At 43.0% G+C, this 108,680-nt stretch overlaps 6 protein-coding genes, 2 long non-coding RNA genes and 4 other non-coding genes across 16 annotated transcripts; 6 read left to right on the top strand and 6 right to left on the bottom strand.

Annotated features, from left to right (window-relative positions):
- Positions 1-4,658: 4,658 nt before the first annotated feature.
- Positions 4,659-18,267, bottom strand: LOC118389743 (pterin-4-alpha-carbinolamine dehydratase 2-like). 2 transcript variants are annotated; one of them, XM_035779574.2, is made up of 4 exons: positions 17,973-18,267; positions 16,398-16,529; positions 5,929-6,009; positions 4,659-4,825 (listed from the first exon to the last, which is right to left on the bottom strand). In XM_035779574.2, exons 1-4 carry the CDS (start codon positions 18,069-18,071, stop codon positions 4,730-4,732), a joined length of 408 nt encoding a protein of 135 aa, XP_035635467.1. In that variant the 5' UTR covers positions 18,072-18,267; the 3' UTR covers positions 4,659-4,729. The 2 variants fall into 2 exon arrangements, with proteins under 2 accessions (XP_035635467.1, XP_035635468.1); XM_035779575.2 differs by lacking the exon at positions 5,929-6,009 and having other exon boundaries at positions 17,973-18,258.
- Positions 18,268-19,192: 925 nt separating this feature from the next.
- Positions 19,193-24,340, bottom strand: txndc15 (thioredoxin domain containing 15). Its single transcript, XM_052529284.1, has 5 exons — positions 24,161-24,340; positions 23,166-23,614; positions 22,441-22,604; positions 21,282-21,412; positions 19,193-19,850 (listed from the first exon to the last, which is right to left on the bottom strand). The coding sequence occupies exons 1-5, from the start codon at positions 24,255-24,257 to the stop codon at positions 19,654-19,656; spliced, it is 1,038 nt and encodes a 345-aa protein (XP_052385244.1). The 5' UTR covers positions 24,258-24,340; the 3' UTR covers positions 19,193-19,653.
- Positions 24,341-30,789: 6,449 nt separating this feature from the next.
- Positions 30,790-32,550, bottom strand: LOC118389741 (UPF0461 protein C5orf24 homolog). 2 transcript variants are annotated; one of them, XM_035779572.2, is made up of 2 exons: positions 32,296-32,550; positions 30,790-31,646 (listed from the first exon to the last, which is right to left on the bottom strand). In XM_035779572.2, the coding sequence occupies exon 2, from the start codon at positions 31,638-31,640 to the stop codon at positions 31,029-31,031; it is 612 nt and encodes a 203-aa protein (XP_035635465.1). In that variant the 5' UTR covers positions 31,641-31,646; positions 32,296-32,550; the 3' UTR covers positions 30,790-31,028. The 2 variants fall into 2 exon arrangements, with proteins under 2 accessions (XP_035635465.1, XP_035635464.1); XM_035779571.2 differs by having other exon boundaries at positions 30,790-31,643; positions 32,296-32,548.
- A 559-nt stretch (positions 32,551-33,109) lies between these two features.
- ddx46 (DEAD (Asp-Glu-Ala-Asp) box polypeptide 46) lies at positions 33,110-59,139 on the bottom strand. Its single transcript, XM_052529283.1, has 23 exons — positions 58,996-59,139; positions 58,213-58,404; positions 57,956-58,075; positions 57,772-57,859; positions 57,497-57,665; positions 57,121-57,353; positions 56,434-56,544; positions 55,901-56,066; positions 54,724-54,844; positions 52,351-52,526; positions 51,999-52,120; positions 47,036-47,114; positions 45,903-45,985; positions 45,609-45,773; positions 44,115-44,277; positions 42,516-42,709; positions 40,586-40,723; positions 40,145-40,294; positions 36,855-37,076; positions 36,556-36,774; positions 34,432-34,576; positions 34,207-34,280; positions 33,110-33,917 (listed from the first exon to the last, which is right to left on the bottom strand). Exons 1-23 carry the CDS (start codon positions 59,010-59,012, stop codon positions 33,870-33,872), a joined length of 3,195 nt encoding a protein of 1,064 aa, XP_052385243.1. The 5' UTR covers positions 59,013-59,139; the 3' UTR covers positions 33,110-33,869.
- A 443-nt stretch (positions 59,140-59,582) lies between these two features.
- camlg (calcium modulating ligand) lies at positions 59,583-63,866 on the bottom strand. Its single transcript, XM_035779570.2, has 4 exons — positions 63,591-63,866; positions 61,341-61,807; positions 61,118-61,183; positions 59,583-60,987 (listed from the first exon to the last, which is right to left on the bottom strand). Exons 1-4 carry the CDS (start codon positions 63,727-63,729, stop codon positions 60,787-60,789), a joined length of 873 nt encoding a protein of 290 aa, XP_035635463.1. The 5' UTR covers positions 63,730-63,866; the 3' UTR covers positions 59,583-60,786.
- A 2,848-nt stretch (positions 63,867-66,714) lies between these two features.
- On the top strand, positions 66,715-70,014 carry LOC118389740 (uncharacterized). 2 transcript variants are annotated; one of them, XR_004826805.2, is made up of 7 exons: positions 66,715-67,010; positions 67,551-67,632; positions 67,920-68,265; positions 68,500-68,556; positions 68,912-68,929; positions 69,162-69,218; positions 69,749-70,014. It is a non-coding gene; the product is annotated as an uncharacterized LOC118389740 (long non-coding RNA). The 2 variants fall into 2 exon arrangements; XR_004826804.2 differs by having other exon boundaries at positions 67,920-68,270.
- Positions 68,029-68,101, top strand: LOC118390817 (small nucleolar RNA SNORD65). The gene has a single exon (XR_004827017.1). It is a non-coding gene; the product is annotated as a small nucleolar RNA SNORD65 (small nucleolar RNA).
- LOC118390816 (small nucleolar RNA SNORD65) lies at positions 68,341-68,416 on the top strand. The gene has a single exon (XR_004827016.1). It is a non-coding gene; the product is annotated as a small nucleolar RNA SNORD65 (small nucleolar RNA).
- On the top strand, positions 68,749-68,826 carry LOC118390819 (small nucleolar RNA SNORD65). Its single transcript, XR_004827019.1, has one exon. It is a non-coding gene; the product is annotated as a small nucleolar RNA SNORD65 (small nucleolar RNA).
- LOC118390818 (small nucleolar RNA SNORD65) lies at positions 69,005-69,077 on the top strand. The gene has a single exon (XR_004827018.1). It is a non-coding gene; the product is annotated as a small nucleolar RNA SNORD65 (small nucleolar RNA).
- Positions 70,015-79,145: 9,131 nt separating the features above from the next.
- On the bottom strand, positions 79,146-80,003 carry LOC127906243 (uncharacterized). Its single transcript, XR_008060660.1, has 2 exons — positions 79,955-80,003; positions 79,146-79,726 (listed from the first exon to the last, which is right to left on the bottom strand). It is a non-coding gene; the product is annotated as an uncharacterized LOC127906243 (long non-coding RNA).
- Positions 80,004-84,640: 4,637 nt separating this feature from the next.
- Positions 84,641-105,878, top strand: LOC118373876 (uncharacterized). 2 transcript variants are annotated; one of them, XM_035760145.2, is made up of 4 exons: positions 84,744-84,927; positions 99,722-99,803; positions 99,963-100,067; positions 100,975-105,878. In XM_035760145.2, the coding sequence occupies exons 3-4, from the start codon at positions 99,974-99,976 to the stop codon at positions 104,694-104,696; spliced, it is 3,816 nt and encodes a 1,271-aa protein (XP_035616038.2). In that variant the 5' UTR covers positions 84,744-84,927; positions 99,722-99,803; positions 99,963-99,973; the 3' UTR covers positions 104,697-105,878. The 2 variants fall into 2 exon arrangements, 1 of the variants encoding a protein (XP_035616038.2); XR_004823501.2 differs by lacking the exons at positions 99,722-99,803; positions 99,963-100,067; positions 100,975-105,878 and adding an exon at positions 87,234-87,805 and having other exon boundaries at positions 84,641-84,927.
- Positions 105,879-108,680: the final 2,802 nt, after the last annotated feature.

The following is a 108,680-nucleotide window of genomic DNA, read 5'->3' as shown; positions in this document are numbered from 1 at the left end:
CGTCAACCAGAAATATAAATAAATTGATATTTGAAAATAAAAGAAACCTTAACTTGACAACAAATGAGATATTGGCAAAACAAACTAACAGTTATAACTAAGTAAATATAAATAAAAAAAATCTAAAAAAAACAATTCTAAAAGCGCATTTACAAAATAAATCCATAAGCAATGTCATTCATTTGGAATGGATAACATTGCATAGTTGATCATCAACAATGAATATATTTGGCAGCTTTTTGTACAATTAATTAAAGAAAACAAATCGTAGTACATACTATATTGAACGGTCCTGGGCACTCTGGAGCAGGTTTTCATCAAGGATCTCTCTATACTTTGCACCGTTCATCTTTCCCTCTATCCTGACTAGTTTCCAAAAAATGAATGGATGAATATATTTAAAAAAAATATCAGCCTCAGCGACACAATTATTTGAATAATTCAATGGATGTTTTGTGAATTGTACATGGTTTCAAATAGCACTTGCACAGCCTGGAGGTGTGTTGGGTCATTGTCCTGTTGGAAAAACAAAAGCTCTAAGTCCCACTAAGCGCAAACCAGATGGGATGGCGTATCGCTGCAGAGTGCTGTGGTATCCATGCTGGTTAAGTGTTCCTTGAATTCTAAATAAATCCCGACAGTGTCACCAGCAAAGCACCCCCACGCCATCACACCTCCTCCTCCATGCTTCACGGTGGGAACTACACATGCAGAGATCATCCGTTCACCTACTCTGCTTCTCACAAAGACACGGCGGTTGGAACCAAAAATCTCAAATTTGGACTCATCAGACCAAAGGACAGATTTCCACCGGTTTCTTTGCAGCAATTCGACCATGAAGGACTGATTCACACAGTCTCCTCTGAACAGTGGATGTTGTGATGTGTCTTCTACTTGAACTCTGTGAAGCGTTTATTTGGGCTGTAATTTCTGAGGCTGGTAACTCTAATGAACTTATCCTCTGCAGCCGAAATAACTCTGGGTCTTCGTTTCCTGTGGCGGTCCTCATGAGAGCCAGTTTCATCATAGTGCTTGATGGGTTTTGCGACTGCACTTGAAGAAACCTTAAAAGTTCTTGAAATTTTCTGGATTGACTGACCTTCATGTCTTAAAGTAATGATGGACTGTAGTTTCTCTTTGCTTATTTAAGCTGTTTTTGCAGTAATATGGACTTGGTATTTTACCAAATAGGGCTATCTTCTATATACCACCCCTACCTTGTCACAACACAACTGATTGGCTCATAACGCATTAAGAAGGAAAGAAATTCCACAAATGAACTTTTAACAAGGCACACTTGTTAAGTTAGAGCCGTGGTTCTGAGGTGGGAACATCAATCAGCGGAAATTTCAAGTGCGCCACGTATAGTTTTTGATAAAACTCAAACTTTCATTAAAATGCACATACAATGTACTGTTTTTTAAAATTAAAAAAGTCGACGATAAACTTTCACAAAACACTTCAAAATACTTTTGGAATGCAACTTTAGGTATTAGTACACGTTAATAAGCGATAAAATTGATCACGAGGCGATGTCAATTCTATAGGTGTCCGTCTGGAAATAATGTCCGGATAAATCTCAACCAATATATCCGGTCGAATACCTGAAGAAATGGCTTGTCTCTTCTTCGTTTGACCAAGAAACAAATTGTAGGCAAATGACAAGACTGTTGACATCGTGTGGAAGCTGTAGGTATTGCAACCTCGACCTCATTTAATCTGGTTCACCTTTAACAATTCTTGGAAGTGGCGCATGGATATTTTTTTCCATTTTCAGTGATCAGATTTTCCTGCACTTTTCAATGAAACGCACGTTCTGTTAATAGTCACAGCCGTGATTTAACCAGTTTTAGAAACGTCTGAGTGTTTTATACCCACACATACTAATCATATGCATATACTATATTCCTGGCATGAATAGCAGGGCGCTGAAATGTTGCGCGATTTTTAACAAAAAGCTGCGAAAATTCGCAACTTCCCTAAGAGGTTTTAATTAATTGAAATGCATTCCAGGTGACTACCTCATGAAACTGGTTGAGAGAATACCAAGAGCGTGCAAAGCTGTCATCAAGGCAAAGGGTGGCTACTTTGAAGAATCATAAATATAAAATATATTTTGATTTTGTAAACACTTTCTTTGGCTACGACATGATTCCACATGTGTTATTTCATAGTTTTTGATGTCTTCACTATTATTCTAAAATAACCGAAAGCCAAATATATAACTGCAGTTGCTTACCAAGAGTACATTCAATGTTCCTGAGTGGCCTAGTTACAGTTGTGAACTAAATTGGCTTTGAAAATCTTTGTCAAGACTTGAAAACGGCTGTCTAGCAATGATAAACAACCAACTTGGGCAGATTTGGAAGAGTACAAAAAGAGAATAATTTGCAAGTATTGTACAATCAAAGTGTGCAAAGCTCTTTGCAGAGCTACCCAGAAAGACTCAGAGCTGTAATTGTTGCCAAAGGTGATTCTAAGTATTGACTCAGGAGTGTAAATTAACTATGTAATTCATTTTCAATAAATTTGACTTTGTCATTATGGGGTATTGAATTCAGGCTGTGACAACAAAATGGGGAATAAGTCAATGGGGTATGAATGCTTTCTGAAGGCTCTGTAGCTACAATGGGGTATGAATGCTTTCTGAAGGCTCTGTAGCTACAAGGGGTATGAATGCTTTCTGAAGGCTCTGTAGCTACAAAGGGATATGAATGCTTTCTGAAGGCTCTGTAGCTACAAAGGGATATGAATGCTTTCTGAAGGCTCTGTAGCTACAAGGGATATGAATGCTTTCTGAAGGCTCTGTAGCTACAATGGGGTATGAATGCTTTCTGAAGGCTCTGTAGCTACAATGGGGTATGAATGCTTTCTGAAGGCTCTGTAGCTACAATGGGGTATGAATGCTTTCTGAAGGCTCTGTAGCTACAATGGGGTATGAATGCTTTCTGAAGGCTCTGTAGCTACAATGGGGTATGAATGCTTTCTGAAGGCTCTGTAGCTACAAGGGGTATGAATGCTTTCTGAAGGCTCTGTAGCTACAAAGGGATATGAATGCTTTCTGAAGGCTCTGTAGCTACAAAGGGATATGAATGCTTTCTGAAGGCTCTGTAGCTACAAGGGGTATGAATGCTTTCTGAAGGCTCTGTAGCTACAAGGGGTATGAATGCTTTCTGAAGGCTCTGTAGCTACAAAGGGATATGAATGCTTTCTGAAGGCTCTGTAGCTACAAGGGGTATGAATGCTTTCTGAAGGCTCTGTAGCTACAAAGGGATATGAATGCTTTCTGAAGGCTCTGTAGCTACAAAGGGGTATGAATGCTTTCTGAAGGCTCTGTAGCTACAAGGGATATGAATGCTTTCTGAAGGCTCTGTAGCTACAAAGGGATATGAATGCTTTCTGAAGGCTCTGTAGCTACAAAGGGGTATGAATGCTTTCTGAAGGCTCTGTAGCTACAAGGGGTATGAATGCTTTCTGAAGGCTCTGTAGCTACAAAGGGATATGAATGCTTTCTGAAGGCTCTGTAGCTACAAGGGGTATGAATGCTTTCTGAAGGCTCTGTAGCTACAAGGGATATGAATGCTTTCTGAAGGCTCTGTAGCTACAATGGGTATGAATGCTTTCTGAAGGCTCTGTAGCTACAAGGGATATGAATGCTTTCTGAAGGCTCTATAGCTACAAAGGGATATGAATGCTTTCTGAAGGCTCTATAGCTACAAAGGGATATGAATGCTTTCTGAAGGCTCTATAGCTACAAAGGGATATGAATGCTTTCTGAAGGCTCTATAGCTACAAAGGGATATGAATGCTTTCTGAAGGCTCTATACCATGAGCATCATGGATTAAATGTATTGAAAATGAAGGCACATATGTAAACTAAACCCTTTAAAACATTATACTTACAAATATTTGTTTTTAATTGATACAGTTTTCTGGTACTAAATTAATCTGTTAAAAGTGCACCTTGGAGATTTAGTGCTTGTGATTATACAGAAATCATATTAAAAATGTATCGGAATCATACTGGACACACAAAAAAAAAGCATAATATATTACTTATGTTGATAATGTACACCTTTAAACTTATCTAGAGCCAGTAAAGTACAACCGATGAGATTTAAATGGGTTAAAGTGAATATCCTGCAATTCTACACATTTTTCCATGAGGCAGAGAGAACACTTTGCAGTTTTAAATCGTAAATTGCAGTGCATTTATGTAAAAAATAAATAAATAAAAATAATAATAATAATACTTTGAGTGGAATAGTCGAGTCAAAAAATGTATAATTGGTGGAGTACTGTGGATGCCAATATCCCTGTCAGCTTCCCAGGCCCATGATGCATTGGGTTCAGTACATTAACAATATTACATTGTATTACACACACACACCAATTTATTACAGGGATTTGCTTGGCCAAAAGTAATTTAATCTGGTAGTAACATTCATTTAAAAAAAACAAAAAAATGTCAAGCAATACAAATATTTTTGGTGCTGACAGCAGACACCCTGCACTACCTCCAGGGACCTGCAGTGGTCCGCAGACCCCACTTTGAGAACCCCTGGCCTCGGGCAGTGCTCTATTTCATGATTCATTCCAACTGTAAAATAGAATTACATCATTATTGTGCATTTCATAAAAATGATTAGGCCTACACATTATAGTGAATACATTTTTATTTGAAATAGAAAGTTGTATAACAATCGTGTGACATATACAGGAGGAACATCTACATGGACAAGGTAACTTTATCAATAAACTTGGCCATCTTGATATCCCGTTTGGACAATCCTCCACAGTCATGCGTAGTTAGTGTTATCTGGACCTGAAAACGAGAGAGAGTGGGAAAAAAACAAAGTACGAAGAATGTTTTTTTATTTTATTTGACCTTTTATTTAACTAGTCAAGTCAGTTAAGAACAAATTCTTATTTTCAATGACGGCCTGGGAACAGTGGGTTAACTGCCTGTTCAGGGGCAGTACCTTGTCAGCTCGGGGGGTTTGAACTTGCAACCTTCCGGTTACTAGTTCAACGCTCTAACCACTAGGCTACCTACCGTCCCTACGCTCTAACCACTAGGCTACCTACCGTCCCTACGCTCTAACCACTAGGCTACCCTGCCGCCTCTACACTCTAACCACTAGGCTACCCTGTTTTCATATGACATATGAAAACAAAACAACTAAATGTTCCTCTAAACAAGATCATAGTTACAACACATCCATATCACAGGTACTGCATTACAGTGCTAGAGGCGTCACTACAGACCCTGGTTCGATCCCGGGCTGTGACCGGGAGTCCTGGTCTGGGTTTGGCCGGTGTCAGGCCGTCGTTGTAAATAAGAATTTGTTCTAGAGCCGACTTGCCTAGTTAAATAAAAGGTTAAAATTATAACCTACACATCCATATCAGACTACGCATCCAAGTCATATCACGTGTTTCTCCTTTTCTTTCTTTCAGAGCACAGTGGAAAGTATTGTGAAGGCCCAAAAACCTGTAGACACTAATAAAGAGGAGGATTAATGTCGAATTCTTCTCAGCGCAGTTGGTCTGCCACACAGTGACTCAGTGGCTAAAGCTTAATGCCGAGAGATTTTCAGGGGCACCGTTTTTTTGTCATATATCAACTGTGACTTATTTCTACACGAGGGGGGGGAAATACACTTATTAGCAGAGATTTTCCTCAAGAAAATGTCCAAATTACTGTTGAAAGCTACTGCTTTCGCCCCCTTGCTCATCAGTTTGACTTGTGTACGATGGCCCCTGAAACATAAGAAAGCCCTCCCTGTAGTCTAACAATTGTTTCACGTGGCAAATTCAACTCTCGCGAATACCAGTTTGTGAAGGATATCAAACCATAGCTAATATAAAATACGTATTCAGCAGTTCAACTCTTCAAAATAAGGCAACAGCAGAGTCTCACTATACCTTGTTATAAACGTTGAACCACTCTGGATGGTGGTTCATCTTCTCTGCTTGCAAAGCCACTCGGGACATGAAGCCAAAGGCCTAGGTGAGGGAACCGGGAGAAAACAAGAGTCAGTAAGCTGCTGGCCTCATGCTTTCTGAAATTCAGGAAGAACCCCCACCCCTCCTCCCCCCCACACACACACACTCTCTCTCTCTACATCTTTCTCCATATTTCTGGTGGCATGTGTGCACTCCAATCAGAGTCATGCATGAAGGGAGTGATTATGGTTTTTCTAATCTGCAAAGAAGGGTACAATCCCTCGCTCCGCACCGTGTCCCCACTGTGAATAAATCAGGCAGAGCCATTTCAGAGCAATTTCCCACTGCAATCTCAATTAAGCCCCTAAATACTTCCTCCTCAGTTAATTACATAAACTGAAACGCCATTGTTTACAGGCCATCTCGGCAGCCAGATCTGTAGCTCCACCCACCTACTGACATGACAGGTGTATCTCAAATGACACCCTATTTCTTAGGGACCCTGTTCAAAAGTAGTGTACTGTATAGGGAATATGGCCCTGGTCTAAAGTAGTGCACTATATAGGGAATATGGGACCATAGGGCTCTGGTCTAAAGTAGTGTACTATATAGGGAATAGGGGGCCATAGGGCTCTGGTCTAAAGTAGTGCACTATATAGGGAATAGGGGGCCATAGGGCTCTGGTCTAAAGTAGTGCACTATATAGGGAATAGGGTTCCATAGGGCTCTGGTCTAAAGTAGTGTACTATATAGGGAATAGGGGGCCATAGGGCTCTGGTCTAAAGTAGTGCACTATATAGGGAATAGGGTGCCATAGGGCTCTGGTCTAAAGTAGTGTACTATATAGGGAATAGGGGGCCATAGGGCTCTGGTCTAAAGTAGTGCACTATATAGGGAATAGGGTGCCATTTGGGAGGCATCCGACTAAGCAGAATCAGAGAGAGAGGAAGTCACGTTTAGTCTTTAGTGTGTTGTAACCAATTTGGAGACCTCCTTTTTCTCCCCGGCCATGATGTAACACGATCGGCGAACTTGATCAAATTGGTTATCAAGGAAACCATCTCCTGATCAATTTAAGTAATTGGCATATTCCTGCAACTTGACCCCTTGGCACCAATTTAGGTTTGCAGTCAGTCTGCTTTTTGTCAACTCTCATTGGCAATAATGGAGATTATTAAATAGGCTGCCAGGTCAGGTGTTGTCTAAACATTTCCCCCCCTGTGCTAACCAGAACTAATCTGCACCCTGTGACTGACTGACTAGTCAGTCACAAAACCCGACCCTAGGCAACAGTGGCAAGGCAACAGTGGCAAGGCAACAGTGACTAGGAAACAGTGCCTAGGCAACAGTGCCTAGGCAACAGTGCCTAGGCAACAGTGACTAGGCAACAGTGCCTAGGCAACAGTGACTAGGCAACAGTGACTAGGCAACAGTGACTAGGGTCGGGTTTCAATGACTGACTCTTTTGGCATAGAGAAACTACGTCACTACCTACTTCACCACCTTATCCGCTTGAATTAAATACTAAATAGTAGCTATCAAGACGGAGTTTATATTATTTACAGGGTGCATTTCACAGATGGCTCGTGTTTGCATCAACTACCTTCACTGCAAAGTTTAGTTTCGAATCGCAATGTTTTTGGCATGTCTGCCTCATGATTTGTTGGGAGACTCTCTAGAATTGTTTTCTCCCTCATCGACGTAGACAGTGACGTACTGTAATTTCTCTATGCCAAACGAGTCCATCATTGAAACCAGATCTTATTCACTGTGTTGCCTAGGGTCGGGTTTTCCCAGACTAGTGACTGACAAGTATACAGTAGGTAACAGTCAACCGTGATCATGTTCATTATATCTTAACTAAGTCTAGTGTTCCTTTCAATGACATTCACTGACCAAAAATATAAATGCAACATGTAAAATGTTGGTCCCATGTTTCATGAGCTGAAATAAAAAATTCTGGACATTTATCTAAAATTGTGCACAAATTTGTTTTACATCCCTGTTAGTGAGCATGTGTTCCTTGCCAAGATAATCCATCCACCTGACAGGTGGAGCATATCAAGAAGCTGTTTAAACAGCATGATCATTACACAGGTGCACCTTGTGCTGGGGACAATAAAAGGCCGCTCTAAAATATGCTGTTTTGTCACACAACACAATGTCACAGGTGTCTCATGTTTTGAGGGAGTGTACAATTGTCATGCTGACTACAGGGAATGTCCACCAGAGCTGTTGCCAGAGAATTTAATGTTCATTTCTCTACCATAAACTGCCTCCAACATTGTTTTAGAGAATTTGGCAGTACGTCCAACCAGTCTCCCAACCGTAGAGCACATTTAACCACGCCAGCCCAGAACCTCCACATCCAGCTTCCTCACCTGCGGGATCGTCTGGAGGGGGGGGGTGCTGAGGAGTATTTCTGTCTGTAATAAAGCCCTTTTGTGGGGAACAACTCATTCTGATTGGCTATGCCCTCAAAAGGCCCACCTATGGCTGCGCCCCTGCCCATTCAAGCGAAACCCATAGATTAGGGCCTAATTTATTTATTTCAATTGACTGATTTCCTTATATGAACTGTATCTCAGTAAAAATGGTTGCATATTGCGTTTGTATTTAAAATATATATAAAATACGTGACCTTTTTGTAGGCTATAGAATTGGGCCTGTGTGTGTAAAGGTATTTTGTATGTTCTGTGGCAAGGAGGGAGGTCTCTTAGGGCATTAGAAGAAGGGTGCGTCCCAAATTCACCAGAGCGATAGGGTTCCTGTACTACATAGGGGAACATAGAGACACAGCCCAGTGTGGTTTAACCAAGGTCACCCAGAGGTCATCCCAACACCCCTCGGACAAGAGAAGGCACAACCCTCAGCTCCGACTGACACCAAAAGGTCAAGAGGTCAAGGACTCTCCCGCTCTGGACCCGTGTGTTTAACTATCACGAAGCCTACCATCGGAACACACAACGCACCGGCCTGTTGGCCACACTACTACGGCCCACAGCCGAGCTGTCAGTTTCTGCTAATTTGACGTGACACAGCACAGACCCCCCCCCATCTCAAATAATCAGAAACACCCAACAGACAGGCCAGTAGGCCCTGGTTCCCCACGCACCGCTTTTTGACTGGCATTTCTGGGCTATTACCGCCGTGATTGTCATAAAACACTGGATGAGACCATTTGACGTCGGAGAGCTTTTCCCTCGTTGCGGCCGGGGCTGAAACACAGCTCTAGCTTCAAACACATGTGCCTGACATTTACAGATCGTTTTCCACCGCCTCGCGGTCCAAGGCTTAGGGACGCCTGGATTCTCTGCCAGGAGTAAGTGCATGCAGATTGTGCCACTCACCCCCCCCTCCCCTCTACTCTCTCTCTCTGGTGATTACATTACCCTCCAAGACCCATCAACACTAACGCTAGCTTCAAAATGTTCATAACTCCACACAGAGAGAGAGAGACAGAGAGACAGACAGACACACAGACACACAGACACACAGACAGAGACACACAGACAGAGAGAGAGGTCACAAACAGAATGATGGTGCTGATGACCACACCCCCCTTTACATTTCCCCTCCTCTCTAGGTCGGAAGATACATTCCATTGCCTCATAATTGTCTTCACATTGGCTCTCTCGATGGTACAGTAGTGAGTCAACACTGTGTTGTTGTCGAGACGTTCAAAGGACACATGATCCATACTAATCCCATGTGATTAACGTTCATAACATCCAACTTTAATATTTCATGAAAATAAACTTAATTCTATAGCTCTAACAAAAGGTGCAGCATACCCTATGAAAAAAATAATTATAATTTGGTAAAGCACATATCATATGGAACAAATGTCCATAAAGAAAAGTCAACTCCTATTTATGTAAGGTGTCGTGTAAATTGTCTTCTACTACAGGGTTAACAGACGCTCCATAACTAACAAGTCATTGGCTCCTCCTCAATAGACAGCAAACGTCATGGCCAGCTTGTCTTACCAAGACTGATAGGCCGATTATCTAACCACCTCCGCTTGGGCACCACACCTCGCAGGTCCCCTCCGGCCGTTTCACAACACGAGCAGCTCATATCAGATCAATGGAAGGATTCCTGCAGTTCCCAGGGAAAGTGCCATTTCATTTTCTAGACGACACAGGGGTGGGGGGGCGGGAGGACTGTACTCCACTCAGCAGATTAAGCACATTTAGTTGTATGAAAAATTACTCAATACAAACAGAGCCCTTAAATGAGAGGGAGAGGCTTGAGAGAGATTTGGCGGAGAGGGAGGCAGGGAGCACCTCTCAGAATATAAAAACAGGGGATCAGCTTCGTACGGAGTGGCCCTGGGGGATATATCAGCCTCGTACAGAGTGGCCCTGGGGGATATATCAGCCTCGTACAGAGTGGCCCTGGGGGATATATCAGCCTCGTACAGAGTGGCCCTGGGGGATATATCAGCCTCGTACAGAGTGGCCCTGGGGGATATATCAGCCTCGTACAGAGTGGCCCTGGGGGATATATCAGCCTCGTACAGAGTGGCCCTGGGGGGATATATCAGCCTCGTACAGAGTGATATATCAGCCCTACAGAGTGGGGGATATATCAGCCTCGTACAGAGTGGCCCTGGGGGATATATCAGCCTCGTACAGAGTGGCCCTGGGGGATATATCAGCCTCGTACAGAGTGGCCCTGGGGGATATATCAGCCTCGTACAGAGTGGCCCTGGGGGATATATCAGCCTCGTACAGAGTGGCCCTGGGGGATATATCAGCCTCGTACAGAGTGGCCCTGGGGGATATATCAGCCTCGTACAGAGTGGCCCTGGGGGATATATCAGCCTCGTACAGAGTGGCCCTGGGGGATATATCAGCCTCGTACAGAGTGGCCCTGGGGGATATATCAGCCTCGTACAGAGTGGCCCTGGGGGATATATCAGCCTCGTACAGAGTGGCCCTGGGGATATATCAGCCTATCATCAGCCTCGTACAGAGTGGCCCTGGGGGATATATCAGCCTCGTACAGAGTGGCCCTGGGGGATATATCAGCCTCGTACAGAGTGGCCCTCAGGGGGATGGGGGATATATCAGCCTCGTACAGAGTGGCCCTGGGGGATATATCAGCCTCGTACAGAGTGGCCCTGGGGATATATCAGCCTCGATATACAGAGTGGCCCTGGGGGATATATCAGCCTCGTACAGAGTGGCCCTGGGGGGGATATATCAGCCTCAGCCTACAGAGTGGCCCTGGGGGATATATCAGCCTCGTACAGAGTGGCCCTGGGGGATATATCAGCCTCGTACAGAGTGGCCCTGGGGGATATATCAGCCTCGTACAGAGTGGCCCTGGGGGATATATCAGCCTCGTACAGAGTGGCCCTGGGGGATATATCAGCCTCGTACAGAGTGGCCCTGGGGGATATATCAGCCTCGTACAGAGTGGCCCTGGGGGATATATCAGCCCCTGGCCCTGGGGGATATATCAGCCTCGTACAGAGTGGCCCTGGGGGATATATCAGCCTCGTACAGAGTGGCCCTGGGGGATATATCAGCCTCGTACAGAGTGGCCCTGGGGGATATATCAGCCTCGTACAGAGTGGCCCTGGGGGATATATCAGCCTCGTACAGAGTGGCCCTGGGGGATATATCAGCCTCGTACAGAGTGGCCCTGGGGGATCAGCCTTGAGTGGCCCTGGGGATATATCAGCCTGTACAGAGTGGACCTGGGGGATGTTGAGGGATATATCAGCCTGTGCAGAGTGGCCCTGGGGGATGTTGAGTGGCCCTGGGGGAGCCTGTGCAGAGTGGCCCTGGGGGATGTTGAGTGGGGAGCTGTGCAGAGTGGCCCTGGGGGATATATCAGCCTCGTACAGAGTGGATCTGGGGGATATATCAGCCTCGTACAGAGCGGATCTGGGGGATGTTGAGGAAGCTGTGCAGAGTGGACCTGGGGGATGTTGAGGGAGCTGTGCAGAGTGGCCCTGGGGGATGTTGAGGGAGCTGTGCAGAGTGGCCCTGGGGGATGTTGAGGGAGCTGTGCAGAGTGGCCCTGGGGGATGTATCAGCCTCGTACAGAGTGGCCCTGGGGGATGTTGAGGGAGCTGTGCAGAGTGGACCTGGGGGATGTTGAGGGAGCTGTGCAGAGTGGCCCTGGGGGATGTTGAGGGAGCTGTGCAGAGTGGACCTGGGGGATGTTGAGGGAGCTGTGCAGAGTGGACCTGGGGGATGTTGAAGGAGCTGTGCAGAGTGGACCTGGGGGATGTTGAGGGAGCTGTGCAGAGTGGACCTGGGGGATGTTGAGGGAGATGTACAGATCGACAGATAATAAATATCCTCTGGAGCTGAAATGCAAATGTCTTCCACTCACAGCTCATGTCTGCGACCCAGGACAACCACAGATACAAACAAACTATTTTTAAGGTAGCGTAGCCTAGTGGTTAGAGCATTGGACTAGTAACCGGAAGGTTGTGAGTTCAAACCCCCGAGCTGACAAGGTACAAATCTGTTGTTCTGCCCCTGAACAGGCAGTTAACCCACTGTTCCCAGGCCGTCATTGAAAATAAGAATATGTTCTTAACTGACTTGCCTGGTTAAATAAAAGGTCAAAAAATAAGAGGCTGGCTGTGGGGAAAGACAGCGAGGTTGTGTCAATGGGCAGTAGGCCCGGATTTGAACCTACACCAACACTGTAGACGCGTGTGCCGCAGGCGGAGGCTGTGGCATTACCGCTAGACCAGCCAGGCCATAGATAGACAGCTGTATCTCTATGGAGACAACCCTACGGGACAACCAGGCGGCCGGGCCTCCCTGATATTACATAGAAGCGTCTAGACATGCCAGTGATTTAAACCTTTACCAATGGCATCGCCTTGTTGACAAACACACACACACACACACACACAAAAAGTTTGTGAACTTTGAACGTTGTGTCTCATTGGCTGAAAATAAAGAGAGAAGATTTCTCATTCCTTAGCGGTTTTGGCAGCAGCTCCTTCTGAAGAGAGAATCATCACCAGCCACCTTGTAAGTTTGAACATAACATCCATTTGGCTTTAATGCGTGGTTACAGCTTTTATAGAGAGATTCTGGGGTCATGTCCCATATGACACCTGATTCCCCCCCAGAGCTCTGGGAAAAAGTAGTGCACTAAATAGGGAATATGGTGCTATAGTAGTGCACTAAATAGGGAATATGGTGCTATAGTAGTGCACTAAATAGGGAATAGTGTGCCATTTGGGATGTAGGCTTGGACTTTTATCAAGGCTCGGAGATAAAAGCTTAGACTTTTCTCCTTGGTGGATGAAAGAATGTTAAGAGGTTGATGGAATGTGTCATTGATTTAACTCCAGGTCACAGGTCATGGAACAAAACGATATAGCTACTGCCTATGTTGCCTCTTAAATTCAGACATTAAAATACTGTCATTTGTATCCATCTGCTTCCCACTCCTCAATGAGAAACAGATGACTGTTCAATTATTATTATTATTATTATTTTTTAAATCAAATCAAGGAGTTTAGATTTCTAAATATTAATGACTACAGCTATAATATTTTAAAAAATGCACATACTGTATAAATAATTATATCGAAATATAACAAGAGACATTTCCACATGAGACCGTTTGGATGCCAGTCAACAAGCACTGCTTCAGAAAAGGGATTTCAACGTTCAAAGGGATTAGATTTTTTTCTCCGGCTTGACAAGGAAAATAACTCACATTTACTTCTCTGACTATTACAACTAAGAATGTGCTGTACTCCACTCGCTGTAGATACATTACTACTGGTTTTCGTTTCAGCATTATTTATGACAAGACTTCCACTTGCTGCTGTAATCAAAGTTAATAAACATGTTAACTAAAACCCCACTGTCTTGCTTATTCCTGAGTGACACACAGCCTTCACTGTTCTCCACTGTCCATCCTCTCCGTTTTACACATTAATTGATGGGTAAAATACTAGCTCCCCCTAGAGGACAAGTGTGGAACGGATCCCTTTATGGAAACGGGATGTGTGACTCATTAAAAACTCATGGGGATCTGATTTCGTCAAGCCCATCACTTGGAGATAAGTGGCAAATGGAAATCAGCCAGCGAGTCACTCTTCACCCCCCCTCTGGTAAAAGGCCCTGAAGAACGGCCATGGAGGAAAAAAAACAAACAACACAAATTGTGAAAATATATAAGAGAAAAGAGGGAGAACAAGGGAGGGGGGAAAAAAATGGACGAGATGTCAAATTGGAACAACTGAAGCTCGTCCCCATTCACCATGAGGCACAAACAAGGAACAGGGAGGGAGGGAGGGAGGGAGGGAGGGAGGGAGGGAGGGAGGGAGGGAGGGAGGGAGGGAGGGAATGTTGCAAAGCGGGATTGTTCGTGGTTTCCGAAGCAGATGAAACATTTTAACCAATTTGATTGTTTGTGAAAGAAATAATTCTGATCAAAATCTCAATTGCTGCCAAATGCCCCTCTGGTCTGCCTCATGTTAATGTGTTGTGGCATGTGGAGGTAAGAGGAGAGGCTTTAGAGCCAGAGAGGGAGATGGTGGAGGGGGGTCAGAGCCCAGCCTGTGACTTCAAAAGCAGCAAAGTGTAAAAACAGAATATGTTAGGGGCTAAAACAGCTAACCACTGGATCAACGTCCGCTAAGTGGCCTTGAGATGCTTCACTTTACGCCTGGAAGAGCAAAAAGAGACACATTTACAACAACAACAATGATAAAACACAACTTCACATTTCCGTGTTCTTGTCTTGGTTTCTTGGTTTGAAGGGAGCAGATGGATTTTTAAGGTCACTGTGCTGAAGAGGACTGGCCACCCCACATAGCCTGGTTCCTCTCTACCCGGTACAGCCAGAAGAGGACTGGCCACCCCACATAGCCTGGTTCCTCTCTACCCGGTACAGCCAGAAGAGGACTGGCCACCCCACATAGCCTGGTTCCTCTCTAGGTTTCTTCCTAGGTTTTGGCCTTTCTAGGAGAGTTTTTCCTAGCCACCGTGCTTCTACACCTGCATTGCTTGCTGTTTGGGGTTTTAGGCTGGGTTTCTGTACAGCACTCTGAGATATCAGCTGATGTACGAAGGGCTTTATAAATACATTTGATTTGATTTGATTTGATTGAGATACATGCATCTGCACTGTTTAAAATACTTTTCAAATTCATTCCTTTACTCATTGAGAAAATGTTGACTCACAAGCAAAGGTGTAAAAAACAACAACAACAACCTAAAGAACAGAGGCTACTTATCTAGTATTAAAGATGAGGTCGAGGTTGGAAACAGGAGAGTGTCATTACACCAAAAGTACCTCACACACCCGTAGGCCGTCATTTGTAAATAAGAATTTGTTCTTAACCGACTTGCCTATTTAAATAAAAGTTTACATTTAAAAAAAAACATATGTATATATAATAATTCTCCAAGGGGATTACACACTCCAGACAGGACTGATTGAAAAGGGGGAGGGGGGGGGCAAAAACCTGTCCTTCCCTCACTGCACCTGCAACCAATCAGCTACAAAATACACATGAATTTGTCTGTTTCCGATAGTAACTATTCCAGCTGTCTTTCTCCTGATCCTCCGGTAACAAGTCTGAAGTCCACCGCCCTCAAAAGAGCAGTATAACAGGACTAGGAAGTCACTACCTTTAGTGGAGGGAGAGACATATACACACACACACACACCCTGTACCAAACTAAGCGGGATATCGCACTCCAACTGTCTCTACAGAGCTCCTCTACTACAAATGCCGTGGAAGGTGTAACCATGACTTTTATTAAGTTCTACTGGCAGGGGGAATAGACTCGTAGGTGTAGCAGCGGGTGTCACCTGCAATAACACGTGGAGACTGTGCTATTCCATTGGCTGTAAGGGTCGCTGCCAGTTTACCCTTCCCTACAGAAACGCAGGGCCATATATATATATATATTTAACATTGTGACAATAACAGTGGAGCATGGAAATAATAACAGAACAAACAAAAAGGTTTACATCCTGCTGCATGCAATGGGACATGCACTGCAATGGGACATGCACTGCAATGGGACATTCACTGCAATGGGACATTCACTGCAATGGGACATGCACTGCAATGGGACATTCACTGCAATGGGACATTCACTGCAATGGGACATTCACTGCAATGGGACATGCACTGCAATGGGACATTCACTGCAATGGGACATTCACTGCAATGGGACATGCACTGCAATGGGACATTCACTGCAATGGGACATTCACTGCAATGGGACATGGGTCATTCACTGCAATGGATAGGGGGGGGGGGACGTAAGCTGACATAGTTGTAATAACATTGACCCTGTTCCGTACAGCAGTGGGGTTTCTAACATACTGACCTAAAACTAGGCTTGGGGGGGGTCAGAATTAGGTTGATGGTGTTAACTTTATTGTTAAGAGGATGAGGATGTGGATATGTGGGGGTTAGAGGTCAGAGTTCACACCTGATTAAAGGTTTTGAAGTGGAGCTCTTTGTAGATGGCATCCCGCTCCTCCACCTCTACCCAGCCAGTAGCCTTCAGCTCCATTAGCAGCTGTTCTCTGTCAGCTGGGGGCAACCAGTTGGGGTCTCCAGACTGAAGGGACAACAGAGAGAAAACACAGTGGCTGTATATAGAATCATGTGTAAAACGACATCCCTTTAAGTGACCTCACGGGTGCATTCAGTGAAGTTAAAATGCTCCACAATATTGCATATAGAAATGCAACGAACAGACAGATCACTTCAACACAATACATTCTATATGGCCAGTGGGGGTCTCCAGTAGGCTGTCAATGTAAATAAGAATTTGTTCTTAACTGACTTGCCTAGTTAAAATACAGGTACCATTTAAATTCAATTTAATAAAATTATATGAGCATTCTGTTGCGAAGTTCACCTCTGAACCCTGGTCTGACTGATTTCATTAGGTGAAAATCAGTGCTGTAAAGTACTTAAGTAAAAAATACTTTAAAGTACTACTTAAGTAGTTTTTTGGGGGTATCTGTACTTTACTATTTATATTTTTGACTTACTTTTACTTCACTACATTCCTTAAGAAAATGTTGTACTTTTTACTTCATACATTTTCCTTGACACCCAAAAGTACTCGTTACATTTTGCAAAGACAGAAAAATGGTACAATTCACACACTAATCAACAGAACATCCCTGGTCATCCCCACTGCCTCTGATCTGGAGGACTCACTAAACACACATGCTTTGTTTGTAAATTATGTCTGAATGTTGGAGTGTACCCATGGCTTTCTGTAAAAAAAAAAAAATAAACAAGAAAATTATGCCATCTGGTTTGCTTAATATAAGGAATTTGAAATGATTTATACTTTTACTTTTGATACTGAAGTATATTTTAAACCAAATACTTTTATAATTTTACTCAAGTAGAATTTTACTGTGTGACTTTTACTTGAGTCATTTTCTATTAAGGAATCGTTACTTTTACTCAAGTATGATAGTAAGGTATTTTTTACACCACTGGTGAAATTGATCAGATAATGGTTGATAATACGTCTGCCATCAACCACCTGAGAGGTATAAGATATGGTTATAACCGTTTTCCCCTGTACATTCCCTAATCGTTGAGGAGTTTGTACCAGCCAATGACGTTATGGGGAACATAGCTACTACTATTAGCAGTGCAACAGGTTGCACAAGAAAGACCCATAAATGTAACTCAGCAATGTCACTACACCACCTGCTGGAGAAAATAAAGTATGACGTGCCCTTTAGCCACTCCCCCTTCTTCATGACGTACGGTATTTTGCAACAAAGGTGAAAGTGTTACATTGTGGAAACATAGTGATAGTCAAGCTCTTACACGATAAAGATATATTGTTGTCGTTTTTTTTTTTAAACGGTTGCACAATGACACATAAAACGCTATCGCGGTTCTCATTTAAATCGTATTGGGACAGTTGCAGCTGTCACGTTGCAAATCTAACGATGCTATTTGCTGCAATGTACTCAACGACTACTAAATTAGTATTAACAATGTTATCGACCCAGCCAGCAGCACTTACCATTTTGGATATATATCTGGGCAGTAGTACGTTGCCTAGTCTCTGATATGCACACGGCCAAACACTGCTAGCCCTGAGAGTAAACATTAACCCATGCATAAGATTTGGTCAACAGATCTATCCTCGTTCCTGTCCCCGCTCACAAGTAGTCAACCAAGCATTTAAAAAATGTCCCACTAGATAGTACAGCCACAAACTATAAATGGGCTATATCGTCAATAATTATACAATTAAAACGTAGCTTTTTGTTCTTAATTTAAGGTTGTGGTTAGACATACGGTTAGCAGTGTGGTTGAGATTAGGGTAAAGTTTAAAATAACATCAAGAAGATATTGTTTTTTAGAATTGGGCGGGGTTTGTGACTTTGTGGCTGGGGTAACTAGTAGCGACCATTTAAAACGGTGGCTGCCTGTGAGGTTGCCTGATTTAAATAATAAATGAATAAATAAAAACTCTATTGTCCAAGTCCTTTTCAAATTGCAGGTTATTTCAAGTCATAATGTAGGCTGGATTTCAAGAAGTACTCTTAAGGAGCCTACCGTTACTCCTTAACATCCAAGGACCTTATATGTTATTTTCAGAGGAAGACTGGTTTTTGCAGCCAAAAACAGCAAAATACTCAGAATCGATTCTCAGTTGCGATACGGTTCTAGAAACATCCAAATAATTTCATAAATGCTAAATATACAGCTACTGTGTATAGTTTTAACAGGCTTTATCATAGTTGCAGCCAACATTTTTCAGTGACAACACGTTTCTGGCGGCCTTCCGTTACACACAGGTGTTAGCAGCGTGCTGGACAGATAATTAGCACAGGTGTCTTCCGTACACGCGCTGTATTATGGAGATATGGGAACACTAAGCCTATAAAAACGTTTGTATCAATTTAACCTTTAGTTGTTGTTTTTGCCTCGGACATCAAATATATGGTCCTTATGCTTCCAAACCCTTAACGCGCTGCGTGTTGTTCAGACCGAGCATCTGGGCTCTTATTTAATTTGACCCTTATTTTACCGGGTAAATTGACGTAGAACACATTCTCATTTACGGAAACGACCTGTGTAATAGTTACAAGGGAGGAGAGTGATGAATGAGCCAATTGTAAACCGGGGTTGATTAGGTGACTGATGGTATGAATGACAGATCGGGGCTCTTAACAGAACACACCTAAGTCCAATGACTCTTATGTGTAATGTAAATGAAGAGTCACGATCAAGGGCTAGGTTAAACCCTGCATTTAAAACATGTTTAATTTGACACTTTTAATCACAACACCATCAAAACAGTTGCACTGACTCATTCAACATGTGTTCAAACATCCAAGGGGTAATTCACTCAGCAAACAATTATGTATATCTATATCACAGTAGCTATGTTACAGCGAAGCCAGCAGTTAACACCGACAACCCTCAGGACTGAGCTGGCGCTGTGTCTTGGGCCGTCTCCAAAATCTGGGTCCGTATTCGTAAAGGGTCTCAAGTGTATGAGTGCTGATCTAGGATCAGGTCGTTCCAATCTTATTCATTATGTGCTGAAGCAAAAACCTGATTCTAGATCAGCGCTCCTTATCTGTGACACTTTCTGAATACAATGTCCAGGTTTACCACACTTTATGCCCAACAACTCTCACGTTGAGAGGATCTTTTATTCACAGGGCTTACAGTCTCTGGGTTGTAAAATATTAGTCCTGGTGCTCATGCTCTTGGCCTGGGATGAGCCAGCGGATGCTGTCAGTCCGTAGGATGGCATAGGTGGTAAAGCCGGAGATGAACAAGATGGAGAACACCAGCAGCCAATCAATACTCTTCACTGGGACATTGGGAAGAGGTCCAGATAAATCCTCCTCTGTTACATTCTGATCTGGGCTCACTTCGAAACCTTTAAGAGACAGATTTAAAAACACTTTTAATGAATACCAATGACCTGTCTTTCAAATATTGGAAGTACATTTATGAGAACAAGCAAATGAGTCCCCAAGTTTACATTCTGTCAGGCTGGGGGAAATGCATCAGATGGGCAGTGCAGTTAAACTAGATTGTCCTGGTTTTTTAAATGATATTTCCACACTGATTTGATTTATGAGGTCGAAATAGCACTCGAAAATTATGATAATTTCCTTTTTGTGTAAGAGCTGTTTGAAAATGCCTGGAATTTCAGACTGTTTTTTAAATTTTACCTTTATTTAACTCGGCAAGTCAGTTAAGAACAAATTCTTATTTTCAATGACAGCCTGGGAACAGTGGGTTAACTGCCTGTTCAGGGCCAGAACGACAGATTTGTACCTTGTCAGCTCGGGGATTTGAACTTGCAACCTTACGGTTACTAGTCCAATGCTCTAACCACTAGGCTACCCTGTTCGGGTGGGACGGAACTTATGGCCCACATCATGATGTCACAATGTGTTTGATTATAATAGACCAATGACTGTTCATCTGGGTAAGGGGTGGGCTCTAGACCCTCCTATCAGCCGATCAGGGCTGTAAATATCTTAAAATGTGTTTCCTAACGCCCACACGATCAGACTGAGCATTTCAAGGGCCAAAGTTGGCTGATCAAATAATGATCAATAATCAAATAAATGATCAAATTTATTTTGGAGTTATTTTCATTAAATAAAACAATGATTCATTAGCAATGATTTTTTTAAATAAAATTATAAAGACTGCATGGGGGCTTTAAGGCTTACAACACCAAATCAAATTGTATTTGTCACATCCACAGAATACAACCTTACAGTGATATGCTAACTTTACAAGCCATTAACCAACAATGTAGTTCAAGAAATACTGAGTTAAGAAAATATTTGCTAAATAAACTAAAGTAAAAAATTAAATTGAAAAACATTAAGATTACAAAACAACAACGAGGCTATATACAGCTGGTACCGGTACCGAGTCAATGTTTGTGGGTACAGGTTAGTTAAGGTAATTTGTACATGTAGGGGTAAAGTGACTAAGCATAGATAATAAACAGTGAGTAGCAGCAGTGTAAAAACAAAGGGGGGGGGGGGGGGAAATATAAATAGTCCCGGTGGCCATTTGATTAATTGTTTCAGTCTTATGGCTTGGGGGTAAAAGCTGTAAATGAGACTTTTAGACCTAGACGTGGCATTCCGGTACTGCTTGTCGTATGGAAGCAGAGAGAACAGTCTATGACTTGGGTGACTGGAGTCTTTGAAAATGTTTTGGGCCTTCCCTCTGACACCACCGACTATATAGGTCTTATCCTACACCGTCTTTCATTTTGAAATACTATACATCCAATACTAAATGATAGGGGACTGATGCCTCGTTGCGTTTGTTTACACACCTGTCTGATTAGCTATGAAAGACACCAGAGTCTCCAGGGTTCTGTCAGTCTGGTTGAATCTGGCCATTGGTTTCACACCTTGAAACAGGAGGATGTTGGGAACTGCTACAGTTCCAAACCTTGTGGAGAGACTGGAGAGAAACACGTTACAAAAAGAAAACGTGATAATTGTTACGCTCAACACACCGACAGAAAACTAGAAGTGACCTTTCTCATTGTGTTGGATACAATTGAGGACATATTGATACACTGGTGCAGAGCTGCCCTCCTGTAGGTTTTAACTCCCCAACCCTGTTCCTGGAGAGCTGCCCTCCTGTAGGTTTCACTCCAACCCTGTTCCTGGAGAGCTACCCTCCTGTAGGTTTCACTCCAACCCTGTTCCTGGAGAACCCTCCTGTAGGTTTTCACTCCAACCCTGTTCCTGGAGAGCTACCCTCCTGTAGGTTTTCACTCCAACCCTGTTCCTGGAGAACCCTCCTGTAGGTTTTCACTCCAACCCTGTTCCTGGAGAGCTACCCTCCTGTAGGTGAAAACCTACAGGACCCTGTTCCTGGAAGCTACCCTCCTGTAGTGAAAACCTACAGGACTAGTTCTCCAGGAACAGGGTCTCCAGGAACAGGGTTGGTGTGAAAACCTACAGGACTAGTTCTCCAGGAACAGGGTTGGAGTGAAAACCTACAGGACTAGTTCTCCAGGAACAGGGTTGGAGTGAAAACCTACAGGACTAGTTCTCCAGGAACAGGGTTGGAGTGAAAACCTACAGGACTAGTTCTCCAGGAACAGGGTTGGAGTGAAAACCTACAGGACTAGTTCTCCAGGAACAGGGTTGGAGTGAAAACCTACAGGACTAGTTCTCCAGGAACAGGGTTGGAGTGAAAACCTACAGGACTAGTTCTCCAGGAACAGGGTTGGAGTGAAAAACCTACAGGACTAGTTCTCCAGGAACAGGGTTGGAGTGAAAACCTACAGGACTAGTTCTCCAGGAACTGGCACCAGGTAGTGAAAACCTACAGGACTAGTTCTCCAGGAACAGGGTTGGAGTGAAAACCTACAGGACTAGTTCTCCAGGAACAGGGTTGGAGTGAAAACCTACAGGACTAGTTCTCCAGGAACAGGGTTGGAGAGCCCTGCACCGGTGTAAAGTATTTTGGCAGTTTACCTGCTATGCTGGGAGGCGTCCAGTGCCAAGAAGTGCATGCCGGGGAAGACACGGGGCAATGCGTTGAAGTGAGGTGCCAGATTGGCAGAGAACTGGCACCAGGTAGTGAAGAACAATACCAGGGAGCATTCTGTGCCGTTTACATTCAGGAACTCCATCAAGTCCTGTAGGGGGGGGGGTCCCATTGGACATAGATAACAGGTTATCTTTGAGGTCTATGGCAGGGGTGTCGCTATCAGATCCTGAATTGCTGCAGTGTGTGCCAGGCCTTTGTTCCAGTCTCGACTACACCTTGATTAGTTAAATCAAGCTAGGCTAGAACAAAAACCTACACAAACTGTTGCACCCCGGGACTGTGTTCCAGACACCCGGGGACCGGGAGTCTGCTCTAGACACCCGGGGACCGGGAGTCTGCTCTAGACACCCGGGGACCGGGAGTCTGCTCTAGACACCCGGGGACCGGGAGTCTGCTCTAGACACCCGGGGACCGGGAGTCTGCTCTAGACACCCGGGGACCGGGAGTCTGCTCTAGACACCCGGGGACCGGGAGTCTGCTCTAGACACCCGGGGACCGGGAGTCTGTTCTAGACACCCGGGGACCGGGTTTCAACCCCTGTTTCAGGCACCCCAGTTTAGGGAGTATCAAGGCAGTGGGACCTACTATTTCAGGCACACTAGTTCATGTCATGATGCATATAGTTAAAGAAACCCAGACATCTGATTACCTGTGAGGCATTTAGGACCTGCACTGTGAAGTTGTCCACCCCTGTTATGTTCCTTTTATCACAGTTGACTTTGTAAGTCTTTGTAGTTTCTGTGGAGTTCTGTTCTTCATTTGTCATGGCGTCTACGTGGACCATCCCCAATATGACTGGTTCCATGGGTTCTGAATTCTTGGACTCCTCTTGGGTCAAAGGTGAGGGACATTTTGCCTCGTCGTCGCAGAGTGGCGAGAACCCTGTCTGAAAGTCTTTCACATTCTTGGGGATCAGTGACTCGATTCCTGCTGGGTTGACAGGTAGTTCGGTTCCCATTACCGCGTCTGCGATCTCTGCAGTCTTGTACTGCCTCTTTGGCTGAGACTCAAGGTCCTCCATTCCCACAAATTTGGGAATATTTTCCATATCAGAGGCCACGTCCTCAGAGAACTTGAATTCTGGTATTTCATCATTCTCTGTAAATACAACAGGTACATATTATTATATAATTTCATAAGTTAACTGTAGAAACAACATTATGAAATCAACCTACTAGATGTGTTCCTGTTGGTTCTAATAATTAGACTATTAATCAAATAAATACACCATCACTGTAGACGACGTAGAACGAATAAGAGCCATCATACACATGTATACCACTGATCCAGCTTGCATGTGCTTGCTTGTCAAATACGACCAGAGATTTTGGAAAATGTTTCGCCTCTTCCTCTCTGACAACCAACTAACGTTACTAGCGCTAAATGGTGACGTTAGAACATTTTGACCTGCACAAGATACTGGGGGTAAACATGTACCTAACGATGTAACAACAACAAAAATAGCTAGAGCTATGTGACCAGGTACCATTTTGGACTCCTTTACACAAGAGCATGTAGTAAGATAGCTAGCCTGTCAACTTTGCTGGCTTTATAGTTGAAACTATAGCTGTTATAGCTTGCTCGCTAACTAGCTACATTAAAAACAGCTAACACTACCTAACTGCTGGCGTCCCCTTCTCTTACCTTGAGCTGTTACTGACGATACTTTCTTTATTTCAGAAACATAAATCGTAAAACATACAATACATGTCAACATGAGTCTACTTGATATTCTGGACATAATTACTATTAGCTACAACAATATATATATGTTACGGGCATTTATGATAAGTGGAACCAATGTTGTGAGTCGCTGTCGGGAATATCAAGCGATGCACTACAGTAAAAAAACTTCCGGGTCAATAGATAGAGATTGGGCATGTTTGATATTGCAGCCGATTTGAAAGGCGAGTCGAGACTGACTGATCTGCAAATCACCTTGCACCATAAATAATTACTCAATATGATTTGTAGATCAGTCAGTCAAACTTTTCCCATGTTTACATCACGGGTTTGATGATCTCGAACATAGGCAAAGACATGTTCTGACAAATGACTGTATGGTTCTGACTCACAGAGAATGTTGTTTATTTCACTTTTGTATATTATCTACCTCACTTGCTTTGGCAATGTTAACACATGTTTCCCATGCCAATAATGCCCATTGAATTGAACGATAAAGAACCTCTAGCGGCCAAAATACCGCATTGGCTGTGGTATTAGCAAATACTTTTTAAAACTAACCCTCATTGTTCTATCTGTGGTATTAACACGGGCAGCGCTATTGAGGGCTTCCACCATGAAATGTAGTCAACTGGGTAGGACTCCCAACTTCATTTGCTGATCCAACCTGATAGAGTCATGTCCAACTGGGTCATCGGGTTGGGGGGGATCAGCTAATCGTGAAGAAAATGGACTACTTCAAATGGAGATTGCAAGACCATGGTGCTTGCCTACGGAGCTGTGAGGGGAACGGCACCTCAGTACCTCCAGGCTCTGATCAGGCCCTACACCCAAACAAGGGCACTGCGTTCATCCACCTCTGGCCTGCTCGCCTCCCTACCACTGAGGAAGTACAGTTCCCGCTCAGCCCAGTCAAAACTGTTCGCTGCTCTGGCCCCCCAATGGTGGAACAAACTCCCTCACGACGCCAGGACAGCGGAGTCAATCACCACCTTCCGGAGACACCGGAAACCCCACCTCTTTAAGGAATACCTAGGATAGGATAAGTAATCCTTCTCACCCCCCTTTAAGATTTAGATGCACTATTGTAAAGTGACTGTTCTACTGGATGTCATAAGGTGAATGCACCAATTTGTAAGTCGCTCTGGATAAGAGCGTCTGCTAAATGACTTAAATGTAAATGTAATGTAAATGATGTGGCTTTTGTAACGGAATGCATTCTTTGCAATGTCAGTTGAATTGTTTTAAAAAAATAACAGCACAGATTGATGGGTATACTTCTTGCTTTTACATTGTGCCTTGCTCGTATGGGCAGCGACAGAACAGGAAGCGACACCCACTCGCTGTTTTTTTCTGATTCAATGAAAGTCAATGAACTAAGTAGACCAGACCCAGCTGCTATTGCATTGGTGTCTATGGGAGACCCATCCCGTTAAGTAGACCGGAACGGACCATTTTTAATGGCAAACGGCATGAGTGAACTATCTGCATTTATCCACCAGCTTTGCTATAGGTACTCTCACCCATTCGGAGAATTAACGTAGCAGGTTAGGATAATTAAGTGAAGGTTATGGAAAATGCTCTCCTAACCTGCTACGAAAAGCCACTTCCGGTTGTAGCTTCATCAAAGTGCCGTGTTTTTAGGGAGTCACTTGTGCCGTCATTGACTTGAAAGGGGATGTCTGTTCTAAGTATTCTATTTCTATGCTTTGGAATTGGTCAATACCACAGAGGAAGAAGACATTTTGTCAATACTAGGCTGTGTTTGAAATCTTTGTTTGTTTGAATATTTTTGAAATGTTTATATGTAATGACCTGACTAGATCATAAAGGATATCATATCCTTTATCATATTATCATATTGTAAAGCATCATCTATTACATACACCCAATGTAGGCTGTATTGCAATGCATCTAATGACAGCCTATCATTCAAGAAATATATTTATAATTAGTTTATTACACAACTTTCAACACTCAACAATCATGCAGGGATAGTAAAACAATTAATACAAATTCCTATCATCGTGATTACAACGTGTTCGTAGCATGGGCCTTTACAATTCCATTGAAATAAATACTTGAATGTTCTGAGAAGGAAATAAAATGTTCTGAGAAGGAAATAAAATGTTCTGAGAAGGAAATAAAACGTTCTGAGAAGGAAATAAAATGTTCTGAGAAAGAAATAAAACGTTCTGAGAAGGAAATAAAACGTTCTGAGAAGGAAATAAAATGTTCTGAGAAGGAAATAAAATGTTCTGAGAAGGAAATAAAATGTTCTGAGAAGGAAATAAAATGTTCTGAGAAGGAAATAAAACGTTCTGAGAAGGAAATAAAATGTTCTGAGAAGGAAATAAAATGTTCTGAGAAGGAAATAAAATGTTCTGAGAAGTAAAATGTTCTGAGAAGGAAGTAAAATGTTCTGAGAAGGAAGTAAAATGTTCTGAGAAGGAAGTAAAATGTTCTGAGAAGGAAATAAAACGTTCTGAGAAGGAAGTAAAATGTTCTGAGAAGGAAATAAAATGTTCTGAGAAGAAAGTAAAACGTTCTGAGAAGGAAGTAAAATGTTCTGAGAAGGAAATAAAACGTTCTGAGAAGAAAGTAAAACGTTCTGAGAAGAAAGTAAAATGTTCTGAGAAGGAAGTCAAATGTTCTGAGAAGGAAATAAAATGTTCTGAGAAGGAAATAAAACGTTCTGAGAAGGAAATAAAACGTTCTGAGAAGGAAATAAAATGTTCTGAGAAGGAAATAAAACGTTCTGAGAAGGAAATAAAACGTTCTGAGAAGGAAATAAAACGTTCTGAGAAGAAAGTAAAATGTTCTGAGAAGTAAAATGTTCTGAGAAGGAAATAAAATGTTCTGAGAAGGAAATAAAACGTTCTGAGAAGGAAATAAAACGTTCTGAGAAGAAAGTAAAATGTTCTGAGAAGGAAATAAAATGTTCTGAGAAGTAAAATGTTCTGAGAAGGAAGTAAAATGTTCTGAGAAGGAAATAAAATGTTCTGAGAAGGAAATAAAATGTTCTGAGAAGTAAAATGTTCTGAGAAGGAAGTAAAATGTTCTGAGAAGGAAGTAAAATGTTCTGAGAAGGAAGTAAAATGTTCTGAGAAGGAAATAAAACGTTCTGAGAAAGAAGTTTGTCGTCGCAATAAGTTGCTAGAAGATATTGCAACAGATCCACGGGTATCTAGCAGAAACTGTGGCGGTGTGGGGGGGGGACAGTCAAAGATAACCCCATGTAAACAGTTTGACATAGAAATTATTAATAATGATCATCAATTTCCAAAATGGGTTAAACAAATCTTCCCAGCCATTCATGTTTTTTTTTTTTCACCTAAAAAAAAAAAGTCAGTTTCATATTTTTGACTGATTGGATGCAGTGATAGGCCTAAGTAATTACAAGTAAATGATTGCCTCTAATGATACAAGATAAAGGTTCAGATAAATATACAAGATTAATGGTTGACAGGATAAATGTTCAAAATGTCCTCTAACTGAAGTGCAACTAACTCAATGTTATAAATTCATTATTACATTTGATGCAGACAGAATGCAATAAAATGAATACCCACGTGGATAAAACGCTATGTGTTTCACAAACATATTTCAAGCAGAGTGATGAAGCAAGTATCTCAAATAGAGGACTCTGGTATAGAAATCAAGTATACTCTTATGTAACCAGCACTTATGTAGACATGGGTGTAACCTATGTATGAATAGCAAGAATATTCACAAAACACCAAAGCAGAATGTACAATCCCCCCCACCCCCACCCCGTTATACCATAAAATAACATTGTAAACTTGAACTAATATATTTATATTTCTTACCAAACATTAGTTTTTATAATGTCAATACCTAACCCATCGCAGTAAAGATAATGGTATGTTACAATACATTTAATGACACAGTAGAACATTATAATATTGTGAATACTGTATGGCAATAAACAGTGAATGTGATATGTCATATAAAACATTGCTACATAAGCACTACCTAAAAGGCTTTTGAATGTATTGCAATGCAAAAACGAAAAGCTCTTCGCTTTTTGACAAGATACACAACTATTGTTTCTGTGTTCAAAAACTATAACTATAACTTTGATGCGCAAGGGTACATACTGTATACAACTTCAAACAGAAATTGAGTAGCAATTGTATTGATTATACCTGTAGTAGATATAGCAGATTTAAATACATGTTTTTTTTTCTCTCTCTCTCCCAAATACAAGTTACAGAATGTTATATGTTAAGAGGATTCATTTTTATATTTGTTCAAAATATCTGATTAATTGTTATGGGCTACTCTAGCATGCATTTACTTAAACATCTCAAACTGGAAGGCAGAAAACATCTGATTCTTTGGTTAAGATGATACAACACTGTAGATTGATTTGAACATAGTAGTACCCTATGTCATCATTATTCAATAAAATTTTTTAAAAAAGAATAATTTATTTTACATCCAAATGCAACTAATCTCTCCAATGGACAAAGCATAAATTATTGTGTGGGTCTTCAATGAGGAGGCCTCAAGTGTTGTACACAATTCAATATTAAACATGATCATATTTGAATCAAAAGTATAGTATTATTTTATAATGTGAAGCAATGTGTTTCTTGTATTGAAAAGCACTATAAACGTTGTTATTATTATTATTCTTCAAGATGGTGATAGAGAATAAATCATAACACAAAACATTGCACTGACAATTGACCACACAGGACAGCTGACACTATCCTTTGCTCCGAGGTAAAACAGGGGAAAAAGACCAAGTTAGAGGAAATGTTTCAGGTATTTACAAAACACAATCACCCAGCCATTCCCATAATAAGTCCCCCGCAAAAACAATACCCCCTACTCAAAAATACCTTGATTCTCCAAAACATCCCATGGGTTCCCCTCAGAAATCACAGCACAAAAACACTTACGAAGCAAGTATGCCTCTATTATTTTAGATGCATGGTAATGTAAATATGTAATTGGGATTACAGTGACATGTACTATATTGATGTGTATTCATCATAGCTATCAAAAACGATCAATAATTCCAATTTAACAGGTAAACAACACTCTGCACCTATGGACACACTAGTTGCTGATTGTCTGATATTCAAATTATAAGGAAAATAAGAATTAATATGGTGTAAAAATGTTGTGTTTCAGTACGAAGGGAACCCAATGAAACGGACTGGAGGATCTCTTCCTGTGAGGAATTGTGCTGGTATATTTGGTGTAGTACTAGACCAACACATACAGACACCACTGTGACACCAGCAACAGGTCACATTCAGTAGTCAAAACGTTCTGGAACCTAGCAGATAGAAATAAAACGTTCTGGAACCTAGCAGATAGAAATAAAACGTTCTGGAACCTAGCAGATAGAAATAAAACGTTCTGGAACCTAGCAGATAGAAACAAGAGCTGACACAATGCCTTATTCTATGTGTCAGAGAGGCGTGTTTGTTCTACATGCTGTTTTTCTATCTGAACGTTGAACAACGTCCTGCTGAACGCACCCCCAGGCCATGTCAGTCACGTGTAGACCTATTAATAGAGTGGTTCATATGAAACAATAGTTTGCTCTGCAGCCGTAATAGAAACCATGTCAATACATTCTGAGATACATAGCACCTTCAGGATCTGTTGATTTAAAAACAATAGCCATTTCACAGTATAAAACTATCTACAGAGATTTCATAGTAGGACAGCCTCAATACGTAGCCATTTTGACAGTAACAACAAAGACTGACCATCTGCTGCGATTTGTATCAACAATGTTTCAAATTCCCCATGTTGAAATTCAAATATAGATTCATTTGTGTAGACTCGTAACATCCCAATTAAGGGATAGTTCTGTTTTTTGTTTTTTTTGTTACTGTTAACATCAGCATAAAATTCATACTGTATTAGTTCATTGAGAAAAGACACTGCAAACCATAGAGATTGGATTAACAGGAATCCTTTTAGGTGAATTACAGTTCTGTGAAGTTCAGTGGAAAAGAATGTGTTGACTTTCTCATGTCAAACAATAACTACTCTAGTGTACTGTACACCCGCATTTCTTCATCACATAATGTATACGCTATACCTATATCACATACACTGAGAATTAAAAAATAAAATAAAAACATTAAGAACACCTGCTCTTTCCATTACCTAGACTGACCAGGTGAAAGCTATGATCCCTTATTGGTGTCACTTGTTAAATCCACTTGAAATCAGTGTAGATGAAGGGGAGGAGACAGGTGAAAGAAGGATTTTAAAGTCCTTTAAAGACAATTGAGACATGGATTGTGTATGTGTGCGTGCCATTCAGAGGGTGAAAGGCCAAGACAAAGTGCCTTTGAACGGGGTATGGTAGTAGGTGCCAGGCACACCGGTTTGTACTCAAGAGCTGCAAAGCTGCTATGTTTTTCCACATTCAACAGTTTCCCCTGTGTATCAGGAACGGTCCACCACCTAAAGGGCATCCAGACAACTTGACACTACTGTGGGAAGCATTGGAGTCAACATGGGCCAGCATCCCTGTGGAACGCTTTCGACACCTTGTAGAGTCCATGCACTGATGAATTGAGGGCAAAGGGGGGGGACTCAATATTAGGAAGGTGTTCCTTATGTTTTGTCCACTCAGTGTAGTGTATAAGCTATACTCTATATTACAAAGAAATCCGGTTTGGATAGAAGCATGCACACTGAAGAGGCACATGCCAGTAATAGTACATCTGTACACTCAACCAGGGAAACGGTACAAACAACCCCTCTATTTGACAGCACTTAGGACATGCAGCCTTTTATTTCTCCAACAAGCCATGTGAAAAGTAGGACTTTACTCGTTGGTCTCCTTTTCCTTGCACGAGGGTTCGCAGAGGCTGCCTTTGTTCATCATAGTGTAGGGGAATGCTGCGGCGCTACACGTACCATAGCCTAGTTTGTTGAGGCGAGACAGGGTCTTGATACTGCCAGGGGGCCTACCAGGGCTGACCTTATATCCCGCTGCCTTGGTCGTTCCCAGGGGCCTCCCTGGGCTGGTCTTGAACCCGGCAGCCTTAGTGGTTCCCAGAGGCCTCCCTGTGCTGGTCCTGTAACCTGCCGATTTAGTGGTTCCCGAAGGTCTTCCTCTCCTTCCAGACCTCCCCGGGTTTTTCTTTTTCTTGGAGTCCTCTGGCTTTTCATTGTTCGTAATTCCAACAGCTTGGGGGTGAGGTTCACTGAGGCCATTCTGCCTCTGACAAGGCATGGGTTTCAGGTTGTTCTGGGGTGGCAGGGGCAGAGGGGGCAAGGTCATTTGCAAGGGAGGGGGCGGCGGAGCTTGGTAGAACTTGTTGGACTGGGCAGTGCATAGGTCAAAGTGACTGGTGGGGTGTCGGCCATCCTCTGCCAGGCACGACGGCCTGCCACTCATGCAATAGTCATTGCTGTTGGTCACCTGGCGTATCATCTTCTGCTGGAGAAAACAATGGGATACAAGAGATGCATTGTTGAGAAAATGCTAAACTACTTCTAATGTAATGAATAACCTTTTTTTTTTTGACAGGTTTAATGCTAGTAGTGCAAGTTAAGAGTAGACACAGGAATCCTATTCCAGTCTCATCCACAAACTAGTTAGTAGTGGCATATTGTGTTTCGGCTGTTCTGTTACAAATCAAATGCTGGTGTAGAATACTTCAAATGAGAGACAACTTCTGTACTGCACCCGTAATGAATTATTAAACTATAGAAGTATAGAATATCTTGACTCTTGTAATGGTCTATTGTCAACATCCAATGCTAGCTTCGTTGAACGTGCAGGGATGGTGCAGCGTGTCATGATAAAGACTTAATGTTACAATGAGAGTTAAAATGACTAGCCTTCCCACATCACAGTTGCCTAGTAATGCCTACCCTCTTTTTCAGCGAAATATATTAATCAGTTAGTTGTTCGTTGTATTTTGCAGACAATCCTGGACACAAAAAAGCTTTCGTTTTCGCAACACATTTAGGAAATCACTTTACCACGCGCTCATTTACAAGTAATATGTTCAGAAATGGATGTTTCGATAACATTAAAAACATGGTAAATTAAAGTAATTCATAAAACCAAGCAATTACTGTACCTCGATTGTTTGTGGATCATGGAATGCAAAGGGTTAAAAATGACAGATCTTCTATCTTCAAATTCTACAGCCGATCCATTTTTCATAGATCACAATCGATCGATTACTATTACTAAATCGATAACGCCTTTTGTCAGAGGTGGAAAGAAATGTCGTATTTATAGGTTTGTTGTTTCGCATGAGATGTTTAGATGAGAAACGCAGCCATTGCCATTAAAAATTTATAAGGTACAGGGGACCACTGCGCATGCGCGGTACTCCAAAAGGGAATTGCAGCAACTCCAAGCAAATTATGATTTACATTTTCATCGTGTTTACGCCAGTTCTTGAATACATTCGCAATTGTAATAGCAACTAACTTCCACACAATATCAATTTGTTCTATTATTTGCATGCGCAGTAAAGCCACGTAATACACTATTCCTCCAAAGACCGAAACATTATTTGGAAAGTAGCAAATTGATCAACGGACCATGAAATAGTTTCAACCACTTTTTCTGCAGGCTAAATAATTTAGTCCAAAAGAAAAAAAATCAGTTGTGCTGGTTCTTTCCACAGTAGGCTATACGTAATTATTAAGTAATCAAGGTCACAGTACATACACAAACCTCCATTGTCGTTATGGTTAAGCTTGAATTCTGTCAATTGGTTTTCATCTTGTAGTTCACGTATAATATGCCCTGTTTTTTAAGTCACTACAAAACCCAATCATAGCCTGATAAGATTGTCAGTACAATGTAAAGAACATCAAATCCAGATGTAACACACAAACCATTGGTATATAATGTATCTAACACAGACCAGTGACAACATGTTCCTTACCAACACAATGTTTTATTAGAGAGGAAAAGAAGTAAAAACACATTACATCATTCAAGGGCTGTTAAAAAAAAAAAAAAAAAAAATCATCAACGCGCCATTCCTTACTTGTTCAGATGACTACAGACCAGTGACCCAAAATATTATTTTACACACAGAAATAAAACAGGATCTATAACTACGGGGCGGCAGGGTTGCCTAGTGGTTCGAGCGTTGGACTAGTAACCGGAAGGTTAAACAAATCTGTCGTTCTGCCCCTGAACAGGCAGTTAACCCACTGTTCCTAGACCAGTTAACACACTGTTCCTAGGTCGTCATTGAAAATAAGAATCTGTTCTTAACTGACTTGCCTAGTTAAATAAAGGTACAAATCCAAAAAATAAAAAACTACTTGTTGTTTAATGTTTAAGGACAAAAATAAGCAAATGTTTGAATGATGGTGGTAGAGAACCCGTTACATTTCAGCTGGTATATTATAGAACGGATATCAGATACATTTTGCGCCGTGAAACCTTAAAAAAAAATTTAAAAAAAAAAAATCACGACTAAATCTCCACTTAAAGTACAGAGAGGAAACTTAGTCTAAAAGAGAAAGTACTCTCACGAGAACAATCCTACTCTCACGAGAACAATCCCTTCTGGAGGTCACTGGTCTTACAGTGAGAAAAAATATATACCAATACATTCTGAAACAAATATGATGAAACGTTGGAGAAATGAAGGAGTCACTGCGTCTGAGCCCAATCTCATCGTCACTACAAGACCTTGTATCTTCCTTTGCTGGTCGGTTGGTAGGAGTTTTGCTAAAATGAGAGAGAACATTTATTGAGCAATGATAATTATTTTTTATTTTTTTAATACACCCCCCTCCTCCTCACCAAGTTAATTACTTTCAGTACTTTTAATACATTCAACTTTTATTACTGGTGTTCATACAATGATGCAACCAACATGTAGACTGACACAAATGATTATAGAATGACTCCCTAGGCCCAGCATCAGTAAATAGATAGACAGATAGACAGATATAGATCTGAGATAACAGAGGACAGAACCATACATATGAATTCTATTTCTATGGCCAGAACTTACTAATCTGATAAGCTCCTCCTTGATGAGCCGAGTGATCTCAGCCTTGGCCTTCGTAACGGCCAGCTCATTTGCACCTGTCAATCAAATACATCAAAATATTACGACAAGTGACATCCATCAACAACAACAACAACCACCACTCACTACTGCTAACATGCAACACTCAACTCTCCAACATTGGTGAAGACTTGGAAGTGGTCATTGCAAGTAGAATTAGCTGCTTACTCTCAATAGCCAGGTAGATCTTGCGTTCTCCCTCTTTGGGCTCTTTGCCTGGAGGGAAGTAGGTTCCTCTGATTGTGATGGCTGCCTCAGAGTATTCTCCGATCCTCTGGAGGGCCTCCTTAGACGTGACCTTCCACCTCGCAGTCTGGTGGAACACAGGAAACAGACATTAATATCTTCCTGTTCGCTTAGGCCGTATTTACAAAGCGTCTCAGAGTAAGTCCTGATCTATGATCAGTTTTTCCCCATTTAGATCATGATGAATAATATTATATGGACAGATCCCTAGATCAGCACTCCTACTCTGAGACGCTTTGTGAGGTCAGTACCATCTACCACTTGTGGGGGGCAGAAATGCCTTCAGGAATATGTGAACTTTCATGTGCCTTAATGTAACGGATGTGAAACGGCTAGCTTAGTTAGCGTTGGTTCGGGCTAAATAGCGGTTCAATCGGGGGCGTCACTTGCTCTGAGACCTCGAAGTAGTAGTTCCCCTTGCTCTGCAAGGGCCGCAACTTTTGTGGAGCGATGGGTAACGATGCTTCGTGGGTGACTGTTGATGTGTGCAGAGGGTCCCTGGTTCGCGCCCGGGTCGGGGCGATGGGACGGTCTAAATTTATACTGTTACATTAACACATCTGTAAATACGAATAAAATAGTTAAAATTACAAGCCTAGTTGGTTTTGCCAAGGAACAAGATTTGCATTGCTAGTTATAGCCTAACATTGAAACGAGTTGGTTAGCTTTAGCTACTTGCAGATTCATGCATTGTAGTAACGTTATGAGTTGGGATTATGATTATTCGTTTAGCTAGCTAGCTACATGTCTAAATAAAAGACTTCACTATGCAAGTGACCATTTCACTGTACTGTTTACACCTTCTGTATCCTGTGCATGTGACAAAAACGTTGGTTTTATTTGATATAGGGTTGTGGTAATGTGAAGAACATGACCTGCACCAAAGTCAAATTAGGATATAACGTTAGGCCAAAGAGACAGTGTCCAAAGTTATACAATTCTCAGGTAGAAAGCCCAGACTTTAATTTCGTCACACTCCCAACCGTAAGCTATTTTTCTGTAATTAGCTCGCCATTAACTTGTTATGAGATTATTTTCCTGTAATAATGAGTAACAATTTGCTGAAGTGAAGATGATGTTGTCAGTTCTGATATGGTCATTATTTGAACAGGCTAGCCACTAGCTAGCTAACATGCTAGAAACAAACCAAAACATTGTTTAGAAAGTTGCATTTAGTTGCCTGGTTTGTTTGATTGACATCTACTAAATTCATTTTTAAAACAGATGGGTTTATTGAGGTGTTTAAAAAATGCAACAGTTATGATATTTTGGACCATCAGCCAGCCAGCTGATGGCATGTTTTTATGTTTATACTTTTTCAAAACGACAAGTTTGATGTTGGACGACAACAGAATGTTCATGTCACTACGACAACCGTCTACCGACATGTCAATTAGATGTAGTATGAACCAGCTTTTAGTCTTGGAAATCTTTGGTCGTTTAGTACACTATCGTATCCACTCTGCGAAGCCTCACATGTCAACCCTTAAAGAGATGAGCGAGGCTAAGGCTTAAGAGGGTGTGAACAACGCAGAATGGATGTAGACAAAGCAGAGCTCTCCAATAGGTGTACCAAAACAAGTTTATCAACTTTCAGAGCAGAATTACTTTCCCTTCATTCCTCAACTGTACGAAATGTACGATACCATTTTCTAACTCTTAGTCTCTACTTTAATCTAATGTAAAAAATAAAAAAGTAATATATATATTAAAAGCTCCGTCCGTCAAGGAACAGACATGGTAAATAGACTGTTCAACTGAAAGAGAATCAGCATGATAAAGTAATGCATAGTTCACATGGCAATGGTGAATACCTTTCGTTTAGAGATTCAATGAGTCCTCCACCTACACCCTAGTGTTGAGTCCTCCACCTACACCCTAGTGTTGAGTCCCAAATGACAACATATTCCCTATGTAGTTTACTACTATTGACCAGGGCCCATAAGACAATAGTGCACTGTCTAGGGACTAGGAAATAGGGTAAAAGTAGTGCACTATATAGGGAATAGGGTGGCATTTGGGATCCAGGCCCATATAAAAACTGACCTGAGGGAAATCATTGATTTCCAGCTCCTCTTCGTATCTCTTGACTGTCTCGGCCTGTTCAGCTGCCTGCCTCTCCTCCTCCAGCTTCTCCACAGGGATGTAGTTGAGCTTGGCGTTGATCTTCTCAGCCAGCTGCTCGGCGATGGTCTTCGCCGAGACGGAGGGGGCCATGATGGTGCCTCCTCTCAGGATGGCATTGGTGGCCTGTTGCATCACATCCTGTCCAGAGAGAGCAATGAATTACGTCAGGTTGGAAGGTTGAAGGCTACTAAAAAAAACACAGACCCACCCACACCCACCTGAGCCTCAGCCCCCAAGTTCTTCTGGGCGTTGATCCTGAGAGCCAGTCTCTTGGCCATCTCCAGTTTCTGGATGTTCCCAGCAGAGGGGGCACCGAGGTTGGCTAGGCCCCCTGCTGCTGCAGCCGCAACGGCCGCAGCGCTGGGCGGCCCTCCCCCTGGAGCCGACAGATCCTTCACCCTCTTCTTGGAGTTGAACATGCTCTCGATCTGCTCGTCAATCTGTAAGGACAGGGTGAGATATTGTGTCAATATAGTACGTATTCCATGAGGTTTTAGAAATGTATGGTTTGACCACAATGGATGGGTTGCGATATACATTATCAAGAGTCTGGAACCAGGTGAGTGTTCCCTACATAACCCTCTATAACCCTGGTCTGGAACCAGGTGACTGTTCCCTACATAACCCTCTATAACCCTAGTCTGGAACCAGGTGACTGTTCCCTACATAACCCTCTATAACCCTAGTCTGGAACCAGGTGACTGTTCCCTACATAACCCTCTATAACCCTAGTCTGGAACCAGGTGAGTGTTCCCTACATAACCCTCTATAACCCTAGTCTGGAACCAGGTGACTGTTCCCTACATAACCCTCTATAACCCTAGTCTGGAACCAGGTGAGTGTTCCCTACATAACCCTCTATAACCCTAGTCTGGAACCAGGTGAGTGTTCCCTACATAACCCTCTATAACCCTAGTCTGGAACCAGGTGACTGTTCCCTACATAACCCTCTATAACCCTAGTCTGGAACCAGGTGAGTGTTCCCTACATAACCCTCTATAACCCTAGTCTGGAACCAGGTGAGTGTTCCCTACATAACCCTCTATAACCCTAGTCTGGAACCAGGTGACTGTTCCCTACATCACCCTCTATAACCCTAGTCTGGAACCAGGTGAGTGTTCCCTACATAACCCTAGTCTGGAACCAGGTGAGTGTTCCCTCTATAACCCTAGTCTGGAACCAGGTGAGTGTTCCCTACATAACCCTCTATAACCCTAGTCTGGAACCAGGTGAGTGTTCCCTACATAACCCTCTATAACCCTAGTCTGGAACCAGGTGAGTGTTCCCTACATAACCCTAGTCTGGAACCAGGTGAGTGTTCCCTACATAACCCTCTATAACCCTAGTCTGGAACCAGGTGAGTGTTCCCTACATAAACCTCTATAACCCTAGTCTGGAACCAGGTGACTGTTCCCTACATAACCCTCTATAACCCTGGTCTGGAACCAGGTGAGTGTGTATGTCCCAAATGGCTCCCTACATAACCCTCTATAACCCTATTGGGCCCTGGTTACTTACAAGCCCTTAACAAACAATGCAGTTCTAAGAAAAATAAGTTAAAAAATGTAAAATAACTCATTAAAGAGCAGCAGTAAAATAACAGTAGCGAGGCTATATACAAGCCACAGTTGGCATTCTACTCTAAGCTGTAGGAGAGTGTGGAACCTGTACTCACATCCTGGGCCCTAGTCACATGATCAGAACCTGTACTCGCATCCTGGGCCCTAGTCACATGATCAGAACCTGTACTCGCATCCTGGGCCCAAGTCACATGATCAGAACCTGTACTCGCATCCTGGGCCCTAGTCACATGATCAGAACCTGTACTCATATCCTGGGCCCTAGTCACATGATCAGAACCTGTACTCGCATCCTGGGCCCTAGTCACATGATCAGAACCTGTACTCGCATCCTGGGCCCTAGTCACATGATCAGAACCTGTACTCGCATCCTGGGCCCTAGTCACATGATCAGAACCTGTACTCGCATCCTGGGCCCTAGTCACATGATCAGAACCTGTACTCGCATCCTGGGCCCTAGTCACATGATCAGAACCTGTACTCGCATCCTGGGCCCTAGTCACATGATCAGAACCTGTACTCGCATCCTGGGCCCTAGTCACATGATCAGAACCTGTACTCGCATCCTGGGCCCTAGTCACATGATCAGAACCTGTACTCGCATCCTGGGCCCTAGTCACATGATCAGAACCTGTACTCGCATCCTGGGCCCTAGTCACATGATCAGAACCTGTACTCGCATCCTGGGCCCTAGTCACATGATCAGAACCTGTACTCGCATCCTGGGCCCTAGTCACATGATCAGAACCTGTACTCGCATCCTGGGCCCTAGTCACATGATCAGAACCTGTACTCGCATCCTGGGCCCTAGTCACATGATCAGAACCTGTACTCGCATCCTGGGCCCTAGTCACATGATCAGAACCTGTACTCGCATCCTGGGCCCTAGTCACATGATCAGAACCTGTACTCGCATCCTGGGCCCTAGTCACATGATCAGAACCTGTACTCGCATCCTGGGCCCTAGTCACATGATCAGAACCTGTACTCGCATCCTGGGCCCTAGTCACATGATCAGAACCTGTACTCGCATCCTGGGCCCTAGTCACATGATCAGAACCTGTACTCACATCCTGGGCCCTAGTCACATGATCAGAACCTGTACTCGCATCCTGGGCCCTAGTCACATGATCAGAACCTGTACTCGCATCCTGGGCCCTAGTCACATGATCAGAACCTGTACTCGCATCCTGGGCCCTAGTCACATGATCAGAACCTGTACTCACATCCTGGGCCCTAGTCACATGATCAGAACCTGTACTCACATCCTGGGCCCTAGTCACATGATCAGAACCTGTACTCATATCCTGGGCCCTAGTCACATGATCAGAACCTGTACTCACATCCTGGGCCCTAGTCACATGATCAGAACCTGTACTCATATCCTGGGCCCTAGTCACATGATCAGAACCTGTACTCGCATCCTGGGCCCTAGTCACATGATCAGAACCTGTACTCGCATCCTGGGCCCTAGTCACATGATCAGAACCTGTACTCGCATCCTGGGCCCTAGTCACATGATCAGAACCTGTACTCGCATCCTGGGCTCGATCCACATGATCAGAACCTGTACTCGTATCCTGGGCTCGATCCACATGATCAGAACCTGTACTCATATCCTGGGCCCAGGCTACATGATCAGAACCTGTACTCGCATCCTGGGCCCTAGTCACATGATCAGAACCTGTACTCACATCCTGGGCCCTAGTCACATGATCAGAACCTGTACTCGCATCCTGGGCCCTAGTCACATGATCAGAACCTGTACTCGCATCCTGGGCCCTAGTCACATGATCAGAACCTGTACTCGCATCCTGGGCCCTAGTCACATGATCAGAACCTGTACTCGCATCCTGGGCCCAGGCTACATGATCAGAACCCGTACTCACATCCTGGGCCCTAGCTACATGATCAGAACCCGTACTCACATCCAGGGCTCCGTCCTCGTCATCAGAGTCCTGCAGACCCAGAGCGGCCTTCTGCAGCTTCTTCCTCTCGTTAGCCAGGGCATGCTCCGTCTCGTCAAACTTGAAGCCCTTCCCCGAGAACCCGCTGCTGCTCTTGATGCTTTTACCCTCCTGGGAAAAGAAAAAGGCCATTATAGAGAGGGTGTGTTACATTCGCCCGCTGATGACACAGTGCTAGCAGCAATGGGAAATAAGCCAGTGAAAAAAAACTGGTCTAATCTTGTTGAATATCGAGTTGAAGAAATATAAAATTTAAAAAAGGACACAGAATATAATATTGTAATTCGTCGCTGACAATCATCAGCTGTAATGCAGTGTTTTTTGTTGTTGTTGTTGTTGTTGGACACACAGACCGTTTCCACGACAACGCAGGAACAGCACTACTTCGGAACTTCCTCTTACCGCTTGCCGTTGGTTTTTGAAGGACAGCCACAGCTGCTCCAGCTCCTTGGGCACAGGGGACCCCGAGAGCTCCAGGGCCTTGATGATGTCCCCGGCGTAGCGTGCCTGCTCATCTGTGATGAAGGTGTAGGCAAAGCCCTGGGACACAACAAATCAGGGTGGGGTTTTTAACATTAGGGTTGTAACCCGGTACGCGTATTTGTTCCTGCACCGTTTCGTTACGGAACCTGGGTTCCGTCCTCGCGGTGAACCCTGGACATTTGGCCTATGCCTTCCACTGAAATGAGTCTTCCACAGGACTAGTAACCGGAAGGTTGCAAGTTCAAACCCCCGAGCTGACAAGATACAAATCTGTCGTTCTGCCCCTGAACAGGCAGTTAACCCACGGTTCCTAGGCCGTCATTGAAAATAAGATTTTGTTCTTAACTGACTTGCCTGGTTAAATAAAGGTTAAAAAAATTTTAAGTATTTTATTTTTTTCCAGCTCAGATTTACACGAGCCATGATGCATGCATGGATTAACTGCCTGTTCAGGGGCAGAACGACAGATTTGTACCTTGTCAGCTCGGGGATTTGAATTTGCAACCTTCCGGTTACTAGTCCAACGCTCTAACCACTAGGCTACCCTGCCGCCTCTACGCTCTAACCACTAGGCTACCCTGCCGCCTCTACGCTCTAACCACTAGGCTACCCTGCCGCCTCTACACTCTAACCACTAGGCTACCCTGCCGCCTCTACACTCTAACCACTAGGCTACCCTGCCGCCTCTACACTCTAACCACTAGGCTACCCTGCCGCCTCTACACTCTAACCACTAGGCTACCCTGCCGCCTCTACACTCTAACCACTAGGCTACCCTGCCGCCTCTACACTCTAACCACTAGGCTACCCTGCCGCCTCTACACTCTAACCACTAGGCTACCCTGCCGCCTCTACACTCTAACCACTAGGCTACCCTGCCGCCTCTACACTCTAACCACTAGGCTACCCTGCCGCCTCTACACTCTAACCACTAGGCTACCCTGCCGCCTCTACACTCTAACCACTAGGCTACCCTGCCGCCTCTACACTCTAACCACTAGGCTACCCTGCCGCCTCTACACTCTAACCACTAGGCTACCCTGCCGCCTCTACACTCTAACCACTAGGCTACCCTGCCGCCTCTACACTCTAACCACTAGGCTACCCTGCCGCCTCTACACTCTAACCACTAGGCTACCCTGCCGCCTCTACACTCTAACCACTAGGCTACCCTGCCGCCTCTACACTCTAACCACTAGGCTACCCTGCCGCCTCTACACTCTAACCACTAGGCTACCCTGCCTCTAACCACTAGGCTACCTGCCGCCCTACACTCTAACCACTAGGCTACCCTGCCCCTACACTCTAACCACTAGGCTACCCTGCCGCCCCTACACTCTAACCACTAGGCTACCCTGCCGCCCCTACACTCTAACCACTAGGCTACCCTGCCGCCCCTACACTCTAACCACTAGGCTACCCTGCCGCCCCTACACTCTAACCACTAGGCTACCCTGCCGCCCCTACACTCTAACCACTAGGCTACCCTGCCGCCCCTACACTCTAACCACTAGGCTACCCTGCCGCCCCTACACTCTAACCACTAGGCTACCCTGCCGCCCCTACACTCTAACCACTAGGCTACCCTGCCGCCCCTACACTCTAACCACTAGGCTACCCTGCCGCCTCTACACTCTAACCACTAGGCTACCCTGCCGCCCCACTCAATCAAATGCATCTTTTTTTCCCTAATATGGTTGAAGAGGTCCTTGGAGGGGAATAAAAAAAATGTTTTAAAATTTGCCCAGTAATTTGTTCCATTTTAGTGATCAGAATTCCTTGATAAACGAGTAACCACAATGAATTAGTTTGATGGACTACTAGGGTATCGTACAGGACCACTACTCACTTTGTTCCCGGCTCTCCCGGTACGTCCAGCCCTGTGGACATAGTCCTCGTAGTGGTTGGGACAGTTGTAGTTGACGACTAGGATCAACTGCTTGATGTCCAAACCCCTGGCTGCCACAGAGGTGGCCACCATTAGCCGACACGCCCCGTTCTTAAAATCATTGATGACGCTGTCTCTGTCGTACTGGTCAATGCCTACCATTGAGGGGACGGAGATAAACAGACGCTTGTTATCAAATGATATAGTTCAAAACAACGGACATGATAAAGGAGAAATGTTTATCTGACATGAATAAACATGGTTTAATTAGAAGATATAATAAGGAAAATGGTCGAGGAGACGATGAGCTCAGCCGGGTCACTTTCAAACCCCGGACTAACTGAATGAGCTCAGCCGGGTCACTTTCAAACCCTGGACTAACTGAATGAGCTCAGCCGGGTCACTTTCAAACCCTGGACTAACTGAATGAGCTCAGCCGGGTCGCTTTCAAACCCTGGACTAACTGAATGAGCTCAGCCGGGTCACTTTCAAACCCTGGACTAACTGAATGAGCTCAGCCGGGTCGCTTTCAAACCCTGGACTAACTGAATGAGCTCAGCCGGGTCACTTTCAAACCACGGACTAACTGAATGAGCTCAGCCGGGTCACTTTCAAACCCCGGACTAACTGAATGAGCTCAGCCGGGTCACTTTCAAACCCCGGACTAACTGAATGAGCTCAGCCGGGTCACTTTCAAACCCCGGACTAACTGAATGAGCTCAGCCGGGTCACTTTCAAACCCTGGACTAACTGAATGAGCTCAGCCGGGTCACTTTCAAACCCTGGACTAACTGAATGAGCTCAGCCGGGTCACTTTCAAACCCTGGACTAACTGAATGAGCTCAGCCGGGTCACTTTCAAACCCTGGACTAACTGAATGAGCTCAGCCCGGTCACTTTCAAACCCTGGACTAACTGAATGAGCTCAGCCTGGTCACTTTCAAACCCTGGACTAACTGAATGAGCTCAGCCGGGTCACTTTCAAACCCTGGACTAACTGAATGAGCTCAGCCCGGTCACTTTCAAACCCTGGACTAACTGAATGAGCTCAGCCCAGTCACTTTCAAACCCTGGACTAACTGAATGAGCTCAGCCGGGTCACTTTCAAACCCTGGACTAACTGAATGAGCTCAGCCCGGTCACTTTCAAACCCTGGACTAACTGAATGAGCTCAGCCCAGTCACTTTCAAACCCTGGACTAACTGAATGAGCTCAGCCCGGTCACTTTCAAACCCTGGAATAACTGAATGAGCTCAGCCCGGTCACTTTCAAACCCTGGACTAACTCAGTGTGTCCCAAATGCCACCCAATTCTCTACATCAGGGCTATTCAACTCAAGACCCTACGATGTCCCGAACTGGCTGCTTTTCTGGTCTACCTGATAATTAAAAATTGCACACACACACCTGGTGTCCCAGGTCTAAATCACTTCCTGATTGGAACCGTCTTCAAGGTCCAGAGTTGAGTTTGAAGGTGCTACCTTTGACCAGAGGACCAATTTTGTGGGCGGAGCCTCAGACTAAATGACAATAGGACACGGGTGTGTTTGCATGACATTTACCTCCGTGCAGAGACATGCAGGGGTAAGAGGCCTTCATCAGGTCTTTGAGCAGCCCGTCAGCGTGCTCCTGTTTGTCCACAAAGATGATGACCGAGCCCTTCTCCTGGTAATGGCCAAGGATCTCAAGCAGCTTCAGGAACTTCTGGTCCTCCTCAATTACCAGCTACGTGGAGAGAAGACACGATGAGGGGAAAACTTGGATGTGTATGTGACTTCAGCTTGATAAGAGAGAAATGGCAGCAACACTAATTTAACAATTTTACAAAATGACCAATATGGAATATGTAAAAGATGGATGGTGGTGCTATTGACAACATAGGAGACATATTCTTATTCATGGTGAATAGTTAAGGACTCCAGATATTTCCACCTTTCATTTCATAAAAAAAAAAACATAATTCCACTTTGACATTATTGGGGTACTGTGTGTAGGCCACAACATCCAAAATTTAACCTATTTTAAAAATTTAGACTAACACAAAAATGTTAAATAACTTTTTTTTTTTTTTAAAGGTGTGAATACATTCTGAAGCCACCGAAACAAAAAATATATTAAAACATTTTTTTAAATGCAAAACGTGTAAAGTGTTGGTCCCATGTTTCATGAGCTGAAATAAAATCCCAGAAATTGTTCATACTACACAAAAAGCTTATTTATCTCAAATGTTGTGCACAAATTTGTTTACATCCCTGTTAATGAGAATTTCTCATTTGCCAAGATAATCCATCCAGCTGACAGGTGTGGCATATCAAGAAGCTGATTAAATAGCATGATCAATACACAGGTGCAAAGGCCACTCGAAGATGTGCAGTTTTGTCCCAAAACACAATGCTACAGACGTGTCACGTTTTGAGGGAGAGTGGAATTGGCATGCCGACTGCAGGAATGCCCACCAGAGCTGTTGGTATAATGTTAATTTCTCTACCATAAGCCGCCTCCAACGTTGTTTTAGAGAATTTGGCAGTACGTCCAACCGGCCTCACAGACCACGTGTAACAACGCCAGCCAGGACCTCCACATCCAGCTTCTTTACCTGCGGGATGGTCTGAGACCAGCCACCCGGACAGCTGATGAAACTGTGGGTTTGCACAACCAAAGAATTTCTGCACAAACTTTTTTTTATTTTTTTAAACGCCTCAGATAAGTTCATCGGCGTGCTCGTTGTCCTCACCAGGGTCTTGCATTTTTGAGGAGCAAAATAAAATGACTGGCCTGCGGGCCTCCAGTTGCGTAACCCTGCTCTGGTGGGATGGTTTACATATGATATCCTGTGTAGAACAGGAGTTTTTCGTCACCACATTACTGACTAGGAATAACTCCGGGCCCTATTTACAGGGCACCAAAAAAAAGGTTAAAGAGATGGAACTCGCACCCTATTCCCGTTATAGGTGCACTACTTTTTACCAGAGCCCTATGGTCCTTGGTCAAAAGTAGTGCACTATAAAACGGTAACATTTAGGACACACAGAGAATGTAAAAAGGCCAAGTCTTACCACATGTTGCTCCACATCAGAGCACACCACGCTCCTGCCTCCCACCTGAACCTCGATGGGCTTGGACAGTATCCTCCTGGCCAGCGCCTCCATGGCCCGCGGGAACGTAGCGGAGAACATGACCGTCTGCCGGTCTGGACGCACGTTGTCCATGATACGCATCACCTGGGGGAAGGAACATTACAGGACAGGATATGACCTATTATTCTGGTGCCCGGGTCAGGTCTAAATAGCTGCGATAACATGAAATTATGAGTTTTTCCTTTAAAAACCATGTAATGGGAGTCTGTCTACCTGCGGCTCAAAGCCCATGTCAAACATTCTGTCCGCCTCGTCCACGACCACGTACGTGGCTCGCCGCAGGTTTGTGACTCGACCTACACACCCAAGGAAAGTATAGTGACACAGGAAAACAAGTTACTCTCTGGAAAGTGGGCTCACCCAAAGATTTCACACAAAGTTCCTGAACCTCCTGGTAAATTTACCTCAACAAGCCTAAAAACAAATTTAAAAAATAAAAAAAATAAATAAATAAAATATTCCCTTTTCCCAAGGCATTAAATATTTCACTTCAATTCACACAACTGCCATTTATTCGTGTTCAGGCCTACTGTTAAGCGGACAGATTATTAGGTTTCTATATTTGTCTCGTCTTGCGTACCATCTCAGGGGCACGAGGAACCTGTAAAAATGTCAGAAAACAGCCAATACAATAAAAGAGATGAGGCCACGTCAAAGCACTATGTTGACCGCCTTTTCACCTACAAAACGAAACAGAGAGATTACCTGGCATGTGCGGAAGGAAAGAGCGCTATAAAAACTGTGCGTTTTATTACATGACTCATGTATGACTCATGACATTTACACACAGTCATAAAACAATACTGACTTTTAAATACGACTGTAAACATATCCACACTTGTCGGACAACCATGTTCTAACTTTAGGCTTCACATGTTATTCAAATCCAAACACGAGTGAAATGTCTGACTTTTTACACGACTAACAAGGAAACTTGACTTGGGATAAAGGTTTGTTGAAAGCTTTTGACTTACGCCTCTGAACGTGAGGACCACCCACGAGGCCGTATCGTCTCTTCACCTACTTGTAGCTGATCGTTATTTCTTCAGGGAACGCTTCAAAAAGTGGTCGGGTATGATTCCCAAGGCGGTCAGATAACGTTGACAGTTTTAGTTAAAAAAAAAAAAAAAAAAAAAGGAGGTACCGACCGATGCAAAGCAGGACATTTTACATCTCACTTTCTGTCAGTACGTGGGTCAGAAAGAGACCTTTCTAAGTCAAAAATAATTAGAACACTGGACATTGCACACACTGCAGGTTTCTCACATATCAGAAATCCCTGTCATTATATGTTAACTGGGTACAATACACACAAGAGGGCTAATGAGACATGGTGTGTCACTCACCGCTGTTGGCACCTAACATGTCAATCATTCGCCCTGGTGTGCACACAATGATCTCTGCTCCCCTCTTCAGCTCAGCAATCTGCATCACAAGCAAGAAACAAACCATTTAAAAAAAAAAAATGTAAATATCGATATTCAACCAACGTACAATCCCGTTTGCCTTTTCCTAACTGATTATTAGGGCTTGACGTTTACTTTAATAACTACTTGCCCCCCCCCTCCCCCCCCCAAAAGGTCTGTAACACCATGTTCATCTTTGTATGATGCGAGGAACAACTTTACAAAATAAAAAAAATGTATTTTCTAATCAATTTAACCTTAGAGAATCCAACAGAATTGGAGGTTACACTATGCCTACTGGGCTTCTCTGTATATACAAGCCTGTCTTAAAACACCGCACTGCCCCTTTAAAAGGCTCTCCTGGCGCACTGCCCCTTTAAAAGGCTCTCCTGGAAGATGGTTGGCCACACTTGGGAGCTTATCAAACATAGCAACATTACAACCAAATACTTTTTATGTCTTTATAAAATAATTCCCGCCAGGGGCTCGAAATTATAATAATAATAATAATATAATAATATATGCCATTTAGCAGACGCTTTTATCCAAAGCGACTTACAGTCATGTGTGCATACATTCTACGTATGGGTGGTCCCGGGGATTGAACCCACTACCCTGGCGTTACAAGCGCCATGCTCTACCAACTGAGCTACGGAAATTAAGGGCGAACCGTTGATTTAAAATAATAAGACGGTTGAAAACAGACTCTGGGACGACATATCTAAAATGTATTCACCCACTGCACTTTAAAACATTTTTAAAAGGCAAATGAGGCTGACGCAACAGATCAGACCGTTTAGCTTAAAATGTTGATCAAGTTTTTATTTCTGCTGTGATCTGTTGCATCAGCCTCATCGCTTTAAAAAATAAATAAATAAAAATGAAAACAACTTTATGCAACTAGCAGGAAACTCCAGTTCTCAAAAGCACACTCAAGGGGTTTCATGTGACAGATCAAAATATCCTGTTAGAAATTAAGTGGAGATTTAAAGATGCAACAACTAGCATGGGTTGCTAATATGACTATTGATGTAACAACTAGCATGTGTTGCTAATATGACTATTGATGTAACAACTAGCATGTGTTGCTAATATGACTATTGATAAAACAACTAGCATGTGTTGCTAATATGACTACTGATGCAACAACTAGCACGGGTTGCTAATATGACTACTGATGTAACAACTAGCATGTGTTGCTAATATGACTATTGATGCAACAACTAGCACGGGATGCTAATATGACTATTGATGCAACAACTAGCACGGGATGCTAATATGACTATTGATGCAACAACTAACACGGGATGCTAATATGACTATTGATGCAACAACTAGCACGGGTTGCTAATATGACTATTGATGCAACAACTAGCATGTGTTGCTAATATGACTACTGATGCAACAACTAGCACGGGATGCTAATATGACTACTGATGCAACAACTAGCACGGGATGCTAATATGACTATTGATGCAACAACTAGCACGGGATGCTAATATGACTATTGATGCAACAACTAGCACGGGATGCTAATATGACTATTGATGCAACAACTAGCACGGGATGCTAATATGACTATTGATGCAACAACTAGCACGGGATGCTAATATGACTATTGATGCAACAACTAGCATGGGTTGCTAATATGACTATTGATGTAACAACTAGCATGGGTTGCTAATATGACTATTGATGTAACAACTAGCACGGGTTGCTAATATGACTATTGATGTAACAACTAGCACGGGTTGCTAATATGACTATTGATGTAACAACTAGCACGGGATGCTAATATGACTATTGATGCAACAACTAGCACGGGATGCTAATATGACTATTGATGCAACAACTAGCACGGGATGCTAATATGACTATTGATGCAACAACTAGCACGGGTTGCTAATATGACTATTGATGCAACAACTAGCACGGGTTGCTAATATGACTATTGATGTAACAACTAGCACGGGTTGCTAATATGACTATTGATGCAACAACTAGCACGGGTTGCTAATATGACTATTGATGCAACAACTAGCACGGGATGCTAATATGACTATTGATGCAACAACTAGCACGGGATGCTAATATGACTACTGATGCAACAACTAGCACGGGTTGCTAATATGACTACTGATGCAACAACTAGCACGGGTTGCTAATATGACTACTGATGCAACAACTAGCATGGGTTGCTAATATGACTACTGATGCAACAACTAGCATGGGTTGCTAATATGACTACTGATGCAACAACTAGCACGGGTTGCTAATATGACTACTGATGCAACAACTAGCACGGGTTGCTAATATGACTACTGATGCAACAACTAGCACGGGTTGCTAATATGACTACTGATGCAACAACTAGCACGGGTTGCTAATATGACTATTGATGCAACAACTAGCATGGGTTGCTAATATGACTACTGATGCAACAACTAGCACGGGTTGCTAATATGACTACTGATGCAACAACTAGCATGGGTTGCTAATATGACTACTGATGCAACAACTAGCATGGGTTGCTAATATGACTACTGATGCAACAACTAGCATGGGTTGCTAATATGACTACTGATGCAACAACTAGCATGGGTTGCTAATATGACTACTGATGCAACAACTAGCATGGGTTGCTAATATGACTACTGATGCAACAACTAGCATGGGTTGCTAATATGACTACTGATGCAACAACTAGCATGGGTTGCTAATATGACTACTGATGCAACAACTAGCATGGGTTGCTAATATGACTACTGATGCAACAACTAGCATGGGATGCTAATATGACTATTGATGCAACAACTAGCATGGGATGCTAATATGACTACTGATGTAACCACTAGCATGGGATGCTAATATGACTACTGATGTAACCACTAGCATGGGTTGCTAATATGACTACTGATGCAACAACTAGCATGGGATGCTAATATGACTATTGATGCAACAACTAGCATGGGATGCTAATATGACTACTGATGTAACCACTAGCATGGAATGCTAATATGACTACTGATGTAACCACTAGCATGGGTTGCTAATATGACTACTGATGCAACAACTAGCACGGGTTGCTAATATGACTACTGATGCAACAACTAGCACGGGTTGCTAATATGACTACTGATGCAACAACTAGCACGGGTTGCTAATATGACTACTGATGCAACAACTAGCATGGGTTGCTAATATGACTACTGATGCAACAACTAGCATGGGACGCTAATATGACTATTGATGCAACAACTAGCATGGGATGCTAATATGACTACTGATGTAACCACTAGCATGGGATGCTAATATGACTACTGATGTAACCACTAGCATGGGTTGCTAATATGACTACTGATGCAACAACTAGCACGGGTTGCTAATATGACTACTGATGCAACAACTAGCACGGGTTGCTAATATGACTACTGATGCAACAACTAGCACGGGTTGCTAATATGACTACTGATGCAACAACTAGCATGGGTTGCTAATATGACTACTGATGCAACAACTAGCACGGGTTGCTAATATGACTACTGATGCAACAACTAGCACGGGTTGCTAATATGACTACTGATGCAACAACTAGCACGGGTTGCTAATATGACTACTGATGCAACAACTAGCACGGGACGCTAATATGACTATTGATGCAACAACTAGCATGGGATGCTAATATGACTACTGATGTAACCACTAGCATGGGATGCTAATATGACTACTGATGTAACCACTAGCACGGGTTACTAATGACGAGAAATATGCATTTGGTTGCCGGACAATAAAATTGTTAATTTGAAACCCAATAGAACATGAGAATATGCCATGGCAACCAGCCTTTAAGTGTTTATAAAACAATTCCCCTCAACATTTCTATCGTCAGATTTCAGCTAGACTACTTTGAAACAAAGACATGTTTCATCAAATTATAAAACGTCTAGGTTTTAAACAATTAAGTTTATGGTTAAAACTTTTTTTTTTTTTTTTTTACATGCTGACAGCCACCGTCCTTCACTCTCCTGGTCTTGTGACAATTTAATCTGAACGAACCATGCCTCCAGTATGTTCGACAGAATCAAGCCTTTTAGACACTAACACAACTTATCCTCCATTAAATTAGGCAAACATGAATACCGTTAAGCCTATATTTAATATACTTAAAAAGTCTCAAAGTTTGGCATCATTTTATGGCGCCTCCCTCATGTCGGCATCGGTTTGGACATCAGGCTGGGGCCAATATGCATCTCACCGACACTTTAACATGTATTTTGTACATGAAAAATATATTTGAATATTATGCCAATGTTGGTACCTCTGATCCAATTCTGATTGGAGTAGGCCAACTGTTTGACAGTGATTTTTTTATTTTATTGTCCATTCAAACAACTTAAATCTATATTCTTCTTGTCTGACATTTTTATTTTTTACTTGTCCCAGACAAGAGAACAAGCATTCATGCTGTGTTGTCATGTGTTGCTGCCACTTGTCCCAGACAAGAGAACAAGCATTAATGCTGTGTTGTCATGTGTTGCTGCCACTTGTCCCAGACAAGAGAACAAGCATTAATGCTGTGTTGTCATGTGTTGCTGCCACGCTATGTTCTTAGGTCTCTCTTTATGTAATGTTATGGTGGTCTATCTTGTCGTGATGTGCGTTTTGTCCTATATTTTATGTTTAATCCCAGCCCCTGTCGCCGCAGGAGGTCTTTTGCCTTCTGGTAGGCAGTCATTGTAAATAAGAATGTTCTTTAACTGACTTCCTTAGTTAAATAAAAAGTTTAAAAATGTATGTCGAGCCCTGCATTATTCAAACCTACAACCCAGGATTTCTTTAAATACAATGTACAATTAAAAAAAAAAATGTTTTTATCATCATGGTAAATCGTAATTGGTTCTACCTGTTCACTAATCCCCGTGCCTCCATATACACACACCACCCTCAGGTTCAGAGGCTTGGAGAACTTCTTGCACTCCTTGGTGATCTGCAGAGCCAGCTCTCTGGTGGGAGTCATGATCACAGCTGAATGGGGGAAGAGAACGGACAGATAGAACTCAAGACAACATACTCTCATCGTCTATTTGCCCTTACAAAATACAGCACCTTCCTTGAACAGCTGTCATATCGTTTGATAGGACCATTCTACTCAGCAAATTAAAATTGTGATTTACACATAGAAAGCATTCAGGTTAATTTAGGTGTAATTGATATGGGGTTATATGACAGAAAACTAGTACAAAAGGGGCCCTTACCGATGGGTCCCTCAGCCTCCTCCAGGGGCCTCTGGTCCATGATGTGACGGTACATAGGAAGGAGGAAGGCGATGGTCTTTCCACTGCCGGTCTTAGCGATGCCAATGAGATCTCTCCCAGACATGATGGCTGGAATGGCCTGAGCCTGGATGGGGGTGGGCTTCTCATAGCTGTGTCTGGAGATGTGAAGACAACATCACTTAACACGCCTATCTAGAAGTCTATGGCAAGTGAATCACAGGTGACATCAGCACTGAGCTGAAAAAAGGCTAGAGCTGCCGCTTTCAAGGAGCAGGACACTAATCCGGACGCTAAGCCCTCCGACAAACCATCAAACAGGCAAAGCATCAAACTATCAAGGATTACAAATAGAAACCCAGCCGCGAGCTGTCCAGTGATGCAAGCCTACAAGACAAGCTAGATACCTTCTTCTATGCTTGTATCGATGCTAGCAACACTGAACCATCCATGAGAGCCCCAGCTGTTCCGGAAGACAGTGTGATCACGCTCTCCATAGCCGATGTGAGTAAGATCTTTAAACAGGGTAACATTCACAAGGCTGCAGGGCCAGACGGATTACCAGGACGTGTACTGAGAGCATGCGCTGACCAGCTGTCAAGAGTCTTCACTGACATTTTCAAACTCTTCCTGACCCAGTCTGTAATACCGACATGTTTCATGCAGACCACATTAATCCATGTGCCCAAGAACGCCGAAGTAACTTGCCTAAATGACTACCGACTCATTACACTCTCAAAGCATTTTATGGCTACAGATGTAAAGCTGGTCATGGCTCACATCAACACCATCATCCCAGACACCCTGGACCCAATTTGCATACTGCCCCAATAGATGACAATCTCCATTGCACTCCACACTACCCTTTCCCACCCGGACAAAAGGAACACCTATGTGAGAATGCTATTCATTGAATACTGTTCAGCGTGCAACACCATAGTGCCCTCCAAGCTCATCACTTAGCTAAAAGACTCAGGGACTAAGCAACTGGATCCTGAACTTCCTGATGGGCCGCCCCCAGGTGGTAAGGGAGACAACACAACCGCCAAGCTGATCCTCAACACAGGGGCCCCTCAGGGGTGCATGCTTAGTCCCATCCTGTACACCCTGTTCACTCACGACTGCGTGGCCACGCACGACTCCAACACCATCATTAAGTTCTCTGATGACACAACGGTGGTGCCTGATTACCAACAACGATGAGATTGACCTCCTCCCTAAAGGCTGAGACCTGGCAGGGAGATGCCAGGACAACAATAGCCTCTCCCTCAGCATCAGCAAGACAGAAGGAGCTGTTCGTGGACTACAGGAAACGGAGGGCCGAGAATCCCCCCATCCACGGGGTTGTAGCGGAGCCTCTTCATTTCAGGAGGCTGAAAAAGTTCTACAACTGCACCATTGAGAGCATCTTGACTGGCTGCATTACCACTTGGTATGGAAACTGCTTGGCATCCTACCGCGAGGCGCTACAAAGGGTAGTGCGTACAGCCCGGTACATCACTGGGCCCAAGCTCCCTGCCATCTAGGACCTCTATACCAGGCGGTGTTCCAGGACCTCTATACCAGGCGGTGTTCCATGACCTCTATACCAGGCGGTGTTCCATGACCTCTATACCAGGCGGTGTTCCAGGACCTCTATACCAGGCGGTGTTCCAGGACCTCTATACCAGGCGGTGTTAGAGGAAAGCCCAAGAAGATGTGCATCAGTAAGTGGTACTGATGCACCAAGTCTGGAACCAACAGGACCCCGAACAGCTACTACCCCCAAGCCATGAAACTGCTAAATAGTTAGTTAAATAGTTAACCAATAGTTACCCTGAATATATGCATTGACCCTTTTGGCACCAACTGTTTTGGCTTATCACATACGCTGCCGTTACTGTAAATCATCTATCCTGTTACCTAGTCACTTTATCCATACCTATATGTACAGTACATATCTACCTCCATTACCTCGTACCCCTGCACATCGACTCGGTATTGGTACCCGTGTGTATATTAGCAAAATGATCGTAACTCATTGTGTATTTATTCCATGTGTTATTAAAAAAAATATATTATTTCTTACTTTTTGTTTCTCTGCATTGTTGGAAAGGACCCCTGCACATCGACTCGGTATTGGTACCCGTGTGTATATTAGCAAAATTATCGTAACTGCATTGTTGGAAAGGACCCGTAAGTAAGCAATTCACTGTTAAGTCTATAGTCTGTTGTTTACAAAAGTATGTGACAAATAACATTTCGGATTTGATCAACTGCTGATTACATAACAAAAAGTATGTTAAGGTCCTATTCATTTGGACCAATAGGTAACTTATATATGCTACAATGTAAAACTTTGTCTGCGACACTCACCTCTTCAGTGCACTTAGGATCTTCATAGACGTGCCACACTGAACCCATGACTTGATGGGCTTGGGACAACCTTTTCCTTTAACTGCGATTCCCTCCAGGTCCAGCCTGTGGACATTCACCTCTGTATGCATTCATCAAAAGGAAAGGAGTTAGATCAATGATGGGCAACTTTGATAAGGACACACACACACACACACACACAATTTTTGAAAACTCATGACGGGCCGCAGTGGCTCGCAGGTCTGCCTTAATTTCATGCAATTCTACACATTTTGCCATGGGGGTGTAGAGAAATGTTCGCAAATATATTCAGTAAGAACCACAAATGGTTGTATCCTCGATTTGCATGTTCTGTTGAGATTAATTACCATAAATCTAAATGTGATTTGTCATTCTGAGCACCGTGGTTGGACGCCCTAATCAGGTGACACACCCAATGGTTATGAGTCCAGTAAATTAAAATGCTGCTGGTCAAATTTCCTGCGCCACAATTTCCTAATGGAATCCCTGCCACACACACACACATTGGCTCGGTTTGCTTTTGGCAGAACTCGACTAGGCGACCATCTGTGCTCATACTCCTCAAAGTAATTTGCTTGAAAAAGTAAGGGAAAAAATGCAATATTACTGTTGTTTGTCCCTTTTGAGCCCCCGTAGCAACAAGATAGCCAGATACACTTCCTCAAAATAGTCCAAATTAATCAAAGATACAAATGTATCAATTTAAAAAAAAATGTATCTTTTGCAGAGATCTTAGTCGCGCAAATTTACATCTAGCTAAGATGTTTGGTGCAGCATTTCTCAAGTGAAAAAATGTACATGAAAACTAGTCGTCTCTCATTGAATGACAACAAACACTTCATGTTCTCACTCCTACTTAAGACTAGTACTGTTGACCAATCACTGAAGAAGGGGCGTAGACTTTGGCCACCGAACTTCGACTTGCCTCAAGAAAAACATGTGTGCACACAAACAGCCAGGAAAAACGGCACAAAGTATTCATGATATACGTGCAAACTGTTTAGACTGGGAAGTATACGGTAAGCTTTACAGTTAGTGCCGTTAACTAAGTTTTACGGGGAAAACAACCACTATCAGTCATTGCAAATAGACCCTTCCTCAAAAAATAACACACACACACACACACACACACACACACACACACACACATACATACCCTCTGGAGACATCTTGGCCAGCTCTGGCACCTCTACATAGAAGTCCTTGCGGTACGGTTCGTACTCAATCTTCTGGTGATCCACTGGCTCCAGCACCTTCCTCTGTTTGGTCTGGTAGCCAGTCAGGGCTGTCGCCAGATCCACTTCCTCTTCCTCTGATGAGTACTGGGAAGACAGTGACACAACATGTCAGGAACCTGCTCTCTTCAGTGAGAGAAGTTCTTGAGACTTTTGGACCAAATGGCACCCTATTCCCTACATAGTGCACTACTATATCACCTTATTCACATAGTGCACTACCATAGCACCATATTCCCTACATAGTGCACTACTATAGCACCTTATTCACATAGTGCACTACCATAGCACCATATTCCCTACATAGTGCACTACTATAGCACCTTATTCCCTACATAGTGCACTACTATAGCACCCTATTCCCTACATAGTGCACTAACACTTGACCCCATGAGCCCTATACATTTACACCAACGATCACAATAAGAGCATGACAGGACAAAAAACGGCTTACCTCCATTGCATCCTGGTCATTCTCCATCAGCTCACCCTTCTTTTTGTGGACATTTGGTCCCCTCTTAGTTTTGCATACGGTGACAACTTTGGATACGTTTACTCCTCCCTTCTAATTGTGTGGAGGGCAACAAAAAGAGACAGAGAGAGAGAGAGAGAGAGAGAGAGAGAGAGAGAGACACAGAGAGAGAGAGACAGAGAGACAGAGAGAGAGACACAGAGAGAGACACAGAGAGAGAGAGAGAGAGAGACAGAGAGAGAGAGAGACAGAGAGACAGAGAGAGAGAGAGAGAGAGAGAGAGAGAGAGAGACAGAGAGAGACAGAGAGAGAGAGAGAGAGAGAGAGACACACAGAGAGAGAGACACAGAGAGAGACACAGAGAGAGAGACACAGAGAGAGAGACACAGAGAGAGACACAGAGAGAGAGACACAGAGAGAGACACACAGAGAGAGAGACACAGAGAGAGAGACACAGAGAGAGAGACACAGAGAGAGAGACACAGAGAGAGAGACACAGAGAGAGAGACACAGAGAGAGAGACACAGAGAGAGAGACACAGAGAGAGACACAGAGAGAGAGATTGCATCACACACAAAAAGACCAAAGCAGCACATACTGACAGCAATGTTTCCAATGAGCTAAATACTGTATGTGTGAAGGAAACTATTGGGGGATGGTTTGACTTACCTTGTCATTCCCTTTAGACTGGGGGCCCATGTTGAACTTCTTGACTTCCTCCTTGACCTCCTCCATGTAGGCGTCTAAGGTATCCAGCTCATCCTCTGCTTCCTGCTCCATGGGAGTAACCTCCTCCTCCTCTTCCTCCTCCTCCTCTTTCTTTTCCTCCTTCTCCTCCGGCCCCTTACCCTCCTCACCTTCTTCAGGCTCTTCCTCGGGAGCTGTCCCTTCCTCATCGTCGTCTGAAAGGAAGAGAAGTCTGGTGAGACCCTGTGTTGGCAGTTATCTAAATCAGTCTTTTGAAAGTGGAAACTAATGCATTTTGGTACACATGAACCCCACAACACAACCATGAAAAGTAGAAGCCTGAGCTGTTGTTCCTCACCGTCGTCATCCTCCAGACTCCACTTCTTTCCCTGCTTCATCTCCTCGATCTCTCTCTTGATCTCCTCGATGTTCCCTAGGGCCTTCTTCCTTTGGTCCTCCCTCCACTTCTCCACTCGCTCCTTCCTCTTCCTCATCTCTTCCTCCAGCTTGTTCTGGTCAAAGTCTTGCTGTGGGGACAACACATAAAGAATGCGCAAATATTTAAAAAAACTGTCACATTTCGGTCAAAGTTTCCAAATTGCTGAACAACATCTATAGTGGAATAGGACTCACATCCTCAACGACCTCCTCTTGCTCTTCTTTGATTTTCTTCTTCTCTGCAGAGGCTTCAGGGTTGTCTTTTTCCTTGCTTTTAGACAGACTGGCAAACCAAAACAGACAAAGGAGAACAAGTTAAGGTCGGGTGTACGTAAGATTTATTGAGGGGGGGGGATATAACCCTTTGGTAAAAACTCACGTCTCTTCAGTTTTCCTGCTTTTGCTGGGGCTTGCGGATTGAGATCTGCGTCCTCGGCTTCTAGACCTTCTATTCCTGTCACGGCTCCTGGAGCGCCTCTTCTCCCGACTCCTAGAGCGTCTGGATCACATCAGACAAACTCAATAACAATATCAGACCAGGCATATATATATTTCACATTCGAAGACACACTCTTACTCTGATGACTTTGATCAATCACTCACTCTTGTTCTCTGTCTTTCTCACACACAACTTACCTGGGGCGCTTCCTGTCTCTGGACCTTGATCGGCGTCGGTCACGGCTGCGTGACCTCTCTCCCCGCCTGTTGCGGTCCCTGTCTCGGTTTCGTGAGGCAGCCCCATCATCCTTCTTGGAGCGTTTGTCTGGGGAACGGCTCTTTGATCGACTCCCGGACCGACCCCTCGATGCCGACCGTTTCCTGTAATGCCTAACAAACATTGACAGAAATGATTTAAAACACTTCAAATCACTTAACTAAAACAACTGACATAAAAAATATATATATATATATGAGTTAAAAACGTCGTTAGTGCGAGAGAGTAATGCCGCGTTCAAGAAAACTGGGAACTCGGAGGGGGGAAAATCAAGCTCGGCCTGGGAAAATCGTTTCGAACAGTCATCCAATTCAGAATATCAAGTCGGAAACTCGGCCATCTATGCACAGATCTTTGGCCTCCGACTTTCCCGACCTGAAGATCACGAACGTCATGATTTGACCTCGCACCCCCAGAGTTCCTAGTTGTCTAGAAAGCACCATATACAACTGCACAGCACATGGCCAATATGTTTTAAATAATTGTGTCGTTTGTGAATGCATTATCAAGTATTTTTACTTTGTCTATTAGGCTAGCTAGCCAGCTAGCTATCGATCACATTCAATGGTCTGTAAACGTTAGCTAGCTTGTTAGCTAGCGCGTTGGATCAACGTTGCACACTTGATAGCAAGCTCGGCTTTTTTTAATCCTTCAAAACAGACAAAAAATAATCATTACAAGAGACCCGTAAACTCCTCACTTACCTCGACTCGCGCCCCATGTTTACGTCGAGTCCACAAAGAGATTAAATATCAATGTTTTATTGTTAAACTTTGTGCATTTGTTTTCATGCGTGATCACGTTAGCTGTTTCCTGGAACGTAATCAAAAAGTGACGGTTCTTCTCAGATTGCGTAGCTGCATTGGATGTGTCCGCCTCTAGTGGTGGGATGATTATTTTTAACGTCATTATTGTAGAAATATTGTTACTAAGAAGTTTAAAAATATATATATATTAGCATTTTCTCTCCTAGTGCATAAACAAATCATAAGACATAGTTGACATGAACCCAAATTTACAAGGTCAAATGTACAAGGTCACAGGGCGGCAGGGTAGCCTAGTGGTTAGAGCGTTGGACTAGTAACCGAAAGGTTGCAAGTTCAAATCCCTGAACTGACAAGGTACAAATCTGTCGTTCTGTCCCTGAACAGGCAGTTAACCCACTGTTCCTAGGACGTCATTGAAAATAATAATTTGTTCTTAATTTGTTCTTGCCTAATAAAATAAAGGTAAAAAAAATAAACTGCCTACATCTAGGAGTTTAATGAATGAAAAAAATAAATCAACCAAATTTTGAAATGTTCCAAGGTTTTATTTGTTTAACACAGTGTTGTTTAGCAGAACTTAAATACCACTATAAGATGCAACATTCCCATCTCTTTATCTTTGTGTTTGATATTGATTTCAATATTTCACATACAATAAATAAAGCATGAATAAAGCATTTACCTTAAACAAAATTAGAATTTTCAAAATTATGAAAATGAATCAAGCCGTTCTGACAAACAAGAACACACCAATGAAGTCACGAAAAGAAAAAAAGTCTCACACCAACTAAAATAATTAGTGCCATGTAGGATGTGGGGAGGCAGGTAGCCTAGTGGTTAGAGCGTTGGACTAGTAACCAAAAGGTTGCTAGATCGAATCCCCGAGTTGACAAGGCAGTTAAACCCACAGTTCCTAGACCTACATTGAAAATAAGAGTTTGTTCTCAACTGACTTGCCTTGTTAAATTAAAAAAAAATGTTTGTTTAATTAACAGATGATGTAGCATGCCACAGAAAGACTGTATTAGTGAGGCTGGGATAACTAGGAGAGCAATACATGACATTTCCACAAATCAGACTTATTCAGCACAGATAATAAACAAGCTTATAAGACCCCGACACTGAATAGCGGTGACAAAACACACTTTCCAAAAAGACAATCCTAAGCAATTGTTCTCCCTAGTTCAGATGACACAATTGACCTCTTTTAATAAGAGCTTGCACATGTACAGATAAAGTCAACCATGTCTTTAAAGCATAAAAGGGTGCAAAAACAAAACACTGGAAGACAAGTGCTTCTCCTGTCTTCCATACGAGATCGATTAATTCACTTGAAACAAACAAAATCGCAAAGTAACTGAACCACTTATGTAAACACTGTTACTTAAACAGTAACTTAAAAGCAGCTCCTATGGACAAGATTAATATGTAATATGTTTAAATATACAACAGATAGGTGCAGTGACATGTGTTGTTTTACTGGATAGTAAGAGGGCCAGAACACAAATGCATGTTATGTTACCTTGTTCAACCAGTAAGTTCTGTCTTCCTCTCTTATCCACCTGCAGACCCTGCACCTCGAACACCCTCCCCTATGGGGTGTACTGACTCAGGATGGGACATGGTTGGGAGGTAGGGTGAAGGATCACTATCAGGGGTCATGCCCTCCTCTGTCACCCAGAGAGGGGGTGACATTTACAGTGCCATAGCACGGCGACCTCCAGTCCATCAGGGAGTATCAGTCTCTTCTGAACTAAGCAACAGCAAGATCGCGTGACTGAGGATGAAGGTGAAGAAGTAGACACAGAGGTCGGCGAAGACGTCAGCCATCTTCCTGTAGGTGTCCATGAAGCGGTTGATGACCTCAGCGGGGATTCCAGACAGCAGGAGGGCGGCGGTCAGCACTGTGGTCTGCATCTTCTTCTCAACCTGGCGGAAAGTTATTACACATTTATGTATCTATAATAATACTGCACAGGATATGACCACATACATCTGACCCATTTGTTATAGCTGTGCTCCATTCACTACATAGTAACGGTGTAGCTGTATCTCAAACCTTTGGAAAATACTTGTACAACCCCATGTAGGCCAGTTCGAGGGTGAGAAATGGTGCGAATATGGACTGCAAAAAGAAGAAAAGAGTACAACCTAGTTAGTGAAATGCTACAGGTCTACTCTCATATCACAATCAGTGGTATCGAAGACAGAATTGGTCCGTGGTATTGAACAAATTCAAAAACCTCAAAGGGAAGATGCAACACTTTTCTGATCCGACTCACCAGATACTTGCAGACAAAACCTCTGACAAAGATGGCGAGGAGGACACTGCCGACAAGCCTGAAGAGCCTGAAGGAGTCCAACTCTTCTGGGTCGGACCCAGCTGCATCCTGGGCCTGATTCTCATTGGCGAGTTGGCCTCTGAGCTTCATGGCGTCATCAAAGCGGGATAAATACTTCTGCAACCCTCTGCGTGGGGATTCGGAATGGCTGGGCTCATCAGCTGCCAGCTGGGCCTCTCCCCGTGGCCTTTGTCGGACCCCTGGAGTCACATCCTTGTCTACACCCAGCACCTCGCTGCTGTCTGGCAGGGGAGAGCCTTTCCTCTCTGGAAGATCGCTGTGGGGGTGGCTGCTGCCTACTGCCTCTGGGAGGAATGGAGACAGTCTTGGGGATGAGGATGCTGACCACGGCTTGTTCCTGTCCAAGTCCAGGTGGAACCTAGGCTCTGTGACACGACTTGACGCTCCTGTATGAGACGGCATTGTCAGTTTAATGGATTAGGCTAACTAGACTTCTCTGTGAAGTGAGATACGAACATAGAGATTCTATATATGGATATACACAGTACCAGAATATTTTTCAAAAGTTTCTTTATTTTTTACTATTTTCTACATTGCAGAAATAGTGAAGACATCAAAACTATGAAATAACACATGGAATCATGTAGTAACGCCCCCCAAAAAGTGTTAAATCAAATTATATTTTAGATGATTTTAGATTCTTCAAAGTAGCCACCCTTTGCCTTGATGACAGCTTCACACACTCTTGGCATTCTCTCAACCAGCTTCACCTGGAATGCAGGTCTTGAAGGAGTTCCCACATATGCTGAGCACTTGTTGGATGCTTTTCCGTCACTCTGTGGTCCAACTCATCCCAAACCATCTCAATTGGGTTGAGGTCGGGTGATTGTGGAGGCCAGGTCATCTGATGCAGCATTCCCCTTCTTGATCAAATAGCCCTTACACAGCTTGGAGGTGTGTTGGGTCATTGTCCTGTAGGAAAAACAAATGATAGTCCCACTAAGTGCAAACCAGATGGGATGGCGTATATCGTTGCAGAATGCTGTGGTAGCCATGCTGGTAAAGTGTGCCTTGAATTCTAAATAAATCCTGACAGTGTCACCAGCACTGTCACACATCCTCCTCCATGCTTCACGGTGGGAACCACACATGCAGAGATCATCATTCACCTACTCTGTGTTTCACAAAAGACACAGCGGATGGAACCAAAAATCTCAAAATATGGACTCATCAGACCAAAGGACAGATTTCCACCGGGCTAATGTCCATTGCTCATTTTTCTTGGCCGAAGCAAGTCTCTTCTTCTTATTGGTGTCCTTTAGTAGTGGTTTCTTCGCAGCAATTCGACCATGAAGGCCTGATTCACGCAGTCTCGTCTGTTACTTGAACTCTTTTGAAGCATTTATTTGGGCTGCAATCTGAGGTGCAGTTAACTCTATTGAACTTATCCTCTGCAGCAGAGGTAACTCTGGGTCTCCCTTTTCTGTGGCGGTCCTCATGAGAGACAGTTTCATCATAGAGCTTGATGGGTTTTGCGACTTCACAAATGTTCCACATTAGGTGACCTTCATGTCTTAAAGTAATGATGGACTGTCGATTCTCGTTGCTTATTTGAGCTGTTCTTGCCATAATATGCACTTGATCACCCCTACCATGTCTCAACACAACTGATTGGCTGAAACGCATTTCAGGAAATCAATTCCTCAAATGAATAATGAAGCTGCTTGGGCGTGTGCAAAGCTCTCAAGACAAAGGGTGGCTACTTTAAAGAAATCCAAAATATATGACATTCTTCAACACTTTTTGATTACTACACGATTCCATGTGTTATTTCATAGTGTTGATGTCTTCACTATTATTCTACAATGTAGAAAATAGTAAAATAATGAAAAACGCCTGAATGAGTAGGTGTCCAAACTTTTGACTGATACTAATATATATAAATAAATGCACATTTATATTAGTAAGCTTTTTTATATATTACAGAAGGGCACTGAATTGTCATGACTACAGTACATTCCACACTGACGCAAGGTTTCTCTTCAACTCACTGCACCATTATGATCCCTAGCTAGCTCAGTAAGTGTGTACTGTGCAGCTAACATTTAGATGGTAACAAGCTACCGTTAGTTGCCAGTTTCGATGGTAGAGCTAATAAACTAACAGGCAATGCAATCTGCTTGTCTGATCAGCCAGCAAACCATTTACCATCAGTTAGATTCTCCTTACCGTTCTTTTCAGCTTCAGCTTTGGTGAAACCCACGATTCTGTTCATTCGGTCTTCGGAATTCATGAGCAATTTTCGCCTCCGAATTTCTGCTCTTCTTTGTGCAGCAGAAAAACTAGTTTTCTCTTCGGGGGCGTCCATAGTTTCAGAAATAATACGACTATTTGATATATAAGACACACTATTTTCTGATCTGTGTAACCGTGCACACAAATCCTTAGATTATTACAACAGAGAACAGCGAACACTAAGTGGGACACGTCATAATGGGCCCTATTGTCAGTGTAAATGCGCACATTGATGATCTCATTCCGCGTTCACGTCCTACCGGAAACTCAGAATATCCGAGTTCAAATTAATTTAAGTTATTTGCTTAGAGATTTTTCTTTTTCTTTTTGGTGTGAATTTCCGGCAGACGAGGTGCTGTGTTATGTATTTCTGCCTTTCGCAGGTCGGAGTGTGGATTTCACATTTTGGTCACAAGAAAAGGGGAATGGCAGAAATACACAACACAGCACATTTGAAACATTTGAATTGCACCACCATCTAACCCTGCACCAAAACACAACAGGAGGCTGCTGAGGGGAGAACGGCTCATAATAATGTCCGGAACGGAGCAAATGGAATGGGATCAAACATCTGGAAATCATGTTTGATGTATTGGTAACCATTACACTATTTCCAATCCAGTCATTACCACAAGCCCATTCTCCCCAATTAAGGTGTCACCAACCTCCTGTGGAGCCTCCACTATCCCCCCAAAAAACAACCACCCATCCCACTACTTTGGGCCTAAATGATCCTACACCAGGCTGTCGGACTGGGAGGATGGAACCCCTTCTTTCAAAACTCCCTGTAGATCATCTGCACTACATTACATTACATTTAAGTCATTTAGCAGACGCTCTTATCCAGAGCGACTTACAAATTGGTGCATTCACCTTATGACATCCAGTGGAACAGCCACTTTACAATAGTGCATCTAAATCTTTTAAGGGGGTGACACTAAAATATCACACCTCAATGTTTCTCTGCTGCTTCAACTACCTCATCTATCTTCTGTGCTTTCCGCTCCATCAGTGCAGTGCAGTTGATCACCATGGCTATAAAACGCAAGAAATCCAACCTTACTAAAACTCATCCCTTCTGGCTCTCCCTCTCTTCAAGCCTACTCACCAGTTGAATCCCTCACCCTTTGGCTATCCTCTACAGTCCTTACTGCTTCAGCATAATGAAACCTTCTTCCCCACTCAAACTCTGGAAATCTCAACTTGTCTCTCTCGTACAGGGCACTTCGGATCTCCAGCTGCATGTGTGCCCTCCACAGTTTACACAAAGTGCTTTCCCAACCACATCTTCACACTGCCCTCTGACAATGCTATCCTGAGAACAAACCAAGTGGAGTTACTTTTAGGACTCCCGAGTGGCGCAGCAGTCTAAGGCACTGCATATTGAAAGCATCACTACAGACCCTGGTTCAATTCCAGGCTGTATTCCAACCGGCTGTGATTGGGCGTCCCATAGGGCGGCGCACAATTGGCCCAGTGTCATCCAGATTAGAGTTTGGCCAGGGTAGACTGTCATTGTAAATCAGAATTAGTCCGTAATTGACTTGCCCAGTTAAAAAAATAGCAGGTAGAAACTCTATCAAAGCTCAACAAGGACAGGGTATTCTGCATCTCATGAAATGCTGGGCATCACAAACACCAGTAATATTATTTTTCATCACTCAACACCACCCCAATGATTATTATTTTGAGCGACATGATGCGGAGCACCTGCTCCTGGAGAGCAAAGCAAGACACAGGTTGACCCCCGGAATACGTGATGCGGAGCATCTTCTCCGGAGAGCAAAGCACGACACAGATTGACCCCCGGAATACGTGATGCGGAGCACCTTCTCCGGAGAGCAAAGCACGACACAGGTTGACCCCCGGAATACGTGATGCGGAGCACCTTCTCCGGAGAGCAAAGCACGACACAGATTGACCCCCGGAATACGTGATGCGGAGCACCTTCTCCGGAGAGCAAAGCACGACACAGGTTGACCCCCGGAATACGTGATGCGGAGCACCTTCTCCGGAGAGCAAAGCACGACACAGGTTGACCCCCGGAACACGTGATGCGGAGCACCTGCTGCCTCTGGACGGACGATGCGCAAAATAAATCAACACAATTCCATTTCCCGAGACTATGACAAATGTAACAGTTCCCAGTTTGTTCATCACCCAGCTTCATACAACATATGTGTTGGCCAAAAAAACATGGATCCACTTTCTGCTAAAAATCTCACTCCTAACGGTCCATAATCATTTCTGGTTTGTTCATCGGGGCAAAGCTAGGAAGTCTCCACCACACCCGTTGCCACAGGTAAGGTTGACCTCATCTTGGTCAGGCTCAACTTCAGAGCAATCATTACTACCGGCTGACTCCACCTCGAGATCCTTACGGTTCTCAAGAGAGTAGGTAAAAGTAACTCCACTTGGTTTGTACTCAGGAGATGTCCTCGTGTCATCACACTCCCTACCTTCCTCCCCACCCTACAGACTCCCTACCTTCCTCCCCTATAGACTAGAGGAGCTTACTGGGAAACTCGGAACTCATGTTTCTTCAACGAACTTCCAAGTCAGAAATGTCCGAGTTTCGATGAGCACATGAACGTGTCATCACCCTTTCAATATAATGCCCGGAGACCAATGGTGCGTTCTTGACAACTCGGAACTTCAACCTAGCTCGGAATTCGGGAATCTCCAACCTCCGAATTCAGTGCCTTCAAAACAATTGGGAGCTAATAAAAAACCATTTCTGACTGGAAAAATGAGTTTTGAACGGTCATCCAACTTGGAATTACTAGTCGTAAACTCGGGCGTCATTCCGCTTTCAAAACAACTGGGAACTCTGGATAAAATTAGCTCGGACTGGGAAAAATAATTTTTGAATGGTCATCTAACTCGGAATTCTAAGTCGGAACTCTTTCTACGTCGTGATTTGACCTCGTTTTTTTCCGAGTTCCCAGTTGTCTTGAAAGCGCCATCGTCATAGAACTCCGACTTCTCTGACATGAAGGTCACTGACGTGCGGATCCTAAGATCCCCCATTCTGAGCTCGTTTTTCCCGAATCCCCAATTCGCTTGAACGCACCAAACGCTTATATAGCGCAGAAGACTGGCCAGCCACATGCTTGCTCATTCGATTAGTCTTGTGATCGACCTGAAGACGCCTTTCTCAATGTCGAAGTTATGTCTTAGAAATGCTTCATTGGTGTTTAACGTTAGTTATTGGTACACTGCTGCCACTTGAGTCTTGCAATGCTCCTGAACTGGTCATTAACTCTCAAGTAGCTAGATTGGTAGTTGTGGAGGGTTTGGGCCTTGCAGAACCATGCACGTGGGGAACTGGAGAAACGTAAAACCATTCCGGGGGTAAGTTTGTTTGGCGCGGATGTTACTGAATTAACTGCATAATGCATAACTAACGTGGTCGATTTTTGACAATTTATGGATGTGATCTAGTAAGACGAAGATTCCTAAACTGTTAGCCATCTGATCCACGAACACGGAAACCCAGTTTACGCAATGGAAATTAGCATGGGTAACTGTAGCCGATTAAACTCAACTCCGCGCTTTATGATTGAGCTAAGGGGCGACTGGTGTTGACGAACTGGCGCTGCTCATACGTTACATAACATGGAAGTTAACTACTGATTTCAGCACCCATAGAATATCCCGAAATTACAGACATGTTGTTTGTAATTGCGGCCTGTTCTTTGGGCGCTGAAGTCGTTTTATTTTTTTGTTGGTAGACGTCACTGTTGTGACGTCGGAGCTCCAGTCTGCTCATAGTTGCAGCTCAACTCCATCTTAAATCGAGGCGTTTAGTTGGCTAAGTTAGCTAGTCCACACGTTGTTTTTTTTCAACGCAAGTCCTGTTAGTCCTCATGCATTAACCAAATTGTACATCAGTTCTAGATTCGGGAGCCCACTCCTTCTGGACCTGGCCAGGGCGGTGTGAACTGGAGCATACCCCATTGACTGCACATGGCTGGTAAATTCACCTGGCTATTGAGGCCTGACTAGTAGTCTAGTTGGGTATTCAATGGTAAATTGTTTATAATTTTAAACGAATTGGTGTCTAGTCCTCTGATCAATGACTTTGAATAGGCACCATGGCCACAGCTGGCAGTGATGAAAGCTTGAATAGGAAGAGTTTGATGCAGCAACTGATGATTTCAACTACTTCTGAGCAACAGCTGTGTTAAGAGATCTTCAGCCATGTTCAGGAGATAATTGTTTTCATATCGTAATCTCCCCCTGTGATTTTGTTTTGAACAGGAGTGATTACCGCCCCAATGAGTTGATGACTAGAAGACTCAAGGTAAGACTACCACACCCATTTCACCTAGACTTAACTTTGACATTTTATCGTGGTATCCGTCTAGTCTCGTTGTGACTAAACTGAAAATAGCTGGAATTACCGTCAGATTGTTTAGTGGTGATAATTTGGTTTTCTGAACCTGACCTGGCAGTTACTTTAATATTTACTTTAGTTTCTTCCCCACTCTTGAGCTGCTTCTGAATAGATGATAGTATTCATATTCTCATAACCCTTGTGATTTTGTTTTTAACAAAAGGTGTTAAACCACCCCAATGGGTTGATGGCAAGTAGACGAGTATTCTGGTAAGGTAAGTCTATCACGCTGGCGAAAGCCAACACCCTCACCTGTCCCATTCTCAGGGTAGCTGTAATTTTGTGTTGTGATGAATACTAAAACTGAAAACAGCTGGAATTACCGTCAGATTGTACAGTGGTGATATTCGGTTTTCTGAACATGACCTGGCTCCGACTGGAAAAATTGGAACTTGCCTATATAACATTATCACATATTGTAATCTTAGATTCTCTACTTTTCAGGTGGTGTCCCTTTGAATAACACACCTGCAAGTTCTCCCTGGACTGGACATGTGGACGGTAAGGACATTCACTCTGGGCTCAAGCTGCCTGTGCTTAGTCACCTGTGTTTATACTAAAAAATAATAACAGTGGGTTAACTGCCTGTTCAGGGGCAGAATGACAGATTTGTACCTTGTCAGCTCTGGGATTTGAACTTGACACCTTTCGGCTAGTAGCCCAAGCTCTAATCACTAGGCTACCCTGCTGCCCCTATGATGAGTACTAAAAGTGAAAATAGCTGGAATTACCTGCAGATTGTATAGTGGTGACATTTGAGCGTTTTTTAATTTGACACCTCTAGGTTTCTTTCAACTAATTATTTATTAATTTTCCGTCTTCCTCGTCTGTTCGGTTGCCCCTTGCTGATTCTCAGCTCCCATCGATACTTCAGGTGAGTAGTCACTTTCACAATCTGTCAAACCCTGTTCTATATCTATGGCGTGTTTCTTTATGGGTCCTGGTGTGGTAATGATGACTACTAAACTGAAAACAGCTGGAATTACCGTCAGAATGGTTAGTGGTGATTCGGTTTTCTGAACACATCAAGTGGCAGTTATTGACTTGACCGGAGTTCAATGTATTAAAATGGGAATTAACTCTTAACAATACTCATACATTTTCAGATTCTCTTCCACGTGGCCGGAGTTTCCAAGATGGCCGGCGCTTCATTTCTTCCTCTGGTAACTTGCCACAGAACTGCCACTAGAGGCCAGTGTTAAGATCAACAATTGATCTTACACATATATCCTGAGGGCACAATTTCTGCAGCAGCCCTGCCTTTAAATGTTATAATAAATACTATGGATAATAAAATGATCAGCACAATAGTTTATTGATCTCTCCAAAGCCTTAGATACTGTTGATCATTCCTTATTGCATGGACTCCTTTAATGGGTTGGGTGAAGCAGCATTTAACTGGTTCCATAAGTACCTGACTGATAGGACTTCATGTATTACTTGCTGATGGTCTACGATCTCTCTGCAGTTCCTCGCGGTTCTGTTTCTATGGCTGTTTCATTCTACTGACATGATGGTAAAATAATGGTACAGACCCTGCTTGTGGAGGGTTGTTTTTAGACTTCTCTTTGATTTTCATTGAAATGTTTGTTCTGTATGGTAGGACGTTATATAATATATGATCCTATATTTTTGATACATTGAATATTAATATTGTTAAACTGTTATAAATCTCTTTTACCTCCTTTTTCAGGAAGTGATCAACTGGAAGAAAGGAGTTGTTGTGTGGTAGCCCATATGGGACTCGCCTGGGACATGGATGCCTGAAGACCTAAGGCTCAACATTGTTAATAAATATCACCTGGGCGTATGAGCAGCAGTGTGCAGTGGTTTCCTTTGTCTTTTCCATGTGTGTTCTGCTTTGTTTATTTTGAGGTTTTGCTGACTAATGGTGTTTGTCTGTGATTATAGAAAAGACAGTCAATTCTTTTTGACTTCAATAAATCGGTTTTAACCATGGTCTTTGTTTATCTGCAGTAACTTGTGCATGAATGTGAAATAATCCTGTGATTTATGTCAGGTCAGCAATGAATTTATTAACATGGGTGCAGGAGTTGGCTCAGAATGCTGTTTCCCATGCTGCTGGATAACATTGCACGGCCCTGGTCCGCAAAGGACCCCGGTAAAGGATTGTACAAATTGACAGTTTTGAAGTCAAATGGCGACTTGTTCACCTCGCAGCAGAATGAGGGGATCTTAAATTTTTAAAAAGGTAACTAGGCAAGTCAGTTAAGAACAAATTCTTATTTTCAATGACTGCATAGGAAGTGGGTTAACTACCTTGTTCGGGGGTAGAATGACAGATTTGTACCTTGTCAGCTCGGGGATTTGAACCTGCAACCTTTCGGTTACTAGTCCAATGCTCTAACCACTAAGCTACGCTGCCACATGGAAGAGAATTAGCATTTAATAGAGCTGAGTGCTGAGCTGTAGAAACGGGGTGACCAATGATGTGAGATTCCAGCTAAACCTGCCAAAGTTCATCTTGACCCTACCAGAATACCAAAATGTTTTCCACTGTCAAGGAGGTTCGACTTCTTCGATGAAAAACATTAAGCTCAGCTGACATGGGGACGTGCTGACAGCTCTGGGATTGGCTCAATATTCAGGTATGGTATCCATGCACAAACACTATGGTTATGATGCTTCCCTCCATAGGATGATGAGAACAGCCCTCAGTTTGGTAAAAGGAAAACACTTGCATAGCATTGGACTTGGTTATATTTTTCTATGGTCCAGGACTTTCAGACAATGGGCAATATATTGGAAGTGTCATACAGACTGGGGCTGCTTCCTGGTTGGGATATAGTGTTGCGTCACTGTGTCAATATAAATGGATTTCTTTATTGTACTATGGTTTAGGAAAGATGGCCAGTCCTGTAAGCGCTACCACTCAATTTTCATTTTTCTTCCTGTTGATGGCTGTTCCCCCTCTTACGCTATGGAAGTTATCTCCCAAGGAGAACTTGGCCTACAGGCCACTGATTAGTGTGAGGATCTATATTTGACTGCATTTCTTGTGCAAACCCCTGTCTAATTTGGTTGGTTTAGAGCATGGCTCTCTGGCGCAGTTCCTGGAGAGCTACTGTCCTGTAGATTTTCGTTCCAACCCCAGTTTTATCTGACCTGATTCAGTTTATCAACCAGCTAATTCTTTGAATTGGGTGCTCTAGATTTCGGGTTGGCGCAAAATCCTACAGGACAGTAGCTCTCCAGCAGGTTGGATAGTCCCGGTATGAAGCACAAAGGTTTAATACAAATGTAGGGTACATTATGTTTCATTTAAAACCATATTGATAATAATGAGGCTAATGGTTAAGAGCTAATACTCCTTTGCAGAGGACAACAGTGGAGAAGTGGCTACTCTTAGCACACAAGTAGTGAACCTACAGAAGCTACTGTGGAATCCATGCCCCCGGTTGCTGCTCTGACCTGGTGGAAGTGTTGCCTGCCATGTCGGCTCTCCACAGCCGACTGGCCGGGAACTCTGCAGGGATCCCTTCCCAAAAGGGTCTCCCCCGTCACTGGAGTTAATAGGATGCTCCTGGATGACCTGGATGTTACTCGCCGTGGAAGGCGAAAACAGCGACCTCTGGCAACACGGGCCCACCTTGGCGAAGTTAAGTCGGGGCCGGACACGGACTAGAAATGGATCAAGAGGTTCCGGTGCCTTATTCCCTGGGGGCTAAGACTCCGATCATTCACAATGGATACTACAGCTCGTTCGCGTCCATCGGGCGCCACCGCCCTTCGGTCCTCAAGGGGTTTGCGAAACCACTCAAGGTGAAAGAACTAGCTGTTGTCATTGGCAGCTCTATGGTAATCAACATCTTGGTTCCTGGGGGCAAAAACCCTGTGCTGTCTTGTAGCATGAGTACAGGACATAAAAAAGACTACTTCCGACCGTTCTGCGACAGCTGACGCTGCCGTAGTCCATGTAAGGTCAAACAACAGGAGGGCTCGGTGTAACAGTATAACTTTAGACCGTCCATACCCGGGCGCGAACCAGGGACCCTCTGCACACATCAACAACAGTCACCCACGAAGCATCGTTACCCATCGCACCACAAAAGCCACGGCCCTTGCAGAGCAAAGGGAACCACTACTTCAAGGTCTCAGAGCAAGTGACGTCACCGATTGAAAAGCTATTTGTTTCGTGCACCACCGCTAACTAAGCGTTTCACATCCGTTACATCGGCACCACCGCTAACTAAGCTAGCTGTTTCACATCCGTTACATCAGCACCACCGCTAACTAAGCTAGCTGTTTCACATCCGTTACATCAGCACCACCGCTAACTAAGCTAGCTGTTTCACATCCGTTACATCAGCACCACCGCTAACTAAGCTAGCTGTTTCACATCCGTTACATCAGCACCACCGCTAACTAAGCTAGCTGTTTCACATCCGTTACATCAGCACCACCGCTAACTAAGCGTTTCACATCCGTTACATCGGCACTGCTGAAATTGGATTACCTCTTAAGGATCTCTTCAGGATCGGTGTCCCACCCATGGGACGGTTGAGCTAATGTGCACTAATGTGATTAGCAAGACGTAATGAACAAGATAATTTCCCGGGACATAGACATGTCTTATATGGACAGAAAGCTTAAACTCTTGTTAATCTAACTGCACTGTCCAATTTACAGTAGCTATTACAGTGAAAATATGCATGTTTGTTTCATCTGGTAAAAACCAGATCTAATGTGTTATTCTCCTACATTAATGTCACATTTCCACAAACTTCAAAGTGTTTCCTTTCAAATTATACCAAGAATATGCAAATCCTTGCTTCAGGTCCTGAGCTACAGGCAGTTAGATTTGGGTATGTCATTTTAGGCAAAAATTGAAAAGAAGGGCCCGATCCTTAAGAGGTTTTAAGTATTCAGACCCTTTGCCATGAGACTCGATATTGATAATTCTTGAGATGTTTCTACAACTTGATTGGAGTCCACCTGTGCAAAATTCAATTGATTGGACATGATTTGGAAAGGCGCACACACCTGTCTATTTAAGGTCCTACAGTTGACAGTGCGTGTCAGAGCAAACACCAAGCCATGAGGTCGAAGGAATTGTCCGTAAAGCTCAGGGACAGGATTGTGTCGAGGCACATATCTGGGGGAGGGTACCCAAAAAATGGTTGCATCATTGAAGGTCCATTAGAACAGAATGGCCTCCATTCTTAAATGGAAGACGTTTGGAACCACCAAGACTCTTCTTAGAGCTTGCCGCCCAGCAAAACTGAGCAATCAGGGGAGAAGGGCATTGGTCAGAGAGGTTACCAAGAACCAGATGGTCACTCTGACAGCGCACTGGAGTTCCTCTGTAGAGATGGTTGTCCGTCTGGAAGATTCTCCCATCTCTGCAGCACTCCACCAATCAGGCCTTTATGGTTAAAGGGGCAGACGGAAGCCACTCCTCAGTAAAAGACAATTGATAGCCCACTTGGAGTTTGCCAAAAGGCACCTAAAGACTCTCAGACCATGAGAAACAAGATTCTCTGGTCCGTAGGAAACCAATATTGAACTCTTTGGCCTGAACAAATTCTTATTTTCAATGACGGCCTAGGAACAGTGGGTTAACTACCTTGTTCAGGGGCAGAACGACAGATTTATACCTTGTCAGCTCTGGGATTCAAACTCGCAACCTTTCAGTTACTAATCCAACGCTCTAACCACTAGGCTACCCTAACCCAAACCCAATTGCTACACAATTGCGCACAATCGACTCTGTCCAATACAACTTTAACTCATTACCTTGACTCGTTCTCTTTTCAATCTAACGTGACCCTGCTGTAAATCAAGCAGACAGACGATCAACATCAATCATCTGCTAGGGATGTTAGATCTAATATGGACCACGGCACAATGGTCTTCATCGGGTTAACGAAGGAGACAACAAAACATTGTGGACATTGCTCGCAAACAATATTTTCCCCACACTTTGGCTGTTGCATCGAGTGCTGTATCACAACGGCTGTTTGTGGAGATCTTTGTGGGCTATACTCAGCCTTGTCTCAGGATGGTAAGTTGGTGGTTGAAGATATCCCTCTAGTGGTGTGGGGGCTGTGCTTTGGCAAAGTGGGTGGGGTTATATCCTTCCTGTTTGGCCCTGTCCGGGGGTGTCCTCGGATGGGGCCACAGTGTCTCCTGTTCCCTCCTGTCTCAGCCTCCAGTATTTATGCTGCAGTAGTTTGTGTCGGGGGGCTAGGGTCAGTTTGTTATATCTGGAGTACCCCTCCTGTCCTAATTCGGTGTCCTGTGTGAATCTAAGTGCGTTCTCTAATTCTCTCCTTCTTTCTTTCTCTCTCTCGGAGGACCTGAGCCCTAGGACCATGCCCCAGGACTACCTGACATGATGACTCCTTGCTGTCCCCAGTCCACCTGGCCATGCTGCTGCTCCAGTTTCAACTGACCTGAGCCCTAGGACCATGCCCCAGGACTACCTGACATGATGACTCCTTGCTGTCCCCAGTCCACCTGGCCATGCTGCTGCTCCAGTTTCAACTGTTCTGCCTTACTATTATTCGACCATGCTGGTCATTTATGAACATTTGAACATCTTGGCCATGTTCTGTTATAATCTCCACCCGGCACAGCCAGAAGAGGACGGGCCACCCCACATATGCTCTCTCTAATTCTCTCTTTCTTTCTTTCTCTCTCTCGGAGGACCTGAGCCCTAGGACCGTGCCCCAGGACTACCTGACATGATGACTCCTTGCTGTCCCCAGTCCACCTGGCCATGCTGCTGCTCCAGTTTCAACTGTTCTGCCTTGTTATTATTCGACCTTGCTGGTTATTTATGAACATTTGAACATCTTGGCCATGTTCTGTTATAATCTCCACCCGGCACAGCCAGAAGAGGACTGGCCACCCCACATAGCCTGGTTCCTCTCTAGGTTTCTTCTTAGGTTTTGGCCTTTCTAGGGAGTTTTTCCTAGCCACCGTGCTTCTACACCTGCATTGCTTGCTGTTTGGGGTTTTCGGCTGGGTTTCTGTACAGCACTTTGAGATATCAGCTGATGTACGAAGGGCTATATAAATAAAATAAATTTGAAATTTGAATTTATTCATGCTATGAAGAGGTCATCATGAAGAATTATTGATCTCCGTTCAAGCACACCATCTCAATCATGAGCAGCCATTGTTCATGTGTTATGCAATGCAGGTGTATGTATATTGTTGGCACTAGCGAGTAGAGAATGTCATGGTATATGTACAAACAAGTCATGTTTTCCTCCCCAACCAGATACTGGTTTGAGCAACGAAACCCACAGAACCCGGCACAGAATCGGTGTTGAACAATGTTCCCCGCCAGGCGACAACAATACCTCACACCAAGCAAAGAGACGGCCACAATTGTGTTGTTTATGTGCTTCTGGTGAGTTCATATGCTAATTAGTTCCCAGGATAATTCAGTAGGCAAAATCTATGTTATGTTAGAAATCTGTGCGTAACCCTTAAGGGTAGGCCACCCAAAAAAGTGGGCCAAAAACAAATGCACCCAATGTTCACATGCAGAGATCTTTGAGGGTTTAGCCAAAGTCATTCCATTGAAAGGATTAGATTAGCATAACAAGTTAGTATATGTGTTTCACACTGGTCATGTTCACACCTAAGAAAATGGTCTGAAACAGGAAGGGACCCATGTGCATATGTGTTCAAGGAGAAACCAGTCTTTTATTCTGTTGCTAACCGATGTGCTATGGTGTCCACTAATGAATACGACCCAGGTCAATGGAGAACCTGGTTGCTATGACCCAGGTTAATGGAGAACCTGGTTGCTATGACCCAGGTCAATGGAGAACCTGGTTGCTATGACCCAGGTCAATTGAGAACCTGGTTGCTATGACCCAGGTCAATGGAGAACCTGGTTGCTATGACCCAGGTCAATGGAGAACCTGGTTGCTATGACCCAGGTCAATGGAGAACCTGGTTGCTATAACCCAGGTCAATTGAGAACCTGGTTGCTATGACCCAGGTCAATGGAGAACCTGGTTGCTATGACCCAGGCCAATGGAGAATGGCTATGTAGATGGTAGACAATAATGGCTCTATAGATGGTAGACATGATTTGTCCCATCGTCTGTTGTTTATATACTACCTAGATGGCCAGAGAGTTCATGCAGAGGGAGAAGGTACTAAGTGACCCAACTGTCCCAATGCATGTTAACATCAGTGGGGCCAGAATGGAGGTGGCGAAAGAGATCCTGGACAAAGGTAAGATTGTCAGATAAAATAAAATAAAGTGATAGACAATGTAATGCTGGAGGATTGTAGTCTAGTCTACATCATACACTGTAGCATGTGTCATTACCGTGTGATGGGGTATAAGGTGCTGCAACCCAAGTCACTGATGGCTTATCTCATTTAGTGTTGCTACATTGGGCCCCTACTTTTATATAGACTATCAATAGTGTTTTGATGGCACTATCGTTTAACTTGCCATGTTTGAGGTTGGCAAACGTTTTGCTGTAGTTTCAGCCTACATGGAGGTCAAAGTAGCTGACCGACTACATTAGAAATCCTAAGTAGCTTTATAATCTAACATAACCTCCCCCATGTTTGATTTTAGGGAAGTTGTTATTTTCTATGAATGATTCATTTGGTTGTTGGTAAATATAGAAAGACCCCCACTGCTGAAAGAGACACAAAGACCGACAGAACTTCTCAAAACACACCTATAACATTTTGGGGGAATTATTATATTGTGACCATATATTTGGCCGGAACTGTATATAATATATAATCTTGAGGCATTATGTGATATAGCTGACATTCTTATTTTTATCTTTCAGAACTTGACAGGAAACTCTATTGCAGTTTCTATGCAACAGATGAGGGAAGGGGGGGGGGCTGGGTGATAATTATTTTACACAGGCAAAACCTGAGTGCCTGTCAGTTTGCAGGCCAACTCCATGGCACACAGTTGACGTGACAATTCCATAAGAACTTTAAACTTTCCATGTTTGAACGGGGCCCAAATGTCCGTTGCTCTATGAACAATAGTCAAGAGTCTAGGCAATTTGCTGTGGTCTGAGAGGCGTTGACTTTTGTAGTAATTCTATGTCTATAACCTTAAAAGGGGTGGATTAGTAATTTCATTAGTTTAATCTGTTTTCTTACATTTATAGCAGGTAGTGAATAATATTTAGGTTTAACTAGCCACTGCCAACAAATGCTAATGGCCATTTTTTCACCAAACTGTCAATCTCCCCTCTTTGCCACATTTATGGCCAAATCATCTCTTGCATGGATTGTCTGTCAATGATTTCACCTAGAATTGAACGGCAGTGGTTAGTTAAACAAAACCAAATCGTGGATTGCTGAGCTATCCTTCTAACTGTGACATCATATCATGGATTGCTGAGCTATCCTTCTGTGACATCATATCATGGATTGCTGAGCTATCCTTCTAACTGTGACATATCATGGATTGCTGAGCTATCCTTCTGTGACATCATATCATGGATTGCTGAGCTATCCTTCTAACTGTGACATATCATGGATTGCTGAGCTATCCTTCTAACTGTGACATCATATCATGGATTGCTGAGCTATCCTTCTAACTGTGACATCATATCATGGATTGCTGAGCTATCCTTCTAACTGTGACATCATATCATGGATTGCTGAGCTATCCTTCTAACTGTGACATCATATCGTGGATTGCTGAGCTATCCTTCTAACTGTGACATCATATCATGGATTGCTGAGCTATCCTTCTAACTGTGACATCATATCATGGAATCAACGGCCTAATTGACATGTACTTTCACAGAGGGAGTGTTCCACCTGCTCTAGTTGGTACCACACCACCTGTACTGGTGTATCATCACCATCTACCATCAACACAGAGATAATCCTGCCTTACAATGGATGTGCCCACCCTGCCACCATTGAAGGCCTGCACACCAAGGCTACTATTGCGTCAATACGGTGTGACAAGATGTTCCAACAACGCAGCAACAGAGGCAATCCGTGTGTTGGAGCTCTTCACCTACTTCTTTGAAGAGGGTGCTGTTCCCTGGCAACACCATAGACTACACTATGCACAACCAAAGGCCCTTTTAAGAGCCATCCACACTGCACTAGGAGTATTCTTCCAAGGCCCTCTTCAAATAATGAATTAAAATGCCTTTATTTGTATGTGACATGTTTCTATTGAACATGCCATACTAATAAAGCCATTTTAATTCATTATATGAACAGTGCCTTGGTCCTCCTTTTTGATGACCAATTTACCTCTTTTACCAAAGAGCCCCTTCTGTCTACCAAAATGTACTATTGTGTACCTTAGTAGCGCTTCCCTTCCTCCTCTTTCTAAGACTATTCTTCTATTTACTTAGCTAATGTCAACTGCAGTTATTCAATTCCCAGTTTCTCTCCCTTTGATTTCTACTTATCAGGTGAGGGTGCTGTTTAAGAGTGTGATGCATGTACAAAAACAAACAGGCTATTTAAGTCACACACATTTAAAACAATTAAGACACCTTATAACCCACACATTCATGTATCAATGTTTGATGGATTGTGTTGTGCAGTAAGCAAGCTCAGATGTATAACTGTGGCTCCTTTGACTTTCAACAGAATAGGCAAGAGGAAACTTCGTTATTTCTATAACTACACTATATTGTTTATCCTCGTGTGTCTGTGCATGTTTTTCAGCATAAAGTACTCTGCAGCCACTTAGTGTGGACACCAGGTGAGGCCACACACAGATTCCTGTTGAACAGTGTCTCTTCAACTAAACTATATTTTTTATTTTTGTCTACTTAGTAAATATTTTCTTAACTCTTCTTGAATTGCACTGTTGGTTAAGGGCTTGTAAGTAAACATTTCACTGTAAAGTCTACACATTGCATAGTTACAATGTGTAACCATAGATGACCCAGGACCAGAATTGGTAAACACTGTTGAACTTTTATTCATAATACATTTATTATATTTGTAATATAATGTATTTATAACACTTTAACTTTTTTCAAAGCATTTCACATTCTCTACTGGTTGAAATAAAGTCTCTGATTTGATGAAATACTACACCTATCCTGTGTCCTCAGATCAGTGCAAATGAAGGAAATTAGATATTCAAATGAACTGTTTATTCAAGTATTTACATGATACATAGAAAGTATAGGGTACCTTTCTTTTTAAATTCTGTTTCTATATATATGTGAATTACAAATTAGTCTTTAATGAGTTAAATCATGTTTCTAGTTCATTGCATAGTTACAATGTGTAACCATAGATGGACCAGGATTGGTAAACAAGGTTGAAGTGTATAATTGTAATACAAACATGCAGACAAAGCATCGTTCAAAGACTGGAGTTTGATATTCTTGGTGTTGGATATGACTGAAAAAGACCTGAACCGCACCTTTATTTGCCAAGGTAGAGCACATGATCAGTGGATATATTCTTTGCTATATATTTTTTTATAGCTAGCTACACATCCATAGGCATACAGGTATTTTTTATCCTCCACTACACAATAAGCAAGACCATGGTTAGCTAGCTACATTACTTCAGCTGCATTTCATGGCAAATACCAGCAAGGCAAGCATACAAAATGTACATGACATTTTCAGTAAAACTTTAGCTAGCTATATTCCTTACATCCACTGTTTCACAAGACGACAGCCTGGTTTGGTGGTTTTCTCAGGAGTCACTGAAACATTAAACACGAATTACAATTTCATACTCATGTCACAACACCCATAAAGCTAGCTAGCTAGCTGGCTAATATTAGGTAGTTAGATAAACTAGCTAAATAGCGATTTTCGTAAATTGACTTCATGACCAAAAAATATTTAGAATCGTTTGTCTCTACATTAACTAACATATTCCTCTCAACTGTGCATTTTTGTTGCATGATTCGTTAAGATGTTATAGTTACCTAACATTTGCTTCTGTCCTGGTATTTTTGTCAGCCATCTTTGCTGAAGGAAGTCTCCAGCGGTTGGTCGCATGGCGTCAAATTCGTCATGGCATCCAAGCGATATGATTGGCCCATTATTTTCTTTAGGCCTTCTTCACAAGCGGGTAATGTTGAATTCAGATTTGAGGCCCCGTTTAAAAAAAAAAAGTTTATTCTTTGCTTTCCGAGCAGAGCTTCATGTGTCTTCATCTACTACGTCATAGATTGGGTGTGCTCAGCTTTCAGCGTTAACCACAACTGCTATTTCAGTTGATCTTAATAATAATAATAATAATATAATAATATATGCCATTTAGCAGACGCTTTTATCCAAAGCAACTTACAGTCATGTGTGCATACATTCTACGTATGGGTGGTCCCGGGAATCGAACCCACTACCCTGGCGTTACAAGCGCCATGCTCTACCAACTGTGCTTTGCCCACCCCAGCTTGCAAGGGGCTCCTGAGTTCAATTTTCAAGAGTCCTCGATTTAACCAGTGGTGTTTTGTGTGTGTTTTTTTAAACCTTTATTTAACTAGGCAAGTCAATTAAGAACAAATTCTTATTTTCAATGACGGCCTAGGAACAGTGGGTTAACTGCCTGTTCAGGGGCAGAACAACAGATTTGTACTTTGTCAGCGCGGGGATTTGATAAATCTAAACAAGACCGCATTCCATAGCATGAGTTGATGTTTTTATTCTGAGGTACCAGGGTCGAGATGGCTGCAGTTTGAGGGCTAGACCCTGGTTTCTACACATAATGAGAACAGTCTTTTACACCAGATACTGTCCGCGGTGAATTATTAGTGTCTTTCATACGATTCCTAACCTTGTGACCCATTCCATACATCTGTTGTTTGTCATGAACATTCAGGAGGGTGTATCTTTGGTTTTTAACATGTTTACTAAACTGCCTGCAACCTCTATGACCTTTCCTCCACCAGTGTAGTAGGCCCTAGTTATCATGTTAGCCTCTTGCTCTTGTTCCCATAGAAACCCTGTTGTACACTTATTCGCTACCACATTCATTTCCCCCCTAAGTTGCAGCGATGAATCTGCTGACCCTGTCTTATTCGGACATGTATGGTCAAACAAGTCACCACTATTTTCAAATTCTAGTCTTTCTAACCATTTATTTAGCTCTTCTCATCCTTTTTTATCCTTTTTTTTGTCCTCCTAAACCTGAGCACTCACCTTGTCGCGTCTTCTCCCGATCGGCACTCGACCTTGCAGGTTTACTAATCACTGGCTCTGACAACCATCATTATGCACACCTGGCAACATCGTTATGCGCACCTGTGCCTCATTATGAGATACACCTGGACTCCAACAACTTCACTGATTACCTCCTTTATATCTGTCACTCCCTTAGAATCAATACTGCCTGGGGAAATGAACTATGTTTCATGTCCAGACCCTATTCTCGCTTTGTCTTGTATAGCTCCATGTTCATTGCACTATTAAACTCACCAGCTGTACTCGCCTCATAGCGTCTGATACACCACATACTATACCTATTTTAGTTGTGCGTTCCTCCTTTAGTAAATCGTTTCTACTGTTTTGTTTAGCGTACACGTATAATTTCCAAGTGCAATATTTGTATATTTTATCCCTGTTTTAATGCCCCACACAAAACAAGCAGGACCCTACAGCAAAAGCAAACAACAAACGAAAGCAAAAAAATGTTAACTTCTCATCCAATCCTTTTGCTTCAGCGTCCGACCTCTGCTCTCCCCATTCAAAATGTTTCTTTTTGTAAGGATCCCTTATCCCAAATGTATTTTTGGCACCTCTAGGTCACTGAAGGCATCTACCAGGATTCCTTTAAGCCCTTCACTGGTAGCCTGGCATGTTGGCCTAGTCACAGTGAAGCCTGTGCATGCGTCAAATCACAATTTTAAAAAACGTATTAATCTAAGCGTTGTCACGGTGCTGACTTTTGCCCAATGCCTGCAGCAAAAGCCTCTACCCCGTCCTCTGGCTGGGCAGAATACTTTGGGACTTTAGTTACTTCGGTGTAACAAGGGCCTTGCTGTGCGGCCCTACCAACCCTTCTATTTATTCGTAATGGCCCTTCGCGTGAGTTGGGTTTGTTCCTTCGTTCACGTTGTCACTCCCTTATTGTCCGGTCTAGTATGAGGCCTTGGATAGATATACTCCTATTTAAATATTATTAAGCGTTATGGGTTCCTCCTATATTTCCTTACCCTCAAGTTATCTTTACCTATGTATATATCAATACCTAATAACAACTCCTAGTAGTTATTATGCTCGTCAGCTAGTAGTCACTCGGGAACTAGTATTGGCATATGTTTTGACTTCCTTAAAAATATATTATTGTCCACACAATGAAATATTCTTTAGTGCAATCACTTTAACCTATAACCTGGGTCACTTTCTGTTCAGTGAGAGTGTCAAAGGCGTTTGCTCTCCAGATCGTTAATCTGGCCTTGTTGTCAAAGTTTCAAGCTTTTATTAAGTCACTCTGTTTTTTGTCTTATACACATCATTACAATTCAATGGTTATACAGTTTCTCAACACAACAATAATGCTCAATCAATCCTTAATGCTTTAAGCTATGCCAAATAATATTGCAAAACTTTAAATGCATTAACACTTCTAACAATATTGACTAAATAGCGAAAATAGTTCAATTACCTTAAATGCTCAGCCCCTTGGTCACTTTCCCGTAATCGGTATTCTCGCAGCTACGGCGCTAGATTCCCAATTCTAATATCTTAATACACTTACAACTCTGTGTATGGACTCAATATATTGTAACTGGTATTTTGCTGTTTCCTTGTATTGCCAATCACATCTGTACCTGATGTCTCATTGAGTGACCGCCACTTTGTCTGTATTCAAGAGGTGGTTAGACCTCTGTTTTTCTTAGACTCAGTCTCGGGGTCACCAAGTTCAACCAAGTATATTCAAGATCGTGATCCAATAAGTATATAGGCAAAATAATCCAATCCTCTAATATTGTTCTAGTCCAACAAAAAGTGTATATCCTAATACTAGTAACTTCCAACTCTGTGTATAGACTCAATATATTGTAACTGGTATTTTGCTGTTTCCTTGTATTGCCAATCACATCTGTACCTGATGTCTCACTGAGTGACCGCCACTTTGTCTGTATTCAAGAGGTGGTTAGACCTCTGTTTTTCTTAGACTCAGTCTCGGGGTCACCAAGTTCAACCAAGTATATTCAGATAGTGATCCAATAAGTACATAGACAAAATACCGTGAAGCTCAAAGGCTTTGTGCTCTAAACAAAGTCAACTTCCCACAAACACAGGTGGAAAAAAGGGCTGCCTAAGTATGGTTCTCAATCAGAGACATCGATAGACAGCTGCCTCTGATTGAGAACCACACCCGGCCAAACACAAAGAAATACACAACACAGAAAATAGAATACCCACCCCAACTCACGCCCTGAACAAACCAAAATAGAGACATAAAAAGGATCTCTAAGGTCAGGGCGTGACAAAGATGTACAGGAAATAGTGACGGATTCTAAATATGTACAGGAAATAGTATTTGAAGATATTCCATTGTAGGGGATGAATAGAGGAATTACTAGGGCCACATGGGAAAAAAATAGCAGGTATACTAAAATCTGGGGATTATATAGTAGTGCATGTACTAGGCCCACCAAAAGGGCACATGGACAGAGGACCAAGAGATGGCAATGGGGAAGTTTGTTTAATGATGGGAGGTGGTGGATAAATAGATCCCAGGGGAAAAAGACTTATACCTCAAGAATGTTTATTTTGCCTTTATTTAACGTGGCAAGCCAGTTAAGAACAAATTCTTATTGACAATGGTAGCCTAGGAACAGTGGGCCTTGTTCAGAACTACACATTTTTGCCCTGTCAGCTCGGGGATTTTTTTTTTTTTTTTTTTTACCTTCATTTAACCAGGCAAGTCAGTTAAGAACATATTCTTATTTTCAATGACAGCCTGGGAACAGTGGGTTAACTGCAGTGGGCAGAACGACAGATTTGTACCTTGTCAGCTCGGGGGTTTGAACTCACAACCTTGCGGTTACTAGTCCAACGCTCTAACCACTAGGCTACGCTGCCGCCCCATTGGGGCTTGCTGATTGGACTTTGGGTCAAGACTACATGTTTGGCAGTGTTTAACTAGTCCGTGTTTAACACTGAACATAATTGAACAGTAACAAATTTCATATGAGTGAGTACTTCAAGAGTAAATGATAAACTCTGTCTCCAATGTTACCACAGAAGCTGACCTTTACTCATTATATGATTTACAAGAAGAGTGTAGGTGTGGGGTGGTGTGGGGTGGTCACGTGTTTTACAATAAAAAGAGATTTGGTCAAAGACAGTACAGTATGAAGATAAGCGAAAACTGCTTCTCTCCAACAGAAATCCCGACTACACTTGTAGGGGATGTCATGTTGACGTTGGCTAGTGACGCTCAGGCGTAGAAACAAGTCATCGGTCTAACGGTCGTCTCTTGCCGTACTGCGCATGTACAGCCCGTCAAATCAAAGGCAGTCTTTCGATATAAACTTGTTTTTGACGAAAATTAAAACGTGTCACTTTATCACTTTCACGAGGTTGGCGTAATAACATGTTCAACTACTTAAGAAATTGACTCGAATCTTGGTTGAGCCTTTTGACTTCGGGAAAATTAATAACTAAGGAAGATATTTCACTCTCATTAACTTCTCAAGCCCCAAACCCCGGCACTTCCTTTTTAGTCTATTTCACAAGTGTTCCTGGAAATCTTGCGATGTTGCGCCTCTGGGTTTAGAAACTCTGTGATTTGGTCTATAAAAGAGGGTGTCAGACGCCAGTCTACATCTTGGTAGAGATTAATCTCATACTTGCTGGTGTATGTTGAATCCTTGGCTTCTATTCTGAACATCTACTTGTGATTTTATTCTGTTTGACATCCATCGGCAAGCTTCGTTGATTTAAGGTAGGCTACTACCTTAATACCATATTTCAACGGTAGGCTTAAATGGTTGCTTAGCAAAACCTTTACGGGAAATCATTAAATTGTTGGTAGTTGGCGAAACTGGCACGTCCGTTTGGGATATTACAACAACGAAGAAATGACTTTAAACAAATACGTTGTTTTTTTCAATCGGACATCATTGCAACCAAAAAAAAACACTGCCGGATGCTACTCTGTTTTCTTTTATCGCTGCGTTGTTTCACCAAATGTAGATTCTAGCTTGAATTGATCTTTGAGAAATGATCAACAAATTGTGCCTTTCTCCACTTATTGTGGTATACAACTGAGCGATGGGGCCAGGGGAATGTAAACCCTGTCAAATTGACAGTGCTCTAGATGCCAAGACCGACATAATAGTTTTAACCATGCTTTTAATCTATACATTGATTCTTTACATTTACAAACAATGGAGTAAAATCATCGTTTATGTGGGGTTCTAATGGGGTAATATGATTGTACTAAGCTCATAACGTATTTAAGTTATATTCTTCAAAAACGTATGGTTATTCTGTGTCAATTTAAATGTCCTCAAATGTATGTACCAATCCCAGACTGTAGCTTTTCAAACAAACTGATTCGCACTCAAAGTTGTCGCGTAACGCTTACTTCATTTTCGATATTTGTATTATTCTCACTGCATCGGGGATAACGTACACAGACGTTTCAGCTAAACAGCCTTCAGTGTAGGTACAACTTTATTTGAATTCAAAACAGCGTTTGTAAAGAACAGATGAGCAGCAGGTGGTTCTATTCAGGGTTGACTCGTCAGTGATGTGTATTTTCTGCTCTACCTGTATACAAATTAGTTACAAAGAAACAGAATTATAGGGTATGGGAGCAGGAATGAAGGGCAACTCAAATCAATCGCACCAGGTGTCCGCTCACCTAAATACACCGTATCAATTCACACAGGACATCAGGAAAAGCCGTTCATAAATATTTGGAGCGAACTCATAAACGATAAGGTCTGATATGGACGGTGTTCTTGTTTTACAGTCTATATGTGGCTTATATGAAATAGGTGAAGTCTAATGCTTAGTTTACACCATGTGGAGATACAGAATTTAATGTATATATCCACATGGCTTCTCTTTGTAGTAATTTGTTGTCATGTTCACCACATATACGTGGATTAACTTTTTTGATCCCGACGCAAAGCAATTCATTAATATAATGATTGTGTTCTGTGTTCTATAAAGTGTCTCAACTGGCAAGGTGATATTTTGACTTCTAATAGTGGATTTATGTTCTCCAATACGTACTTTCAAGACGCGGGATGTTCTGCCACTATACATCTTATTACAATAACACTTACATACAGCACCAGTCAAAAGTTTGGACAAACCTACTCATTCCAAGGTTTTTCTTTATTTGTACTATTTTCTACATTGTAGAATAATAGTGAAGAGATCAAAACTATGAAATAACACATATGGAATAATGCACTGTGGTAACCATTTAAAAAAACAACAAATCTAAATAAATTTTATATTTGAGTTTCTTCAAAGTAGCTACAGTTTCTTCTGTTTTTGTTGAGATGTATTAATTAACTGGCTTCTGTTCAAGCCTTTAACTTGTTTTGGAGCTTTATCAAGCCAAATATCTGGGTGTCCTCTAACGCAAAAAACGCTCAAGGAGAGAATTTGATTGTCTATCATATTATTCCTGTCTGTGTACTGTATCCCTGATGGAGTGAAAATAATCTGTATATAATAATTTACTGAAGCCTAGCTAGTTTGAGTGTACTGAATTACTATTGAGATTTAGAAGCACTTGAACGCAATCATGTTGAATTTACACATTCACCAACTTGGAAAGAGACTCAGAGGAAGACAGCATGACTACTACTTTACACACCCAGCACCATTTCACTTGAACGGACAGATGAGAAAATATCTATATTTTTTCACGAACAATATATTTTACATTTTTGTTCAACTTTATTTAACTAGGCTAGTCCATTAAGAACACATTTACAAATGTTTATTTACAGTGTTTGTAGATTATAAACAGAGGCGGTTGTTATATTGTCTCAAGGTATTAAAGAAACAAAGTTAGCCTTGTTTGACCATCCTGCTAAGTGGATCACAAATACCTTAGTAGCTTCTACTGAGTCTAAGAACCCACGTTTATCAAAACAAAATGTAGTCGAAGCTGGAACACTTTCTTCAGGAAACAGTACCAAATATACAGTACAAAAAATACTGTTTCGAGAGCAAAAGCATTCACTGTCTGTTTTTTGGTTATTTTCATATCTAATCTCTAAGAAAGTCGGAGACCTACAAGATCAACAAGATAATGGGTGGAGATGCATCAAGAGAGCGAGCGGATCAGGCAGAGAAAGACCGCGATCAAGCAAGAACTGATAAACAGAAAGCGGAGGAGGACAGACAGAACATGGAAAAGGAAAAACAGAACATGGAGAAAGAAAAACAGAAAGCAGAGAAGGACAGACAGAACATGGAAAAGGAAAGGAAAAAGACAGAAGAGGATAACAGGCAGCTCCTAGCTGAGAAAGTGAGAATGGAAACAGAACAAAAGATGGAAGAAAAAAAAAGACAGGAGCTTGAGAACCAAAGACAAACATTAATAAAACACAATAGACAGCGAGAGAAAGATGAAAGGACAAGAATTCAGCTGGAAAATGCAAAACGAGATCAGAAAACTGTATGAAATGTATCCACATATTAAGAGACAAAGGCATAAACGGTTAAATGATCCACATAATGAATTATTGGACAAGGCACACAATCATTGTATACCTTTTAATATCCACAAAAACAATGCCTGTCAATATCTGAGAATCCTCTGTAGCTTTGCAATAAATAGATTCTATTGATGCCTTGGTGTCCGATCTCTTCTCTGACACGTCACACCTGACAATCCAAACAGTTTAATCGGGATTTATTACATTCAGTATTTACATTCAACTCCCTTATAGGCCGGCATTCAATGCAAGGCATGTTTTCTATAAACATGTATCCATACCCAGTATGTTAGCCAGTGGTGTCATTAGGTCTGGGTTTCCAGGGCTTCAGCCCTGAATGTTAGTGGTCCAGCCTCGACCATTTTGATGGTATTTTTTACATTCCATTCTGGTATGAGTTTCCATAAGCACACATCAGTTGCGCTATGCACATTTTAATCACTAAAATAAACTATCCAATATTCTTTGCTAGGCAGTAGCAGAAACTGCAAGAAACCCCTGGTGTGACTCAGTGTCTGCTGTGATTGGTCGAGATATAATAACATTTACATTTAAGTCATTTAGCAGGCGCTCTTATCCAGAGCGACTTACAAATTGGTGCATTCACCTTATGACATCCAGTGGAACAGCCACTTTACAATAGTGGACCGCTCCCATCCCTTGACTCCACCCCTACAGCACCGGTTAGATGTCAATCCCATCACTCAGTAAAATCTCTCAACATAACACAACAAATATGGATATTCAGAATTTCTTCCAAAAAGGCACAAAAAAAAATAGCAGGTTGAGGTTGAGTAGTGAATGAGGAACAGTCAGGAAGTCAGTGCAGCAGCAGAGTTAGCTGCAGGGTTGTTGGTAGCTAACTAGTCTCCATCAGCATAAGGGTAGACTAATGCTAATAAGTGAGCGTTAAGTTTCAGAATCCTAAAGGTGTTGGTTGTGAGTCTGAGTTATTTAACAGTATATTTAGTGAATGGGAAAGCTAAGGATGTTGATAGAAGTCATGATATTAGTAAAAGTCGTTTTTTCCAGCAAGTGTATTTGATGGGTTTCGTTTCTGTAGCTAGCTGAGACTGAAGACATGAGCAACTGTTTTTTTGACAGAAGCACATATCCTCTGACAGCGACACAGTGCCCCCTTGTGGACGGAAGCTGAAATTTGGTACAACATAATTAACCCTTTTTAAAATGATCAATGTTGAGGTGGTAGAACTGATGAAATTAATCACAGGTGTTATAACCTATATCATTCTACATGTAAACATGCTTGGCTCGTGTTATTTCCATATAGGCTATGTAACTTTTTGTAAAGAACTGCCCATTATTAAATTGGTGAAATTATTTCATTGTGCTTTTATTTTTACTCTTTTTTTCCATTTAGCTACTTATTTAGTCACTTCCTTTTACTATTGTTGTTGCATTTTTGAGAGGGGAACCTGCAAGAAGGGGCAGGGCAGCCTGAAAGAGGGGGGAAAAGATGGCCAGTTTTGTGGTTATATTGTACAGTGAACAAAACATTAAATACACAGGCCTTTAAATTGTGTCCTCAAATGTTATGTAATGGTAGAACTGACGAGTTCTGTTAACTCATTCCATTACAAAAGTCCATTTTTCTGTGGCTCAAGTCTCTTTATATTCATAAAGCCTAGGGGGCTTTTGTAGCTTCTTATCTGTCGTGTTTGGAGTTGTGTTGAGCTGTTATGTGAACATTTTAAATGTTTCTTTACAGTTGAGTTGCCCTTGTTGTGTCAGTATACTAGGATACTAGGATAGGGCTGTAACGGTACAGGTATACCTAACAAACCGTTTTGCACGGGACCTTGGTTTGGTCCGCACTGTGAACCTGATAGAATACAAAATATATTAAAATGAAATATTAAAACACTAGGCTATGCTTACACTGTGTTGTATGCCATTGTCCCGTGAGTAAAGCTGAAAAAACATTGTACGTTATTCTGTTATCAGTCACTTTACAACAGCGATGGACAGAGTTGTGGATAAAACATTAATAGTATGTTCTCCACTGCTCAACGAGAATCGCCAAAAAGATGGAATTCAAATTATGTAATAAAAAATGTATGGTACAACAACCAAGAGCCAAAAGGTAGGCTGCTATTTAATCATCTGAACGGTGTTATTTGTAACTGTAGGACAAGAAGAAAGCACATGCAGTGTAGCTAGCTATCTACAGCTGGCAGCACATAAGTAATCATCAATTCGGAGTGCAGCTGCATGCGGCCAAGATTGTAATGTCTGTAGTAAATTTGGGTTGACTTTGGATATCCCTATGGGGCTAGTTAGGGACCATAGGTAAATTATACAGCACATGGTAACATATGTTAAAATTCCAATAGCTCCAAATGTCAATGACTTAACCTCAAACCAACTGTAAATTGTATAAATGCCTTTGCAAATATTGAAAGTGTTAATGAGAACTAAAAGGTGTGCAACATGAAAATATTGTCTCCTTTACATTGTGTAATTTATTGCCGATCCCTAACTAACCCCAGAGATGGGCTATTCAAAGTCAGGTTGCACACCAGCCAGCTGAAGCTAATTGGTGAACTAATTTTGCTAACTAATCCCACCTGCGAACACACACACACGAGACACCCACATGGAACCACACTCTGAAACTAACTCATGGATGAGTTCAGTCATGGCTGCTAGCATTTCTTAATGAACCAAATCTAAAAGGAGACCAAATCAGGAAGGGCAGTCGCCTTTTAAATCTATCTGATGGCATGTTGTACCTCTTCCTTGCTACCTTTCAGAGCCAAGGAGGACTGATGAGAACAGCAGGCCAGTAGAGCACTTAGAACAGCAGGCCAGTGGAGCACTTAGAACAGCAGGCCAGTGGAGCACTTAGAACAGCAGGCCAGTGGAGCACTTAGAACAGCAGGCCAGTGGAGCACTTTGAACACCAGCAGCTAGGGGCAAATGGTAGGTTAGAGGAGGATTTAGGTGAGCTAGACACAGGCCCAAAACAAGTTAAGCTACCTCAGTATCCCCCTGGCCATTCTGGATTGCAAAACTAAAGAGACCCAGCAGACAAGACACAGAGATAGATGGCAACAGAAGTAGAAGTAGATGAGGCACAAAACACAGAGACAGCAACACAACAATAGCATATGATGCAGAGACACCAGAAGAGGAAAGACAAAGAGACTGTAACAAACAAGAACATGAGACAGCAACTCAACAATAGGATATGATGCAGAGACACCAGAAGAACATAACAGAAGAGGAAAGACAAAGAGACTGTAACAAACAAGAACCTAAGACAGCAACACAACAATAGGATATGATGCAGAGACACCAGAAGAACATAACAGAAGAGGAAAGACAAAGAGACTAACAAGCAAGAACCTGAGACCGCAACAGACGAGGCAACAGAGAAAGTGACAGAGTAGATGGAGAGTGAACAGAGATGGGTTTAGCACACAATCACTTCAACCTGCTCTATAGATTAGTGATTAGAGAGGAGGGTAGACAAGAGACTAGGGAAAATGATGGTGTCTGCTGTGTGCTCATGTCAGCGATTGGGTGCAGAGATGTAGCGGAGTCAGGCGCAAGACGCAGGTTTGAGCAACACAACTGAGTTTACTCACAAAAATCAAGCAATATTCCAAGTAGGAAAATACATACAAACTAACACCTACAACAACCACTAAGTGTCACGACCCCTCTGCAGTGCAGGGGCGGTTCCTCCTGCAGGCAGAGGAGGGTCGTTAGTGATTGGAGTCACCTGGGCTCGGGGTATTTAAATGGATTCACTAATCACTCTTCTCTCTCTCTCAAAACTTTGTAGTTTTACTTAGTTTTCACTCAGTCATTCACACAGCAAGATTCATGCATCCCTGCACTTTACATACACCTTACATTATGATACTTTCACACCTCATTCCTTTTTCTTTGTTTACAGTTAATAGTTTGGTTTGTAATAAAGAACCTTTTTGATTGGCCCATACCTGTTCGTGTCCCCTCATTTTTTCCACAGGCTATGAGCCGGCCTGTGACAAGTGGGGGCTCGTCTGTAAGTTAAAGTTAATTGTACTTTAGTCTTACTTTAGTATTTTAGTTTACTTTAACATTTTGTTATAGTTAAGGTTTTGTCTAGATTGTCTTTGTCTTATTATGGATACCTTTTGTTTATTTGTAATTTGGCTAATTTGATTATTGTTTTATAGCTAACTTGGGTGGGTTTAGGATACCACATTTTTTTGTTTGAGGGGATGTTTTGGTTGGGCCAATATTGTTGAAGAGAGTTGAGAGCCATGTGTTCTTTTGGTTTAGTTAGCTTGGTAGCTAAATTTTGTTAGCAATTCACTCTGGGTTTTTCTGGGTTTTGTTCAGGTGAGAGTCCTCCCCTGTTCAGGCTTATTTATTTTATTTGATTTTATTTCACCTTTATTTATCCAGGTAGGCTAGTTGAGAACAAGTTCTCATTTGCAACTACGACCTGGCAAAGATAAAGCATAGCAGTGTGAACAGACAACACAGAGTTACACATGGAGTAAACAATTAACAAGTCAATAACACAGTAGAAAAAAAGGGGAGTCTATATACATTGTGTGCAAAAGGCATGAGGAGGTAGGGGAATAATTACAATATTGCAGATGTACAGGTAGAGCAGATTGCAGATGTACAGTCATGTACAGGTAGAGATATAGGTGTGTAAAAGAGCAGAAAAGTAAATAAATAAAAACAGTATGGGGATGAGGTAGGTGAAAATGGGTGGGCTATTTACCAATAGACTATATACAGCTGCAGCGATCGGTTAGCTGCTCAGATAGCTGATGTTTGAAGTTGGTGAGGGAGATAACAGTCTCCAACTTCAGCGATTTTTTTTTTTTTTTTTTTTTTTTTTTTGCAATTCGTTCCAGTCACAGGCAGCAGAGTACTGGAACAAAGGCGGCCAAATGAGGTGTTGGCTTTAGGGATGATCAGTGAGATACATCTGCTGGAGCGCGTGTTACGGATGGGTGTTGCCATCGTGACCAGTGAACTGAGATAAGGCGGAGCTTTACCTAGCATGGACTTATAGATTACCTGGAGCCAGTTGGTCTGGCGACGAATATGTAGCGAGGGCCAGCCGACTAGAGCATACAAGTCGCAGTGGTGGGTGGTATAAGGTGCTTTAGTGACAAAACGGATGGCACTGTGATAAACTGCATCCAGTTTGCTGAGTAGAGTGTTGGAAGCAATTTTGTAGATGACATCGCCAAAGTCGAGGATCGGTAGGATAGTCAGTTTTACTAGGGTAAGTTTGGCGGCGTGAGTGAAGGAGGCTTTGTTGCGGAATAGAAAGCCGACTCTTGATTTGATTTTCGATTGGAGATGTTTGATATGAGTCTGGAAGGAGAGTTTACAGTCTAGCCAGACACCTAGGTACTTATAGATGTCCACATATTCAAGGTCGGAACCATCCAGGGTGGTGATGCTAGTCGGGCATGCGGGTGCAGGCAGCGATCGGTTGAAAAGCATGCATTTGGTTTTACTAGCGTTTAAGAGCAGTTGGAGGCCACGGAAGGAGTGCTGTATGGCATTGAAGCTCGTTTGGAGGTTAGATAGCACAGTGTCCAAGGACGGGCCGGAAGTATATAGAATGGTGTCGTCTGCGTAGAGGTGGATCAGGGAATCACCCGCAGCAAGAGCAACTTCATTGATATATACAGAGAAAAGAGTCGGCCCGAGAATTGAACCCTGTGGCACCCCCATAGACTGCCAGAGGACCGGACAGCATGCCCTCCGATTTGACACACTGAAGTCTGTCTGCAAAAGTAATTGGTGAACCAGGCAAGACAGTCATCCGAAAAACCGAGGCTACTGAGTCTGCCGATAAGAATATGGTGATTGACAGAGTCGAAAGCCTTGGCAAGGTCGATGAAGACGGCTGCACAGTACTGTCTTTTATAACCATCGGCGGTTATGATATCTTTTAGTACCTTGAGTGTGGCTGAGGTGCACCCGTGACCGGCTCGGAAACCAGATTGCACAGCGGAGAAGGTGCGGTGGGATTCGAGATGGGCAGTGACCTGTTTGTTGACTTGGCTTTCGAAGACCTTAGATAGGCAGGACAGGATGGATATAGGTCTGTAACATTTTGGGTCCAGGGTGTCTCCTCCTTTGAAGAGGGGGATGACTGCGGCAGCTTTCCAATCCTTGGGGATCTCAGACGATATGAGAGGTTGAACAGGCTGGTAATAGGGGTTGCGACAATGGCGGCGGATAGTTTCAGAAATAGAGGGTCCAGATTGTCAAGCCCAGCTGATTTGTACGGGTCCAGGTTTTGCAGCTCTTTCAGAACATCTGCTATCTGGATTTGGGTAAAGGAGAACCTGGAGAGGCTTGGGCGAGTAGCTGCGGGGGGGGCGGAGCTGTTGGCCGAGGTTGGAGTAGCCAGGCGGAAGGCATGGCCAGCCGTTGAGAAATGCTTGTTGAAGTTTTCGATAATCATGGATTTATCGGTGGTGACCGTGTTACCTAGCCTCAGTGCAGTGGGCAGCTGGGAGGAGGTGCTCTTGTTCTCCATGGACTTCACAGTGTCCCAGAACCTTTTGGAGTTGGAGCTACAGGATGCAAACTTCTGCCTGAAGAAGCTGGCCTTAGCTTTCCTGACTGACTGCGTGTATTGGTTCCTGACTTCCCTGAACAGTTGCATATCGCGGGGACTATTCGATGCTATTGTAGTCCGCCACAGGATGTTTTTGTGCTGGTCGAGGGCAGTCAGGTCTGGAGTGAACCAAGGGCTGTATCTGTTCTTAGTTCTGCATTTTTTGAATGGAGCATGCTTATCTAAAATGGTGAGGAAGTTACTTTTAAAGAATGACCAGGCATCCTCAACTGACGGGATGAGGTCAATGTCCTTCCAGGATACCCGGGCCAGGTCGATTAGAAAGGCCTGCTCACAGAAGTGTTTTAGGGAGCGTTTGACAGTGATGAGGGGTGGTCGTTTGACTGCGGCTCCGTAGCGGATACAGGCAATGAGGCAGTGATCGCTGAGATCCTGGTTGAAGACAGCGGAGGTGTATTTGGAGGGCCAGTTGGTCAGGATGATGTCTATGAGGGTGCCCTTGTTTACAGAGTTAGGGTTGTACCTGGTGGGTTCCTTGATGATTTGTGTGAGATTGAGGGCATCTAGCTTAGATTGTAGGACTGCCGGGGTGTAAAGCATGTCCCAGTTTAGGTCACCTATCAGAACAAACTCTGAAGCTAGATGGGGGGCGATCAATTTACAAATGGTGTCCAGGGCATAGCTGGGAGCTGAGGGGGGTCGGTAGCAGGCGGCAACAGTGAGAGACTTATTTCTGGAGAGAGTAATTTTCAAAATTAGTAGTTTGAACTGTTTGGGTATGGACCTGGAAAGTATGACATTACTTTGCAGGCTATCTCTGCAGTAGACTGCAACTCCTCCCCCTTTGGCAGTTCTATCTTGACGGAAGATGTTATATTTGGGTATGGAAATCTCAGAATTTTTGGTGGCCCTCCTGAGCCAGGATTCAGACACGGCAAGGACATCAGGGTTAGCAGAGTGTGCTAAAGCAGTGAGTAAAACAAACTTAGGGAGGAGGCTTCTGATGTTGACATGCATGAAACCAAGGCTTTTTCGATCACAGAAGTCAACAAATGAGGGTGCCTGGGGACATGCAGGGCCTGGGCTTACCTCCACATCACCTGCGGAACAGAGAAGGAGTAGTATGAGGGTGCGGCTAAAGGCTATCAAAACTGGTCGCCTAGAGCGTTGGGGACAGGGAATAAGAGGAGCAGGTTTCTGGGCATGGTAGAATATATTCAGGGCATAATGCGCAGACGGGTATGGTGGGGTGCGGGTACAGCGGAGGTAAGCCCAGGCACTGGGTGATGATGAGAGAGGTTGTATCTCTGGACATGCTGGTTGTAATGGGTGAGGTCACCGCATGTGTGGGAGGTGGGACAAAGGAGGTATCAGGGGTATGCAGAGTGGAACTAGGGGCTCCATTGTGAACTAAAACAATAACTAACCTGAACAACAGTATACAAGGCATATTGACATTTGAGAGACATACAGCGAGGCATACAGTAATCGTAGGTGTTGAATTGGGAGAGCTAGCTAAAACAGTAGGTGAGACAACAACAGCTAATCAGCTAGCACAACAACAGCAGGTAAAATGGCGTTGACTAGGCAACGGGGCCGACAGATAAACATAAACAAGCAGAATGGAGTACCGTGATTAATGGACAGTCCAGCGTGCATCAGCTATGTAGCCAAGTGATCAGTGTCCAGGGGGCAGCGGTGGATGGGGCAGAGAAGCTGGACTGGCGAGTGTTATCCAGGTTTAAAAAACTAACAATGACTAAATAGCTTGTAGCTAGTTAGCTGGTTAGCTTCTGGAGGTTCTTGAGTGTGTTCTAAAAATTAAAAATAATAGCGATTCCGTATCACATTGGGTGAGGCAGGTTTCCGGAAGGTATAAACAAATAAAAAATCGAAAAGAGATAGAAAGTAAATATGGGTCCAGTGAGTGTTTGGGACGCTGCGATTCAGACGGTTAGCAGGCCTGTGCTAACAAGCTAACAGTTAGTAGGCCGGGGCTAAACAAGGTAGCAGTTAGCGGACCGGGGCTAAACAGGCTAGCAGTTAGCAGGCAGAGTTAGAAGGCAAGGAGATGGCAAGGGCTAGAGAGTTAGCCTTTGGGGGACGTCGCGATGGGGTGAGTCTGTTTATTCCTCTTCATGCGGTGACATCGATAGACCGGTCGTGGGTCCGGGTATTGTAGCCCAGGAGTATGCTACGGTGGTAGCACAGGGGCTCTGGCCGGGCTAGCTTCAAGCTAAGTGGGTGGAAACGCTAGCCAGGAGTAATCATAAGGGGTTGCGGTTTAGCTAGATAGCTAGTTGTGAAGATCCAGCTGAAAAATGTTCTGTTTGCGGTGGGAATCCGGGGATAAAAAAATAAATAGGTCCGTTTTGCTCTGGTTAGAGTCGCGTTGTTTGAACTGGCGAGAGCTTTCCGAGCTAAAGGTTAGCTGATGACCGGTTAGCTGAAGACCGCTAGCATAGCTGGTAGTTAGCTGGCTAGCTTCAGTTGAGGGGTTCCGGTTCCAAAGTAAATATAAATACTTTAGGAAAAGTAGCTACATTGGGTGAGGCGGATTGCAGGAGAGTATTTGGAAGCTGAGGTTTAGCAAAATGTTTTAAAAGATATGCGAAGAAAAATATGTAAAAACGAAAGGAAAAAAAACGATATATACAAGGGACACGATACGACAGGACGTCTTACTGCTACGCCATCTTGGTTGGCTACAGGATACAGAAGGTGAGAAGGTGAGTGTCAATAGGAGGCTCGTGGTGTTTTTGTTTTAGGTGGCAGTGAACGTGGGTAGAGCATCCCTTTCCCTTTTCCCCTGTATCGTCTCGGGAGCACCTCCGTGGTTATGGGGGGAGCCGCCAGTTTCTGGTTGTCTTTTCCACTCCACTGGTTTTGTGTGCATAAAACCCCACCACATGTGACTGCACGGAGACCAGGGCCAGTTAGTTGTTTTTGGAGGATAGTGGGGTGTGGCTCCTGTCTTTGAACCCAGACTCACAGCAGGTGAGTTGTGTTTTTTAAATATTTTTTTTTAGCATTTGTAATAGTTTTATTGGATGAGGAAAATGTCTTCCATTCTGAGTAGTTTTGTTCAAGCTCCTTCAGAGGTAGCCTTAAAGTTGTGTACTAAGGAGCAGTTAATTGAAATTGCTGAACATTATCAGATTGAGATTGTTGATTAAAAAAATAAAGAGACTGTTAAAACTAGATTAAAGCAGGGTCTTAGAGAAATGGGTGTTTTTTGGGGTCTGTCTGCTAGTAGTGAGGGTGCAAGTTTTGTCTAGCCCTTTAACGTTTGAGCAGCAGATTCTGAATCGCACTAATAGACAGTTTGTTTTACAGAATCTTCGCTTGTTGATCCAGACACATACTTTGCTTTATTTGAGCGTATTGCGGAAGCTAGAGCTTGGTCAGATTTGGACATGACTATGTTGTTGCAATGTCCTGTTGCAGCCTCTGACCACCAGGGTGAGCTTTTTCAGCCTCTGACCACCAGGGTGAGCTTTTTCAGCCTCTGACCACCAGGGTGAGCTTTTTCAGCCACTCGTTGAGTTTGATTCTCAGTCTTCCCACTGATTTTTCAGCCTTTTTTTCAGATGGTGTAGTGTCCCTGGTAGATGGCAACAAATGTTTAAATCAAGATCTTAATTTTACCTTTATTTAAGAAGGCAAGTCAGTTAAGAACAAATTCTAATTTTCAATGACGGCCTAAGAACAGTGGGTTAACTGCCTGTTCAGGGGCAGAACGATAGATTTGTACCTTGTCAGCTCAGAGATTCGAACTTGCAACCTTCGGTTACTAGTCCAATGCTCTAACCACTAGGCTACCCTGCCGTGCTCCTTTAACCTAGTTTGTATCTTCTCTCTGCTGACCCCTACGGGCTGTCTGTGCCTCTTTCCTCTTAAATTGCTCCCCAGGTACCAGGGCTGCCGAGTTTGAGGTGCGGAAAGTCAGTTTGAATGTTGGACCCTCATTTTAAGGAGGGGGGTGTCACGACCCCTCTGCAGTGTAGGGGCGGTTCCTCCTGCAGGCAGAGGAGGGTCGTTAGTGATTGGAGTCACCTGGGCTCAGGGTATTTAAACGGCTTCATTAATCACTCCTCTCTCTCTCTGCTCCTCCAGGTATGATCATGTTTTGTTTGTCACTTTGTAGTTTTACTTAGTTTTCACTCAGTCATTCACACAGCAAGATTCATGCATCCCTGCACTTTACATACACCTTACATTATGATACTTTCACACCTCATTCCTTTTTCTTTGTTTACAGTTAATAGTTTGGTTTATAATAAATAACCTTTTTGATTGGCCCATACCTGTTGTTTGTGTCACCTCATTTTTGCCGCTGGCTATGAGCCGGCCTGTGACACTAAGACACCAACAATCACGGACAGAACAGAAAGGTATGCCAGAGGGTTAAATAAGGAACATGATATGGGAATTGAAACCAGGTGTGTGTAATACAGACAAAACAAAACGAAAATGAAACATGGTTCGGTGGTGACTAGAAAGCCGGTGACGTCGACCGCCAAACAAGGAGAGGGACCGACTTCGGCGGAAGTCGTGACAGCTCAGCCCTCTACCTATTACCTAAAGCTGCTGTATGTATTCTAATTACTACACTGCTTGGATACTGTGGGATCCTTTAATCAGTTTGGCTTGTTGGGCAAGTCTGTCTGTTTGAAGTTGTTGAGGGGTTTTTGGTAATACACTGCAGATCAAAAATCGAATCATATCAAACTGTATTTGTCATATGCGCTGAATACAACTGGTGTAGTTCTTACCGTGAAATGCTTACTTACGAGCCCTTAACCAACAATGCAGAGTTTAAAAAAATAAGACATTTGCTAAATAAACTAAAGTAAAAATAGTTTTCCAGGCTAGAGACCTACAGTAGCTACTATAATTGAGTACTGGCAGTGTCTGCTGTGGCAGGGGGAAAGGTACAAGTTAACTCGAATATCTCATCTCTCAATGTTCATCTCAAAGTGCACCAAATTCCTGCGTTTAGCTGTTGAAATTCCATTTTTTGGGGGGGAGCTGAGCACCCAATATCTTCAAATTCTAGAAACTCCCAATGATGTTAGCATGGCTTATAGTTGCATAAATGATGACAATGATATACGGTTTTATTTCTCCATTGTTTACAAACAAGAAAGTAAACCATATATAGCTTCAAAATACATTTTAAAAACTATCCTGTGAATATCATCTAGAGCGCTGACTGACAGCCCTTCCAGAGGGTTACCAGCCTCATCCAAAAGCTAAGCTGAATGCAAAGAACAGAGGTGTGGCTGCCGTTTTGCTGAAGAACGATTCCAGAGTGAAAACTTTTCTAATCACAATTGTAACATGTCTCCTATTTTTTTTATTTTTTTTACCCTTGGTGCATTACTTCAGTCAAATCTTTATGTGTTTTAATTAAGACTGTATTATGTCTGCCAGTCATCAACATATACAGTGTCTTTGTGTTTCTGCAGTTCAAGGGTTTTATCCAAAGAAATAAGAGCTCCAGAGACCTCTTCCTGTTCAGAAAGAACAACAAGACTGGTGGACAAAGATGTGAGTGACTCAAATGTTTCCATAACATACAACATGTATATCAGTGATTTTTACACACGCTGCATTGCCTGGGCAATGAGCAAAAAACAGCCAAATGATCTGTTGAAATGTTCTAATACCGTGGCTGCTGAAGTAACCCCAGTACTGATATGTTTTCAGAACACTGAGTCATGTCTGACTTGGAGACCATCGAGCTAGCCGCTCTGGGCCGACCCTTCCAGCTGGGGATGCTGTATGACTGTCGTAGAGATGTCCTCATCCCAGGTACAGGAAACTATTCCTCTTTGGTTTGGAGGTAATCAATATGCATCATCTTAAATTCATTGACAGTGTTTCCACCATTGAGTTGGATAGAGGGCACACTGTTCCAGCACGGGGAACACCATTGAGGGCTTTCACCATTTTAAAGTAGTTTCTATGGGTTTAGGAAGAATCAACAGGAGGGGTCAGCCAATGAATTGCACTCCTGAACAGACACTCCATAACTGCAGAAGCTAATTAAAATTGTTGATTTACTTGCATGTGACAGAACGCTAAATTGTAGCTGGTCCCATCAGATAACATGGCATATGCTAGCCCTATGCTAACCTCACCAGGTGGCACTAATTGTATTCTGTCTGACCCAGATTTAATTCCTTATTTAACCCAAAGGAAGTCTCTCCCAGTTGAGTACTTCAAATGGTGAAAGTCCTGAATGGAGCTGCCCATGCTAAAACAGGCTTTTGGGCACTTAAGTCCTCTATGATACTGTCACAGAAGCGGTCATAAGAAAAGCTAGAGGACGCACTTGGGACAAAAGGGTGATGGCATACAGGTTGGTTTTGTAGTGTTCCTATAGTAGTAATGCTGTCAATGGCAAAGATGGCACTTTCTTAATGATTGTATGTGGCACCATTTGTCCCTGTAGGGGAACATTCTAGATAGAACTCTTTCTGGTTCCAAATAGCACATTTTATTTGTAACAAAGGTTCTATTTGACCTGAAAGAAGCTCCAGATAGAACCCCTTTCCAGACTGGTTCACATGGTGCGACAGAGCATTCTTTACTTCTGAGGGTAGGAGGTGTAGGTTTTCTAACTATGGGTTGACACCTAGAATATTTACTTTGAGTTCAATATGTGCACCATAAATTTCACAATAAATGTTCTTTGGTCATTCTCTTTAAACTGCAGGTATCACTCTCTGGGATTCTGAGATGCTTCAGAAACACATCAACGTCTGTCCACAACCGAACACCGACTTCAAAATCATTGCTTCAGACTCAAGTGAAGCCAAGTCAGAAGCTTTGAATGTGTCTGCATCTCTTGACGCCAGTTTTCTTGGTGGCTTAGTCAGTGTGAAGGGTTCTGCTGAATTCCTACATGACAAAAAGACCTCAAAGCGTCAGTCTAGGGTTTCTCTGCAGTACCGTACCACCACTCGCTTTGAGCAGTTGACCATGGACCACCTGGGGGCAGGAAATGTGAAACACTGTAATGTCTTCCAAGAGGGCTCTTCAACCCATGTGGTGACTGCCCTGCACTACGGAGCCCAGGCCTTCTTCGTTTTCGACCAAGAGGTTTCCTCAGGAGAAAACCACCAGGACATCCAGGGAAATCTGCAGGCTACAATAAAAAAGATCCCTCTCATATCAATAGAAGGACAGGGAAATTTGAAGATGAGTGAGGAAGAGAAGAGAGAGACCAATAAATTCAACTGCACCTTCCATGGTGATTTTGCACTAGAAAACAACCCTGTCACATTTGAAGATGCCATCAAGGTGTATGCTGGCCTGCCACGTCTGCTAGGGGAGAACGGAGAACATGCTGTGCCCATGACCGCCTGGCTCTATCCTCTCAAGAACCTGGACTCTGCAGCTGCCCAGCTAGTCAGGCAGATCAGTGTTAGCCAGGTGCGTCGCGCACAGCGACTCTTAGACGGACTGGACAATACTGATGTACAATGCCAGGACATGATGAAGGAAGACATGGCTATCAAGTTCCCTGAACTCAAATCCAAGCTCAACAAGTTCAGGGACTTGTGCTCAGAGTACAAGCTGGTGTTCCAGAAAGGTCTCTGTAAGGTTCTTCCCAACATAAGAGGAGGAGGAATGGAGGAGGAAGAGCTGATCAAAATGCTCAACAGCAAAGAACGTTCTCCATTCCAGAATGACCTCTTGATCACGTACCTGGACGACAGAGAGAGAGAGATGAATGTTGTCAGCTCTTACCTTGACATAATGAAAGAGGTACAAGTTGTGTACTCAAGCAGTGAATTGGATGGATTAGTGCTTGATAAAGCTAATGATTATGTTGTGTGTTTTGCATTATCCTATTTGAAGGAGAAAGAAGAGTATGTGGTAGTCCTGGAGAACTACTTGCTGGAAGAATCTAAGAGTGATTTTTCACAGACACCATACAACCCCAACGCAGCCGGGAAGACTGCAGCAGAAAAGTGGTTTCGCTCGGGGGAGGTAACGACCCTAACCAGACAAACCATAAATCTGTTCCTAGACTTCAAAGAGTCAAATGAAAGCAGAGAAAATCTTGCATTCTGCATTGCATCAATTCCAAACAAACTCCTCACCGCATCCTCCATCCATGTCTATGAAAGAGGGACACTTTTGAATCCACAGTTTGAGCTGCCGTCAAAGCCAGGTGTTCCCACCATCAAGAGTCTGGAGCATGACTGTGTCCACTTGCAAGTCAACCCTCCCAACCTTGGTGTTACCTCTGTGGAGTCATACCAGGTGTTGTACCAGGCTGAGCAGGCTGACTCTGAGTGGACCGAGGTCAAATCTGATCCTACAACTAACCAGGTCACCATCAGTCGTTTGGACCCATACAAAAAGTACCGCTTTAGCTGCAAGGCAGTGTGTAGACCTGGTGTGAGCCTCTCCAGTGACTGGACAGAATACGTCAGGACCCGCCCATGTAGCCCCCCTGGACCACCCGCAGAGAAGAGGATAGAATCAGGAAGTATCAGAGTGAACTGGGACATTCCTACCAAGGCGGGAGATGATGTTGAAGTCATTGGTTATGTGGTTGAATACAGAAAAAGTGTAAAGACTATAGACAATCAGATGTGGCACACCATCAAAACCACCACTAGAGAGAGTACACTGGAAGGACTAGAGGCTGATACTGCATACAGCATCAGAGTCTCTGCTAACTGTGGCGAAACTGGGAACAGTCTACCCAGTCCTGAGACTGTGCTGACTACCCTTAGGGTCTCTGATGCCCAACCGAAGACAAGCAAATCAACAGGAGCAAAAAGTCAGGAATTCCTAAAAATATCCCAGAAGGTGGAAAACGGCAAACCCTCAATCCACTGGCTGAATCTGGAACAGAAGTTTGGTGTAAGTGACAGTTTTGACCAGTACACATTTGGGAAGAAAGTTGAGCAAGGGAATAACAAGGTGATATTGCTTCTGGGGGCCACAGGTGCAGGAAAAACAACTCTGGTCAATGCCATGATAAACTACATCCTCTGGGTAAAGTGGGAAGATTGTTACCGCTTTAAGCTCATCCATGAGGTGACCAACAGGTCCCAGGCTGAGAGCCAGACTGTGGTTGTGACATCATACGAGCTCTACAACCAGCCAGGCTTTCAGATTCCTTATTCTCTGACCGTCATTGACACACCAGGGTTCGGGGACACCAGAGGAATGGCTCATGATAAATTGCTCATCCAGATGTTGAAAGATTTCTTATGTCATCCTTTAGGGATTGATCACATTGATGCAGTCTGCTTTGTAGTGCAGGCACCACTTGTTCGTCTCAGTCCTTCCCAGAGATACATCTTTGATTCCATCCTGTCCATCTTTGGAAAGGATGTTGCTGAGAACATCCTGATGCTTGTGACATTTGTTGATGGGAAGCACATACCGGTGCTAGAGGCCATCAATGCTGCAAATCTGCCCTGTAAGAAAGACAAGAAGGGGCTACCAACCCATTTCAAGTTCAACAGTTCATTTCTGTTCTCAAAGGAGACAGAGAGCAGCTCTGAAGAGGATGATTCTGATGATGATCATAAGGCCCAGTGTCCAGAGCAATGGAGGTCAACTTTCAAGGAGATGAAGAAATTTTTCCAAGCACTGGAAAGCATTGAGAGCAAAGATCTGACCCTGACAAAGAACGTTCTGAAAGAACGTGAGCTTCTGGAGAAGACCATGACACGCCTGACCCCTCAGATCACAGCAGGTCTGTCAAAGCTAAGTGAGATCAAAAGCTTCAAACAGTGTCTGGAGAACGAGGACGAGAACATGAAACAGAACAAAAACTTTGAGACCGAGGTAAATGTGCTGCAGGTGAAGAGAAGCAAATTATCCCAAGACTTTGCAACGAACTGCAAGGTGTGCAATTTTACATGTCACACCTGCTGTTTCCTTCCAATGGAGGATGACATCAACAGTTGTGCTGTGATGGATGATGATGGTAACTGCACCATATGTCCAGGAAAATGCTCTTCCACTGACCACGACAGGGAAAAAGTCTTATTGACATATGAAACAAAGACTGAGAAAAAGACTGTCCAAGAACTGAAGGACAACTTCATGAAGGCGTGGGGCAAGTCTATGGAAACCAAGGAGATGCTGGATAAGCTTGAGGATGAGTTTCATAAGATTGAGGACGCGCTGATGCATTTGATCAAGCAGTCTTCTGACTGTCTCAAGAGACTTAATGATGTTGCCCTGAAACCAAGCTCTCTCTCCACTATGGAGTACATTGAGATACTCATTCGCACAGAGGAGGACGAATGCAAGCCAGGCTTCGAGGATCGGATCGTAGGGTTGAAGAAAATGAAGGCAGAGTCTGAGATTCTGGATAAGATTGCAAAAGGAGAAGATTTACTCCCAAATGAGAGATCATTCTTAAAGGATAAAGAGGATAGAGGGCAGGAGATTCCAACATAAGCCGGATGATGTCCTGATAACATTATCTGGAATCCAAATTGAGTCTCCATTTGAACATTAAACTGCCCAATATTGCAGCAACATTTGTGTTTACCAGGAAGATCCAACTGAGATCTGGGGTTCATTGGATTTGTATTAAAACTCTTAGCCTCTGTGGGAGAAATTATATACATGATTTTGGTAACACAAGAGAAAGATACACTTATGGGTTCATTCCCTGTTCTGGTAAAAAGCATTTTCTATTGTATAGGGCAGGAAGCAGTTAAAGGCCATGGGGGTATGGGACACTAAAAATGCAGACACATAGATGCCTAGACCAGCTGGACAAAGATCAGAGGGATAGAAAAAGGAGGGGGTCAGCCAAATGACCAACTGATGGATTACAGACATCAATCGCATCACAGGGGAGACACATAAGTCTGTTTGATCTTAGACAACCATATGAAGAGAAGGTGACCAAGGCAGCTGGACACACTAAAAACTAGAGATAAAAAAGGCCACAGGAAAAGGGGATGTATATTATCTTTAGGTCAAAGCAAGGGTCTTGTCAACATTATAATCTGGCCGAAAGCAGATGTGGGCGTTACTGGGCTGAACAAGCAGGATTAGGATGTAACTGTATTTGCATTGGGGGATGAACTGATGATGTATGTGTGGGTATAAAATGAAGAGTGAAAGAGCTCTGGAAAGGTGTGTGTTCCTCGGACCGCTCCGGCTTATGATACTGTTGTATTAAAAGTCTATATTGATTTTCACAAAGTTCTTGGTTGTGTCATATTTGAACCGATTTGCCACTACACCTCGTGTAAAGCCATATGTTAATTTGTCCACCCCAAGGTAACTGAACAAAAATTAGGGCCTAATTTAGATCTAGATTAAATCAGAGCTACATAGCAAATCATTGTTTTTGATTAGGCAATGTCAGAGGTGCAGGGCCGGCCTTCCATTTAGGCAAGATTGTGGTGGCAATTGGCTGCCGCCCTCCAGTGCCCCTGATCAGCTACAACACCGCCAGCAGCACCCCAGCCACCCGCTCATAGCGTTGCTGCAGTTCCCGCCTCCACCCCATTCCCGCTTCTCCCGAAGTGCAGTCCCACTATCCTTGGTAGCTATGTTGATGTGTGATTTTATTTGGGATAATCCAATTGTAAAACATTAATAAAAAGGAATCTGCCAATTAAATTATTGATTGTATTTTGTGTGTGATGAATACGATTAGTGATTAAGGCAGTAGCCTAACCTAGCCTGTTAATGTTAGCTAGCTACTACTAGTGGAAATAATTTTAGCTAAAAGTAAGCTATAGTAAGCTATATTAAAATATTTGTTACCATGTCTAACATAGAGCCTTATTGTCACGTGATTAGTATAACATAGAGCCTTATAGTGTGATCAGTATAACATAGAGCCTTATAGTGTGATCAGTAGAGCCTTATAGTGTGATCAGTATAACATAGAGCCTTATAGAGTGATCAGTATAACATAGAGCCTTATAGTGTGATCAGTATAACATAGAGCCTTATAGTGTGATCAGTATAACATAGAGCCTTATAGAGTGATCAGTATAACATAGAGCCTTATAGAGTGATCAGTATAACATAGAGCCTTATAGAGTGATCAGTATAACATAGAGCCTTATAGTGTGATCAGTATAACATAGAGCCTTATAGTGTGATCAGTATAACATAGAGCCTTATAGAGTGATCAGTATAACATAGAGCCTTATAGTGTGATCAGTATAACATAGAGCCTTATAGAGTGATCAGTATAACATAGAGCCTTATAGTGTGATCAGTATAACATAGAGCCTTATAGTGTGATCAGTATAACATAGAGCCTTATAGAGTGATCAGTATAACATAGAGCCTTATAGTGTGATCAGTATAACATAGAGCCTTATAGTGTGATCAGTATAACATAGAGCCTTATAGTGTGATCAGTAGAACATAGAGCCTTATAGTGTGATCAGTATAACATAGAGCCTTATAGTGTGATCAGTATAACATAGAGCCTTATAGAGTGATCAGTATAACATAGAGCCTTATAGTGTGATCAGTATAACATAAAGACGTAGCGAAATGCCACAAAGCAGGACTACATGTACTTTTAGATCTCACGAGCCTGTGGTGATTTTAGTTGGAGGCGTGGCCACGCAGTCATGGGTGAACAGGGAGTACAGGAGGGGCCTGAGCATGCTGAGTGGTGATTTTAGTTGGAGGCGTGGCCACGCAGTCATGGGTGAACAGGAGTACAGGAGGGGCCTGAGCATGCTGAGTCAGAGGTTCCTGTCAATCTGTCTGGGTGGCAAAGTATTGGACTAATGCTTATGAAGGACTTCCTGGCAGAAGAAGTTACTGACCAGTCAGCAGCAGGTATGCCAGTTAAATAATTGCTGAAATGTTGGTTGATTATAAATTGTTTAAAGCTAACAAATCATTAGTGGGTGTGTGCTCAGTGGTGATTATATAGAATCATTAACCTATGACGATAATTATCATGAACTCAGTTTGACGCGAGATGGTAACGCATTGGCCTCTTGATTAGATGCCGAAGTTGGAATCCAGACAGCATCATGATTCATTAAATCTCATTCTAACCCATGATGGGGACGTGCTCAATATGAATACACGAAGATTCAGTTTCGTTATCAGACTAATTTTATTTTAGGATTTTGTTTGCCGAGCATACAGGCTGGTTATCGCTAGTTCACCCTGCTATGGGCACAAGGGAGAATTGGACGAGGAGTACGGCGTGTCATCCCTGCGTGTGTCGTTTCTTCCATAAGGAGAACACACCTAGAAGCAAGTGGCATTTACATTGACTTTGCGCTGGAATAAAACCAGTTCATTTATTAAATCCAGCCTGCTGTATTATTTTTAAGACATGGGCCTAATGTCTGTGTAAAAATAGTATTCGTTAGCTTGTCCACTATAATAAACAGGTTCAAGGGTACCGAGATAAAACTACTTTCAACACGTACTAACCCCCTGTACCTGTTGCTATAGTGACTTCAACTAGCTTTGACTGCCATCTATTGGAAAGGAAAGGTAACTACATGGGGAAGCCAGAGTCAAAGGAGACTAATAATATTTGCCAATTAGCAGATGTCTTTATCCAAAGTGAACTGGGTTACATGGTTGTGGAAACCGATCATAGAAACAGGATTTAAAAAAAGACATAGTAAATTACAGGGTAATTAAGGTGTTTTTACAAGTTCCAATGAAACAAGAAGAGGATTCACATGAAATGATTGGGATTGCAAGTCTTGGCCTCATGTACAATATCAATGCAACAGTAGCTTACCTTATAGCTTACCTTACAATCAGCAGTTGCTACATACATTTTTGTACCTAATGATATGTAACCATTGATTCTAGAAGAATGTAACTTAAGCACTTTGTGAATTTTTTTGTTGTTGTAAAAAGCACTATCCTTTGATATATTGATCAGTGAGAAGAGGGACAGAAGGGGAGAAGAGGAAACCAGCAGTACTGTGGCCATAATGACCATCATTATGTTTGGAGGAAAAAGGGGAGGCTTGCAAGCCGAAGAACACCATCCCAACCGTGAACCACGGGGTGGCAGCATCATGTTGTGGGGGTGCTTTGCTGCAGAAGGAACTGGTGCACTTCACAAAATATAAGCTTGTTTTACGCCAATATTTGTAAACAAAGGAAATGTAAACAAACACAATATAGGGTCAAAGCCACAATCAACAGCTGGATGGGAAGAAGATGTGCCGTGCTGCATAAGGCAGCGCAAGACTGGTTCTCTGATCCACACCCATTTGGTGTTGTTTTGAATGTGCATGTCTGTATCCCCAGTCATGTGAAATCCATAGATTAGAGACTATTGTTTTATTTCAGTTGACTGATGTCCTTATATGAAGTGTAACTCAGTAAAGTCTGAATTTGTTGCATGTTGCGTTTATATTTTTGTTGAGTATATTTCTATGGCTGGTTGCAACTGTCTGTTTGCCTTCAGCA

This window comes from Oncorhynchus keta, chromosome 11 (assembly GCF_023373465.1).
Source record: "Oncorhynchus keta strain PuntledgeMale-10-30-2019 chromosome 11, Oket_V2, whole genome shotgun sequence".
NCBI classification, from domain to species: Eukaryota; Metazoa; Chordata; class Actinopteri; order Salmoniformes; family Salmonidae; genus Oncorhynchus; species Oncorhynchus keta.
The sequence above is the reverse complement of the archived record's forward strand: the minus strand, read 5'-3'. Positions and strand labels throughout refer to the sequence as shown.

What these genes read in the sequence shown, in the direction of transcription:
- LOC118373876 (XM_035760145.2), top strand. Translation starts at nt 99,974, where the DNA reads ATGTCTGACTTGGAGACCATCGAGCTAGCCGCTCTGGGCCGACCCTTC. An exon ending in TAGAGATGTCCTCATCCCAG is followed by an intron (nt 100,068 to 100,974) that starts GTACAGGAAACT and finishes TTTAAACTGCAG; the next exon opens with GTATCACTCTCTGGGATTCT.
- ddx46 (XM_052529283.1), bottom strand. An exon ending in ATGACCAGGATGCAATGGAG is followed by an intron (nt 56,067 to 56,433) that starts GTAAGCCGTTTT and finishes CTGTCTTCCCAG; the next exon opens with TACTCATCAGAGGAAGAGGA. An exon ending in GATCTACCTGGCTATTGAGA is followed by an intron (nt 34,281 to 34,431) that starts GTAAGCAGCTAA and finishes TTTGATTGACAG; the next exon opens with GTGCAAATGAGCTGGCCGTT.
- txndc15 (XM_052529284.1), bottom strand. Translation starts at nt 24,257, where the DNA reads ATGTCCAGAATATCAAGTAGACTCATGTTGACATGTATTGTATGTTTT. An exon ending in ATCGTCAGTAACAGCTCAAG is followed by an intron (nt 23,615 to 24,160) that starts GTAAGAGAAGGG and finishes TTGTATTTACAG; the next exon opens with AGAATGATGAAATACCAGAA. An exon ending in AGGTCCTAAATGCCTCACAG is followed by an intron (nt 22,605 to 23,165) that starts GTAATCAGATGT and finishes CCCCCCCTACAG; the next exon opens with GACTTGATGGAGTTCCTGAA.
- camlg (XM_035779570.2), bottom strand. Translation starts at nt 63,729, where the DNA reads ATGGACGCCCCCGAAGAGAAAACTAGTTTTTCTGCTGCACAAAGAAGA. An exon ending in AGCTGAAGCTGAAAAGAACG is followed by an intron (nt 61,808 to 63,590) that starts GTAAGGAGAATC and finishes CGTCTCATACAG; the next exon opens with GAGCGTCAAGTCGTGTCACA. An exon ending in TGTACAAGTATTTTCCAAAG is followed by an intron (nt 60,988 to 61,117) that starts GTTTGAGATACA and finishes ACTTTCCGCCAG; the next exon opens with GTTGAGAAGAAGATGCAGAC.
- LOC118389743 (XM_035779574.2), bottom strand. Translation starts at nt 18,071, where the DNA reads ATGCATGGGTTAATGTTTACTCTCAGGGCTAGCAGTGTTTGGCCGTGT. An exon ending in CCAGATATATATCCAAAATG is followed by an intron (nt 16,530 to 17,972) that starts GTAAGTGCTGCT and finishes TTGTCCCTTCAG; the next exon opens with TCTGGAGACCCCAACTGGTT. An exon ending in GGTTCAACGTTTATAACAAG is followed by an intron (nt 4,826 to 5,928) that starts GTATAGTGAGAC and finishes TCTCGTTTTCAG; the next exon opens with GTCCAGATAACACTAACTAC.
- LOC118389741 (XM_035779572.2), bottom strand. Translation starts at nt 31,640, where the DNA reads ATGATACGCCAGGTGACCAACAGCAATGACTATTGCATGAGTGGCAGG.